The following is a 108,525-nucleotide window of genomic DNA, read 5'->3' on the forward strand; positions in this document are numbered from 1 at the left end:
AGTGGAAAGGAAAAGGATGGAATGGAGGAAGACACAGAGATGGAAAAGAGAATCTGTGGGGGGTGGTGACCTCGACCCATGTTGTGGGCAACCCTCAGCACTGTGAGAGGAGGTCCCAGACAGCTGGTTCCGGTTCTAGGACAGGTTGCGCCGCGCTGAGTGAGGCACATGGACTGATCTCCTGATGGACTGGGCATATCTGACAGTATCTCCTGTAGTCAAAAAGCGGACACCAAAACTGAATTGGAACTCTGGAAATTGAATGTAGAATGAATGAGGAATGATGATGGATGGAAATGATAAGTTCCTCATCACCATGACTCTGGGGGTCCTTTGGGGTCAGGCAGAGAAGCCAGAGATGAGAGGAAATCGATCAACCACTGTTAGAACCGTCTGTGTTAGAACATCAGTCAAACTCTTCACAAAATCCACCTCTCTGGATGAGGGAAATCCTGTCACAAAATCCTGCGAAATCGTGGACCATGTATGAATGGATGAGGTCTTATTACACGGTCTTATTACACTTACACGTGTGGAACTCGCAATTTTTTCATTTTTGGCCATCGTTAACCACCATGAAGGTTTCATTCATTTCTCATGGATATGGTTAATATGAGATCGAAAACAGCAGGAGAATGAGCTGTGGATGTGGAGCCCAGAAACAAACAAGGAAATATCAGGGACACCCTGAAACTCATTCACAAAAAGCTGATCTTTGTCATTTGGGACAGTCCTCAAATGGAACCTCCGACTGGAAGAGTTATCTGAGAAGGATGGTCTTGGGGAGGCTCCAGTTGGGCTCTACAAATAAGAGAGTGATATGCTCGGCACCTTGGACAAAGAGTCGGGACGAAAGAGAGTGTGAAGTTAGAGAGAGTGTGAATGAGTTGACCTGGCCTGAAAGGGTCATCAGACTTAGCCCTTTGTATATATTCTAGATTCTGTGATCTGTCCCTGCTGTGATTTGCTCTGCCTAAAATATATGGCTGAGACTCTGAAGGAGTGTAGCCCCAAAATTTAAGTTCTTTTACTTCTCCGCCATTGTCCATTTCCCAGAAGGTCTCGAATCAGGTAAAAGTCTTTGTTGTCTTCTGCATTCTGCAGAACCGTATTCTCCTTAACTCTCCAAAATCTCGGTGGAATCATCCTTCTCAGGCCAGACTTGTTACCTGGGGATGGTGAGTATGAGTGGAAGGGCATCTGTCTCTGAGAAGTTCTAGCAAGATCAATCAAGGGTCTTAGTTTATGAACCTTGGATTAACCAGAAAGACCAGAGGAACCTGCAGAGAATGAAGGGAAGTCCCAGAGAATAGAGAAACTTTACCAATCTATAGAACTAACTAGAACTCCTGGAAACTGAACCCCAAAGGGAGTCTGCACTGAACTTACTCACTGGGATCTGTGCTGGGGGTGAGTGAGGGGATAGTAATCCGAGACAGCTCAGTGCATAAAGTAATCAGGAACTTGACAATGGACTGAAGCATTGACCTGTCTGATGAGAACAAGGAACATTTTTTATTTTCTTTTAAACTTGGCGAGGACCTAGTCTATAATTTAGTGCCAACACCTGAGTGAATATCTAAGAATTACAAAAATCTGAAAACACTAAGATATTCAAAACTGAGTAACAACAAGACATTGAAAAACAGCACCATTTTGCTCACCAGCCAGGAGTTGACTGGTGATTGTGACCTACTATAGTGACCATTCTGAGTTTCTGACAGTCTTCATTTCTCCTTGTTTACCTGATTGACGGGCGCCCTGTTTTTAAATCCAACTTTGTGATGGTTCACTTAGTTGAAGCAGTTGTAGTCAGTTGATGGTCATGGCTATGGACTGGAGTCTTTCCCACTAGTAGGCTGTTTCTTCTTGGAAGGCGAAAGACTGAAGTCTCAATGGACTGGAGTGAATGACCCACAAAAGATTCCGCCCAAGACGGATTTATGAAGACATCCGCAAGTGGAGATTGATGAAGAGCCGGTGTAATCAGTGGGACCAGTAATCAGGAGAATCAATCGAGAGTCTCCTCAAAGAAATGGTCTCGGTGAGAGAGATCAATGGGACAGAAGAAATCTCGCTGTAGGAGGTAGCATGGCTAAATAAACCGCCTCCGTAGCAGGCGATGGTGATGGTCAAAATGCACCCATCTCTATGAAATCGATCCAATGGTAACATAAGTTTCGGGTCTCTTCTACCATCTGCAGTAGCCCAGGCTGCAGCTCTTCCGTTTAAAGACACAATAGCGCCGCTTTACCATGCTCAGATAAAAAAGCTGCTGGTTGTGTTTGAATGCAGATCACATCTGTACCAAAAAGGTTCAGATTCGAGAAGTCTCCAAAATCTCTCTCCGGAAGCCGTACAGCCCGCGGGAGAAACAATCTCTGGCCTCCGCTGGGTCAGCTGCTCAGCTATTCACAGGGATGGTGTCAGCACGTCACCGTCTCTGATGAGGAGAAAATCTATTCATTGGTGAACCAGTTGTTGCATCTGTGTAGATAATTCTTCCATCTGGCTGCCTCGCGCCTCTCAACTTCTATTTCCTTCGCTTTTTGTCGGTATTTTTCCTGATGAAAATCAACGTCTCGCCCTGTACCGACAGAACCGACGTACCGGGGTTGGCCTGGGGGCGTGTAATGTAGTTCCGTTCTGTTACGAGCGTTCGTTCTTAGAAGTAGGACCAGACACTACCCAAGGGAGACAGAGATAAATGATTTGTAAGTATTTTATTTTTGTAATTTTTCAGAAAGCTCACGTGCAGTGAACAAAATGAGGGATCAAAAAGTCAAGATCAAACGACCTGATCATGGCAACATGAAAAGACAAGAAACACAAAAGAACACTGAGGCAGACAAACAAAGAGAATATGGTAACACCAATCAGGGGACCCAGGACACGGAGTAGGAATTGGGGAGAGGAGACAGATGACTGAGGTGAAAAGAGCCAGAGGTGTGAAGAAATGAAAAGGAAGGAATGAATAAATGAAAACAACTAGCATATCTGAACCTCTCTAGCATACACTAAGACAAACAACCCCCCTGAGTGCTGAGCGATTAAACATCTCTCTTGTTCTGCCTGTTTTGTGACATGCCTAAAAGGTGCCTAATATTTCTAGACTGAAATAATATCGGCATTATAATTTTTATAAATATGAGGATTTTTTTGTTGCCTATTTTGTGGAGCCCCCTCAGGACTTGGTGCCCTAAGCACAGCGCGTAGTGCGCTATGGGAGCAGCGGCGCTGGTAGTAGTTTATAGCACAAACAACAATGAACTAGTGGAGGCGGCAAGGTGCTCAGTGTTGCCAGATTGGAGATGGTGAAGTATCGTACCAAAAGCTCAAAATGGTCGTATTTGGAGGATAATTTTCGTGTATCTGGCAACCCTGAGATCGGCCGACCAATGACTGTTCTCTATACAGTCAGAGCTCGCCAAGAAGTCAGAGCTCGCCAAGAAGGTGGAAGACACCATTTCTAAAACTTGTAAGGGGTAATAACTAGTTTGTGAAAGACCCAGAGAAACACAAATATCCGACGAAGCAAAATCCTGGACGTTTATGGAATCCCTGCCGGACGCATTTTTTAGGTCTCAAAAAGAGGACATGTCCGGGGAAAAGAGGACGTCTGGTCACCCTAGGTTAGCTTAGCTTAGTTTAGCATAACGGCTGGGAAAAAGTAAAATCTGCCCACCAACACCCTATAGCTCAATAATTTATCTGTTACTGCGAGCTCAGGAAACAAGTGGGGGCCTCGGGAAGACACTGCTCCCAACCATAACACGGTCCAGATCGTAAACCACAACATGCCGTTTTTACACTTTGTTTTTGTTGGGAATAAACAAACATGATACAATGTGTTGGAAAGGAGGCCTCGGCCGTTTGAAGACGAGCAGTGCTCTTTGCTGACGATGTGGTCCTGTTGGCCTCCTCGGACCGCGACCTCCAGCGTTTTGCAGCCGAGTGTGAAGCGGCCACGGTGGATTGCTCCCTCCAGGTGGGGACAGAGTGTTGGTCACGAGTGAGGGTAAGATGGAGAGAGATCAACAGGCGGATCAATGCGGCTGCAGCAGTGAAACAGGCGCTGCACCGGACCGTCTTGGTGGAGAGGAGCTCTCAATTTACTAGTCGGTCTCCGTTCCAACCCTCCAGCTATGGTCACGAACTCTGGGTCGTGACACAAATGGCTGAAAATTAGTTTTAGCCTTAAAATATAGGGTAGGGGCCTAAGGAGCTCAGACATCAGGAGGGAGCTTGGAGTCGAGCCGCTATACTCCTTCCTGTCGAGTCAGCTGAGGTTGTTCGGGCATCTAATTCGGATGTCTCCTGCCCGCCTCCCATAAGAGGATTTACAGGCACGTCCAACTGGGAGGAGACCCAGGACACGCTGGAGGGATTATATCTCCCAGCTGGCCTGGGAACGCCTCGGGATCCCCCAGAAGGAGTTAACCAATGTTGCAGGTGAGAGGGAAGTCTGGGTCAGCCTGCTGGGTCTGCTGCCCCCGCGACCCGACCCCGGACTAAGAGGCTGGAGATGATGGATGGACACAATGTGTTATTTAGTGATTTAAAGAAATATGGACTGGGAAGCATATTTTGTTTCCTTTTGGAGAGAGCCATGCGAGTTGTATCACATTTTTACAATATTGATGCTAAGCTAAGCTAGCCAGCTGCTGGCGAAAGAAGCTTTATGTTAACCAAACTTACACAAGAGTAGTTTCAGTCTTCTGCAAGAAGAAGAAGAAGAAGAATACTCAAAATGTCAAACTACTGCTTTAAGTGGATGCTATCAACAAGGATTGAGCCTATTTTCATGGTGGGACATGTACCCCTAATCCTCAAAGATGCATTGTTTTTTAAATAGCATTGTGTCCTCACCAAAATCTCTCGAAACTACATCTTCATCCATTTAGCCGCCATAATCCAGAAGTGAGAGTGAAGTCTGAAAAATGGCTTTGCAATCGTGTGAGGCAGAGCTCCTGGGACTTGCCCTGGGTTTCACCTCTCAGACTACATCCTGGCTGCAATCTGATGGAGCTTGTTGGGGTTTGTGATTATGATATTTGTTATACTTTCTTCACTTTTGAGATACCTGTGTCTTATTAATGTATTACTGTTCATTAAATAGGTCTGTAAAAAATCACAGTGAAGCCGAAGTAATTCAAGAACCTTTTCTTTGTGTTTGTTTTTTCACAACAAAAGAAAGAAAGAAAACTAAATTGTGTGTGTACAACTGGTACGCTCACATACAATGACACGTCTGCGTGATGTGTGCCTCCCTCTCTCGGGGTCCTGCAGCCTCAGCCATGAGAGGTTGCTAAAAAGAAACAGTAGGCAATGTGACAAACCAAATCTACATTCTTTCATTCTCTTTCTCTCTTCTCTTTCTTCCTATTCTCAGTTCTCACTGAGTGCTCGGCTCCAAACAATGGCACGTTTCCCTCAACGATCTCTCACAGCAGGGAACCCACCCCCTTCTTCCTAATTTCCCCTCCACCGAAACAGAAAAGAGCCCCCGCTTAAGAGCGCCATTAGGGCCGGGCCATTTTTCTTCTTCTGTTTCTTACTCTCGGAAGAAAGGGGAAGTGTTATCTGTGGCGGACAAACTTAACCCAATTAAGATCTGGTGGGGCGCAGGGGCTTATAGCTCGGGACACAGCTGGGGCTGCCAGCTTGCCAAGCAGGCACACAGCCAGCCAGTCAGCCAGACAACCAGCCAGCCAGGCAGGCAAGTAGCCAGCCGCCCACTCAGTCAACCAGCAACCAGTCAAACAGTCAGGAAGCCAACCAGCTGCCTACTCGGTACCCCCACCAGCCTGGCAGTCGGACAGATGACCAGCCAGTGAACCAGGCTGCTCAGCAGCCAGCCAGGCGTTCTGTCAGGTATCCGGCCCATCAGACGACCAGCCTCTTCTGTCCTGAAGGGACGCTCAGCTCTGTTCAAGAACCGGTCGTGGTGTCTAAAAAGGTCAAATCTAAGCCACGTTAATCTCCAGAGCCCATATGAAGTGACTTTAACCATCAATAAAGAACATTAATTTAGGAATGAAGAGTTCAGATGTTTTCAAGACATTTGTACGGTCGCTGTGACTAACCCTCCTTTCCTGCTGGTTGTCATGAGTAGGGATGGGTATCGTTTGGGTTTTTTCCGAAACCGGTGCTAAACCGGTACTTTTAAAACGATACCGGTGCCTAAACGGTGCCTGAACCGATACTTTTTATTAAAAACGCACAATGAGGACATTAAAAACCTCTTCGGCCATATTCCCTGTAAAAGCCGTTATCATGGCGCACTGACACACAACGTATATCGGACTGTTAACAAACACAATATATGTTCTCCGTTATATGATGTGTGTGTATATATATACAGGACTGTCTCAGAAAATTAGAATATTGTGATAAAGTTCTTTATTTTCTGTAATGCAATTAAAAAAACAAAAATGTCATGCATTCTGGATTCATTACAAATCAACTGAAATATTGCAAGCCTTTTATTCTTTTAATATTGCTGATTATGGCTTACAGCTTAAGAAAACTCAAATATCCTATTTCTAAATATTAGAATATCATGAAAAAGTATACTAGTAGGGTATTAAACAAATCACTTGAATTGTCTAATTAACTCGAAACACATTTTCAAATGTTTGATTTTGTTTTGCTGTTATAAATCTTTTTTTTTACTTGGTCTGAGGAAATATTCAAATTTTATGAGATAGGATTTTAGAGTTTTCTTAAGCTGTAAGCCATAATCACCCATATTAAAAGAATAAAAGGCTTGCAATATTTCAGTTGATTTGTAATGAATCCAGAATGCATGACATTTTTGTTTTTTTATTGCATTACAGAAAATAAAGAACTTTATCACAATATTCTAATTTTCTGAGACAGTCCTGTATAAATATATATACTTATATGTGTGTATATATATGTATGTATATATATATACAGGGGTGCACCGTGCACATAACTTTTGGTACTCACTCCATATGTAGCGTCAGCTTTTGTGACGTGCGCGAGACGGAGAGCCGAGAAGTGTTACGTGACAGAAATGACATGCTGTTGTGTAGAGACGATCAATATCAGATCGGTCAAGTACGCAAAGGCGCGAAGTAACACAAGTCATGATGCCTTCACAGGATGAGCGGGAGGTAAACGCTAGAAGCACCGCATTCACTTTACAAAGTAACCAACCAGTAATGTAAGCCGGCGCGAGCGTTCAGGGCCTGATCAGACACGTCAGAGAAGGTCAGAGATCGGTCTGTGGGGAGCACCACTGGGTCAAGACTGGGCTTCTTGAGAAGAGGTTCAGCTTCTTTGAAGGACTGTGATGGGTGGCCTGGTAGTGAAGACAGATTGATCATATCTAGTAGAGAGGAGCTGACTAAAGGTTCACTAAACAGGCAGCTAGAAGGCTTGGTGAAGGTTGTCGGGAGAAAAGCAGTCTGTCATTTATCAGGTTTTACAGCTGTTTCTAAGGTTCCTGTATTCGGGGGATATATGAGAACCTGTTGAGGACAATATTTAATTAATTTGGACTCTTATAGGGAGAATTGTATCATGAAAGCTCACGAAGTCGCTACTGAGGGCTATGCACGGCTCAATGGAGCTGTGGCCCTTTGTCAGCTACACTGCTGAAGAGAAACCTGGGGTTGTTCTTATTTTTATGTCCATGGTGAGTAAATGACTGCTTTGACATTACAGGGGGGGGGGGCTTCCTACCATTTGAAAGACTATCTTGACTGACTCTCTGAACGCCATATCCTTTCAGGTTTTTGCGATGTTTCTTTAATTTGTCGGTTTGAAGGTTACACCATGGAGCTGCCTTTCTTTGTTTAATCATCTTTGATTGGTTTAGAGGTGCAACAGAGTCAAGCAGCACATATGGAAGTGGCTTTCTGTTATGGTGCAGTGTGGAGGACCCAAACGCAGCCAGAGTTTCACGAGAAATCAGCTTTATTTCCAGGACAGGAACACGGACAAACACCACACAGGAACAAAAAGGACGATCCGACACCAGACAAACAGAAGGACACAGATTAAATACACAGGGGAACGAGACACAGGTGGAAACAATCAGGGCGTGGCTGGAAACAATCAGGAAAGAAACAGACAAGCACAGGGAGGGAAGAGCAGGGAAAACAGGAAACGAGACAGGGACTTCAACATAAAACAGGAAACACACAGATCCTAACACTTTCATTATCAACATCCCCATGCATATTAAAATCACCTACAATAAGTACTTTGTTTGTTTTAAGGACTAAACATGATCACAAGTACAGACCTGGGCTAGAATTGGCTTTGGTGTTTTCCAGGTTGAATCCAAAAATAAGGTTTTCAAAAGAGTTGTGATTTAGTTTAGTTTCAGGGTTGCTTCATAGTCAAAGATAGCTTCTCCTCCACCTCCGTGGCCAGTGCCTCGAGGTATGTGAGTATTGACGTGACCGGATTCATTCAGGCTGACATATTCTTCATTAATTCAAGGGCCTTCCTCTGTCTGCAAACCCGGGCAATGACTTCTCCTATATGCATGTGAGTGTTGCATTAAGATAGACTTGGAAAACAATTTAAAATCATCCTTTAACTGTCAATGCATTGACTAATAAGTCCCAATATGAAATAAAACCTAGTTCATAAAGATCTTCTCAGGCGGTCTACGGCGTGGTCTCTGTGTATCTTCCTGGAGGATGAAGGCCACACGGCCACAAGGACTGGAGTGGATACTGAAGTTGTGCTGCTTGTAAAACACATCGCGTCACATGATTGTTTCTTCTGTAACGCAATAGCTGCATCGCAATGGTGTCATTTCTCAAAGAGATCATTTGCAATTAACCGAAGGACAAAAGACCCCCTTGTCATATGCAAATGTGGATTGAGACTGAGACATCATCACCCCGTATATGAGAGTGCACTCATGCACGCACACATACACACATACACACACACACACACACGCACAGCAGCATATTTCAAAATCATCAAACCTTCTTCCCCTGGTGCCACACCTCACGCTGGCACACACACAAACACGCTCACCCCATGATCCGTACACGAGTGCCAGATACACACTCCAACAGCCAAACATGTTGATAATTAGAGCCTTGTTATTGGAAGGTGTTAGCACAACAATTAACACCCTAATGTGTGTGTGTGTGTGTGTGTGTGTGTGTGTGATGGTGGTGGTAGGAGGGAATGTGCTGGTTGTCGTGTGTGTGCAAACCTTCACGTGATGCCGGCTGGTGAGGAAGTCTGTGTGCATTCCAAACACCACGCCGCCTGAACACACACACACACACTCACACTCACATTGAAGCAGACTCACACACATGTGGAGAGCGTTCTGTGTAACAATGAAACAGTTTCCCAATTTGATGAAGTTCCTGTGAATTCTGACACAACGGCAACGGGAAAAGTTGGAGTGATAAATTCTGATTGATAGAAGTTGTTTCCCAGTGGGGAACAGAAGAGGGGGAGGAGGGGTGTACTTGGGGGGTTACGGGTGGGTAAAAGGAGATAGAAGACAGCGGAGAAGAGGACGTTGAGAGGTGCAGCTGGAATGCACAGAAACGGATGGAGGAGCAGAGAGAATTTGTAGTTGTGTGTTTTTAATCACGTGTTTGCACTTTCTGCTTAAATGACTCGAGCTCTGCGACAAAGGAAACGGGATTGACAGAAGGACGAGGGTGCAGACGGAGGTGGGAAAGCAGAAGGAACAGTTAGGAGAAGAGGATGGGATGGGGGGAGGACAACATATGTGTCTGTGTGTGTGGGCATAGATTTTTTTTCTCCAAAATCCTCCATTTCTATCCTTGTTTATTTATCTTAATTCATTCACTTATGATATTTATAAAATAGATTTTGGTTGATTTAACAATCAAATCAAATAAAAACTTTAATTACTCTTTGTACCTTTGATTTATTTACAGACTTGTTTTTATTATTTGGTGATTAATACTGACAAATAAGAAAGATAATCACAAAGCAGAAATAATGACACTAACTTTTCTTTTTGATACATTTAAGCTCAGCTACATGTGAACGATCAGAATGTCTTCAGCTCGACATCAGGAGCATTATGTTTTCATGAACTGCACTTTTAAGGAATGGGAATTTTTAAAAAGATAACGTTATTCTTCCTGGTGCAATAACATCATTTAAATGGCATGAAAGAAGGCCGCATTATTCTACTTTTAAGTACATTTTTTGTGTGTCATCATTTAGTTCCAACGTAAATAGTCCCAATTGTGCCTGAAGTAAAAGTTATAGTAGAACATGCCAAGAACAATGACAGGGATACAAAGCATATATGAGCATATAGTGGGTGTTTCCTTTAAAACATACACACACACACACACACACACACACACCACTGATTGGTGAATTCAATAAATACAAAGATTGTTTTTGGACCAAATTCCTAACAAGCAAGAGAAATACTCCAGTGAGACACTTACGATATGAATTTTAAATACTTGAACACCAACAGTATGTGCTGCTGCTGTTGTTCTATCCACAATTCTCTCTCACACACACACTGTCCAATCTAAGCGAGAAAGAGGGTGTGTGTTTGTGTGCGTGTGTGTGATAGTGTGTGTAGGCTGGTGTAATGAGGTGGAGACAGTTGTCCATTACTTCCTGTGTTGATGGGCTCCTCGCAGCAGTGCGCCCACAGCTGGATAAGAGGAGGAGGAACCCACAAGGAGAGAATATCAGACGCACATATTCACCCTCTGTGGGCTTGTGTTGGTGTCTTTGACTCACACTTTTGTGTGGCAATAATATCAATCCAACTTTATTCTAAAGCAGGTCTCAGAGCAGTTGTTAATCGCCTTCACGCAGAAAAATGCCGGATAATAGTTCAAATGTAAACTCCCCACAATAAACGTTGAGAGGAGCCGTGGAACATCCAGTTTCATACAGATATGATTACATTTTACAGGAAGCTCGTCGCAATTTACAATGATAGAAGCCTGATCCGGTCAGGCACATTTAAATAGCAAGACCGTTCTTTGGGAATAAAACAAAATAGGCAAAATAAAAGGTTACATTATGATGAATTATTCATGCATATTGTTTAGGTGGTTGATTTGGGCGATTGTAACTTAGATTGCTGTCCTGTAAAGACGTGGAAACCTAGAATAAAACCAAATGGTGATCTCATAAAGTGCACATAGGGACTGGAGCAGAGGCTTCACTCACACTACATGCTAGTGAGACAGCCAGTTGGAACACACACATCGCGTTGTGTGTTCTGTGTACACAACACAGAACGATCAGTTTGAAGTGTGTGTTTCTCCTCTAGAATCCAGATGTATAACACACACAGACACACTGCTGCAAATAAACCAGATGGATAAATAAACATGTTCCTCATATTTTTTTAAGTAACCTGTGAGGAAAACAGTTACAAAATAATATCATTAATAGATTTGATAGATTATCAAAAAGCGGTATGCTAAACAACCTCATTACAATGCAAGGAATAACCTGCCTATGTGTGTGTTTAGCACATAAAGCAGGTACAACATTGTTGCTGACTTAAATATATTATAACCAATTGCACATTTGCACTTTCATGTATAAAACATAATATAAGAAAGCTGAAGTGCATTTGTGTGTAATGGGTAATCCTGCTTACTCCAGTCAGGCCTCGGGAATTCAGTCTTTGTCAAGAGAAGGAACACACATGATAGGACTGAGGACTTAGAAGAACAAACTTGTATATTTCTACATTTTTTACCGTTCACATTCTGTCCAGTGTTGTATGTCAGTAAAGGAAAAGCAGGTGTACGTCGCCATCTAGAGTATAACATTCATAATGTCACCATAGAAGCATATTTGTGTATGTTGAGAAATCACTTTGGGTTTAATTGTCCCTGCACAGTGTATCTAGCATCCCAGGAGAGCAGGGGGCATCTGGTTTCATAGGGCTGCCACATCATCTTTTATTAACATTTCTAAAATCTAAGTAGATACCTAACACCACACACAACGCGATGTGTGTGTTACAACTGGCTGTCTCACTAGCTCAGTGGCAAAATATGCATGTAGTGTGAGTGAAGCCTCTGCTCCAGTCCCTATGTGCACTTTATGAGATCACCATTTGGTTTTATTCTAGGTTTCCACGTCGTTACAGGACAGCAATCTAAGTTACAATCTTCCAATACCTAAAAAAGGAAATAAACTGAATTGAATTAAAACCTCAGATGTGCTTTAGGCACCATACAGTTGTATGCTTGATGAAAGCTCTCCAAAGGACTCTGAGGACGTGTACACACTCGCTTGATTGAAATGTTTCTAATTCTCTTCAGTTTTATTAGTCTTCCTGGTTTATTTTGATGACCTCGTGTGTTTTTAGAATAGCTTAGCAAAGGTTTAATGAGCCGCCAGAGCCTATTGCAATATTCATTCAGGGAGAAGGGTCTCCATATAAAGCTCAAACACTGTTCTGGGCTGGTCATGGTTAAACGATGTGTTATCGTGATACTCGTTACACTTATTAGAGGTTGGAGGGAGGCGTACATTTCTAAAGCGTACAAAACTGTGGGGATAGCACATGGTTAACTAGCATTAGCATTTCTACGCTACACTAGCTGGGTATAGTACTGAATGTATATACTTGCTGCTTTTGCGTTTTATATTATTTTAACTGTGATTAAAGTAGGAATAGTTATTCCTTCATTTAAATGTCTTATGTCTGGATGTCCAGGTGATGTGATTGCTCCTTTTTTATGCTGCAGTCTATCGTTATCTTTTCACAGTTCTCACTGCTCAACCACTTTGACATCCTGGATACGTCCTTCATACACAATGTAGATCCTTTTGCCCGCTTCTCTTGGAAGCTGTAGAGACCCAAAGTCTTTCTTTGTACGATGCTAGGAACATGTTTATTTCTGCTGAAGTTTGGGGACCTTTGGGATTGACTCGTCTCACGTGGCGCTTTGCGGATCTGCAATTGTATGAAATTAAGCTTTCGCTTTATTTTTCAATACAGGAGGTTGACTATGAATATTGGAACGTACCTCAAGTTGCCTGCTGTGCTCAAACAATTTACTGGCATGTTAATTTAACACAAAATACAGAGAACACTAAAGTCTACAGTCCATGATAATATCCTATAGAGACATTTTATACTCGTTTTATAAAACAGATATGCAAATCTGATAGAGTAGAGGCCTTAATCTGTTGCCCAAAGCATCTCTTCTAAATATTGATGTGATCATGGAATATGCAATTTATTCCACCCTGACTGACAAAATTGTAGACTTTTAACATTGAGGTATGTTGCTTAGTGCAGAACAAACCCAAATAACATTGTGATTCAGTGGTTCAACTGTCAGTACTGATATAAGAGTGCATACTTAAAAAGGTAACTTTTATTTTTTTAACCAGACAAAACAGAATAACTAAACATGTCAATTAAACAAAGATTCTTGCTGTTGTGTAATCTATAATTGGCCACACAATAAAACATCAGTTCCATTTTTAATAAGTTTTTCTCAGTCGAGGTAACAAACACAAGTACACGGAATATACAAGCAGTGACCTGTTGCTGGTGTACGGTGATGGGGAGATGACTTCATAACGTGTTGCTGCCTTTTCTGAACTGGAAAAATGCTGCAAATTAATATGACAACCAAATCATTGTTTCTCCTCTGAATAGCTTTCCTTTATTTTCTGTGTTGAGGTGTTCAGACACAATTATGTGAAGAAAATCCAATGTGTTCACTTGTCTTTTCCTACATTAGTGACACAATAACATAAAGAGATTCATATACGTAGGAGTGTGTTAACAAAGACCACAGACAGGGGAGTGAAACTGACTGATCAATTATGGAAGATTCATTGATTTTGAGCATAACACCAACTCCTTCAGAACGATTCATTCTACTCAGGACAAATATAAAATGAGACATAAACACAGAATACAGCTTGTAAAAGCAGACTTTTAATTGGGTGTTTAATCTCTCGACCCCAGATAATCTTGGAGAACTCCATGTAAAATCTTAAGCACTGTCTTGGAACACGTATACAGCAGGTAGGTTACCTGCGATCTTCATTAGGTACAGAAAAATAAACCCCGCTGTCCATTGGTTACCAGGAGCGTTTGTGCATTCACAAGTCAGATGTTTATCATGTGCAGCTTCTCTCTATAGCCTAAAACTAACATTAACAAATCTAAAAAAGGCAAACTGGAAGTATGAAAATTGTTGGGTTTTTCTTTAATGGGATGACTGCGTGAAAAGTACAGTACATTATAAAGACAAAAGGGAAGAACAGTAATGAAAAGATGCTTAAAATGATCAGTTATAAGAATACTCCATTTCCTCCACAATTATATTATTTCACATTAACTACCATCTTTTCAATTCAACAGAGTTCCTTGAAGAAAAAAATGAACAAAAACAAAAAGGTGACTGATGCAGGCTCCAGGACATTTCTGTTCTCGAAGTAGCTGAAATGTTCAAAACACTTCTGGCACTTGTAGCCTGCAAGTCTAACAGTGTGTGTGTGTGTGTGTGTGTGTGTGTGTAGGTGTGTGTGTAGGTGTGTGTGTGTGTGTGTATTATTTTTTTAGTGTCGGGGGCCACTCGGTCGTGGGAGAAGGGCACCTGATGAAAGGAAGACAGGAGAAGGAAAACAAAAAAATCAGTTACACAGTAAGGTTAAACAGTTTGGGGTTTTAGTTCAGTTTTTCTTTTCACACGCTGGATTGCAATCCTGAGACAACAAGTAACTTATATACATCTTATTAAAAAAGGACAAATGATCTATATCAAGACAACGGTGACGTAAATAAAGTAGAAGTGACCCACCTGGAGAAGCGAGAAGTGGAGGGCGGCAACTCTTTAGAGAAGGCGGGCCTCCTCTATTTAGGAGAGGGCCCCTGGGGCCTGGATGGTATAGAGGAAGGTGATGGAGTAAGGGCCCACGGGACATGGAGGGACCACCGTAGGGGTTGTGTAAGGACTGGGGGCCTCGAGAAGATGAGGCCCCTAACGATGGACCAGGAGGCCGATGCAAGGACAGTAGAGGCGGAGGTTTGGTTTTGGGATAGGAGCCTTAAAAATTAGACGGAAGAAACGTTGGAGTGAAATCACAAGAGACCATGAATGGAAGTACCACATCTACATTGTAGATGCTGCTGATGAAATTATGAGAATGTATGTGTGCACGCATGTTATTCATGTAAATGAGACAGATACATTACATTAGAAACATCTCATGACAATGCAATCCAAAATAAACATGAAGACATCTCAAGACTTCAATTTGCCCATCAAGTCCTTTTCAAATTTTGGGGATTTATGGTTCCGACACCCTTGAATTTTTCAGGGAAAAAAAGAGCAAGTGGTCAACTGACCTGGTGAAGACAGGAGAGGAGCCGGCTGGAGGGGGTGGTCCATCAAGGACCCACCGGCTCCGCCTCCAGACTGGGGTTGAGGGGGCCCGGGTGGCGTGGGGAGCAGAGGAGGTGGTTTCCCCAATCCTGGAGGTAACATGTTCCCTCTCTGTCCCTCGGTGTTGGATGCTGGAGACAGAAAAGTCCAAAATTAAAGAGCACACGACAAAGTACGAGTCTAAAACAACGAACAGGTAAGAAGTTAAAGGTGCAGCCAGTAAGACAATGACACGGCACCGGTCCCAGCTCTCCAAGGTACCTCGTGTGTGATCCTGCCGGGAACGGACATATTCCGAGATGCTTTCCATCTCCTCCGGGTAGAGATGCACCCCGTCGGCTAACAGCAAGAGGAGCTGACGGGTTTCGGAGGGAACCGCGTGGCGCTCGATCTTTTCCCGTTCCAGGAAGTCATCCAGCAGTTGCGACGCCTTGGCCGCACTGTCTGCGGGGTCCTTCAGCGGGCGCTCTTTGACGCGTCTGCGACTGTACTCGGTCGCAACAAAATCCATGGCCTGGTCTTTGGGCATGTTTCGATGGACTGGGGGGACGGGGGGGAATTGTAACATTAATGGTGAAGGGGTCAGGGGACTGAAGGAGAAGACAGAGGCAAAGTAAGAAAAACAAAACCGTAGAAATGGCAGTAAAATCAATTGCTCTCATACTGAGGCTGACCCGAATGCTTCGAAGCTTCGACCGTTGCCATGGTAATGGGTGTCCAAATCAGTATTAGATGCATCTGTTTTATTTTTATTACAAAGCCTATGCATTAACACAAAGAGCACATGAATAAGGAATATTAATTCCAGATTCATTATGCATCAACATGAATTATTATTTTTATTCTTTTGAATTTTCCTCAAATGGGTATCACTGTTTATTGTGTATAGAGTGAGTGTGGCAGTGTGTGTGTGTGTGTCTATCAACAGACAAACATTCTGTTAGCCAGGCTGATGTGTTGGCATAGACGATGGTCTATCTACAGATAGATCCACGGCACATCCTTGAAGTCTGTTTTTTTGTCGTCATCTCACCTTAAACAACAATAGCAAAGTAAAGGACAATTTAAGTAAATAATGGTCGCCGGTTTGTCGTTATCCCACTGCCGCTTTGATGCACCCGTCGAAGCTTCAAATATCATCATTCATTCCTCACTGATGCTTTGAAACTCCAGACATGGTATTTGGGACAACTCTAGTTCATACTGGACACATACTGGCATCTATTTAGTTTGAATGCCATAGGGACAGCACATTCAACGGATCACTTTTTGGTAGGAAGCACTTTTAAGCTGGTATTCTTGAATTCATGTTGTGGTTTGTTGGGGAAGAGGGGCGTTGAGGAGCGTTGAGGGTCATGCGATTTGTGTTGAGATGATCAGTAACTTTATTTATGTCTTCCATTTTGTTCCTGGACATCAAATACTTGCTTTGTCCACCTTTATTATGTTTTCTTTATCATGCATTCAGGCATGCAACACTAAAACACAATGAATAACTTTAGATGATTTGTGTATGTTAATTATGCGGTGCAATAAATAATTCCTGTATTATATTTGCTTTAAGTGATTTTGTTTTTGTTGTGTAGAATGTATTTTGGCTTCCTTTTTGTAAACTACACAGAAAATCATTATCATGGAATAACAACATCCCTTTGCACAGTGTTGATGTTCTTTTATATCATGCATCTTAACATATGTAATACGCATATTTGTTTGTGCATGGTGTGCTATTTAAAAGGGTTTTGCAGGGGATCTAAATCGCACAGGTTTCTTAATGACTTAGGCACATGTGATGTGTATTTCCCCATTATTTGACCATTTTCAATATAATATAGAAATAACTGTAGCCAAACACATTTGAAACTATCTGTTGACCAGTTGTATGCAGCTCATGGTATAGATGTTGACAATAGCAATAAAGCTGATGGCCCGAGCTCTGAAAACAACTGAAGTTGTGGTAAACCATAGAAAAAAGGAATAGATTGACATTTTGGAGTTTGCTTATTTACTTCAAATACCACATCTACAGCAAGCCTAACTTGGCATAACACTGAAAACAGCTAGCCCGGATGGATACGAGAGTAGTACTTAGGGTTGTCACGATACCAAAAATTAGAACTTCAATACGATACCTGCCCTAAATATCACGATACCCGATACGATACCAGAATTCGATGCGATACCACAATTATACGAAACTGGTATATTTATCTATAATCGTAATAAATAAAACATCTGTATGGTTCTCGTTTTACCAGCTTGTTCAACACTTAAACACTTCCTTCATTGTCTGTATGTCAGTGGGCTTTTCTTCACTGTCTGTAATTTAGCCAACGTATTTTGTTTTTTTCTTCTTACATCTTTGTTTACAAAAAGCTGAGGACGGTTGTGACTTGACTGTTTCTCCCCAGCTGTGCGCTCCTCAGTGCTGCCTGTGTGAGTGGGTAGCCCCGCCCCCTTGCAGGCAGCACATGCATGACAGGGAGCGGATCTATCTATTTTAATGAAGTATCGATACGAAAAATATGCAAAACCGTATGGTTTTAAACGTATGGGTACCGCGGTACCTTTTTTAGTATCGGTACACCGTGCAACCCAGAAGTACTGATCTTCTCATCCATCCCTTGGCAAGGAAGCAAAACCAAAATGTGGAACTACTCCTTTTACTTTGCTACGTTGGGGCTTCTCAGTTTATTATGCATGTACTGTCATGTAATGTCAACGTGTATTACAGTAGCAGCAGCCGGTGATGATAAGCCATTGATGTATATAGACTGAAGGAATATTGGGAATATTTGATAGACTTGGAGATCATCTTTTTCAGTTGAGTGCATCATTGTGACTTTAGAAGTCTAGTTGTTGGTGTTTTAATGAGTATTTCTTGTTTTTATGTGGTTTCATGCTAAATCTATATTTAAGGAGTGGTTTATTTTGGTGGAATCTGCATCAAAGGTAAGCTGCATTAGACCATTAGTTACAAAGTGGTGGAGGGTTGTCACTGAGGTGGTTTCGCTAAGCTTAAAGGAATGAGGGGCAGGGACTTACTTTTGAGGGACTCTGAGAATATGATAACAGTGCAGGAGGACAGAACTACATTTGTCTGCTCCACCAGAATACATAACGGCGAGCCGTCTGCTCGGACGTCCTGCAGAGCTCGGGTCAGGCCTGACTCCGCCTCAAGGTAGAGCATTTCCACTGACAGGCCACGCTCCTGCAAGCACTGGCTTAGCGATTTGGGGTAATCCCTTTGAGAGGAAGAGAAACACTTTGTTAACTTGACATGTCATGTGTATTAAGTGACTCAGCTGGCATGTAGAGAAACCTAAATGATATATCTGAGGGGAACAGAGTGTTATAACTTGATTTATACTGTGCTTATCAACAGAAACGGAAGCGCACGTCATCATTCCTTTTATGCGGTGAAATCTATTTCTATCTTTAATTAGACCGGACCACGGGTCGTATTGTGTGGAGCTTTGTGTGGCACCAAAACAACAAGTTGTTGGCTCTCCCGTAGATGCATTTAGTGTTGTAGCAGAATGTGTTTAGAAAATATATGGATGACTTTATTTTGAATTTGCAAAGAATTGTGGTCGTTCTGTTGCGACATTTGAATGTTAAATCAAAACTCTAAACATTTTCAAAAGACCAAGAAAAATAAAGTAACATCGACTTAAAAATGTATTGCAGCTCATTGACATACATATATGTTCTGACAAACATAATGAACAGTTGCTATAGCACTGATAAAGGGAATGTTGTTGAGGTAATACATACTGGATAACCTGCTGATAACAGGACGAGGTCTCATGATTAGAAGCATAGCAGAGCTAGCGTAATTAGCACTTCCAAGTAAGTCGGCTGGTTAGTCAGCTGATGTAACTCGGTCACAAAATAGATGCAGACACAGCTATTTATTTGTTTGATGTTTGCATTGTGTAGCAAGTGTGTATGTTTTATGCAGAACTGTTTTTTCAACAAACGAGGGTGAAGGTGGATCTAATGAACGGTGTTCATTGATGAGCTCAGTGCCACAACCGCTGCGACACCATTAACAAACATATCGGGAGAAGATTGTGCTGAATATTTCTCGTCATCGTGACAGAATAATTGACCTCTGTGTGTGTGTGTTGTTTTGAGAGAATGTGTAATCCAAGTCATATTTCACAGATATCTACTGTACAGTGAATAGAAGACGTTGGTGGAATGGGGCATGTGCTCGACACTGTTGAAGAAATAAAATATCAATATGCATATACTCATGGGTGAGGCTTTGGCTCTCAACATTCCGACATCAGACCTACAATCCACTGATTTTCAGTGACCCAAGTCAGAAAGTAAATTTGGAGCGTTTGCAGCCAGTAAAACGTCAACAAAGCTGTCGTATATAAGCAATGAAATCAGCAGTTAAGTACAAACCCTGCATGTACAAGCATATTTCTACTTGCACTGCTCGTTGTTTCAAAGTTAATAATGAGTACTCACAGGCACCGGTTGGTGACAGAGAGGACCACGCAGTCGGGCAGCTTCCTCTCCTCCTGCACCTGTCTGTAGAACTTCTGATACAGGGCTTTACGTCTGTCGGCTGGGGTGCAGCCGTCTAGCTTGGCTGGTCCGGGTGGTGTTGGGAGTAAAAAAATAAGATATTAGAAAACAGTAAGAAAGGTCATTGAAATGGCCATACTTAATCAAAGTTTACCTTAAAGTGTAAACCAATGAGGTACACTGAAATTACCGTAATTTAGATGCAGCGACACAATTACACAACATAGATTTTCATACGGATTTAAAAAGACAATAAATGGGGTGTTGCTGTGCAAGGTTTCTGAGCGCTTCATACAAAACAAAATAGAGCACAGTGGTTACTGTGCTTTTAGTGATCAATATAGGAAAAAAGTATCACCATTTGGCTGATGCTTGTACCCTTCGTACTTCACACTGCCGCTGTAGTTTTGCTCCAGCTCTTCGTAACTGAAAGAAAAAGCAGTGAAACAGGAGCATCTTTTAGTGGCATCTTAATGAGGAAGGCCTTCCTAAGCCTGCTGTTTACTATGTCATTGTATGCGATGACTTGATAAGAATGAAACCATGTCTCCTTATCCAAACAAGTGGCAGTTTCCTTCCAACAACCACACCCTTCAAAGAACTTGAGTTTTTAAGTGGCAGTCGGGAGGCAATGATACTGGATCGGTTATCGGGCTGATAACTTCACATACTGGATTGAATATAGGGGACGACGGGGCACGTCTTTTCAATTCAGTTCCATGTTTATAAGAATCATACATAAGACCGACATTGTAATTCCTGTGCAAGTGTTTGTGCTGCATTTGTTACTGCATTTAAAAAAATGTCACGCTTGTTCCTTTATGATTTTTATTTTATTTAGGCAGCATTACTAAATTCAAGTTGATTATTTGGTCCACATAGGGACAATCACTTAATGTAGCAAACATCTCATTATTCTTTTTTCCTCAAATACCTTCCGTGGTGCGAAAACATTCTTATGCGGAATGCTGAAATATTTAGATTGAACAATGTTGACTGAAAATCAGGCATCAGCACAATAATCTAAACCCATTCACTCCCAAACTGTGGTGGCAGCAGTAACAGAAATGCATTGCTTATTATAAATCCGACATGTTTCATTATGACCATGGTCAAGAAAACCATGTGTCTGAGGAAGCCTCATATAGGTTACTCGTCTTTCCACACCAGTTGTGATGAAAGGTGTTTTTTATGACGTGTTGTGGACTTCTCCATTATTACAAATGTGAATATTTCAGGACGGATGGATCTTCTACGAAAAAGACTAATAAAACCAGAGGTTTTGACTTGTAGCCGTGGTAGAGCTAGCGTTACCTTTCCAGGACATCCTTGGGCTCCTCGGTCCTCTCGTCTCGGTTAGGGTACGGCGCTCCTCTCCGAAACATACGCAGCTGTTGACCGCTGCACAACACAGGGAAGAAGTTTCAGGCTGTGCCTCGTCAAAATACAACGGACGTTACTGACGTTAAACGGCGACGCGAGGAGGTTCGCGTCAGTCGGTTGGAGACACAGTTTGTTTCCCACCGCCGCTACCTAGCTAGCTGCTAATGCTACAACTTGCTACAGCGAACCCCTCGGCTTACCTTCCGTTGGGGTTCATGTTGGCGGTCGGCCGCCGCGCAGCTGCAGACGACTTCGCCCAAGACGACATTTTATCTGCAACTTTACCCAAATAAACGGACTGCCTTTACTGACAGGGAGAGGGAGGGAGAGAGTGAGCGAGAGAGAGAGAATGCTGCTTGACGTTACTCCACCAGTGTTCTCCTTCAACCCTCACTGCCAGAGGAGGAGGGGGAAGAGGTGGAGCAGCTCTTCTTCTAGTGATTGACTTGCCATTTGACAGTTGATTGTATTACTGCCCCTAGTGGACTGGAAAGTTGGCTGCGAATTCAAACCGGAGTAAAACTGTTGATGCTTTTTTTGTTTTGTTGTTGTTGTTGTTGTTGTCGGATGTCTCATCCGTGGATTCTTCTCGAATGATGATCCTCGATCAATCAGATAAAAGAGTATTTTATCAAACTGGTAGCACTAAAAGAAAGGTGTGCTAGTTTCTGCCTGTTTAAAAAAGAATCATTTGTTTCAGATTAATTAATTTAAATGTTATAAATGCTTTAACAAATTACAAACATTTGTTTTTGATGAACTTCTGTCGTTTAAAAAAACATGTTGATCATGCTATTTGAAATAGCCCATGGGTATTTAACCGTAAATAGTTATTCCCGGGGTATATCTCAGAGTATTTCGATTTATGATGATCGTATGAGCTTTATTGAGATGTATACTACCGCTCAATAAACAGTTGTTGAGTTGAATAATATGCTCTTTGTGTTGAAGATGTAAACCACCTTATCTTATAATCATTGGCCATTGCAGAGTTATATCAATTTTATTTTTAACTCTGATGTCATTCTCAAGTGGTAGCTCGTGCGTATTTTGTGTCAGCTGTTGGTCATTGTGATTACATATTCTATAGTGTTAGGCACCAGCTCGATTCCAACTGAAATGTTATATATTTATTTATATATTATTTAATTTATGGGCAATACCTGTCTAGCTTCCCAACCATCCTCCTGCGTATTTATAGCACTAACCATGAAACCTGTCCAATTCCTGTGTGGGGCAATACGCAGGGGAATGTTGTTGGATCTTTACACTCAATGGTTAAAAAATTAATGCGACAAGAACAACCTTAACTTATCTTTAACCATCTATCAGCAAACAAATTGCCTATTGGAATGTTGTCAAGCCAGCAACGGGTGCATCTGTTGCCCTCGTGAGAATGGTTCCCGGCCTATTTGTCACAAAGAGCTGTAAAGAACACAGTCCCACTTACAAAGAGAAATTGGTGCCACAAGTATACAGAGGCCTGCAATTAAGGAGGAGATGTATGATTTGTAAAAAGGGAGTTTTTATTATCCTGATCGCCAGAGTGTAATGGAAGTGTGCGAATGCGTAAACAGTGAACAGGGCATTTATGCCAACTACAGCAATGTTGGCCATCTGGGCACTTAGTGAGTGTTTCTCTCCTCTTGCTATTATGTGGAGTTTAGAGCCATGGAACTATGGGCAAGAACACTTCCACGATTCTGAAAACATCAGGGTTACATTCTCATGTGTTCAAATTCCATGCAGATACACTTATAGGTAGGCTACAGTTGTTTTCGTCTGTCATTCTGGTGCAAATAATGTTAAGCTTGAAAGATAAATTAATACATTCATGGTCCACGGATTGCCTTCTGGTTTCGATTTTTCGTTTACCCAGTTTCCTGGAACTAGAAGCAACACGAATCCATTATTCTGCAATTTTATAAAGAAACAATAAAACCGTGCTTAAATTCCAGGTGTCTACTGGCGAGCACCTTGCGTTTGTGTCGCGCGGATGAACTCACGCACTCATCTCGAGCCGTGACCGCGCCGCGTTGGTGACAGTCGCCATTTTATTTTGAAAATCAAACTGAACTGGAGGCTCAGCGACCCTTCCATTTCGTCAAGTTTGTTGTGCGAAACAAGAAGGGATGAACACCTGCATCACTTTCTTGGGAGCACGGTGAGATTTATTATATAGTTGGTCGACAACCGTCGACCGATTTATATACAACACAAAAGCGACGGCGTTGAGACGAAAGATGTACGTTCGCCAGCAGTGCGGGGCTGTCTATTTGCTGAAAAGCAGCTGTCATATTGGCCACATCAAAAAAACAAATTTCTGTAATTTAGCAATGGTTTCTGTACCACGTAGGTAACCTAGTCCTCTAATAGTTTATTAGTCGTGTTTCTGTTGAATACGTTTTCTCTATGGGACGTTTCCGCTACGTTACAATATAGTTTACGTTTCCAACTACCATATAATCTGAGCGATTCCACAGATTAGTCGGTACCGTAGAAACAAGCTAACGTTAACAAGGTTACTGCTAACCGGAGCTGCACGGTCGCGCAAACACGTCCGCGATACGCGGCCTTCACGCTCATGGCCGAGGCGTGTGTAACGACCTCGAAACCGTTGGTATTGCTTAGCTCGACAAAATGACTCTCGAACATAGTATTAAGAAAACGGTAAACGCAACGTTAGTCTGTTTTGCCGATTCATTCAAACCATCTTGAAACGCGCTCATGATGCTACTGTTAGCTTCAGGTATATGCTAACACTGTAGCATTAGCTCGGGACCAACGGGGGAGTTGGTACTCTTTACCAGCGGTTAATGTTTGATTTTAACACGGTTAATCAATTCTGATTGGTATATCTATATGGCTACAACGTAGAGTACGTCGGCGCTCGCGACGGTGTAACCGGTTTCACGACTCGTGTTACCGCTCATTGGTCCTGTAAACATGTTGGCGACCGTTCACTCAAACTTTTCCCCTCGCAAGTGTTCATCAGCGTCATGGTAATGTTAGCCTCCAGTGAGGAGCTAACGGTAGGTTCCCCCACTTCCTCTACGAGTATAGCTTCAAATCCCTGTCTTGGTTTACCGTGGCGTCGTTTAGGACGTACGGTAATGTTACGGTTGCTAACCGTCCGGTAACGTGTAACGCTAACTTCAGTGAGAAAGCCTTCTCGTAACGTTTGCTAACTCGGATTAGCTTGCTCTTTGTTTCAGTGGAGGATTTTTTTTTACACTCTTGCTCTTGCCGCTGGTCACCAGAAATGGCGAGTGGGTGACTTTAAATGCTGTGTCCTTGTGACTCGGTTGATAAAGCTGCAGTAGTTATCGTGCTATTGACGGAAAGTTGGTCAGTTCGGTGAGCAACTCGACTAACTAGCATTCATTCTCTGTGCCAGATATTTGGGTGCAGTCGAGGCCTAGTAAATGCTACTGGCACGGCATGTTTACATAAACTACAATATCTCCGAGAAGGTATCGTACTAAATTGTGTAGTTTTAACTGGTATTGACTGTAGTTTAAGAATGTATTGGCAGATAACTGCCCGGGCCGTAGACTAACATATTATAGACGGCACTCTGTGTTTGTTATGCACGTAGGCCTCGAATCCTGTCAGTATTGTATGATTTCAATCGATTGTAAATATTGTTTTGCGTGGAAGAAAAAATAACAAAACAACAATATATAGGACTGTCTGCAAACGAAGTCCAACTTTTGTCCCTTGCTTTTTTGTTTCTATTGCAAAACGTCATCTGTGTATTAAAACAAAACACAAATCACTTAACTTTTTTTGTCCTTTCATTACAGATGCTGAACTTGATTTTAAACTGAAGAACTCTACCTAGGACCAGGATCCACTGATCGGAAAACTAATTTGGAAGGAAATATTTTTCACATCTTTGGCGGGGGCAGAAGTAACCCATCACTGAAGTGACTAAAGGGGAATAATGGTGATTTTGCGCCGTGCTCGGCCGCCTGCTTCCGCCCCAACTAGCAATGAATCTTGATTCGCTTTCGCTGGCTTTGTCTCAAATCAGCTATTTGGTGGACAATTTAACAAAGAAAAACTACCGAGCCAGCCAGCAAGAAATACAGCATGTAAGTGGTAGTAAAGATATCAAGTACTTTTTTTGGTACATTAGTCAACAGATATCTGGAAGTTTATCGATTTAAGTGTACTTCAAATATCCCTTTGTGTTCACTTATTCTGGATGTTTTGCCTGTGCTTTCACAGATTGTAAATCGTCACGGCCCTGAGGCAGACAGGCATTTACTACGCTGTCTCTTCTCTCATGTGGATTTCAGTGGCGATGGTAAAAGCAGTGGCAAGGACTTTCACCAGGTAATTTTTGGTTAGAGATGCGTTATTTACTTATTTTTACTCTGAAGGTCTTTGTTTGATTATTGTTGGCCCTCCCCTCTTGGAAGTTGAGACTTTTACAGGTTCCCCCCAATAGTCTGGTTTAAACTAGATTAATAGTTTACAGTCAAATTTGTACTAATATGCAATTGAAACTGGAAAGAAAAAATATTTCATATTGACATAATTGCTGTCCTGCAACAAACATTAGTCATCCTCACTTAAAGATAAGCGGAGCACTGATCATAGAGCCTGACCCACTTCTCCACATGTCATTAACCCAGCTGTAGTCATGCAGTAAGAAAGAGTGTTGGCAACATACAAGACACGATCTGAGAAGTTGGACGTGTGCTGACGCATGTTATTTTGGTTAGAGGGTTGTTTATTCTTCCCACCTTGGCAAGCCAGTCCTCTCCAAATTTATGGGACAGTGTGCACTTTTACACTCGTTGAAATGTTTACAAAAAATAACAGTTGTTGGTATTGGTGTACTATTTAAAGAAACTAAACCACAACCTTTTTAATTTGCTAAAGCCATCTATTTTCTTCATTCGAACAATCATTTCAAAGCATAATTTTTCATTTTTACAGCTGGCACAATCGTACAATTTCACAGAAGGCTAGAGTGTATAGTTTAGAGACTGTGTGCTTGTAAGTCAGTAGATACATACAACTATGTTCTCTGCGCTGAAAGCATTTACCTCCTGGGATATTGTGCATTTTGCACTTTTACATTTGGCACAGTCTACCCAACACCAAGTCCTCTCATTGTAGCACTCTTATGATACTGTGTGTGTTCTGCACATATATCTACAAATGGCAGCACTGGGAAATTTTTATTTCATAAATGATATCTCTTGCCTTACTGAGCATTTTTATACTTCTTGACGACACCCTGCTCTTCGGCCGACTTCACTGCCTTTCAGAGGCAGTAGCAGACTCTAAAGCAGGGGTCAGGAACCTTTTTGACGGGAGAGCCATAAAAACCAAATATTTCTAAATATATTTCATTGAGAGCCATATAGTATTTTTTACGTATAATAAATACATGCATACATTGGGCATGTCTATAAAGCTCTTAGGGATCCAATGAGCCTGATTGTATTCATGTGTTTCAATGTTAATCCCTGTGATATATTGTAGTGAATTAGTAGATTTTTAAACTACATCCACACCCATACGTTTCTCACTAATGAGATCTCCATCCACACAAGCATTTCTGCACCATTTTACAAATTATTTCTGTTTCAACTAACATGCCTGAAATAAAACATCACATAACCATTCAGGTACGGTGGGCATGCGTGCTGGTGGAGATGGAAAGTAGATATGTTGCAGAAAATATAACATAAGTGCTTTTGTACCAAATAACAAGTCTCGCTTGACACTACTTGATATTCTATTTTTCCCACACAAGTTAGAGCAAGACCTGTAGCCTTGTAACTATCTCCCACACAAATAAAATATATTTTTAAAAATGAAAATGTAAAACATCTAATCTAAAACTAGATTATGACGCGGGGCACACCGCTCTCAAAACGCTCCGATAACATCTCGCTTCCCCCTCATGTCGGCAGTGGGAGAGTTATAAAATGCAGAATGTAACTGCATAACAGCTGCTTGTATAGATGACTAAATCAGCCATGCCTGTAATCAACCACTAAAAACATTGCAACAAATTATGTGATATAAGAGGGAATGGGAATGGCCCCCTTGTGTTCTTCTGTCCTCTGATCTTTATGTGTATTACAGATTTATGCCAAGAAACAGTGCTGAGCAGCATCAGAGATTAATTTTTAGGTTATCAGCTCTTAGATGTTCACCACTTCTATGGGGCGGTTGAGTTGCCATCTTCCCCACAAAAGCACACAACACACACAAAACAGAGGGGTGGAGTAGAACAAGTTGTAAAAGTAACCACATTGTGATTATGAATACAGCTTGTTGCTTCATATGGATTCCTGTGAGAGACTTGTTGTCCTGTCTTATTCTTCACCTGACTCCGTTCTCTTTATTCTTTTTCTCGGTACATTTTGCTTTTCAATTTGCCCAAGACACAGTTTCTGATCCAGGAGTGTGTTTCGCTGATATCGAAGCCAAACTTTATCGCTACTCTGTGTTACGCCGTTGACAATCCCCTGCACTACCAGAAGGTAAGGAGCCGATATGAAACGTCTATATTTTTTACTGTGGTAGCCAAAATGTGTAGTAGTCCTTTTTGATAGATGGATTCTGAGTTGAGTAAAGACAGAAAATTCAGTCGGCGGTTACAATTGGCTGAATGAAGAATATTGTTTTAATCGGTTCTACATCTCTTCAAAAATACACTGGCTTTAAGTGGACATGTTGGTCTGTAACTAACTTAGACATCAACTCAGAATCCCATGAGTGTACAGACAATTTGCAGGGTTTCATGAATATCATTTTTTGTATTTGACATGTAATCTAATCTACTTGAACTGTCTTTCAGAGTTTGAAGCCTTCGGCCCATTTATTCACTCAACTGAGTAAAGTTCTTAAACTCAGCAAGGTCCAAGAGGTAATCCAGCGGTTAAATGAGTCATTGTTTAGGGCAATGTACATGCTTTACATTTTGGCATAGGACAATTATTGACAATCACTAAAGAAGTCTATCTGAAGTGGGAATACATAATTTAATGGATTTAAAATTTGTGATTGATTTTCCCAGGTGATATTTGGACTTGCTTTGCTCAACTCCAGCAACACAGACCTCCGAGGTTTTGGTAAGTAGTTCAAGTAGAGCCTGACATATGTAAACCAAAGATGGTTTTAAATCCTCTTTTTAATTTTTTTTTACTGTGAATGTTAATTTTAAGTGTTATACGTAATCAAAGCACTTCTAAATAATAAATGCACTGCCGATAAATCGGACATCTTTGAAGTTACCCCCTTTTAACTGCATGGTGTTGGACTTCACTTTGGCTGAAATGCGCAAGGCACAAACTGTTTTTTTTCCAAAAACCAGAAAGTTCTGATGTTTTACAACATTAAGTTTAACATAATATTCCTTATTATTTTGTTGCATCAGCAAATAAGTGAACTTGTCTATCACAAAGCAACGCATTGCACATGTTTTTGTTGCTTTCTAAGACTGCTTGCAATAATCGGCTCCATGGCAAAATTAGAAATGCGAGCTTTCAGTTCCATACATGTCACCAAATAGTTGACACACTGTCATGAATAATGCCTATAATTACTGACGAGTCTGAGATTGTCGCAGGATTTTAAATTCACCACTTGGACAATTGTGTAGAGTCTATAAAGGCCAATAGTGTGTTTGTGGCTAAAATGAAGATGAGACGGAATATAATAAATTGGCTTATTATTTAGATACATTGTCTTGATTAATGATTGCATGTGACGAGAATAGTTGGCATCTTTTTAAATATTTCGCATAACTTTTTACAAGTGAATGCTGCTTTTCATTAAGTTGGGATAAGTACTGGTTACACACGAGCAGGAAACGGGCATCTAAAAGATCTGACTTGTGTCTCAGCTGCGCAGTTCATCAAGCAGAAACTTCCGGACCTCCTGCGGTCATACGTTGACGCGGATCTCGGAGGAAACCAGGAAGGTGGCTTCCAAGACATTGCCATCGAGGTCTTGCAGTTATTGCTCTCCCATCTCCTCTTTGGCCCGAAGGGAGCCAGTGGGGTAGGGCAAGAGCAGATTGACGCCTTCCTCAAGACACTTTGCCGAGGTATGTGGGATCAACGCAAATATGTTCTTCAGATACCCACAGTTGAAGATGCATTTGTTGGACTTAAATTGTATTGCAGTGTTGCTCTGCCACATGAAAAAAACCTAAAGATATAATTACATTGGATTTTAGATTTCCCCCAGGAGCGCTGCCCTGTGGTGCTCGCACCACTGCTGTACCCTGAAAAACGGGACATTCCCATGGACAGGATCCTGCCAGACTCGGGAGAGTTAGCCAAGACCATGATGGAGAGTTCTCTAGCAGAATTCATGCAAGAAGTTGGCTATGGCTTCTGTGTGAGGTGAATTGGTTTAAATTCTTCTCGGCTATGCCCACAACTAACTCATTCAAAGCGCTATCATAGACAACATCCCCTATTTTGCATCAGAAGTGTATGACCAGTTGGTTTTATTCTTCTTACAATAGTACTAATACAATATCGGTGTGATTTTAAAAGACATGTGAATGTGATGGTCCACACTGACCAGTCCTTTTGTCCTTCCAGTCTGGATGAGTGCAGAAACATAATCCTCCAGTATGGGGCGAGAGAGGTGACTGCTAGCCAGGTAGCCAGGGTCCTGGGTATGATGGCTCGTACCCACTCTGGCCTAACTGACGGCATTCCACTACAGGTGAGGGGCTTTGTTTGATGGTGGTTGCGGTCCATTTCTGTTCACACATAAACCAATAGTTGAGAATGAAGTGAAGAAACTAGGAATTGAGTTGCTGGATTGTTGCATTTCGCCACACCAGAGCCTAAATGTTCTGTTTTATTCTCTCTCTCAGTCCATCTCCGCTCCAGGAAGTGGTATCTGGAGCGACGGTAAGGACAAGAACGATGGCTCGCAGGCCCACACGTGGAATGTCGAGGTCCTCATCGACGTCGTGAAAGAAGTGGTAAGTGATCAGTTCCTCAGTTGTTCTATCATGAACATGTACAGCCAACTAAATATATATATATATAGTGTCACTTTGAAACTACATTTAGTCAGTACACACGTTATTACATGCATGTCAAGTGACTAAATGTCATGACTCTGAAACTAAAGGTTACAAGAATCATTTATTTTGTATCAAATTACTTTGAAAAGCCTGCTAAGGTTTCAGATTTTGTTTTTGGTCTTTTCCCTAGAATCCCAACCTGAACTTCAAAGAGGTGACGTACGAACTGGACCATGCCGGCTTTATAATCCGGGACAGTAAAGGCCTGCATATAGTCGTGTATGGCATCCAGAGGGGGTTGGGCATGGAGGTCTTCCCGGTCGATCTCATCTATCGGCCATGGAAGCACGCTGAGGGACAGGTAACTGGACAACGTCTTCTGCATCAGGATAATGGGATTTAATGCTTTCAATCTTAACAGTCATGTTTAATAATGAAGAATCATAATGCAAACTAGTAATTGAATTCACTGAAAAGAAAATGTGGTTGTATTTGTCTTAAATGCTTATTTTTAATTTTCTTTTTTCAGCTGTCATTCATTCAGCACTCCCTGATGAGCCCAGAGGTGTTCTCCTTTGCAGACTACCCTTGCCACACTGTGGCCATCGACATCCTGAAGGCCCCACCAGAGGATGACAACAGGGAGATTGCAACATGGTATGGATCCTGTTTCTTGAGTAGTATAAAGAAAGTTGTTGCGTCATTTCAACTCATTAATTTTGTATGATTCCAGCTTTATAACTGATGTGTTTTTGCTCTTCTGCACTCCTGACAATATATCATGTGCTAACTTGTGTTTTTAACAATGGTGTTTTTTATTATCCATAGCTGATTGCTATAATATACTGTAAGAGACCCTGTTCTCTGCTCAGAGGTGTAGTTTGACTTGCTGGATATGGTTCAGTTGTTGAATTACTGAAAGTTACAGGGCTGTTGTGATGCGACGGTGTGTTTGACTGATTGCCCTCAACTCTTAACAGGAAAAGTCTGGATCTGGTGGAGAGCCTGCTTCGGCTCTCAGAGGTGGGACAATACGAGCAGGTGAAGCAGCTGTTCAGCTTCCCAATCAAGCATTGTCCAGACATGTTGGTGCTGGCATTGCTGCAGATCTCCACCTCATGGCACACGCTGCGCCATGAGCTCATCTCCACCCTAATGCCCATCTTTCTGGGTAACCACCCAAACTCTGCCATCATCCTGCACTACGCCTGGCATGGACAGGTTGGTGTTGATGATGTTGGATTTCAAGTCAATTGGTCTTGTGTTCACTGTGCCCTTGGGTACGTTTGTTGTTTTCTTATAAAACCTATGTACTTATACAACCTGGTGGTTATTTTTCCAGGGACAGTCTCCCTCCATCCGTCAGCTGATTATGCATTCGATGGCTGAATGGTACATGAGAGGAGAGCAGTATGACCAGGCCAAGCTGTCTCGCATCCTCGATGTGGCCCAAGACTTGAAGGTTTGTCGGAAATAAAATTCTACATGACGAATTCTCCAAACTTAAAACCTTTAAACAAATCAGAATAATTAGGAAATGGTATGTTGATTTGTTGACTACAACTCTTAAAGGGTCATATATCCCATGGCGGTTGCTGCTGCCTTATTCCATATGTAGATATCCTTTTCATGGTCAATCAGCCAGTGTGTTTTTTTTCGTTTTCTTCCCTCCAGTCACTATCGATGTTGCTGAATGGAACTCCATTTGCTTTTGTTATTGACCTCGCTGCACTTGCCTCTCGCCGTGAATACCTCAAACTTGATAAATGGCTGACGGACAAAATCAGAGAGCATGGAGTAAGTCTTCCAATTGATTTACATACACTAACAAAAGTCAACCAAGATGGTTGGTGTTCTTGTTTCATGTCATTGTAATTTTGGAATACCACCCTGAGAACATTGTATCATACAATCATGTGTTTTGTCAGGAACCTTTCATCCAGGCGTGTGTGACTTTCCTGAAGAGGCGTTGCCCGTCCATTATGGGGGGTCTGGCCCCCGACAAGGACCAGCCCAAAAGTGCTCAGCTGCCCCCGGAGACATTAGCCACCATGCTAGCCTGCCTGCAGTCCTGTGCTGGGTGAGAGGCTCTTTGGCTCAGTCCCCATTCCTGTGCCATTAGTTTTAAAGCGGTTTGACCAAGACTGACATTATTAGACAATTAATTAAAGGGTCAAAGTGAAGCCTAGCATTACACACATTTTATGGTGTTTTGGCCCCAGAAGACCATGTGTAGTGTATATCAGTCAAGTTATTTATGGACACCAATCATTCATAGATTATCTATCTAAAATCAAAGTTCCTTCACTTTCCTCAGGAGCGTGTCCCAGGAGCTGTCGGAGACTATCCTGACCATGGTTGCAAACTGCAGCAATGTAATGAATAAAGCCCGACAACCACCACCAGGGGTAATGCCAAAGGGACGTGCCCCCAGCACCAGCAGCCTGGATGCCATCTCTCCTGTACAGGTATCTTCACATGGGCACACACCTTTGTAATGTCTTTTCCAAACTGCCCCATTTTCCCATTTTGCTCAAAAAATAACTTGCAAATTATTTATTGTTGTTCTCTTCCTTTCTCTTCTATAGTTGGACTCCCTGTCCGGCATGGGTTCCTTGAACCTTGGGGGCACAGCCCCCTCCCACACTCAAAGCATGCAGGGGTTCCCCACCTCACTGAGTTCAGCTTTCAGTAATCCCCAGTCCCCAGCAAAGGCCTTTCCACCACTGTCCAACCCAAACCCCAGCACACCATTTGGGGGCATTGGCAGCCTGTCCTCCCAGCTCCCTGGTATGGACTCTGGTACTAAGCTATTTTATTTTCAAATTTTTACACAAACACATCAGCAAGTCATATTGTACCATCAGCTTTGTGTCTTCTATGAATTCCTTGAGAAATGAGAGGGGAACAAATTGTCGCTAAATGTTATTACTTTGCTTGCAGGTCCCTTGGCCACAGGCATCGGCTCGAGTATTGGCTCTAGTCTTGGGATGCCAACTGTCAACGCAGACCCTTTTGGCACCAGGAAGATGAGCACACCAGGCCTGAACCCACCCACCTTTCAACAGAGTAAGATTGAGGCCTGTAAGTGGTAGTGGTGTGACTGAGAGCCGTGCGATGCTCATTACTGTATTTCCTCTGCAGTGATTATTATGATTGTTGTCTTTTAGTAGTTCATTTAGTCCCAATGCACCTAGTGTGCCTTCACTAATGGATGCATCTATTGTCTCTTTTTAGCACAGTCCTGCTTATAAATGACGGCGAGTGTTGATGAAGGTTGCATTGACTCATTTTGTGTTCAACCTACTCAGTAAAATTACTATTAAGCGAAACACTAGCTCAAAGTTGCTTATAATGCGAAATTCAAACTACTAATATCAAGGCCAGTTTAAATCATTTGAATTGTGTTTTTTTGCCAATAGAGACGTAAAAGTATAACACTTACAACTACAGTGTTTTCAGGACAGTTTAGTATCGAGTCTTACTTTCAATTAACGTTCTTGGAAAGAAAATCAGAATTGGCAAAAAAAACGGTAATCTGCCTTCGTCGGCCGAGAATATTGCAATCTGTTTATCTCTACTCATAAACACAGTTTACCAGAGAAGTTTCCAAAGTATTTACCAAGAGCTGTAAAAGATGTTTAGCACATTGTAAACATTTGGGTGTAGAATTTTACTTTCAAACTAAATTGGTTAATCACAGAGGAAATGCAGATCAGTCTTCCATTCCCTGTCTTCCTAGGCTGACGGTCCCAATTTTATGTCATTTGTCTGCTTTTTAGGCATCAAAATGAGTTCTAGCAATCATCCGAATATTCGTTCTCGATGCATCTCTTGACTGCACCATGTTAACTCACGAGTCAATGACTTGGCTGCTGCTCCACCAGTCTTGGATTAAAAGTGTCTTTTTCTATTTCTTTTTTTCAGCTGATCTTTCTCAGGTGTGGCCCGAGGCAAACCAGAACTTTAGTAAGGAGATAGACGATGAGGCAAACAGTTACTTCCAGCGCATCTACAACCACCCGCCTCACCCAACTATGTCTGTAGATGAGGTATGTAGCGATATTATGAATTTCTCTCTACCAAAATCCCTTTGTATAAAACCCACCCGTGAGTTCTGTTGTTGCACTTCAAGTTAACTCCCACTGCATCGTCGTCCCCCTCCTAGGTACTCGAGATGCTGCAGAGGTTCAAGGATTCAACCATCAAGCGGGAGCGCGAGGTGTTCAATTGCATGCTACGGAACTTGTTTGAGGAATACCGGTTCTTCCCCCAATACCCAGACAAGGAGCTGCACATCACTGCCTGCCTTTTTGGTGGCATAATCGAGAAGGGTCTCGTCACCTACATGGCCCTGGGCCTGGCCCTCCGATATGTTCTTGAAGCCTTAAGAAAACCCTATGGATCCAAAATGTATTACTTTGGAATTGCTGCCCTAGATAGGTTTAAAAACAGGTACTGACAGGTTGTATGTGTGTAAAATGAGTATTAATGTGCCAGGAGTCATTTTGTCTCCAATTAACGACTCTTCATGTTTCTAGACTAAAGGACTATCCTCAATATTGTCAACACTTGGCTTCAATTGCCCACTTCTTGCAATTCCCCCACCATTTACAAGAGGTAACCAGGTTTCCTTAATTTAAATTGGCATTTTTAAGGCTTTTGTCTTAACTATGACCCCAGAAAAGGATTCATAATAACATATAAATAAAATCGCCCTCTGCTTCTTTGAATATCCTGTGCGTGCAGTATATCGAGTATGGCCAACAGTCACGGGACCCTCCGGTGAAGATGCAAGGCTCCATCACCACCCCTGGCAGTCTGGCACTGGCACAGGTCCAATCCCAGTCGCAGCAACCTGGTGTCCCCAAGGCTCCACAGCCGGGTCAGCCAAGCACTCTGGTCACCACCACGACGAGTACAACCACAGTAGCCAAGACCCCGACCATCACAAGACCAACACCCAGCACCTTCAAGAAGGATGTGCCTGTGAGTTTAGCTTTGCTAATGTCCATTTACCCAAATATGTGCCTTGTGAATGTATCTAATTGGTTAATATTGTTCTGCATGTAAAACTTGGATACCGAATAACACTTGTTTTTGTTCCTTCCTTCAGCCCTCCATAAACACAACAAACATTGACACACTGCTGGTGGCCACTGACCAAACAGAAAGGATTGTCGAGCCTCCGGAAAATGTCCAAGAGAAGATTGCTTTCATCTTCAACAACCTTTCCCAGTCCAACATGACACAGAAGGTAAAGTGAAAACAAACGAAACTTAACCATCTCACAAGCCTTAATCGGTCAAAGAAACTTAAAAAAAACCCAGCATATACGCTTGCCTTTCAGGTTGAGGAGTTGAAAGAGACTGTGAAGGAAGAGTTTATGCCCTGGGTGTCTCAGTACCTAGTGATGAAGCGTGTCAGCATTGAGCCCAACTTTCACGGCCTCTACTCCAACTTCCTGGACACTCTCAAGAACCCTGAGTTTGTGAAGATGGTCCTCAATGAGACTTACAGGAATATCAAGGTAAACAGTGAGGGACAAGGCGTTGACTTCAGGGCTTTCAAATTTTCTGAAGCAGACATTTTTTGTTCATTTTCTTATTTTCTGCCTACAACTAAGATTTTAACAACTGAGACTCTTATGGAACTGCATGTCTTGACATGAAAACAACATGTCAGATTTTTATTTATTTTCAGTCTCAGCAAGACTGAAGAATGTGAAAAGTATTAACACTCTCATACCTGAATTTCTTTGACTTTCTCCAGGTTCTGTTGACCTCCGACAAGGCAGCTGCCAATTTCTCAGATCGCTCCCTGTTGAAGAACTTGGGCCACTGGTTGGGAATGATTACACTGGCTAAAAACAAGCCCATCCTCTACACGGTGAGGATTTGTGATATTACTTTTGGGAGTGTTTCATTACGTGGTGGATCTGCCTGCTTTGGAGTTAGCTGACACATTTAATTTCTTTTTTGCCAGGATCTGGAAGTAAAGTCTCTGCTGCTGGAAGCCTACCTTAAAGGCCAGCAAGAGCTACTGTATGTTGTTCCTTTTGTGGCCAAAGTCTTGGAGTCCAGTCTACGAAGCATGGTTAGTAAAATCGGTTCAGACTAAGGTGTCTCCATGCCAGTGACATTACCTCTTACCACTGTCATATTTACTTCAGTTAAAAGTTAACAGAGTTGACTTATGCTTACATGATTCTCCTGTTTGAGATTAACTAATGTGTGTGTGTGTGTGTGTGTCTGTTGTAGGTCTTCAGGCCCCAGAACCCCTGGACCATGGCCATCATGAATGTTCTCGCTGAGCTGCATCAAGAACATGATCTCAAGGTAATACATAAGTCTTCCTGTGTAGCCATTTAACTCCAAGCAGCTCTTGGAAATGTAGTCCATCTAAATCCTAGTTTAAAAACAACATGTTTTGGGCTGGTAACAGATTTGTAAAGCTGAATGTTTGCTTGCTAACTGAACCAGAAAGATCCAACGCTGCCACTTCCAGCCACTATACAAATATTTTTTTTTCACACATTTGTTTCTCACATTGTTCTCTTGTGTTTTTGCAGCTCAACTTAAAGTTTGAGATTGAAGTTCTGTGTAAGAACTTGTCTTTGGACATCAATGACCTCAAGCCAGGAAACTTGCTGAAGGACAAAGACAAACTAAAGAGTTTGGAGGAGCAGCTGTCTGCACCAAAGAAAGAGACGAAGCCTCCAGAGGAGATGCTGCCAGTTTCTTCCACAGGTCGATGCGCCATCTTTACTTTAAACTCTGCTTTCTACGTACTGCACATCTGAAGTTTGAACAAAAAGTAGAGCTACAATCTTAATTTAATTGTCATAGGTTTGTCTTTTTTGCTTTAAATTTATCATTCTTTCTTCTGGCGATATGTCAGTATTAATCCAGACGTTGGTCATTTTCTCATGGGGAAAACAAAACCCCTGTTTTGACAGTATGGGCCACGTTCTTTGTGAAGCGTCTAAGTCGCACGACATTGCTCAGTACCTCTCGTCTTTGCTGCCCATGTGCGCACTTGCTGTTTATGTGGTCTGAATGATCAGATTTTTTATTTAATTTTAACACGTATCTTTTATGTGACCAACAGGAGACTTTGTTCCATTTGCAGCCCCCCCCTCAACCCCAGCTGCAACCACCACCGCTTGCACAACCACTGGGCCCCCGACCCCACAGTTCAGTTACCACGACATCAATGTGTATGCCTTGGCCGGCCTGGCTCCACACATCAATATAAACGTCAACGTAAGTGTTAACGTGTGCACACACACTTTTCTCCTTTGTATATAGTCTTGTTTCCTTCATCCTTATGATTGTCATTTCTTTTCTACCATGTCTTGTCTCTAGATCTCATTGCTACAGGCCCATCCCCAGTTGAAGCAGTGCGTTCGGCAGTCGGTAGAGCGAGCGGTTCAGGAGCTGGTGCACCCCGTGGTTGACCGCTCTATCAAAATAGCAATGACGACCTGTGAGCAGATCATCAGGAAGGACTTTGCCCTGGATTCGGAGGAGTCCCGCATGCGTGTGGCTGCCCACCATATGATGAGAAACCTGACCGCTGGCATGGCCATGATTACCTGCCGCGAGCCCCTGCTCATGAGCATCGCCACCAACCTGAAGAACAGCTTTGCTGCTGCACTTCGGGTAAGCGGAACCAAACATGAGGCATACGTCCTTTTTATTGCTCGTGTTCCACTAGATTGAAAGACACAGAGCGCTCTCTCACCCTTTCCCTTCTACCAAGTCTGCTTTTTTAACTTGAGGTGTTTATTCCCTCAGGCACCAACACCCCAACAGAGGGAGATGATGGAAGAGGCTGCAGCCAGGATTGCTCAAGACAACTGTGAACTGGCTTGCTGCTTCATTCAGAAAACAGCCGTGGAGAAGGCTGGCCCTGAAATGGACAAGAGACTAGCCACGGTGAGACTATGAATGTATTTCAATACATTAACTGGCTAGTGTCACGCAGCATGAAAAATGTTTCAAAGCCAACAAGGTATTTCAATTATCTATATTGCAATCATTGTTTAAAAAACTTCAAAATTGTGGCTGTATTTGTATTTGATTGGGTACTTGGAACTTCTATTGGGCCGATGCACAAAGGTGTGACTAGTATACCTTTTATTTTGGAGGTATACTGCTCTGCTAGGGTGCATGAGATGTGTAAAAGTTTCATTCACACCTTTTCCGTTGCAAAAGTGTCTTAATTTCTTCTTTAACATATTATCTTTTTAACTTAAATTTCAGGAGTTTGAGTTGAGGAAGCATGCCCGCCAAGAGGGACGTCGCTATTGTGATCCTGTTGTTCTGACTTACCAGGCTGAACGTATGCCTGAGCAGATCAGACTCAAGGTGAGGTCACTGGCATCCAGTTATGCAATACATCAAATCGTACTGGAGCATCGGAGACTGGAGCATAATTCTGTTTAGCTACAGCTGGACTGTACAATAGCAGAACAACTAACTTACGTTCTGTGTTGTAGGTGGGAGGAGTGGACCCGAAACAACTGGCTGTGTACGAGGAGTTTGCCAGGAATGTTCCGGGTTTCTTACCCAGCAATGATCTCTCCCAACCCACTGGCTTCTTGGCTCAGCCCATGAAGGTATGTTTTTGTTGTTGTTGTGGATCCTGAAACTGAAAAGGGAAGGTTACATTCTTATTTACAATAATTATAAAGGTTAATTTAATCCTAGATTTTTTTTGGGATCGAGAGCAAAACAATTACCCAAATAATGTTCTGTCTTAGAATGCGTACTGCATTATAAGATGAGAAACAAAGACAGGCAGCACGTGACGTGGCATTAACACAAAAGAGGCAGTTAGTTATTTTAAAACCGGAAAGCTTGACTAAATCTCTCTGAACCTGTCAACAGCAACAGGCATGGGCCACAGACGACGTGGCTCAGATCTACGATAAGTGCATGGCAGACCTGGAGCAACATCTTCATGCCATCCCTCCAGCCCTGGCCATGAACCCCTTGACCCAGGCTCTGCGCAGCCTGCTGGAAGCCGTGGCCTTGGCGAGGAACTCCAGGGACGGCATCGCCGCACTTGGCCTTCTGCAGAAGGTTAGTGTTGGGGCTGCAGTCGAGCCGTCAGAAGGTGTGAGGGAGGCAAAGTTAAGGACTTAGTGAAACGCAGGTTGGCGTCAATTAAGTTGGTTTTGCTGTTCCCCAGGCTGTGGAAGGTCTTCTGGATGCCACGAGCGGTGCTGATGCCGACTTGCTGCTCCGCTACAGGGAGTGCCACCTGCTGGTGCTCAAAGCCCTTCAGGACGGACGTGCCTATGGGCCACAGTGGTGCAATAAGCAGATAACCAGGTGAGTCGGGACACATTTGAGTTCAAAGCATTGTTCGTCCCTTGTTGCAGTCTTCAGTGACCTCATCTCCCTGATTTGAATCCTACATGCTTTTCTGAACACTTATTTGCCCCCTCCCTCCGTGGGTCATGTCATAAGGCAGTTGAATGTATGGCATATTTAATATTTTTTCTGTGATTGTTTCAAGGTGTCTAATTGAGTGTCGTGATGAGTACAAATACAACGTAGAGGCAGTGGAGCTTCTGATCAGAAACCACCTGGTCAACATGCAGCAGTATGACCTGCACCTGGCGCAGGTAGATATTACAAATGAAGTCATTTACTATTTTATTCTTATGTTTTGGTTTGATGTAAACATTATGTTGTTGTAAAAATCTGCTAACGACTCAAGGTTTGTTCTTTCTGTTAAAACAGTGTTGAAAATGTCCTCCTCAATATAGGGAATGTTTCTCTTATGTATTTAAACTATATATTAAAAGCTATATTTCAAACATGTTGTCATCCTCGGGAGGTGCAAATGCCTGCATGTTGTGCTGCACCTTGATCAACGCGTCTGTGGATCTGTAGTTTGGCAAAGTGACATTTCCAGTGCAACGACAAGCTAACGTAGATTTTCGTCTTCAGTCGATGGAAAATGGACTTCACTACATGGCAGTCGCTTTTGCCATGCAGCTGGTGAAGCTCCTGCTGGTGGATGAACGCAGTGTCAGCCATGTCACAGAGGCCGACCTCTTCCACACAATTGAGACTTTAATGAGAACCTGTGCACACTCCAGAGCCAACGCACCCGAGGGGTAAACAATACATTGTTCAAACTTTTCTCTTTTCTTTCCATTAGTTGATTTGTTATCCATTGATCACAAATATCTGAATCCCACTGTCTCATTTAATGTCTTCCTGATTTCCACAGCAAAGTCAGTCCAACTACTTGGTAAACACAATACTATACCACTTGCTTATCAATTTTATGTTCATACAATGTTGCTATGTTTTACACTTAAACAATTAGTTGTCATCATTTAACCAACGATGTCAATAGATCCTTATCTGTCAGATAAAAATGTTTAAAGGCCATTATGAATTTTTGCTGTATCAAATCAAATGGCTCTAAAGTGAGAGGCGTTAAAACTGACTGTCATCTCTTTGTCTTCCACAGCCTTCCCCAGCTGATGGATGTTGTTCGTTCCAACTATGAGGCCATGATTGACCGGGCCCACGGAGGACCCAACTTCATGATGCACTCTGGGATTTCACAGGCGTCAGAATATGACGATCCTCCAGGCCTTCGGGAGAAGGCGGAGTACCTCCTGAGGGAATGGGTTAACCTGTACCACTCGGCGGCTGCCGGCAGGGATAGCACCAAAGCTTTCTCTGCCTTCGTAGGCCAGGTAAACCCTCCTAATAGTCCGTTTGCATGTTGAGTACAAAAGACCTTTGTGCCCCATTTTGATGTGTTCTGTCTCTTCATTTTTCTTCCAGATGCACCAGCAGGGCATCCTTAAGACCGATGACCTGATCACAAGGTTCTTCCGGTTGTGCACAGAAATGTGTGTTGAGATAAGCTACAGAGCTCAGGCCGAGCAGCAGCACAACCCAGCAGCCAGTGCAGCCATCATCCGGGCCAAGTGTTACCACAACCTGGATGCCTTTGTGCGGCTCATAGCGCTGCTGGTCAAGCACTCTGGAGAAGCCACCAACACGGTGACAAAGATCAACCTCCTCAACAAGGTACTTTATCATCAGAATGTGACGCAACAGTTCAAAGTATGAAACCATGACTGTAAGAGCCACAAGTGTGTTTTTAGTATATTTAAGTTTCAGAATTGTTTATAATTTAATATTTAGAATTTTGCTCACGGTGGAGGAATTATAAGTTAAATACATTGAAAGATCTTTATGTTAATGAGTGACGCTCGGGCCAGGCTATTTAGTGACGTCATGACGGCAACAGGTGTAAGAACAGAGCCACATTAGACATGAGAGATATAGGTTTTTTTTTTTACCGTAAGACCATGAGATCGTTTTGAACGTTTATTATTTTGTATACTTTGTCAGCGTTTTTTGCTGTTTAAAATAAAATCGAAAGAAAAGGAAATGAACGGTCTCCTGTCATGCGCGTGAGAGGAAACTCACTGTCTGCAGCTCTTTAGCGGATTAAGAAAACAACGACGGAACGCCGCTACAATGACAGCACATCATAGAACATGTGGTTGTGGTAACGAAACACTTTAATGTAGAAGTGAAACTGGAAGCACCTTTTGCAACGCTTTTCAACCCAATTCTGATCTCAAGAGCCCACCAGATGTGCAACAAGGTTGATTCTAAAGTAGGAGGGTTACAAAGATGCTAGCGCAAAGATTTAAAAGGTTAAATAATTTAATTCAACTATTTAGTTAGAACCTCGTTTGTAGAAACACTTTTCAAATATAAATTACTCGGAGTATCTCTGAATCCTTCTTGAAAACCTCATTTTAATAATCCAAAGGGAAAATACAGAAATGCTCATTTCCTCTGTAGATGCTGCTGGCAACCCTTAAACCGGCTGGCTTACTTAATTCTGATTGCCCTCCATTGTTCTTGTAGGTGCTGGGTATCGTCGTTGGGGTGCTGATTCAGGACCATGATGTCCGTCAGACAGAATTCCAACAGCTGCCATACCATCGCATTTTCATCATGCTGCTGTTGGAGCTCAACGCTCCCGAACATGTTCTGGAGACCATCAACTTTCAGACACTCACTGCCTTCTGGTAGGACATCCACATGCTGCGATCATGTCTGAAGGGTCTCCTCCAGCCATAAAGGGCTCACGCCTATATTCCAATACATTCTGTCTATAATTGATTGCTGCACTTTTGGTTTGGACTCATTTTTTATTTTCTTATGTGCAGCAATACCTTCCACATCCTGAGACCCACCAAAGCTCCCGGCTTTGTGTACGCCTGGCTGGAACTCATCTCCCATCGCATCTTCATCGCCAGGATGCTGGCTCACACTCCGCAGCAGAAGGTATGCAATAATAAGACGCCGTCTGATTTGGACTTGAGTCTTGTTGATGGATAAATGTTGCCTTTCCCCATATTGGTGGTTTGTGAATTTCGTTCTAATGGACTGATGTTTTCTTCAAGGGTTGGCCGATGTACGCACAGCTGCTGATCGATCTCTTCAAGTACCTGGCCCCATTCCTGAGGAATGTAGAGCTCAACAAACCTATGCAAATCCTCTACAAGGTGCGCTCTCGTTTCAATGTGCAGAAACAACAGCTGCTCTGCATCATTGCTGCTTGTGTCGGCGTTTATCTTTGTAACGAGTGTTGACGGTTTTAGTCTAATGTGCAGATGCTTCCGGTTTCAAGTTTAGATGACTAAACCTTTTTGCTCACTGATGTCTGTTTATATGTTGTGTTTCAGGGCACACTGCGAGTGCTCCTGGTCCTGCTGCATGACTTCCCAGAGTTCCTGTGTGACTACCATTACGGCTTCTGTGACGTTATCCCGCCCAACTGCATCCAGCTCCGCAACCTTATCCTCAGTGCCTTTCCACGCAATATGAGGCTCCCTGACCCTTTCACACCTAATCTCAAGGTACACTCAAACAAAATGCACAAACACGGCTGATTGTTATACATTCACAGATGTTTCAAAGTGTAGCTTGGATCAGCACAACCTCCAAGTTTAGTACAGACACCATTGGGACTGACGAAAGATCTCATGAACCTGTGTTTTTATTGCCCCCCCCCGTCTGCAGGTGGATATGCTGAGTGAGATCAACATTGCGCCCCGTATCCTCACCAACTTCACAGGCGTGATGCCTTCCCAGTTCAAAAAGGACCTGGACTCCTACCTGAAGACCCGTTCACCAGTCACCTTCTTGTCTGAGCTGCGCAGCAACCTGCAGGTAGGAGCCGTCTCGACCCGGTTTGAAATGTTTAGCATTAGACTCCAAGGGACAATGAGATGTTATTAACTTGTCACCGTTGTCCCCCCCCAGGTGTCTAACGAGCCAGGGAACCGCTACAACATCCAGCTGATCAACGCTCTCGTGTTGTATGTAGGCACGCAGGCAATCGCTCACATCCACAACAAGGGCAGCACCCCCTCCATGAGCACCATCACCCACTCTGCTCACATGGACATCTTCCAGAATCTAGCCGTGGACCTGGACACTGAAGGTAAGGTGGCAGCAGACGAACCACGTCAGTCACTGCTAAAAAATGCCAGATGTTGCAGGAGCATTGAGTGTTTTGTTTCCTTTACTGAAAGTGCTATAAGAGCTGATAACAAAATAAAGCTTTTGGTTGTTTTTCACTGCCATCTGATTTTAGATATTCAACATTTGTGTTGAACAAAAGCAGAGCACTCAGGTGTCTGGTGTGTGTGTCCAGGGCGTTACCTGTTCCTGAATGCGATCGCCAATCAGCTGCGCTACCCCAACAGCCACACTCACTACTTCAGCTGCACCATGCTCTATCTGTTTGCCGAGGCCAACACGGAGGCCATCCAGGAGCAGATCACCAGGTGAGACTGAGACGAGGTCTCTGTGGTCTCATTCCTGAAGGTAAACGCCGACGGCTCAACTGCCCGTGCAGTCGGTTCAAGTGTTCTCCGTGTCTTCCAGGGTTCTGTTGGAGAGGCTGATCGTGAACAGGCCTCACCCGTGGGGTCTCCTCATCACCTTCATCGAGCTGATCAAGAATCCTGCCTTCAAGTTCTGGAGCCACGACTTTGTGCACTGTGCTCCCGAGATCGAGAAGTAGGTTTCCCCGTTTACATTTTCAGTTCCTCCATGTTTGCGTCGTGATGGCTGAGGCGGCAGAATTACTTCAGGATGTTGAGGATAAAGTACTGGCAGCCTTGTTTCCGGCCGGTTCTGCTTTAACAGACGTTGGCGGTCTTCCCTCTCCCCTCAGGCTGTTCCAGTCGGTGGCCCAGTGCTGCATGGGACAGAAGCAGGCCCAGCAGGTGATGGAGGGCACCGGTGCCAGCTAGCCTGTGTACCAGCCCGCTCGTAGCCCTCGAGAGAGATGCCGTGGCCTTGACTCACTCCCCCGCCACACGCACCCTTCTCTCTTTACTGTCGGCACTGGATAAACTGGCAACCACAGTCATTCTAAATGTGGATGAAAATGACTACTGCTCACGGATCTAAAGAGTTAGATTTTTGTTTATCTCTCTGGGGCTGAATTGAGATGGAGAGAATGGATTGGGACATGCTGTTTAATATACTTTTTTTTTTTGATGTAAATATTGGAAAAAAGGGAGAACGGGCGAGTAGATGTGTGGAGAGCAATGCACATGTCAAATAAAATGTATCCTGACATGTTAAAAGACATGAAAACATATTTTCACTCACTACCAAAGTCCTTGGTTTGCTTCCCTCCCACACAAACATTTTTTCTGACACTTTTTTTTCCATTTTTGTTTTTTGTTGCTTTCAGAGGCTGAATGGTAGATGATTGGAGAAAAAAAGCTGCCTGCTACTTTCATTTGATTCCTTTTTATCCCCGAGTGGGACAGGAAGATGAAGTTTAGTCTCCCAGGTGTGGGGGGGTCTACTCCGGGCGTGTCGGTGGAGACAGTTTGCTGATGGTGCGTCCATTTGAAACTGGCTCTGGAAGTCTCTCCCTGGCACTTGTAAATTGTGCAAAGTGATGGCGACATTGTATCTTGACGATTTGTACAAAGATCCAAATTGAAGAACAACAATAGAAGGACCAATACAGCCCATTTTGTAACATTTTGAATGTTTTGTAAATGTATTGGTCCATGTGTTGTATTTTGTAGTCCTTTCTAGTTTGCCTTTAGTTCTTGCTACTTAACTGCAGTATGCGTACATACAGGAAATAAAGCATTCAAACTGCAATGCATCTGTGTTCATTCAGGACTGGAGGTATTATGCGAGGAGTCTCTTTATTTTAAAAACGGTGCGTATGATTCACACTAAATGTTTGTGTGCGATTCAAATGAGGGAATGCACGTAATGACAAAAAATATTTTTAATTGTGTGCTCTGACTCCTTTCTCTAAATCCCAAGTCGACCTGTGAATGTGCAGCTGGTTCAGCCTGACGTGCCGCCCTCTACCCGCTCATTCAACCACTCGGCGAATGAGGAGCAACCTCGTGAATGTTGTGTAGAAATGAGCTGCTGATCGGGGTCTTTGCAGAATATCTTTTGTGAGGCACACTTCTTCAGTCGCTTAACACAAATGACTAATCAGCCAAACGCACGATGTGAAGGTCGAGCCGAGCATCAGAATGGGGATTTAAGTGGTTTTGAACGTGGCATGTTTGATGGTACCAGACATTCTGAGTATTTTAAAAACTGCTGATCATCTGGGTTTACAGCGAATGGGCCGAAAAAGAGAAAACATCCAGTGAGCGGAAGTTGTGTGGCCGAAAATGCTGTGTTAAGAAACCATAGGAGAATGGGCAGAGTGGAGAACACGTGGAAGCTTGACGCCGACGGGCTCCAGCAGCAGAACAGCACAGGGTGCTCACAGAAAACTGAGGCTACAATTTGCACAGGCTCACCGAAATTGGACAATGGAAGATTGGAAAAAAATTCGGAATATGACGTAAACAACACAAAAGCCTATGGATCCATCCTGCCATGTATCAATGGTTCAGGTTGGTGGTGTAATGGTGGTATTTTCTTGGCACACTTTGGGCCCTTGAGTACCAATTTAACATGGTTTAATGATTTGATTTAAGCGTTGATTTGGTATCTTTAACAACTGTAATGTGCTTTTAGTTATGGCTCACTACAATCACAAATAACACTCCTGGTGTAACTGTTTATGATTAAGTAGAATATACAAGTGTAATAAGTAACGTGTTATATATTAAATGTGAAATTTAATGTGAGAGGCATCATACCTGTAATGATGCCTCATGTTATTTCAACAATCCAGCTTCAATTCACCTCCTGCGTTGCTAATTCCCTCGTCTCCAAAACGTTCGTACGCTTGAGTCAGAGTTTCCGTACAGGTGCGCACATTCTCCCGTAAAGTTTGTTTTAATAGATCACAACGTTTGTGTGGGCAGTGGCGGATACGTCTATACCAGGCTGGGGGTCAGTAGGGGTGATCATGTATCCTCTGCTAGGGTTTGTGGTAGTTCAGAAGAAACTGTTTCAAACTGTTTTCTTTTGCACAGTGTGGTTTATTGCATAATCAGTATAGTCTAAAAATGCTCGCTAAACAGAACGGTCAATGGCGTCAAATTGTGTTTACTGCCAATCCTGTGAATATGGTGTAAAGGAAGGATGAGTCATATTTCTCACGGTATCTACGCTTCCTGAAGGCAACGTAGTCGAGGCGATCCTTCTTTGTTATGCGCTCCCTCATGACACCACGCCCCTGTGCTTGATACCACATTGTCTGAATTTTTTAAGTTCAAGACCAACACTTGAACTTTCAGGTAAACATTTTCTTTTTGAAATGTTTAAACTTATTGGCCTGGATCTGGCTCCGTCGGGCTTTGACATGCCCAACAAGGATCCGGAGACTGGAAAATGTTGCACATGAATGGCTCCTGATATCTGCACAGAACTTTTGGTATAAATTACCAGGAGTGCAAAACAACCTCTGGGGAAACAAACTGTATTCAGGAAAAATATTTCTTATAGTTTCAACATTGACAAAAAACAAACGAATAACTGCTCCAGTGGTCGGCCTCACTGCTGGGCCAGAGTCATGATTGGGTGAGCTCCATCAGTCGGTGCAGGATGCTCTTCTGTCCGCAGCGTACCTGCAGGGCGTTCTGCTTCCTGCTGCCCAGTCCTTCAAACGCTGCCTTGTCCTCCATCAGCGCCTGGTCGCTCTTCACACCCTGTCCCCCCTCCACGTCTCCGTAGGACCTCACGGTCAGACGGGCTGCTTCATGAATGAGGCGTTTCCACGAAGCCTTCAACCCGGGGAGGTCCTCGTTGGAGAAAGGGAGGGGATTCTCATCCTCCTCATCTTCCTCCCACCCTTCGTTATCCTTGAACTCTGAGAACTCCTCCTTTGACATGCACATCATCTGAAAATACACAAAGCGAAAGTTTGTTCCCCCCAAACAACAGACACTCCTCAAATGTGTGTATGGTTTTCCAGGTTTTGTGCAGTGTGAAAGTAAACCGATGTCCCCCCTCCCCCACCTTGAGCGCAGTTTGTAGCTCTGTGTCTGTGAGGCAGCCCTGTTTGCCAAAGACGAAGGATCCTTTCTCTCGCATCATCTGACACAGCATCTCCCACTGCTTCTCTACCAGCTGCCGGTCCGGATCAGACTGAACACCTGCAAAGAGAGGAGGAAGATGAGGAGGGGGGTGATTGAACTACAGAGTAAAAGGGTTGTATTTGGGTTCACTTCAAGATCATTTATCATCTTGTTTATTTTACACTTCTCTCTTGCGCAACTGCAATTTGCCAACTCTTGGAACAAAACCCGTCCATCACGTTCACCTTGCATGGCGACCTTGTAGAGGTTGGCGACGGGGACGTCAGCGGTGTCATTGCCGTTGCTCCGGTAAGGCTCTGTGAAGCCGTACATGTGCAGCAGCTGCCAGTTGGCCATCTGCCCGTAGGTGTTAAACACCTCCTCGTCTTTGAGAATCGGGCGCACGCAAACCATCTTCAAACTGTCCTGAGGACATTCGGCGTGTAGAGAGAGAGAGAGAGACGAGAAGCGCGGGTAATAAGTCACACTTGTTTGAAACAATACAAATATCCATTGTCATGAGGAGTGGATGTTCCCCCTCACCGGTGTAAACTCCAGGATTGCATTGTGATTGGACACGTGGTTCAGCATGTCGGCCATGGGAACCATCATCAGTGGGTTTGGGGCCTTCTCCTCTTGGTCCTCCTCCTTATACTCCTTCTCCTCCTCATCATCTTCGCTATCCTCCTCTTCCTCTGGCTCGTGGTAACTTCAGAGAGGAGGATGGGGATGTATTTTTAGAGGTTTCAATGAGGCAAAGAGGATCCAGACAATGAGTGTCTGTGTGTGTGTGTGTGTGTGTGTGTGTGTGTGTGTCTCCTGGTCACTAACCTGTAGGCCATGACGAAGGCCACCAGCTTCGTGTACAGCTCCAGTGTGTGCGTGTCGGGGTTCCACAGGTCCGGGTGCTTGGCGATGAAGGGAAGGACCAGGTCTGTGTAGTCCCTCTGGATGTTAGCCAGGTCTGTGTCCACGGCCTCTGGGATGCCTGTTCCCCTCAGTAGTTTGTCTCTCTCCTCTTTCGACCTGGACAAATGAACTGTAAGTTACTGCGAAGTAAAGCTATAAGTTCACACTTCTTTCACTGAAAAAGCAAAAAGAAAAGCTGTTCCTGGCGTTGGCAACGTGACAGTTTTGTGTTTTTAGTGAACTGATCTTCAGGATAGGGATTTAAATAGTTTCCTTACCAAAACATGGGGTGGTCCAGAGTCTTGAAGTCGGTCCACAGAGAGAGGTAGGGTTTCCAATGGGACTGTGAAGACGTATACTCATACAGCAGAGCCAGCAGCAGGGGGACCCAGCCAGACGAGCTCTCCAGAGAAGACCTCTCTGTGACGGGCGGGTAGGAGAAGCTGGGTTACAAAGTGTGTGTGTGTGTGTGTGTGGGGGGGGGGGCCTCACGTTTCTCCACGATTAAAACCGTCACCTTTCTCCAGCACGACAGACACCGTGGTTGTTTCCTGGTGGAGGAGAGCTGATCTAGGGATGGTGAATACAACCTCTCCCTCCTCCATGTCGTCTAGAGCCAGCATCCCGTACTCGGCCACTGTTCCCTCTTTACTCACACACACCTACAGAGAGACACTGTGTGGTTATGGAGACAGGGATCAACTCAATAAGTGCACCTTCTTCAAAACCTTTTGACAAATACTGAACGTGGCAGGAACAACACAGTAGAAATGATCTTATCCGCAGCCCCAGAGACTGGTTCGTGCTGAGGCCAACACACCTTACTGCTGAGCACCAAGCCGACGCTCTTGCACCACTGGAGAAAGTCCTGCAGCGGCTTGACCTCTGAACCATCATCGACCTGATAGAAACAAATATTTAAACATAACATGAAATTGCACCTGCGATCTAGTGCACTTGTTGTGATTGTGACCACGTGTTTACACTGAGTCATCATGCAGGTTGGCTTCGCTGCAAATGAAAGTGCAAAGCTAGTGTAACCAGCAGACACAAGAACAGCTTCTTCCCACTGGCCATCACTCTGATGAACACTTAATCAGACACATCCATCTGCACTTTCACCACTTTCTTTCTACACTAACATCCTAAATTCATTGTCACTGTTGTTGTATTTATATTGTACATACATGTTGCTATTCTGCTTTCTTTAATGTTTAAAAATATATTTATCGTGTTATATTGTAAATTACATACATCACATGTACGAGGAGAGCGTACGTTTAACCTGAGTTAAATGCCATATGCTCACGTACATGGCCAATAAAGTGGATTCTGATAGCAGACTGTCTCGTGTGTTTTGTATTGTGGATGGTATGTCCCTTCGGGGTTGCCGTAGAGAGGAAAAGTAAGTAGACATGAGGGGGAACACATAATAAAGAGGGAAGCCGTGTTTATTATCATGTTGTAAGTGCACCTGACACACGAACCCAGAACGCTCGGTTACACTAGTTTATAAAGAAACGGCACCAACAGCTGAAATACATTAATAACAACTGCGTTCGTGACTTTGGCTCGTGATCCAACAAGTAATGCGAGATCGTCCCCACATCAAAACAGTCGGTACTAGGTGCAACTAGCTCACACCTGAAGCTAACTGTAACGCGGACCGGATTTAGGGCAACACAAGACACACTGTATACACGGTGTTTGGTTTCTACGCGTTAAATTGTAACCTTTAATCGTTTCTCGTTGGTTGCCATCTTGTCAAACGGCTTCCTAAAGGCTCGAGAGGCTCTGGGTAACTACACGGACGAGCGAAGAGCCCGCGAAGGAGTCACGGTTAATTTGGACCCGAGCGACGACTCGCAGGCAAGTAACGGCCACACGCACGAGCTGGTATTTTGACTTTTTAGGGGCCCAACTCTTAACGTCCACACCCGGAGGCGTTCAGACGCGTTCCCACAAAGTCCGTAATCGACGAGCACTCGATGGGCGCCTCACAGACATGTTGAGCCTTTATGACCCCTTCCGTCAGTGTTTTCCTGGGGGGAATTACCCGCCATTCATAGCGACGTGACGTTATACATGTGGTTAACAGGGTAAACCCCTCAAGCCTAATCAAACGCAAATGTGTGTATGTGTGTAGCCTGGCATATTACATTTACACAGATACATTTAAGAGTCTCACACTTTGACAATGTACACGATATTTATGTGCAGGTGGTGAAGAGTTGCAAAGGTGAGGTGGCTGGAGGTGTGTGACATCACCTGGTGACTCCTCTGCTGCAGTGAGCTCTGACAGCTGTTTACAGTTCGTCACAGCTGACCACGTGACGGTAATCCGGTCTCTGGTCTGAAGAGAGCAGACAGCACTGACTAAATATTAAGCTACATTTTATTTGGTTTATATCTTGACAACTGAAATGTGCCTCTAGTTATGGCTCACGAATAGAATCACAAATAACACTCCTGATTTGACTGTTACTGATTAAATAGAATATATAAGTGCGAAGTAACGTGAAATTAAGACGTATTTTATTTCAACAATCCAGCTTCAATTCACCTCCTGCGTTGCTAATTCCCTCGTCTCCAAAATGTTCGTATGCATGCGTCAGCTTCCGTAGAGGTGCGCACATTCTCCCGTAAAGTTTGTTTTTATAGATCACAACGGTTCTGTGGATAGGTCTCTTTCAGCCCCAACGGTTTCAAATGAGACCCTTAGTGTTTCAAAATCTATTAATATATATAATTAATTTTTACTCATTCATCGTTACTTTTGAACTATTTAATGTTTATATTCATTTAATTTTTCATCACGCCAGTCAAAATAGCTTTACCGAATTTTGAATCACGTTTGATCACATCAAACTATAAACGGAAAAACTTGTTTTCAAGTGTAACTACCGAGATCGGCACTTTTTACATTTTGGCATTATATGCACACAAAAAAAGTCTCAGGCTTCTGAGTTTTTGTGCAAGTCAACAGTAAGATCACATTTGCATATTTTAAAAACAATACTTTTTGTTTTGCAAATGATGCAGTCATAATTATCCCTGTTTCATTTACAGATAATGACTTATCAACACTGCTAGCACATATTAAAAGGAGTGCAAAACAAGGACTGCTGAAAATCAAGTCTGTATTCAGGAAAAGCAACAATTTATATTTTATTTTCACCATTGAGAATAATACAAAAATAACTGCTCCAGTGGTCGGCCTCACTGCTGGGCCAGAGTCATGATTGGGTGAGCTCCATCAGTCGGTGCAGGATGCTCTTCTGTCCGCAGCGTACCTGCAGGGCGTTCTGCTTCCTGCTGCCCAGTCCTTCAAACGCTGCCTTGTCCTCCATCAGCGCCTGGTCGCTCTTCACACCCTGTCCCCCCTCCACGTCTCCGTAGGACCTCACGGTCAGACGGGCTGCTTCATGAATGAGGCGTTTCCACGATGCCTTCAACCTGGGGAGGTCCTCGTTGGAGAAAGGGAGGGGATTCTCATCCTCCTCATCTTCCTCCCACCCTTCGTTATCCTTGAACTCTGAGAACTCCTCCTTTGACATGCACATCATCTGAAAATACACAAAGCGAAAGTTTGTTCCCCCCAAACAACAGACACTCCTCAAATGTGTGTATGGTTTTCCAGGTTTTGTGCAGTGTGAAAGTAAACCGATGTCCCCCCTCCCCCACCTTGAGCGCAGTTTGTAGCTCTGTGTCTGTGAGGCAGCCCTGTTTGCCAAAGACGAAGGATCCTTTCTCTCGCATCATCTGACACTGCTCCTCCATCAACTGCCGCTCCGAATCAGACTGAACACCTGCAAAGAGAGGAGGAAGATGAGATGGGGGGGATCTAGAGGAAGCACAGGGTTGTATTTGGGTCCGTCCATCATATCCATCACGTTCACCTTGCATGGCGACCTTGTAGAGGATGGCGACGGGGACGTCAGCGGTGTCATTGCCGTTGCTCCGGTAAGGCTCTGTGAAGCCGTACATGTGCAGCAGCTGCCAGTTGGCCATCTGCCCGTAGGTGTTAAACACCTCCTCGCCTTTGAGAATCGGGCGCTCGCAAATCATCTTCAAACTGTCCTGAGGACATTCGGCGTGTAGAGAGAGAGAGAGAGACGAGAAGCGCGGGTAATAAGTCACACTTGTTTGAAACGATACAAATATCCATTGTCATGAGGAGTGGATGTTCCCCCTCACCGGTGTAAACTCCAGATTCGCATTGTGATTGGACACGTGGTTCAGCATGTCGGCCATGGGAACCATCATCGGTGGGTTTGGGGCTTTCTCCTCCTTCTCATCATCCTCCTCTTCCTCGTCTTCACTATCCTCCTCTTCCTCTGGCTCATGGAAACTTCAAAGAGGAGGATGGGGATGTATTTTTTGAGGTTTCAATGAGGCAAAGAGGATCCAGACACTGAGTGTGTGTGTCTTTCTGTGTGTGTGTGTGTCTCCTGGTCACTAACCTGTAGGCCATGACGAAGGCCACCAGCTTCGTGTACAGCTCCAGTGTGTGCGTGTCGGGGTTCCACAGGTCCAGATGCTTGGCGATGAAGGGAAGGACCAGGTCTGTGTAGTCCCTCTGGATGTTAGCCAGGTCTGTGTCCACGGCCTCTGGGATGCCTGTTCCCCTCAGTAGTTTGTCTCTCTCCTCTTTCGACCTGGACAAATGAACTGTAAATTACTGCGAAGTAAAGCTATAAGTTCACACTTCTTTCACTGAAAAAGATAAAAGAAAAGCTGTTCCTGGAGTTGGCAACGACATGTGTTTTGTGTTTTTAGTGAACTGATCTTCAGGATAGGGATTTAAATAGTTTCCTTACCAAAACATGGGGTGGTCCAGAGTCTTGAAGTCGGTCCACAGAGAGAGGTAGGGTTTCCAATGGGACTGTGAAGACGTATACTCATACAGCAGAGCCAGCAGCAGGGGGACCCAGCCAGACGAGCTCTCCAGAGAAGACCTCTCTGTGACGGGCGGGTAGGAGAAGCTGGGTTACAAAGTGTGTGTGTGTGTGGGGGGGGGGGGGGGGCTCTAGTTTCTCCACGATTAAAACCGTCACCTTTCTCCAGCACGGCAGACACCGTGGTTGTTTCCTGGTGGAGGAGAGCTGATCTAGGGATGGTGAATACAACCTCTCCCTCCTCTATGTCGTCTAGAGCCAGCATCCCGTACTCGGCCACTGTTCCCTCTTTACTCACACACACCTACAGAGAGACACTGTGTGGTTATGGAGACAGGGATCAACTCAATAAGTGCACCTTCTTCAAAACCTTTTGACAAATACTGAACGTGGCAGGAACAACACAGTAGAAATGATCTTATCCGCAGCCCCAGAGACTGGTTCGTGCTGAGGCCAACACACCTTACTGCTGAGCACCAAGCCGACTCTCTTGCACCACTGGAGAAAGTCCTGCAGCGGCTTGACCTCTGAACCACCATCGACCTGTCGGCGAAATGATAGAAATAAATATGTAAACATCCATAACATGAAATTGCACGTACGATCTAGTGCACTTGTTGTAACCGTGACCACGTGTTTACACTGAGTCATCGCTGAAAAGCGCAAAGCTAGTGTAACCAGCAGACACAAGAACAGCTTCTTCCCACTGGCCATCACTCTGATGAAAACTTAATCAGACACATCCATCTGCACTATCGCCACATTCTTTCTACACTAACATCCCAAATTCACTGTCACTGGTGTTGTATTTATATTGTACATCCATGCTGCTATTATGCTGTCTTTTTAATATGTATCCTGTTATATTGTAAAGTCATCGCTGCACGTTGGCTCCGCTGCGTAAAGCTAGTGTTGAGCAGACTGGCTTGTGTGTTTTGTATTGGAGATGATATGTGTCCCTTCGGGGTTGCCGTAGAGAAGAAAAGTAACTGGACTAGGGGGGAACAGATAATAAAGGAAAAGCTACATTGACTCCGTTTATTAACATATTGTAAAGGCACTTCACACACGAACCCAGAACGCTCCGTTACACTAGTTTATAAATAAACGGCACCAACAGCTGAAATACATTAATAACAACTGCGTTCGTGATCCAACAAGTAACGCGAGATTGTCCCCACATCAACACCAGGTGCAGCTGCTCACACGTGGAGCTAACTGTAACGCGGAACGGTGTTACGGTTTAAGAAGCGACCGTGTTAACTGGCGACTTTGGACCGAACGCGTCCGTCGTTGTCGTGGTTACAGACAGACGTATATTTAGGAAGAGAACACGCAACGCTAGCTTCGTTACGGCCGTATTAACCACGACAACAACGGACGCGTTGGGCTGAAAAGTCGCCAGTTAACAGGCGCCTGTGAAACCGTAACACCGGATTCACGGCAACACGTTACAAAAGACACACTCTACAAACTGTTCTGTTCCTACGAGTTAAAATTGTAACCTTGCGTCGTTTCTCGTTGGTTGCCATCTTGTCAAAAGGCTTCCTAAAGGCTCGCGAGGCTCTGGGTAACTACACGGACGAGCGAAAAGCCCGCTCGAGTCTGTGATGCAGCAGCTGTTATGCGACCCGCGCGCCGACTCGTAGGCAAGTAACGGATACACAAATGCGCTGGTATTTTGACTTGTTCGTGGCCCAACTCCCAACGTCCACACATGTTGACTTTAAAATGCGTTCTCGCAAAGTCCACAAGGGATTTAGGGCTGTCCTTCTGTCAACTCGTCGAGCACTCGATAGGCGCCTCACATACATGTTGAGCCTTCCGTGAGAGGTCCGTAAATCTTTGTCTGGGGGGAATTAAACAAACCTATAATTTGTGACAGCTTTCTGACGTATGTGTCCAACCTTGTATTGTCTGCTGTCCAGCCCACCAAATCATTACTTCAGATTACAACACATGCTTTTAACCAGGAGTCAAAGGATTTGCATCCCAGTCTGAGCACACACAACACAGCAGGCTTGCAGCACGGAGTTCACACAAGTGGATATTCAACATGACCCACATTGGCAGCTAACACGATTTGTAACATCTATATCACACTGAGTTGCACAAACACCAAACTAAAGCCACTTGTTTTCTCCGTCATTTCAACATTTAAGACTTTAATTTGACTATAAAAAGGCTGACATTTATGTGAAAAGTAAATAACATGTTGAGAAATATCTCCTTCACAAATGACAATATTGGGTAATTACTAAGCTAAATTAATTTTGATTGGTAAAACCTCAACATGTCAATGTATATAAAAGATAAGGATATCCAAGTGATGATACTCTGTGTGTGTGTGTGTGTGTGTGTGTGTGGGGGGGGGGGGGGGGCATTATTTCAGAACTAATCTTCTGAAACATTCTGTGAGAAGATTCATGTGTGATGAAACCAAAACAAAGGGGAACAAATGCAACCCATGTTTCTGACATTGGACCGGCCCCTCATGTCCCACGCTGTTGTTTTTGCTCAGTGCTGAGGGAACGCAATGGAAACAGCAAGCCAGCTGAACACAATATGTGCAAATCCCCAGCTGAGTTTGTGGACAGACAGCAGCCATACCACACTCCTAAATGTGTTAGTTTTCAACTTGAGGTCATAATAAGTTCAGATGGAGAATGCTGTGAAGAGCTCAGAGGATGCGACATGTCGAGCAGCAGAGGGCGCTCTTTGACCAGATGTGCGTCTTCAAGATGCCACATCACCAGAGTTGTATTTTAAATACAGGGCTGGAAGGATAGTAAAGACAGAGTTGTACCCTTTTTATTCTCAGTAAGTCTGGCTCGTTGGTCTAGGGGTATGATTCTCGCTTAGGGTGCGAGAGGTCCCGGGTTCAAATCCCGGACGAGCCCATGTTTTAAAAACAATGGGGTAGAAAACATGAATCAATTTACTATTTAATAGTTTGAAGTGATTCATTTTGCAAAAAAAACAAAGGTGCACTGTTACTTGTGTGACTGTGTAGATTGTGTGTAGTGTAATGAAAAAACAAATCATGCAAAATAAATAATTAAAATCAACTTAGCTTGTTCCATTTGATACTAATAAAATGCAGCATAAGATAATGTACAACATATATATATCGTTAATCATTAACAATGGAATGAAACAATATCTATTTTTTGTTTTAAAAAACGGCCGATGAGATAGGATGTGTTGACATTCTTGCTTGTTGCACCTGTAGTATACCTATTAAAGCCCGTTTCTGCCACTGAGAAAAAAAATGTGGATCCTGTAAGTCATAATAATAGATACTATATCATAATAATGAGATACTATGTCATTATGATGAGATAGTAAGTCGAAAGTAAGTTGAAAATGTTGATATTTTAGGGGTCTAGCATGTGGGTATGAAGACATGGCTCTTTAGTGGCCCTAGAGTTGTTTGAAAGCCCACACTTATCGCCCACTCATGGCTGAAATTTGAAACACATTTCCAGTTCCGTCTTTAACTTTTCTGGGAGCGTAGACATCTCTTAAAGGCAAATGGGGTTTACCTGAACAAGTCAGGGGTAAAACTGTTTAGCTCTAACCTATGTTTCCTCCTGCGTCACCCGTCTGTTCCCACTGCCAAGGACAGGAGACAAGAGGAGTTGAAACAAGACAATCAACCAATGTCCAGGACATGGGGAGTGAACCGTGACCTGACCCCTTGACGGTCACTGTCGCTTTAATGAACTTAGCCTACTCTGCACATGCATGTTTTAACATAATAATAATTCACTTCAAACAGGTAGACTATGTTTATACTGTCAGCCATGATAATACACCTCAACACATAATCAATGTAAGACCACATGAAGCCCTGATGGTCCAGCTGCTGCTTCCTTTACCTGCACTACATCTGCACTGGATTTCCTGAATGCATTCCAAATAATGAATGAATGTCGACCTTATATGAGTAGCATATGCATTTATTTTGAAAGCAATTTAGAATATTTAGGAAATCGGTTCAGGTTTTATGGAACAGACATTTTTTTCTTACATAATTCCCAATCCAAAAGTGAGACATGAGGTCAGATTCCCCAAATGTCCCTAAACGTAATTGCTAATGCTTCGTCATTATGAACAAACTGCCATGCTTAAGACCACAACTTGCATTGTGTGTGTATGTATCTACACTCTGCAGTTAGTGCATTTGTAGATGCGGCACTTCATGTACCATTTTATTTGCAGTGTTATGTGAATATGACGTTATAATGAGGTTATTATTTTGTTCAGCCCAAAGACGTTACAGAAAGCCCAGGTCGAAAATGCACGGCCCGCGATGGTTTACTGTGTTAGCTCCGTTAGTGCAAACGCACAGTCCAAAAAAATAACATTGCGCAAACTGTTTCCACCCCACTGGGTCTCTGGGCCGAGAAGAGTTACTGGGGAGTGTAGATAATTGGACCGACCGTGCCGGTTAAAAGTGGTGAGTGGAATAAGTAGGGAGTCATTGGCCGTATAAAACATGTGTTATATGTCTATAACACACACACACACACACACACACACACACACACACACACACACACACACACACACACACACACACACACACACACACACACACACACACACACACACACACACACACACACACACACACACACACACACGTACATGTTCCTGGCTGAGATCCTAAAGATAAATAAATGAAATAGTCGAGAAAAATAAAACAAATAGGATAGGCAGGATACTTGATTATTATATGCTGATATATCTAGTCACATGATTGATAGTGTGCTTTAGTATTATTAAGTTAAGTATTAGTATTAATAAGTACCGTATTAAGTTGGCTACCAAATGTTTCTCTTTAGCATATCATCATCATTCCGGACTTAATAAGTAACAAGTCATAGAGACACATTGCTGATTCATGCTGTTGATCAGCAGGTGGCGCTAATGCACCAAAGAGGCTCATCATCAACCTTCATGTTAACCAACGAAGAAGAAGAACAGCCCGCTTCGTGTCTTCTATCACGTCCTCAGACAGGATATAGATACGTGTGAACTGCTGGTCGCTGGTCACCTTGTTGAAAGACTTTGACACTGAAGATGAGCGGAAGAGGCAAAGGAGGAAAAGGACTCGGTAAAGGAGGCGCTAAGCGTCACCGTAAAGTCCTCCGTGATAACATCCAGGGAATCACCAAGCCCGCTATCCGCCGTCTGGCTCGCCGCGGTGGAGTGAAGCGTATCTCCGGTCTGATCTACGAGGAGACCCGCGGAGTGCTGAAGGTGTTCCTGGAGAACGTGATCCGTGATGCCGTCACCTACACCGAGCACGCCAAGAGGAAGACGGTGACCGCCATGGATGTGGTGTATGCTCTGAAGAGGCAGGGACGCACCCTCTACGGATTCGGGGGTTGAACTCTGACTGGCAACCCAAAACCAAAGGTCCTTTTAAGGGCCACTCACAATATATAAAGAGCTGACTTTCTACATAGTGTTGAAGCTGTCTTTACAAAGTGTATTCCATTGCAAAAATGTCCACTATTTCAAAGTCCCTCTTTACTGATATAGAAATTAAAAAAGTGCTAAAACGAATTTAAAAGTTATTACTTAGTTTTTCTGTGTTAAAATAAAGCTGGAGAGACGGTTACAAACTACTTTACGCCTCAATGTGTCAGTTACTGAATCGTTTAAGTTCTGAAATGGTCTGTAGAGTTTCAGACATTCTTGTGGTTCTTATACACCTTGATGTATTATACAATCTCAGAATCGGGAGTGAAAATAGTAAAACGTTTACATCTTTCCAATTACAACGTGATATAAAAACTGACTTGCCAATTAATATTAACAACTCATATTTTCCAAAATACAATAACTTTTTTAATGTCTGCGTTCATTTTCAGTCTTTCAAATCTGAAGGTCTGAGTCTGCTGCATATTAACAATAGTTCATGCTCCTGCGAACCGATTGGATAAACTGTTTTCAAACGTCCTTTTTTGTGATTTCATACCTCTTACAAGTTAAGCATTACAAAAAATATTTGAATGTTTAATTTTACAGCATGTCCACTGTTGTGAAATCAGCCAAATATAGTAAATATAAAAACGAACACATGATGGCGTTAAAATGATATTAAACCAATAATACATTAAACTTGAATAGAAACCACATCATTCATCCATTTGGATTGTTTTGCTTGTTGGTTGAATGATGGTAGAACATTTTCTATTAAAACTAAATGCATAGTCGTCTCATGTCCAGAACCAAATTAGAATGGATGTATTCATTTTAATTTGGATTAGCTAAACTAATCTTTTGTTCATTCTTTATTGTTCCTCATTTTTTCTTTTTCATGTTTTTATTTTTAGTGGTGATATTCCTGGAAGCATTTTTATGTTTTTGGTAATGCAGAGGAATATATTGCATTTGGTGCACCTCCTACGACAATATTGAGTCATTAAATACATTCATGTTGTCCTGGTGTCCACTATAATTGACATTCATAAACGGACTATTTACTTTCAGAACTAAATATATCATTCCTGACATGTTAATAAACAAGAACATATATGAATGTTTAATAAGAAAGACAATAGTTAAGCATTTTTTGACTTTCCATAAAATGCTCTACATCAGGACCAGGACTTAAAGGTTGTTGGGCGGTCTCCATCACCTCCTCTTTGTTATCTCACCACTAAGATGAGCAACATTTATATAGCTATATAAATTCTAGATATCTTTACCTATGTTGCTGCATCAATACACACACGTCAGATCACTATCATTTCTGAACAGTATCACCATCATGATTTTTGCTATTTAATAAATGTATCTTTCATTTGTTTTTGTCTTGATTTCAGAGCATTACTTATATTTCCTGTTATTTAAGTCTGATTGTTCATAAACATTATCGATTAATTAAAGTTTACGGTTGACTCTTTTTAAAATAAGTATTATAGGCTTATAGAGTTTCTTCTTCTATATATATTAGTTTATTTGGTTTCAGGCTAATGCATTACATTGCATTACATGTCATTTAGCTGACGCTTTCATCCAAAGCGACTTACAATCCTGTTACAATCATACACCGTAGACGCAGCTACAGGGAGCAATTCAGGGTTAAGTGTCTTGCTCAAGGACACATCGATTAGGTCGGGGATTGAACCTCCAACCCTCTAGTTACTATTACTTTAATAATGAATCCTAATTAGATTATTTTGCATTATTTTGTTCTCTACATTTGATTTTGAAGAAATATTTTATTCTATATTTGAATATCTCCTATACTTTAATATGAGATGGATGTTGTTATTTTATCACAACTATACTGTGAATCATCCACGTGCTTCACTCGACCAGCTCACTAAATACATCCGCTCACGACAACAGTGACTTGTTCTGCGCATGCTCCGCTCAAAATACGCCTTCTTGATTGGCTAAGTAACACCACGTGACGTGATTCAGAGCTCTAGGGTCCCGCTACAACCGTGTCTCAAAAGTAGGCCAATTGTGTGAGGAGCACAGAATAACATCTTGTTCTGCGCATGCTCCGCTCAGCAGCCAATCCGACGCAAGCAACGGCACAGCCTCGTTTGCATCGAGCTGATATATATTCCCCGACCTGAGCTTCAGCAGATATCTTTTCACTCCGAAGATTCAGTCAATCATGCCTGAAGCCACCGTCAAAGCGCCCAAGAAGGGTTCCAAGAAAGCCGTCAATAAGACCGTGACCAAGACCGGCAAGAAGAGGCGCAAGTCCAGGAAGGAGAGCTACGCCATCTACGTGTACAAGGTGATGAAGCAGGTCCACCCCGATACCGGCATCTCCTCCAAGGCCATGGGCATCATGAACTGCTTCGTGAACGACATCTTTGAGCGCATTGCCTGTGAGGCCGCTCGTCTGGCTCACTACAACAAGCGCTCCACCATCACTTCCCGGGAGATCCAGACCGCTGTCCGCCTGCTGCTGCCCGGCGAGCTGGCGAAGCACGCGGTGTCTGAGGGAACCAAGGCCGTGACCAAGTACACCAGCTCCAAGTAAACCTGCTGGAGACCACCATCTCAACGGCTCTTTTAAGAGCCACCCACCTCTTCTAAAGGTCAATTTCTAATGTGCACAGAATATGAAAGTTAACACGACATTTTACTCTGCCCAATGATCTTCACCGTATATAAATTCTGACTTGTTAAAGCAAGAAATAAATGAAAAACTCTGAACTGAGTCCCTGGTCTCAATCATATTTATATGTGTATTTATTTGGTATGTGTGCGTGTGTGTGTTTAGTTGTATCTAATAAACTGAGCAGCAGATGTGAATGGAGCTCACTGGAGTTTAGTCAAAAGTACCATATCCTTTTGGTGAAAACAAACATGTGAACCTGGACTAGTTCTGCAACTAAATATTTAAAGTAATTCAATAAATTGTGCCTTGATATTTAAATATGAGGCCTTGAGGTCACTAACATGTGTGAACTTGTTGTAGAGGCTGATTCTGGAGAGATGGTTCCTGTCAGACCTTCATTCAGTGAAGCAGCTTTAATGTGTGAGTAAATATGTCAGCATCTGCTCCTACAGAGATAACAGTGAACGTGTCCTGTTTGAGTTTAACAAACGAAAGAAAACAAATCGTCACCAAAAAAATCCTTTAAAAATAGTTATTGAAATAAATATTCAATAAAATGTATGTAAATCAACAACTGAATTGTGTGTATACATATATATTATATAATATATATCATGACTGCTAGCTCGGCTACAAAGACTAGTTTATGAACTGAAAATACTCATTTCTGATCCATTGTGCTTCTGGACTTCTAACAGACTTCAGACCAGGATGACAGTTTGTGTCAGTCTAGGCCTCATTTTACAATTACGTCAGCGTCCAAAGAAAGACATCAACAAATGCATGTAAGGCAGAATTAGGCAGATCCCCACTTATAATATACATCTACAAACGAGCACTACATTTTTGGAATCACCTTCAAACAAATTCACAAGACCATGTTGAAGCCTCCGAAGCCAAGAGCTGGACCCAGAAAAGAGTCCTGAGTTCTCACACCCACACAGCTCTACAAAAAACAGTTAGTCAACGCAATTACAAAGAAAAGCAAATAAACATATATGGAACATTGGAAAAAAGACTGCAAGTCAAAATAGATAACAATGTTAACAGAGATTATGAACTGGCAGAATATCTCTTTTCTGTCAGGGGTCAGAGACAGACCCTGACCACCAATTGGCAATCGAAAAAGGTCAACAGAAGAAATCTTGGCAACCAAAAGAAAACAGAATATGTGGTCAGTGTTCGACAGGTGAGGTGGAGACAGAGATGGACTTCCTCCTCAAATGTGATAGATATACAGAAACCAACATGGTTAGACCGACTCGGCTCTTAGATCTCTATAAAGCCAATAAAGCCAATTGAATTGAGAGAGAGACTAGTATAGTAAACAATAATATATAAATAGTGTATTCTTGTCAACATCATGAAACTGTACTTTAGTTACATTTTAAGTACAATATTGCCTCCCAAATGTTCCACTCGCTTGTTTATAAGCAACAAGTCATAGAGACACATTGCTGATTCATGCTGTTGATCAGCAGGTGGCGCTAAAGCACCAAAGAGTCTCATCGTCAACCTTCATGTTAACCAACGAAGAAGAAGAACATCCCGCTTCGTGTCTTCTATCACGTCCTCAGACAGGATATAGATACGTGTGAACTGCTGGTCGCTGGTCACCTTGTTGAAAGACTTTGACACTGAAGATGAGTGGAAGAGGCAAAGGAGGAAAAGGACTCGGTAAAGGAGGCGCTAAGCGTCACCGTAAAGTCCTCCGTGATAACATCCAGGGAATCACCAAGCCCGCTATCCGCCGTCTGGCTCGCCGCGGTGGAGTGAAGCGTATCTCCGGTCTGATCTACGAGGAGACCCGCGGAGTGCTGAAGGTGTTCCTGGAGAACGTGATCCGTGATGCCGTCACCTACACCGAGCACGCCAAGAGGAAGACGGTGACCGCCATGGATGTGGTGTATGCTCTGAAGAGACAGGGACGCACCCTCTACGGATTCGGGGGTTAAACTCTGACTGGCAACCCAAAACCAAAGGTCCTTTTAAGGGCCACACACTATATAAAGAGCTGACTTCCGATATAGTTTTAAAGTTGTCTTTATACCATTTGTAAAGCTTTATAATCATAAGCTCTCATTTGAAATTCCCTCTTTGCTCATGTTTTAGAAGATGAATACAGGTCAAACTAATTTAGAAATAACTATTTTTCTGTTAGTTTAATAAAGCTGTTTCAGACATTTCAGAGTTTCAGTTTATTAGGGTCCGAGCGGCAGACTAAGTCTGTCCAGAGGACCCTATTAAAATTGTTATTCTTATTCCGCTGCTCGCAGCTTTAATATTGTCTTTCCATTGATAATGTGTTATAAAATATAACAATTCGCACTCTTGCTAATTGAGAAGAACCATATCCATATTTTCCAAAATGCAATAAATTGCGCAACGTCATTTGTTTTTAGTCTCTTTCAAAGGTCTGAGTCTGCATATTAACAATACGTCATGCTCCTGGTAACTAAAGGGCAAATACTGTATTCAGACATCCTATTTGTTGTGATTTCATACCTGTTTAGAATTGAATAAACATCTTACAAGTTAAACATTTTGAAAAATAGTGAATTGTTTGATTTTACAGCATGTCCACTATTGTGGACCACAGGACCATTTTCGGGTGAAAGTCAGCCAAATATAGAAAATATAACACATGATGGCTGTAAAGTGATATTCAACCAACAATACATTACACTTGAATAGAAACCAAATAATTCATCCATTTGGATTGTTTTGCTTGTTGATTGAAGGATGGTAGAACATTTAAATTAGAACGGATGTATTCTTTTTTTGGGATTACCTAAACTAATCTGTTCATTCTTTATTGTTCCTCATCTATTCTTTTTCATGTTTTTATTTTTAGCGGTGATATTCCTGGAAGCATTTTTATGTTTTTGGTAATGCAGAGGAATATATTGTCTTTGGTGCACCTCCTATAACAATGTTGAGTTATAAAATACATTCATGTTGTCCTGGTGTCCACTATAAATGACATTCATAAAAGGACTGTTTAAAAATATAATAACAAATGCTTTTTAGAACTAAATATATCATTCCTGACATGTTAATAAACAAGAACATATATGAATATCTCGTAAAAAAGACAATAGTTAAGCAATATTTGACTAAACTTTTTACTTTTCCTAAAATGCTCTGCGTCAGGAGGTTGTTGGATGGCCTCCATCACCTTGTTGTATATTATATTTGTATGTGTTTTAATATTCTTTATTCTTATGCTTCTCATATCTAAACTCTCATCGGCCTTGTCCTACAGGATGATTCTAAAAACAAAAAACTGAGTTCAGTTTTGGGTCAGACAGGTGATTTATCTTGGGTTATCTAGGAGAGAGAGTTCTTGTTATAGGCCCAGGAGAAATTAAACCCACAGTTGTTTGAATTTTGATATTATCCCTGAAGAATCAGACAGACACGATGTACGATTCTGTTGGTCAAGGCCAGGGAGGAGACACTTGTCCACCCTCATTCTAGCCAGGTCCGATTAGATTAACTATTCTCAATATAGTCAGAAGACGTTATCCGTGAAGAAAAGGACTTTCTCTCTGTTTGTCAGACTTTCACTTCAACCTGCCAGTTCAATAGAACGTCCCACCTACTCTTGCAATTGCATTGCCGATACTTTGCCTGAGACCAGAAGAATAAGTCAACTTAAACTTAGACATTTTGACCGTTATCATACACCACCGGGCTTCCAATCATTAATTACGCTTTTAACCTCCTCTTTTTGATCTCATAACGAAGGTGAGCACAATTGATATAGCTATATAAACTCTAGATATCTTTATCTATTTTCCTCTATGCATCAATGCACGCATATCTTATCACTATTATTTCTGAACAGTATCATAGTTTCTTTTTCTATACATTTTTGTTTATTTGGTTTCAGGCCAATGCATTACTTTATTAATTCATCTAAATTAGTTTATTTTGCATTATTTAGTACTCTACATTTGATTTTGAAGAAATCTTTTATTTTATATTTTAATATTACCTATAATTTAATATGAGATGGATTTGATTATTTTATCACAACTATCCTCTGATTCATCCACGTGCTCAATAAATACATCCGCTCACGACAACAGTGACTTGTTCTGCGCATGCTCCGCTCAGCAGCCAATCCGACGCAAGCAACGGCACAGCCGCGTTTGCATCGAGCTGATATATATTCCCCGCCCTGAGTTTCAGGAGCTCTGTTCTCACTCCGAAGAATCAGTCAATCATGCCTGAAGCCACCGTCAAAGCGCCCAAGAAGGGTTCCAAGAAAGCCGTCAATAAGACCGTGACCAAGACCGGCAAGAAGAGGCGCAAGTCCAGGAAGGAGAGCTACGCCATCTACGTGTACAAGGTGATGAAGCAGGTCCACCCCGATACCGGCATCTCCTCCAAGGCCATGGGCATCATGAACTGCTTCGTGAACGACATCTTTGAGCGCATCGCCTGTGAGGCCGCTCGTCTGGCTCACTACAACAAGCGCTCCACCATCACTTCCAGGGAGATCCAGACCGCTGTCCGCCTGCTGCTGCCCGGCGAGCTGGCGAAGCACGCGGTGTCTGAGGGAACCAAGGCCGTGACCAAGTACACCAGCTCCAAGTAAACCTGCTGGAGACCACCACCTCAACGGTTCTTTTAAGAGCCACCCACTTCTTCTAAAGGTCAATTCTGATGTGCACATAATACTGAGTTTGAACCCACTAAGACAAATACATGAGTCCAGTGTTATTGTTCTGTTCCATTCCCACAATCCGTTTTGGTATAGTGTTATGGTTCTGTTCCATTCCCACAATCCGTTTTTGGTATACAGTAGTTATAGCGCTACCTTATTTGGCCAAGACGATAAAAAAAGAAAAAAATGACAGATTATGTGCCCAGAGCTCAATCATAATTTTACTTCAGTATCTAATATACGTAGCAGCAGCTGCACAGATGTGAATGCAGTCATGTAAACTATCATATGCTTTTTATATACATAGACTGGACAACTTCTGCCACACACTATTGTAACCGTCGTGGTAGACTTTAAACATGTCTGAGCCCTTGAGGTCTAAGCTAAATATGAAGTTATAATGTACTGAGACTAAACACTACATAAGTGTCAGTGTTAATCGTTAAAAGTGTACATCAGATGTGAATGGAGCCAAATCAAAAATGCCATAAACTTTCTTTGGGTGAAAACAAACCTGTGAACCTGGACTGGCTAAGATTTAACCAATTACATTAATATAAAATGGACCCTTGATGAAGGTTTCTTTTTTCCTTATGAAAGGTCAGGGATTTCATGCAAATGTGTATTTTGTGATAATGAGCTATATAAAATAAACTGAATTTAATTAAAATCCTATGTGAAAACCTTTTGATACATGCTGATTTCGGTAAACAATTTCCTGGGAGAGTTAGATTTAACAAATATAAACATTAATGGTTGAGACTTCCTATCTGCTTAAGATTCTAAATGTGAACAATGAAAGTGCAAGTGACTTTTTTTCGTCCCGATGTGCGCGCACATGCCGGCATCCGAGCTCTGCGGCGCGCGAGACGGAGATCGGAGTAGTGTTAACGCGACACGTAAAGACAGAATGACATGCTGCTGGTTAGAGACGACCAACAACAGACGTATTGGAAGCTCATTCTGCGCATGCGTAAAATGCGCTAAAAAAAATTTACTAATTAATCCTGTAATTTAATCATAACGCGTTAACGCGTTATTTTTCACAGCACTAATACATATATATTATATATATATATATACACATTAGCGTTCTGCTGCCCAGTCCTTCAAACGCTGCCTTGTCAGTCCTTCAAACGCTGCCTGGTCGCTCTTCACACCCTGTCCCCCCTCCACGTCTCCGTAGGACCTCACGGTCAGACGGGCTGCTTCATGAATGAGGCGTTTCCACGAAGCCTTCAACCCGGGGAGGTCCTCGTTGGAGAAAGGGAGGGGATTCTCATCCTCCTCATCTTCCTCCCACCCTTCGTTATCCTTGAACTCTGAGATCTCCTTCTCCGCCATTTTCAACCCAGAAGTTACAACGAGCAGGTTGGTTCTCTTTGTTTCTTTATCACTTTAAACTGATGGAACCAGTTCTGGAGGAAGTATTCACATCATGTACTGAGGTAGAGTTACAGGTACTGCAGTACGTAAACACGTCCATACCTTTTTACTATGATACATCACAAAGGTACTCGTTACCTCAGAGGTACATATTGTACTTTTTACTGTACAACACCTCAGAGGTACATATCGTACTTTTTACTGCTAATATAAAACTGAATTATTGAAGGGACTGTTATGTTCAAGCTCCTGCAAATTCACATTTATTTAGCCTGATATTAATTGCTTAGACTTGTTAAATATTTCCACTCTGTAATGATATTACTGTTACACTACACTTATTTAGCTTCATATTTATTGCTTATACTGTTCATATTTCCTCTCTGTTTCTGATATAAGACATTTTTCTAGCTTCTTATTCATTTCTTAGACTGTTAAATAAGTTACACACAGTTGTCTCCAGGAGAAATGCTGAGACTGTTGGTGAAGCAGCAAGTCGGCGAGGTCGTTGACGAGGCTTTTGAGCAGTTGGACACATTGGCAGCAGCTTATGAGGACATTGTTTCTCGTTTAGGAGAACATGAGCTACACACATCTGGTTGGTGCTGCTTCACGATTGTTCCCGGTCTTCATGCTCGTTTTACGGCTCCAAGTCACATTTAGTCCGTTTCCAGCTCGTCAACTGGAGTGAGCGAGACTTTTGGTGGATCTGTTTCGTTTCCAGCTCTGGTCTCTGATCTCATTCATCAGGGAGGAACTTTAAACACCTCACGGTCCTCTAGTCAAACTGGTTACGGGATCTGCACGTGGAGATCTCTTGGGACGGTCTTCAAAACGGCGGCCAGAACAACTTCTGGAGGAGGAAACCGGCCATAAAGTGTTCCAACTGCTGTAAAGTGATCAAACTCCCGTAAAGTGATCAAACTGCCATAAAACAAAATAACTGCCGTAAAGTGATCAAACTGCTGCAGTGTTTCCCCTACCATTATAACATGGTGGCGCCCCGCCACCCTGAAATCTCCGCCCGCCACCCTGTAATTTTCTATCTTGATCGTCTACCTACTATTGAAGTCACCTCCCCCCATTACTTATGGTATTAGTCATGGTATTACTCATAGTGTTACTCATGGTATTACTCATGGTATGACTCATGGTGTTACTCATGGTATTACTCATGGTGTTACTCATGGTATTACTCATGGTATTACTCATTATGGTATTACTCATGGTATTACTCATGGTATTACTCATCATGGTATTACTCATCATGGTATTACTCATTATGGTATTACTCATCATGGTATTACTCATCATGGTATTACTCATGGTATTACTCATCATGGTATTACTCATTATGGTATTACTCATCATGGTATTACTCATCATGGTATTACTCATCATGGTATTACTCATCATGGTATTACTCATCATGGTATTACTCATTATGGTATTACTCATGGTATTACTCATGGTATTACTCATCATGGTATTACTCATTATGGTATTAGTCATCATGGTATTACTCATGGTATTACTCATCATGGTGTTACTCATGGTATTACTCATGGTATTACTCATCATGGTATTACTCATGGTATGACTCATGGTGTTACTCATGGTATTACTCATTATGGTATTACTCATGGTGTTACTCATGGTATTACTCATCATGGTGTTACTTATGTTTTTTTTGTAGTTTGGCTTCTTGAAGAAATGTTACTTTCTTCATTCTATTAGTTCTGAGTTTGTACTCGTGGTTGAATTCACTTATTGTAAGTCGCTCTGGATGAAAGCGTCTGCTAAATGACATGTGATGTGATGTAACAGTTATGTATTAATAGAGCCCATTCTTCTAGATTTATATTAGTGTTTAGTTACATAATGAATTATGTAAAAAGGGGGATAGATAATATAAAACTGAATTATTGAAGGGACGATTGTGTTCAAGCTCCTGCAAATTCAGAATAACATATAGAATAGAATATGTGTCTGAATATTATTATTATATTATGACCAGTGGCGGCTGGTGAAATTTGGGGGCGCAATTGGGCGACGCGGTTTAAATAGCACTCAACAATGAGAAGAAAAGAGGTTTTGAGTAGAATATTGTAAAAAACAAAGCTTTATTTAAAGAACACACCGTGCTCAACACGGTCCAACAACAACTATCAACACACTGTAACTTTGGGCATGAGAGGTTCAGAGCAGCTTTAAGGAACATTGGGTTGGGTTTCAGAGGTTTGCAAAATAAAAGAGTTTCACCCTCACATGAAAGAGGTTCAGAGCAGAATAGAGTCAGAAAGAGATCACATGTTACATTGGGTGTTTGACAGAGGAGACCCACTACGTGTAAAGAAAAGTAGCCTCCTCTCTTTAAAGTTGGCAAACTAGTCAATAACTCTCTGGTTAAAGTCAATCATGTCTGTAACCAGCCTGTTTCCATTATTCTTGAGGGAATGTGTCTGTTGTTCAGAACTTCTTCGTTGTGTTTTCGATGCCAGTTCGGTCTCCTTCTGCTGCTCTGCTCTGCAAACAGGGTTAGCTTCATGCTGTTAGCTAGTTAGCTTCATGCTGTTAGCTAGATAACTGCGGCAAGATTCGTGCTTCTTACACTTGTCTGAAGCTCTTTAGATCCCTCACCCCGTTGTAGTCCAGAGAGTTTCAGTCCCATGACTTTGGAACAACAGACAGGGGAAACTAAACAGCGCATTACTCACTGAGCACCAGCTGACAGCTCCGTTAGCAACCTGCTCCTGTAGCTCCGTGGAGCTCTCTGGCTGAGGGAACATACCGTCTCTGATTTACCGAATAGTCCAGTCACGTGAACTAAGAAACGATGTCATTGGCCAGGGCGCACATTTTTGTGCCCAAAGATTCACGTTTCATCCGCCAATGAGAAGCCGTCCTTGCCGCAACGACCGTGAAATGTTTGCTCGCTGCCGTACACACACGTTGGGCCGGAGCCCCGAAAATGGGGAGGGGCTTCTCTCAGTGATGATGAGTGGCGATATATTATTTATGTCACATTTAACTTAAGTGGTTGTTGACAGGGGCTTACGGTCTCCCACACACATTTAGCGCGTCAACACGGTATATTTGCTATTTAAATGATTTGTTATATAATGTTTTTTGACAGGATATATTATATATTTTTCTTCTTCTTTTTTTTTCATCTCAAAATTTTGAGAGGGGCGGCGCCCTAGCGCCCCCTATGGACGCACCGCCACTGATTATGACTGCCTCTCAAAGCTAGGCACTCGCCTCACACAAACGCAACACACACTTGTTATCACGTTGTTACAATGAGAGAGGGGGACGAGGGCCCCCCACCTGTGAGAAAGGGGTGTGGGGGGGGGTGCAGCAGATCCGAGGTCAGGATGACTTCACATGTGGGGGCATGGAGGCCCGTACGTGGAAAGGGAGGCCGAGTTGTTTTGGGTTTTCAACTTGTGCTCACCGGAGAGGACTCCGCTGTGATTGCAATCGCATCGAACTTGTATTTTACGCGTGATCAGAGAATAAATTCTCCCGTTGGAAAGGAGAGAACGAAAGAAGGTCGTACTTTACCAAACATCCAATTTTGATAGACGCTTGCACTACACCTCAGAAGTACATGTACGTTTTACTGTACGACACCTCAGAGGTACATATTGTACTTTCAGATGATTTCACTTCCGATTTGTTCATGTTCTCCCTCAAAACCCTGACCTCATTCATTAATAAACCTATTGAATATTAGAGTTCAATATGAGATTCTTAAGATGTATAAATGTATTTTATTATTCTCCACAGACGTCCAGCGGATGTTGGTGATGAAACAAGAGGTTCCCCCTGAACAGCAGGACTGGAGCTCCAGTCTGGACCAGGAGGACCCAGAGGAAGAGGAAGAGGAAGAGACACCGAAGAGACACTCTGGAGCCAAAACAGGAGTGAAACCAATCAGTTGTTCAGTTTGTGGTAAAACATTCAGACATGCAAGCAGTCTGAAACTACACTCAACTATTCACACAGAGGAGAAACTATGCAGTTGTTCAGTTTGTGGTAAAACATTCAGACAAGCAGGCAATCTGAAACGACACTCAACTATTCATACAGGGGAGAATATATGCAGTTGTTCAGTTTGCGGTAAAACATTCAGACATGCACGCAATCTGAAACAACACTCAGCTGTCCACATGATGGAAAAACCAGTGGCGGTTCGTCCATAGGGGGCGCTAGGGCGCCGCCCCTCTTAAAATTTGTAGATGAAAAAAAAAAAAACAGAAAAAAAAAAAAAAACATCCTGTCAAAAAACATTATATGCCAAATCATTTAAATAGTAAATATACCGTGTTGACGTGCTAAATGTGTGTGGGAGACCGTCAGCCTGTCAACAACCACTTAAGTTAATGTGAAACAATATAATATATCGCCATTATCACGGAGAGAAGCCCCTCCCCTTTTTGGAGGCGATCTAACGTGTGTGTACGGCAGGGGTTCCCAAACTTTTTAGGCCACGCACCCCCTTCTACATCCCGACCGGGTTCACGCACCCCGAATCCCCCACACTTTGTCTTTTTTTTTGCTCCGAGAAGAGTTGTTGGGGGGGGGGGGGGGGGTGCTCACCTGTGTGCGCGGATGTGTCATGTGTGCGCATCACAATTGCATTGATGAGATCATTAGAAATAAATGAGACGTTGTTGTTGTTGATGTTGTTAGCAGAGTTGTTGTTCATGATAAGGTTGAAGAAGTTTTCTTGCTTGGGTTGCTGCAAGTCTTGAACCTATATGATTTATATTTATATATAAATATATATTTATTTATATAAACCTATATTTATTAAAATATATAGAGATTTATTTAAAAACAAATTTATATATATTTATGTATTTTGTTTCTATTATATCTTTACGTTTCTTTATATTATTTTTGTGGCTTTTATTTCTGTTAATTTTTGCTGTTTATTATTGACAATGTGCAACTGTTTAAAGACTAAATACTTGCAACGTCGATATCGCTGCTTCCACAACTTCCGGCTATGGCTCGGGTCAGCTGACCCTGAACTGGCCAATCAGAAGTGCCTCTCTGTGGTAAATCCCGGGTTGTTTAGATGGGGACGCACAGTGCTGAGCGGTTCACACCAGAGAGACCGCGGGGAGACATGACAGTGGAGACCTCCGTAAGAGGTGGTATTGTAAAAGTATTACTCCTTTATGATTTAACTATAATATTCTGATGTACCTGGCTTAATGCTTTTATTGTTTTGACTCGTCTCTATCTATTATTATTTATTTTTGTATTGTGTCTTTATGTAAAGCCTCAATGTACTTTATTTACATGCTTTAGGTAAGTTTATGATAAAAAACACATTATTATAAACAGAGTATTTTTGCCACAGCTGAAGCTGAAGTTTTGTGATGGTCTAAAAATAATAATAAAATACTCTGCTTTAAATGGTAATTTGTGTCTCAAATGTTTATTCATGAATTAAAAAAGCCAGAATGTTTAAACATGCAAATATTGTTTTCTTCTTCAAAGACTACAAAACAAAGTAATGTCATCCGGATCACAAGATGTCTCTGAGCTCCCAGAAGTGTTTCCTCGGTGGTTTGTGGTTTTCACATCATGCACATGAAGCTCAAACAATCCAAGTGATTGAATCAAAAGCAAAACCCATTTTGAAATGGAGGGTGGCTTTAAAGTAACATTATGTAACAATTGTACCTTAAAATAACAGCTTGAAAAAAATTGTGCCGCTACAATGACTTTTAATATGGCGATTTGCGGCTCCGCCATTGCCATCGGGGGTCTGTGGGGAAATAACTCCGCGATGTAAGATTCTGGAGCCGCCCGCTCCGGGGCGGATGTACTTCGACCTGCTTTCTGGCAGTGATTATGCAATGTCATATAGTGCCACTCCACGCTCGCAGCTACAGTATAAGGGTAGCTTTTTTATGTAGCTTTTTGGTGTTGTCAACAATATTGTATTCGATCACACAGTACAACATTTAGAAAACAACGTATATAGGCTGAAAACGCGATCGGTATTTCATCTAAACTAAATGTCATTCTTTTGGTTATGTTGTAACAATTCACCCTTAGCAACTCAATCAAGGGGAAAAGGTACAATACGCTAAAAAAAAGGTAATGGGCGGATCTGCGAATTCTGGTGTTAACTCTCTCTGCTCAAATGGTCGTGAAAGATAAACACACAGTCGATATGCGGAAACCCAAATGTTATTATATTAAATCAAATGCAGGAGTCGTAAGTCTACACAGAAGCCCGCTGTGCACCAACCACTTCACGTTTCGAACCAGTTTTCCCTGCTCAGCGACACACCCGCTGAGGAACACACCCTGGTTATCGGGAGCTCGATAGTCAGGAACGTGAAAATAGCGAAGCCACGGACCAGAGTCGTGTGCCTCCCGGGGGCCAGAGCGGGCGACGTGGAGTCTTGTTTGAAGCTGCTGGCTAAGGATAGCGGAGATACAGTCAGATTGTAATACGCCGTGGTAATGACGCTGAGCCCGCCGCGCGGAACTCACTAAATTAATGTGGAATCGGTGTGCTTATGCCAAGACGTTGTCGGACACCGTAATTTTCTCTGGCCCTCTCCCAAATTTGCAGACAGACGAATTGTATGGCGAATGTCGTCTTTCAACCGCTGGCTGTCGAGGTGGTGCCCAGCGAATAATGTGGGCTACGAGACAACTGGAAGACTTTCTGGGAAAACCTGATCTGATGAGGAGGCGGCATTCATCCCACGTTGGAGGGCGTCTCATTTCTGCGAATATGACCAAGTTGATCACCGGACTTAATCTATGACAACCCAGGGTTCAGATCAGGAACCGGGAGCAGAGTTGTAGTTTAACACCCTTCTCTGCTCTTCCATTCGAGCAGTTACCCACCCTTGACTTTAGAGTAGAGACTGTGTCTGTCCCACGGCCACTTCAATTAAATAAATCAAAAGTAAGCAGAAGAGGAGTCGTACACAATAACCTTATACAAGTTAACACAATTATTTCAGCAGTGCAACAAAATAGGTCTATTAAATGTGGTCTCCTAAATATTCGATCTCTGTCATCTAAAGCTGTGTTACTGAATGATTTAATATCAGATAATCACATTGATTTATGTTGCCTAACTGAAACCTGGCTGAGCCATGAAGAATATGTCTGCCTGAATGAATCGACTCCTCCAAGTCATATTAATACTCACATTCCTCGAGGCACGGTCGAGGAGGTGGAGTAGCAGCCATCTTTGAATCGAGCCTATTAATTAATCCTCAACCAAAATTACACTACACCTCATTTGAAAGCCTTGTTCTTAGTCTTTCACATCCAACCTGGAAAACACTACAGCCAATTCGATTTGTGATTCTGTACCGCCACCAGGTCCATATTCAGAGTTTATATCTGAATTCTCAGAATTTATATCAAGTTTGGTTCTTAAAACCGATAAAGTTATTATTGTTGGAGATTTTAATATCCATGTGGATGTTGATAATGATTGCCTTAGTGCTGCATTCATCTCCTTGTTGGACTCGATTGGCTTCTGTCAGAGAGTACAGAAACCCACTCACAGCTTTGGCCACACGCTTGATCTTGTTCTTACTTATGGCGATGACATTGAGCATTTGAACGTCTTCCCACAGAATCCTCTTCTGTCAGACCACAACCTCATAACTTTTGAATTTATACTACCGGAGTGTACTCCGTTAGTCAAAAGTTTCTACACCAGATGTCTAACTGACAGTGCTGTAGCTAAATTTAAAGAAGCGATTCCTTCTGTATTTGATTCGATACCACGTCTCAATATAACAGAGGACTCCTGGTCTAACTTTAGTCCGTCCCAGATTGATCATCTTGTTGACAGTGCCATAGGCTCTCTGAGAATGACACTGGACTCGATAGCCCTCTGAAGAAGAAGACAGTGAGGAAGAGGAGGTTTGCTCCTGGTATAACCCTCAGACCCGCAAACTGAAGCAGACGTCACGAAAGCTTGAACGCTTATGGCGTTCAACTGATCTCGAAGAATCCCGCTTAGTTTGGCGAGATAGTCTTAAAACATATAAGAAGGCCCTCCGTAATGCCAGAGCAGTCTATTACTCATCAATAATAGAAAAATAAAACAACCCCAGGTTTCTCTTCAGCACTGTAGCCAGGCTGACAGAGAGTCACAGCTCTGTGGAGCCGAGCATTCCTATAAACCTTAGTGGTAATGACTTTATGAACTTCTTTAATGAAAAGATTTTAACTATTAGGGACAAGATTAATAATCTCTTGCCCATAACCAGTGCCAATCTGTTCTCAAGTGGAATGGCCTTGGAAACCGCTGTATGCCCTGGTGTATATTTGGAGGATTTTCTCCTATCAACCGTGACCAATTATTTTCAACGGTTTCTACTTGAACACGTCTACCTGTCTCTTGGACCCCATCCCGACGAGGCTGCTTAAAGACGTTTTGCCTTTAATTGGCGGCTCTCTATTAGATATTATCAATGTGTCTCTGCTAACAGGCCACGTACCACACTCCTTCAAGGTGGCTGTTATTAAACCTCTCCTGAAGAAGCCCACTCTGGATCCAGAGGTATTGGCTAACTACAGACCGATCTCTAACCTCCCTTCCTCTCCAAGATCCTTGAGAAAGTGGTCGCAAATCAGTTGTGCGACTTTCTACATCATAATAGTTTATTTGAGAAATTTCAATCAGGATTTAGAAAACACCACAGCACCGAGACGGCACTGGTGAAAATTACAAATGACCTCTTAATGGCAGCAGATAAAGGACTCCTCTCTGTCCTGGTCTTGTTAGACCTTAGTGCTGCATTCGACACCATTGACCATGACATCCTGTTACAGAGACTGGAGCAGTCGATTGGCATTTCAGGCACGGCACTAATTTGGTTTAAATCCTATTTATCAGATCGATCTCAGTTTGTATTTGTAAACGATGACGCCGATAACCACCAACGTTAATCACGGAGTCCCACAAGGTTCTGTGCTTGGACCAATTTTATTTACCTTATACATGCTTCCTTTGGGCAATATTATCAGGAAACACTCCAAAAACTTTCATTGTTATGCAGATGACACTCAACTATATTTATCGATAAAACCAGAGGAGAGCAACCAACTCTGTAAAATTCAAGCATGTCTTAAAGACATAAAACATGGATGACCTGCAACTTCTTGATGTTAAACTCAGACAAAACCAAGTAATTTTAATCGGCCCTGAGCACCTCAGAGATCAATTATCTGGTGATGTGGATTCTGTAGACGGCATTGCCCTGGCATCCAACACCACTGTAAAGAATCTTGGCGTTATCTTTGATCGGGACTTGTCCTTTAACTCCCACGTAAAGCAAATCTCAAGGACTGCATTCTTTCATCTACGTAATATTTCAAAATCAGGCACATCTTGTCTCAAAAGATGCAGAAAAATTGGTTCACGTTCGTTACTTGAGACTGGATTACTGCAACTCCTTATTAGCAGGCTGCTCTAATAAATCTCTTAGGTCCCTCCAGTTGATCCAGAATGCTGCAGCTCGTGTTCTCACTAAAACTAAGAAAAGAGATCACATCACTCCTGCACTAGCTGCTCTGCACTGGCTCCCAGTAAAATCAAGAATCACTTTTAAAATTCTTCTCTTAACCTACAAAGCCTTGATTGGTGATGCTCCATCATATCTTAAGGAGCTTGTCGTACCATATTGCCCCACTAGAGAGCTACGCTCACTAAATGCGGACTACTTGTAGTTCCTAGAGTCTTAAAAAGTAGAATGGGAGCCAGAGCCTTTAGTTATCAAGCTCCTCTTTATGGAACCAGCTTCCAATTTCAGTCCGGGAGGCAGACACAGTCACCTCGTTAAGAGTAGACTTAAGACCTTCCTCTTTGACAGAGCTTATAGTTAGGGCTGAATCAGGTTTGCCCTGGTCCAGCCCCTTGATATGCTGCTATAGGCTTATAGCTGCCGGGGACGTTTTAGGATGCACTGAGTACCTATCTCCTCTTTTTCTCTCCTTAAGGATGAATTTTCATCTCTCAATCACACGTTACTAACTCTGCTTTCTCCCGGAAGTCCTTTTGACTTTCGTCTCATGGGGTCATCGGACCCTATGAGACGGCATAGATCCTATCTGCCTGATGGATCGTCTGGGTCGTGGAATTCCTGCTCATGACTACGCCACTGTCCTGTTGAGACTCCGCCCTCCTCCTCCCCACCGCCATCTGCCTGATGGATCGTGGAGGTCTCCATCGTGGAATATGCCTACTATGAACTATTCATACACTCTGTCATATTCATTGAATGTATTTTAACTCTAAATCTGTCCTTCTGTACACATTACATCTATTGCATCTGTCCATCCTAGGAGAGGGATCCTCCTCTGTTGCTCTCCTCCAGGTTTCTTCCCTTTTTTTCCCCCTGAAGGGTTATTTGGGAGTTTTTCCTGGTCCGATGTGAGGTTTTGGGGCAGGGATGTCTATGTGTACAGATTGTAAAGCACTCCGAGACAAATTTGTAATTTGTGAAATTGGGCTATACAAATAAACTGAATTGAATTTAATTGAATCTGCAAGCCCCCAAAATGAACACATACACTACAAACAATCAAACCCACTCAAAACAAAGTATAATCCCCGGATCCCGACAGTCCCCAAAGTCTTTGCAGTCTCCCAAAACAAAAGTAAACTAGAATGGGCACTCAGTAGAGCGCATACCTTCGCATATCACAAGATTGGGCATTGAATTATGAACATGTTGGCATTAGTTGCATGCCAATTGGACAAAAATGTATCGTGCTATGGTAAAAAAAAGATGTTGACCTTTCCATGACCTTGACCTTTGACCCGATTGATCCCAAAATCTAATCAAATTGTCCCCGGATAATAACCAATCATCCCACCAAATTTCATGCGATTCAAGAAGATTTTGACCTGTTCATGACCTTTGACCTTGAACTTTGACCCGATCATCCCAAAATATAATCAACTGGTCCCCGGATAATAACCAATCATCCCACCAAATTTCATGCGATTCGGTTCAATACTTTTTGAGTTTTGCGAATAACACGCATACAAATAAATAAATACACGGCGATCAAAACATTACCTTCAGCATTTTCAATGCAAGGTAATGACTGCACGAGCACCCCCCCCCCCCCCCCCAAAAGCCGGCAAACAGCTGACCGACCAGGCGGAAACGTGGCGAGGCGCCTCGTTCAATCCCCGGGCTACTTCACCCTAGTCCGGTAGGTGCTGGGCCCAGTTCACAGTGTTCCTGCGCAGTCTTCGTATTAGTGATCCCGCCCGTTGGTATAAATCCAAAATAGAAACAGTCGCCGGATTCAGAATCAGAATCAGAATCAGAAACAGGTTTATTGCCAAAGAATGTTTTCACAAACAAACGAGGAACTTTTTTTGGCGGAAGGTGCAAGAATCGCACCAAGACACCGGCGCCGTCCGCGGCGCCATCTAGGAAAGGGTGGATGAAAGATGACAGCATAACATGAGGGAAGAGAGGCGAGAAAAAGAAAAAGCCACCCCCCGACTATGCCCCTAGAGGGGTACAGTGTGGGAGCAGGAGAAACAAAAAACACCATTGCACATAAGCACATACATCTTAGACATGACTTGCAACGAGTAGGAAGGGGGGGGAGGGGAGGTAATCCAAAGACTGGGCGATAGCCCCGTCATTGGGGGCAGAAGGTAACCAGCACCGACAAGCAGCCAGCCCGGTCCTTCGCCGTCACGGCGCCGGACGACCCGTCCTGTCACCCTGGGGGCAAAGCAGGCGAAGGCGTGGGATGGGGGTAGTGAGTGCATTTCAGTTTGTTGAAGTTCGTGTGTGAGTGGCCCGGTGTATCGTCCTCCCCCAGTCCACAACAGACAAAGTTCTCAGTCCACAAGATGGTCGTTGCCATGGAGATGGCCTTGAAGGGTCCTGGGGAGAAAACAACCACAGGTGTCTGTGGATAGGGGAAGGAATGAGAGAGAGTCTCGCTTCAGTGATCTTCGGGGGAGTTGTTGTTCCAGTCACGGCCTTGGACAAGGCCAAGGCCCGTCCTGGTAGAGGGCAGCAGATAAGATTGGGATTGTTTGGTCTTCCAGTAGCTGCAATTCAATTTGCGCACCACTATTCCTCCAATTTCCTCCCGTTTGCCAATAGGATTTCAAATCGATCCAATTTCATTTGCAGAGCCGTCAGCTTCTCCACGATGTTGTCATTCTGACGGTTTAATGCCAAAGTCTGAGTGCCAACAACTCTGCCCAACGCGTCAATCATGTCGGGCAGCCTTAGGGGGCTTTTAACGGCTGTCACCGTTTCCTTAATTTTCCGATAAGCCAGGGCAGCGCCAAATCCAAACAGCAGAAATCCTGTAATCATAGTTCCGAATAGGTAGATGTCTTCTTCGACCTCCACGGAGAGTGGTGCTAGGCACAAGAGCCGCCACTTCCGCCCCGCGAGCATCGTGTAGACAGCACCATCCGACCCAGCAGGACAGGCAGGTTCCCCGAACCCGAGCTTCTCGTCGAGAAGATGGTGTCAATTGCGTTTAAGGACCAGTTGATTACGTCCATGGTTTTTAGTTCGAAGAGCGATGCGTAGAGAGTCTCTCCAGTATAGAGACAGACAAGACATGACGAGAGAAGCCAAGCAGGGAAGGGAAGGTCATGGGGAGGAGAGGGGGAGAAAATTGCGACCGCCTTCGTCGAGAGCCAAATCCATAATTGCTGCCGTTCTGAGTCCACTCACAAGACCGCCGCCTGTCAGCGCGCTCCAAAAAAAAAAAAACTCGCGTCACCTCCCCCTCGTCACCTTTTATAACCCGTGACACGTACAAATAATAACAATAATAATAATAATAAAAATAATAATAATAATAATAATAATAAAAAATAAAATAAAAAATAATAATAATAATAATAAAAATCTACACGATTTTTATGCTTTTTTGTTCCATAAATGTTCTTGCTCAAAGTTATCCACAATAATTTGTCTGGAAAGAAAGTGCTCACTCTGAGAAACACAGATTATAACAGGATTACATCTATAATCCTCAATCTGTAAAAACTGCACGGCACTCGGATTATTATCGGACCAGGAAAAGATGAGAAGCTGTCCGAGTTTTAATTAATTCACACGTCTCTTTGGTAGTTCAGTCTTTGAGGCCATGTCTGAGTTCTATAATTTAATTCAGTTTATTTGTTTAGTCCATTTTCACAAATTCAAATTTCCCCTCAGAGTGCTTTACAATCTGTGCACCCGCAACCCTATTTAGGACTTCACAACCCCTTATGAAGCTAATTAAATAATTGAGCAGCAATGCCCGTCACAGTAATAATTAATTTATACGCTTTAAACATGTTATGAATAAACATATATTTACACTCCATACCTTGTGGACAGTGTTTTTTTCCTCTATATTGTAATTCATGCATCATAGCTTCAACAAAGAATTTAAAACTATCCTGAATGAAAATGTTTGAGCTATTTATTTGATGTTAGTATACTTACTATTTAGTTATCTTATACACAATTAATATTGTTTAATTATTGTAGATGTTTGCTTCTAAAGGTTTTTGAATTTGACTTTTTTTATAATACTGTTTATACACAGGATATTTTTTAACTGTTCTGAGATATTATTTTTGGTTTAGAAAATGCATTTTAGTCACTTGTTGGACCCCTGATGTTTATATAAATCTAAATGTAAATGTTGAGTAAATGTAAATGTTTTGTAAATGTTACTTTAATTACCATGTAAGGCATACCAAACAGGAATCTTATTTTTTCAGTGGGTTTGATCGTTAATAGATGAAAGGATTAAAAGTGATCATGAGCTGAGGAGATGTCAAGCAGCTCTGATAGGAAGTCTGCACCATGAGCCTCGACCACCATCAGTGTGTTTGCTGCTCCCAGAATAACTTCTGTTTATTACGAACTGATCAACATGAGATGATTGTTTTTACATCGAGACCCGAAACAAACTTGTGGACCAGTTGGAAAACGTGTCTTAAAGCAGTTAAAATCATTTAAAGACATAAATTAGTCGGTAAATGCTCTGATCAGCGCTCTCCACGGCGGTGAGTAGGTGAGGTTTGGAGGCTCCTCAGACACAATACAGACGTCATCGGAGCTCTACATGACTTCAAGATGGAGAGAAACACGTCCTCTTTCGGCTCCCTTCGCAGTCAGCCTTCAGTGCCTGTTCCACATGTAGTTTTAGTCTTTTATCAGCGAAGAGAAAACACAAGTGAGTCGTCTTTCAGAGCGCTCAGAGGAGTCCCGGGCTGGGTTGAGTCTCCACGGTTCTCATGGAGGCTTTAAGTACCGCCCCCTGCTCGCAGCTCTTCACCAGTCAGTCTCACTCTCGTGTTTTCTGAGCATCAACGAAACAAAATGGCAGAATCAGCTCCAGCTCAAGCCGCCGCGCCGGCCAAAGCAGCAGCCAAGAAGAAGGTGGTTTCCAAGCCGAAGAAGGCTGGTCCCAGCGTGGCGGAGCTCATCGTCAAAGCTGTGGCCGCTTCCAAGGAGCGGAGCGGCGTGTCTGCTGCCGCCGTCAAGAAGGCTCTGACCGCCGGAGGATACGATGTGGACAAGAACAAGTCCCGCGTCAAGACCGCCATCAAGAACCTGGTAACCAAGGGGACGCTGGTCCAGACCAAGGGGACCGGGGCCTCCGGCTCCTTCAAGATCAGCAAGCAGGAGAAAGTCGCTCCCGCAGCCAAGAAACCCGCAGCTGCCAAGAAGCCCAAAGCAGCGGCAGCCAAGAAACCTGTAGCCGCAAAGAAGTCCCCGAAGAAGGCTAAGAAGCCCGCAGCGGCCAAGAAGCCCGCAGTGGCCAAGAGCCCAAAGAAGGCCGCAAAGAGCCCCCAAAAGCCCACCAAGAGCCCCAAGAAGGTGGCGAGGAAGGCCCCCACAGTCAGGAAGACCCCCGTCAAGAAGGCTGTGAAGCCCAAAGCCAAGAAAGCAGCACCCAAGAAGAAGTGAGCTGCTCTCATGCTGGACAACAACGCTCCTATAAAAGGCTCTTTTAAGAGCCACCCACACCGTCTTTAAGAGCTTTTTCTTCTCATTTTATTGTATATGCTATAATCATGAGTCCCGTTCATTTAGATAAACAAGATATATTTATTTGCAACATAATGGAATAAATATGCCTGAACACATACAGCTCATACTAGCACTTCATTCATTTTCCAGTTCCACAACAAGCCTTTCTATATCCAGCACATTGGAGACATTTGACAAAGTAATATGGCTCATGATAATATCCTGAGACCCAGCCCATCCATGTGGTGTCCTCTGTGGTGGACGTCTTGGTTTTGCATCTCTTTGACTTATTTGAGGTATCCTCTCAAGTCTTGCTGTTCTCTCAAGAGGACATCCGGGGCTTTCCAGTTGCACCACGTGGACGTGCGGTATTATCTATATTACATAGTATATTAGAGACATTGGAGAAACTCCAATGGTTCATGATAATATAATAATTATCATTCCACATCTACATTCTCAGTTTAGAGAAACTGGAGACTGGATCTGTGAGTCTGTCTCTATCTGATAAACCAGCTAGGGTGTACAATGTCAGCTCGGCCCTGTGACCCTAACATAGGATAAGCAGTTTGGATAATGCAATCAAATGAAAAAATAACTCCAGGACCAGAACGAGTTAAAAAGGTTGTCGGGCGGCCTCCATCACCTCCTCTTTTGTATCTAACCACTAATATGAGCAACATTGATATAGCTATATAAATTCTAGATATCTTTACCTATATATGTTCCTGCATCAATACACACATGTCAGATCACTATCATTTCTGAACAGTATCACCATCATGATTTTTGCTATTTAATAAATGTATCTTTCAATTGTTTTTGTCTTGATTTCAGAGCATTAATTATATTTCCTGTTATTTAAGTCAGATTGTTCATAAACATTATCGATTAATTAAAGTTTACGGTTGACTATTTTTTAAATAAGTATTATAGGCTTATAGAGTTTATTCTTGTATATATTTTTAGTTTATTTGGTTTCAGGCTAATGCATTACATTGCATTACATGTCATTTAGCTGACGCTTTTATCCAAAGCGACTTGCAATCCTGTTACAATCATACACTGTAGACGCAGCTACAGGGAGCAATTCAGGGTTAAGTGTCTTGCTCAAGGACACATCGATTAGGTCAGGGATTGAACCTCCAACCCTCTAGTTACTATTACTTTACTAATTAATCCTAATTAGATTATTTTTGCATTATTTAGTTCTCTACATTTGATTTTGAAGAAATCTTTTATTCTATATTTGAATATCTCCTATACTTTAATATGAGATGGATTTTGTTATTTTATCACAACTACACTGTGAATCATCCACGTGCTTCACTCCACCAGCTCACTAAATACATCCGCTCACGACAACAGTGACTTGTTCTGCGCATGCTCCGCTCAGCAGCCAATCCGACGCAAGCAACAGCACAGCCTCGTTTGGGTTAAGATTACATTTGTGTTGCAAACCATAACATAGTAAAGTTAAATATACTTAAATAATTACAACACATCCAATGTACTGCCAGTCAATTATAAATTAGCACTGTCATACTTGTCAGCATGAAATCAGATTTTACAGTTAAATCAAGTTGTTTTTGTTTTCTCACATCGCATGCACACAAACACGTTTTTGATCTCCAGCTCTAACCTTTAACCTCTTTTTTTATTACATACATTTGTCAATATAATGTCTATAATATGTACAAATATGTTTTTAATTCGTCGTTATGAGTTAAGACCTTAGATATGTTTAACAGACGGGGTCTGAATACTCTATCATTAACAACTCAAAAGCCAGGAGAGAAAAAAATAGGAAATTCCAGATATTTAATTAGATTAGTCCAAATGTAGTCATTAGGAATTATTGTTGGCGTCAAAACCGATATTTACGATAATGTAATATACAGACTTAACTCCAAAAATAAATTAATATTCTTCTCTTTTTTAATTACAATAAGGGATGGATTTTAAAAAGCATTACTCATAAGTTTCACATTTTTAAAATCTTAAAATAAATTACTTAATTTCACTTTAGTCAGCTTTTAATAATCGTGATGTTCTCTGAACACATGAGACGTACTCGTTTTTAACTTCCTTTGTAATGAATGAACATAGAAGAGGTTAAAGACTGGTTTCGCTGTTTCACTTTATACAGTTTTTTATGACAGTTTGGCCTCTCCTCCTCCAGTCTCTCCGGTGTGTGTATATCTCACTCGATTCGCAACGTTATCAAAATACGCCTTCTTGATTGGCTAAGTAACACCACGTGACGTGATTCAGAGCTCTAGGGTCCCGCGTGTCTCAAAAGTAGGCCAATTGTGTGAGGAGCACAGAATAACATCTTGTTCTGCGCATGCTCCGCTCAGCAGCCAATCCGACGCAAGCAACGGCACAGCCTCGCTTGCATCGAGCTGATATATATTCCCCGACCTGAGCTTCAGCAGATATCTTTTCACTCCGAAGATTCAGTCAATCATGCCTGAAGCCACCGTCAAAGCGCCCAAGAAGGGCTCCAAGAAAGCCGTCAATAAGACCGTGATCAAGACCGGCAAGAAGAGGCGCAAGTCCAGGAAGGAGAGCTACGCCATCTACGTGTACAAGGTGATGAAGCAGGTCCACCCCGATACCGGCACCTCCTCCAAGGCCATGGGCATCATGAACTGCTTCGTGAGCGACATCTTTGAGCGTATCGCCGGCTGAGTGTTGTTTCAGATTCCATGCATCGCTGAATGTTTTACCGCAAACTGAACAACTGCATAGATTCTCCTCCCAGCGTGGCGGAGCTCAACGTCAAAGCTGTGGCCGCTTCCAAGGAGCGGAGCGGCGTGTCTGCGGACAAGAACAAGTCCCGCGTCAAGACCGCCATCAAGAACCTGGTGACCAAGGGGACGCTGGTCCAGACCAAGGGGACCGGGGCCTCAAGATCAGCAAGCAGGAGAAAGTCGCTCCCGCAGCCAAGAAGCCCGCAGCGAAGAAACCCGCAGCGGCCAAGAAGCCCAAAGAAGGCCGCAAAGAGCCCCCAAAAGACCACCAGGAGCCCCAAGAAGGTAGCGAGGAAGGCCCCCACAGCCAGGAAGACCCCCGTCAAGATAGCTGTGAAGCCCAAAGCCAAGAAAGCAGCACCCAAGAAGACGTGAGCTTCTCTCAGGCTGGACAACAACGCTCCTATAAAAGGCTCTTTTAAGAGCCACCCACACCGTCTTTAAGAGCATTTTCTTGTCATTTTATTGTATATGTTATCATTAGTCCCGTTCATTTATATAGATAGACAAGATATATTTATTTGCAACATAATGGAATAAATATGCCTGAACACATACAGCTCATGCTAGCACTTCATTCGTTTTCCAGGTCCACAACAAGCCTTTCTATATCCAGCACGTTCGGGACATTTGACAAAGTAATATGGCTCATGATAATATCCTGAGACCCAGCCCATCCATGTGTGTCCTCTGTGGTGGACGTCTTGGTTTTGCATCTCTTTGACTTATTTGAGGTATCCTCTCAAGTCTTGCTGTACTCTCAAAGGACATCCGCGGCTATCCAGTGGTACCACATGTAGCGGTATTATCTATATTCAGCACATTGGAGAAACTCCAAAGGTTCATGATAATATAATAATTATCATTCCACCTCTACAGTCTCAGTTTAGAGAAACTGGAGACTGGATCTGTGAGTCTGTCTCTTTCTGATAAACCAGCTAGGGTGTACAATGTCAGCTCGGCCCTGTGACCCTAACATAGGATAAGCAGTTTGGATAATGCAATCAAATGAAAAAATAACTCCAGGACGTGTTAAAAAGGTTGTCGGGTGGCCTCCATCACCTCATTTTTTGTATCTAACCACTAATATGAGAAACATTTATATAGCTATATACATTCTAGATATCTTTACCTATGTTCCTGCATCAACACACATGTCAGATCACTATCATTTCTGAACAGTATCACCATCATGATTTTTGCTATTTAATAAATGTATCTTTCATTCGTTTTTGTCTTGATTTCAGAGCATTAATTATATTTCCTGTTCTTTAAGTCTGATTGTTCATAAACATTATCGATTAATTAAAGTTTACGGTTGACTCTTTTTTAAATAAGTATTATAGGCTTATAGAGTTTCTTCTTCTATATATTTTAGTTTATTTGGTTTCAGGCTAATGCATTACATTACATGTCATTTAGCTGACGCTTTTATCCAAAGCGACTGACAATCCTGTTACAATCATACACCGTAGACCCAGCTACAGGGAGCAATTCAGGGTTAAGTGTCTTGCTCAAGGACACATCGATTAGGGCGGGGATTGAACCTCCAACCCTCTAGTTACCATTACTTTAATAATTAATCCAAATTAGATTATTTTGCATTATTTTATTCTCTACATTTGATTTTAAAGAAATCTTTTATTCTATATGTTAATATCTCCTATAATTTAATATGAGATGGATTTTATTATTTTATCACAACTATCCTCTGATTCATCCACGTGCTCACTAAATACATCCGCTCACGACAACAGTGACTTGTTCTGCGCATGCTCCGCTCAGCAGCCAATCCGACGCAAGCAACAGCACAGAATCGTTTGCATCGAGCTGATATATATTCCCCGCCCTGAGCTTCAGGAGATATCTTCTCACTCCGAAAAATCAGTCAATCATGCCTGAAGCCAGCGTCAAAGCGCCCAAGAAGGGCTCCAAGAAAGCCGTCAATAAGACCGTGACCAAGACCGGCAAGAAGAGGCGCAAGTCCAGAAAGGAGAGCTACGCCATCTACGTGTACAAGGTGATGAAGCAGGTCCACCCCGATACCGGCATCTCCTCCAAGGCCATGGGCATCATGAACTGCTTCGTGAACGACATCTTTGAGCGCATCGCCGGTGAGGCCTCTCGTCTGGCTCACTACAACAAGCGCTCCACCATCACTTCCAGGGAGATCCAGACCGCTGTCCGCCTGCTGCTGCCCGGCGAGCTGGCGAAGCACGCGGTGTCTGAGGGAACCAAGGCCGTGACCAAGTACACCAGCTCCAAGTAAACCTGCTGGAGACCACCACCTCAACGGCTCTTTTAAGAGCCACCCACTTCTTCTAAAGGTCAATTCCTTATTGGCACAAAATATTTATTTTTTCCCTATGCAAGTTCAGGGATGTAGTGCAAATGTGTATTTTGTGATAATGGGCTATATAAAATTAACTGAATTTAATTAAAATCCTATGTGAAAACCTTTTGATACACAATGAATTCGGTAAACAATTTCCTGGGAGAGTTAGATTTAACAAATATAAACATTAATGGTTGAGACTTCTTCCTATCTGCTTAAGATTCTAAATGTGAACAATGGAACACTAGCTAAACCACCTGTTTAGGGAAGGACAGTGAGTGGTGATACATGATATATATACTATGTGAAATATACATGTTTTGATATTATGGCTATCTTAATCAGTCAACAGAAAATTAATTTTAACCACTTTATAGTGACCATTTATCCTGAGTGTCCATTTGTTAGTCACGTTTGTTGGCGGTGACTGGGGGTTCTTTGACGCTTGTGTTGAGAAATAAATGAAATCCAAAGCGGTCCAAGTGGTGGGTTTATTACCAAAATGGATGTTACAACTTGTGGGTAGAAAATAAAACAACAAATAAAGTTTCAGAGCACAAAAAAGCAGCGAGGCCTATCCTCCAGCAACATAATTCGACAGCAAGGTCAAAAGCTGTGTGCTCCCAGTCGGCCGCACCTCCTCCAGGTCACGCTCCTATTTATTGGCCTTTCGACCTGTAGAGGGCACAAATTCTCAGAAAATATAAATAAATACAAGCATTAAAATAACGTATAGAAATGGCTCCTACACACTTTAACCACAAAAAATACTGCTTGACTTTGTCAAAAGTAAAGATTGGATGGTTTTCTTTGTCATACATGATAACTAACAGCATGTTTAGACTAAACAATGATTTATTAGTAAATAAGTCAAAAAAAGGCTAATGAAAGTAAAGGCACAGGTGAACACATACCCCTATTGAGTGCACTTTTTTTTTTTAGAATCAATAGATCTGAAAGTATGAAGCAAATCTTTAGCTTCAGCAGAAGCGCAGGGGGCGGCGCGTGAGGACTTTTTGGCGGACTTTTTTAAATGAGTTTCCTCCAATGAGCAGCGGAGACCGGGCGGCTCGAGGCGGAGCTGAGCTCCACGAGGAGCTCCTGGCCAATCAGGAGCCGGAGGTCTGCCGCCGCGTCACCGCCTCGCGGCCGGTCCCACCGCTTAAGAGCAGCGCGCGTCCTCTGGACGGCGTGTTCCTCCTCATCAGAGACCAGAACAAGAAGTCATGGCGCGAACCAAGCAGACGGCGCGTAAGTCCACCGGAGGCAAAGCCCCCAGGAAGCAGCTGGCCACCAAGGCTGCCCGCAAGAGCGCCCCGGCCACCGGCGGCGTGAAGAAGCCTCACCGGTACCGGCCCGGTACCGTGGCTCTGCGGGAGATCCGTCGCTACCAGAAGTCCACGGAGCTGCTGATCCGCAAGCTGCCCTTCCAGCGGCTCGTGAGAGAGATCGCTCAGGACTTCAAGACCGACCTGCGCTTCCAGAGCTCCGCCGTCATGGCGCTGCAGGAGTCCAGCGAGGCGTACCTGGTCGGCCTGTTCGAGGACACCAACCTGTGCGCCATCCACGCCAAGAGGGTCACCATCATGCCCAAAGACATCCAGCTGGCCCGGCGCATCCGCGGAGAGCGCGCTTAGCCCGTCCGCTGACCCGCCACCACAACGGCTCTTTTAAGAGCCACCTCACTGCCTGAAGAGAGCCTTCCTCTGCAACGCGTTGACCACACTCGTATACTCTTACAAAGCCTAAATATTATGAAAGCTACATGACAACACGTCTTATTTTAATACAATATAATAACTCAGAGGAAATGAAGATTTTGCATTAATTCCGTATCAAAATTACGTAGTTCCACTTTAGTTTGTCTATACTCTAATGTAATCTGTATATTTGTGTTCATATATATAGATCCTTCCTCATGACGGGTCAATGGTGTCTTTTATTACTAGTTTCTCTGCACAATAATTGCAATTTCAAATTAAATTCTGAACTGCAAATACCGAAACGGGTATATTTTAGGTCAGAATGATTTTCTTGCCTGGTCATTTTCTGATTTATTATGTTTAGCTAAAATCTAAAAATACAACGTTCTGAAAGATGTGCTTCTAACATGCTAAGCGTGCACGAGCACACGCGCTTTGTATTGTAAGGTCTCGCATGTGTCTTGGTGCGCGATTCTTGCACCTTCCGCCAAAGAAAGTTCCTCGTTTGTTTGTGAAAACATTCTTGGCAATAAACCTGATTCTGATTCAGCTCAGAGCCTTGTTTAGCTTATAGAGCAACAGGTCATGACCTTCTTTAGCTCAGAGCAGCAGGTCATGACCTTGTTTAGCTAAGAGTAACAGGTTTAGCTCAGAGCAACAGGTCGTGGCCTTGTTTAGCTCAGAGCAGCAGCTCACATGTACTTATATCTGATCCAATGACATCTGCACACTTCTAGATTCGTAAAGAAAGACAATCTTTGGTATTTTCTAATTCTTTATGTCAAGCACAAGTTAACTACTCCCCTAAAAGAGGGAGCCTTCAGAATTAGTGGTAGCATTGCATTAGGATTACATTATTATATTTGAATTGTATTGCTGGATCTCAATTCCTCTGATTCTTCCATCTGCAGTCAATCTGCTCGCATGATTTACATCATCAAAGTTTTGCCTTCCAAGAGCTGTTCCAAATGAAAAGTGAATGTCAGATGTATGAACCGTCCTGACTGAGCTTCCACTGAAGCTTTATACCTGCTACAAGCTCAGGTCAAAATGGTATTTAGTATTATGTGATTTATAGGTTGGCTCAGATTGTTTATCATTGATGTTTGTTCCTGCTGTTTGATTGTAGTGCTCAGACATCAGCTGTGTTCTTTGTGAAGCAATAGGTGTCAGATTGACATCCAAACTGAGGGTGTCAGGGTTCTTAAGCTGCCCTTCATAAACAAGCGAGGTTCCCAACCACATAGGGGTCCTCCTCCAGTGGGAAATCTTCACACTGGGTCCAAACTGTGACATCCGGCTGTCGGGGAGACCGACTTATGAGCCTGAAACAAGTGATACGATGGTGGCTAATGTATGAAGTTATCATGGCTTCACCGCCCTAAACCGGCTGCAACCGTCTTGTGTGTGTATATTTTGGGGTGTAAGTTTGTTACCTAGGTCAGAGGTCACTGAACAAGCTATCTTCCAGTGCCTTACTCACACTGGCAGGGGGTCAACACACTGTCACGATCAATAGTTGGTGTTACAGGTCCAGACTTTCCCATTACAGATTAAAAATGAAATTCGTGCCAGACTTTGAAGACAACAGAAGTGTTTATTCAAAAAGAACATATTTCTCCCTTTAGACCCCCAACATTTGAAGAAAAGAAAAAAACATTCCGTCAGTTGAACCAATTAAAAAGCACAGACAAGAACAACTTAGACACACAAAAAAACATCAGCGTTGACAATTTCTCCTTGAGATGTCGATGAGGCCTTTGAGTCCATCTTTGAACGGTTGTGGCAGATTATTCACTGCATTGTCCAGCAGGACACTTGTATCAGGGCACTGCAGAGAAAATTCCCTCACTGCAGCTTCCTGGTCCTGTAAACTTGGAAATGGGTTGGTGCCAAAGTCTGACCCTCTGATGCGAAGACACCTGCAGCTGCAAGACTCCCAGTCATCATTTTCCTGCCATAGGTAGGACCACCCTGAAGATAAAGAAAGGAATACATGTTGCATTGTAATGTTAAGCCATGAAATGTCAACTTCAACTCCAATTAAATTACAATTAATTGTTAAGTGTTTTGAATTATAGATGATTATGAAAACTAGTTGCAGTTTAAACATGTTTTACTCGATACATTTTCATAGTTGTAAGAGACAAATTTAATTAGCAGTAGGCTACATTATTTAGTTGGATTCAGATGTTGACCTTTAATCAGATCTGTGTCTAACTTTAATGTTAAAAGATGTCATCATTTGTTATTGTAATAAATACAAGCAAGTTACAGAATGACGTCACATGGATCACACTTTACGGCAGGTATTTGCGGCTGGAGCTGCACAGTTTTCGGACCGTGTTACAATAACTATATAACTACTAAATACAATAGCTATTATGGAGTCCCCCCCCCCTCTTTGTAAATGTGGGACAGTCTTTCTTACCATCTGTTTGTATGAATCATCTATATCCTGCCTGTGTGCCCGGCCATCACCCCACGAGAACCACACTTTACAAATGTTTCTCATTTTCCCCCTAAATACACCTTTATTGGACATGGGACACTAAGGTAAGGCTTTCTTTCATGTCTCTCCTCATAAATATGGTGCTCTAGTACTTCTAATAGACTGGGTGACTGAGAGTGACACACACCCTGTTCAGGGCTCTCAAGTTTTGAAGACAGGCAAGAGTGACATTTCTGCAGATCCATACGACTGCACCAAGAGGATGACTATGTGCTGGCCTTTGGTCATCTTTTATAACATAATTTATGCATATCAACCCTATAAATGAACATAACTAAAGTTTACTTTCAATACAAATCCTTTATGACTCATTTGGCTTGATTTTTAGTGGGTGGGTCATTATGACCCTGAACACAGGTGTCTCATCTCTATTTATCTACATCACCCCATGAAAATTTTCTACTAAATGGTAATAAAATGTAGGAGAATATACATGTTATAGTAAACTAATGCAATTTAATTTAGATTTAGATTTTTTCAATGTACCTAAAAAATTGTTTGAACATGTATTTTCATTAAATCTATGGAGGGTGAATAACTCAATTCCACTAAAACTGATTGGATTGTTAGTAATGGTGTTGGTGATGAGGTACAAACTATAGTTATTAGGATTTTTTTGTTTCTGACCACTTTTGGGTCAAACTGACCCGGGAGCATGACGGCTGTATGTAAGAAACGAACATAACAGGAGGGTTAAAGTATAACATACTAACCTTACACACACTTATAGTTTCGTTGTATGCATTTTTTCGCGCAAATAAATTAACTGCACCCTACCTGTGTTATTGCATTGGAGACTGCAGCTTCAAGTTGTTGGTCCGTCACTCGCTGTCTTTTTAACCCGTGGTCTTTACAAAACTTCCGAATATTGGCCACGGACGCTCCTCTACGCAAGCCACATTCAAATATCAAGTGTTTTTTTATGTCCACATCACTACAGCCACTATGCATCATTTGTTGTACAATATCTAAGTAAGGTAACAGGCTGGAGTCCATCTTGCGTGCTTCAGTGCAAAAGGGTGTATATAGCAGTGGCAAACCTAAAACTGCGGGAGATAAACACAGAATAAACTCAGTTACCCAAAATGCAACCCTTTGTAGTGTCAACTACATTTAACCCTCCTGTTATGTTGCGGGTCAAATTGACCATTTGTTTCTTTGTAAATGTGGGACAGTCTTTCTTGCTCCCTCCAACCATATGTTTCAAAACACACACACACACACACACACACACACACACACACACACACACACACACACACACACACACACACACACACACACAAAGTGAGAAGGTGATTCTTGCTGTGTACATGAATATTAAACTTCCCGTCGTCACCACTGTCGCTAAAATATCCAGGTTTAATTCTTTATTCTTTATATTGACTAATTAATATTCTTCTAACGTTACCCTGCTATGTGTTTGCATCGTTAAAATATCTCCGTTTAATTATTTATTCTTTATATTGATTCATTAATATTCTTCTAAGGTTAATACGAATATGTATCACTGGCTTTTATTTTGACTTCATTTTAAGCACTTCCGTTCTGTCGTTTTTGGTTTCAGACAACAGAAACGAAATACGGAGGTGGTATTCCGTTTTTCCGTTTTTGGTTTTCAAACAGAAAACGAAAAAACCACGTGATTTCCGTATTCCGTATTTGGAATGAAACGAAAAAACAAACTAACAAAACGTACACGGACCTTGAAGCTTCCACCAACACAGTCGGAGAATTATTATCAGCTTGAACGTGAACAACAACGGTTCCCGTCAACCAAACTCAACTTCCGTTTCCGGACAGGTTAACCCCGCCTCCCCTCGGCTCCGCTAATCACAGGCACGCCCCTCGACCAGCACCCACACTGCCACACCGTGATTGACGGCTTATATCTCTAACTCCACGAAGCCACTTTACAGGGTCGCTCCAGTATTTATGGAGTGAACTATATGTAAATAATAATTTTGATGGCCAGACTGGTTAAGGAGCAGATGTTCATTCACCATTTATTGGCCATAATTTATTTGTGTTCAGATCGTGATTGTGGGGGGTGCAGGTGACTTTTTTGTTGTCTCCACACCACATCCACAATTGTTTGATGACACCTCAAAGCTTTTCTAACTACGGTCTTTTTATTGTTCTGACCGCAAATCTAAATAATAATAAACATTTTAAGAAAAAAGGTCCTCTGAATAATTCAGTGATCAGGCCCTAATAATAGTAATAACAACTTTACATTATCATTATATATAATATGGATAGTCATTCATGAACCAACTTCCTTTTTTTAATACTTGTGTGCTTTGCTGAGATTTGAGCCTGTTCCATGATTATGTTCCATAATTCTGTTCCATGATTCTGTTCCATGATTATGTGAGCCTGTTCCATGATTCTGTTCCATGAGTCGGTTCCATGATTCTGTTCCATGATTATGTTCCATAATTCTGTTCCATGTTTCTGTTCCATAATTCTGTTCCATGATTATGTTTCTAAATTTATTTAACCAGGAAATGCCTCATTGAGATTAAAAATCTCCTTTACAAGAGTGTCCTGGCCAAGACAGCAGCAGTAGCACGTCACACAAAGTTCCATACGATACAACATAAAACAGTGACAGACAATATATAAAACGAAAAACAAAATCACAGCATGAATAAAACCAAAACTAAGACTCAAGTCAACACAACCCAGCTTACACAGGAGCACATACCTCCGTCATATAAAACATCTACAGCTAGATGAATTTCCCTCCAATATTTTCAATCTATTTTAAAACACCTAAGGAGACCGGTTCCCGGAGACCCAGGTCTGTCTGCAGCAAATTCCAAGCCGCAGGAGCAGCAAACTTAAAACCTCTTTTTCCCATTTCCAAACGGACGTGAGGGACGGAGAGCAAGAGGAGGCCTTGAGCAGAGGTCACAGAGCGAAGATGGTAGCTTCCAGGGTTTTTCAGATGAATTAGCGTACAAAGATACGATGGAAGTACGTGGAGAATAGCCTTATAAATAAGGACATGCCAATGATTTTGTCTACGGATGGACAGAGGAGTCCAACCAACCCTAGCATACAGGAAGCAATGGTGACGTCAGAGCCTTAAGATTAGTTATGAACCTCAATGCTCCATGGTAGACAGTTCCATGATTCTGTTCCATAATTCTGTTCCATGATTATGTTCCATGATTATGTTCCATAATTCTGTTCCATGAGTCGGTTCCATGATTCTGTTCCATAATTCTGTTCCATGATTCTGTTCCATAATTATGTTCCATGATTCTGTTCCATGAGTCTGTTCCATGACTCTGCTCCATGATTCTGTTCGCTGACTGTTCCCTGACTCTGTTCCAGGAGCCTGTTCCTTCGACGTGTCCCATCAAAGATGTTTTATTGCGAAGATCACCACATCGCATGTTCTCCGTGTCTCACTCCAATCTCATAAACGCCGGCCGTCCAATTGTGTCTTTCATATCTTATAAACATATATATCATATATATGTGTTATTTGTGTAAATTTCAACCTGCAACGGTCTCTCACTTATTCTGTGCCTGCCGATTCACACAAACTCAAAAATCCCTTTTCTTTTTACAAAATAAAGACAATGCCTCTTATTTCCTCATTAATTCAAATGTATTTTATTTTTGTAACCATAAAAATCATTGACTACATTTTTGTGAAGCCAATTCACGTTAACATGTTATTTTAAATCCTATTGTTGCATGTATAGCACTTGTTTCCATTGTTGTCACTCGATGGCACTGTTGCCTTTGCGCGTGATTTCAGCTGCAGAAAAGAAGGTCGGAACCAAAGTTGCACGTCCAAGAAACCTCGACGGGGTGTTTTCACTGTGACACAAACGACATTGATTTGGAGCAGTAACACCATATCGACTAGCGGAGCTTGGTAAGTTCAAGTGACACATAATAAATGAGCTCGCTCGGGACAAACCAGTCGTCCTCTCACCCTCCAGTGCGCTTGGCAGTGCCGCGGGAAGCTCCGGTCTCACGCCGGGACTCGCCTCCCGCACAGCGGGGACGTCCGCTCGCTCAGACGGTAACGAAGCTAAAGCTAGCCGGAGGAAGCGTAACCGCTCGAGCGTCTCAGCTGAGCCAACGAGCCGGACGGTTGTTTTGCACAACGATTGCTGCGTTGCTTAGAAACCATCGTGTCGCGCGCAGAGTGAGTCCTGAAAGTGATTTAACGTCGTTATCGCCGCCTGAGGTCGCGAGGAGTGAATCAATCAACAGGGCCGCCGATTAAAACGGAACGCGTTGGCCCCATCACGCGTGCCTCCTGTTTCACTCCACCGTCCCCTCGATGAACACCCGGCGTGCTCTCCTTGTGGGGTGTTCCTCCGGCAGTCGGCCTCGACGAACATTTCTATAAAAATAAGCGAGCGTCTCAGTTACGTGTGATGATTAAACATGGCCACGAGGGAGAGCCAAAATACACGTCGACTCTATGTAGTTGGTTGATCTCAATGCTGCAGTCTGTCATACAACAAAACAAAGACATAGCAACATGCACCTCACCTCTGTTTTCCACATGCATCAGTGTCATATGTGGGACTACATGGGACCTCGGTTCAGAAGAATCAGAATCCGCTTTATTGGCCATGTATGTGAGCACATACATGGAATCTGACTCCGGTTACACTTACGCTCTCCTCGTATATACATGCTAGTAGATATTAAAGACAACATAATAGAAACGTGCGTGTAAAATATATACAAACAACAGTGACAATGAATTGGGGGATATGAGTCCAGAAAGAAAGTGGTGACAGTGCAAGTGGTGCAGATGTGTCTGATTAAGTGTTCATATAAGTGACGGCATTTGCAGAAAAAAAAAGAATATAAAGAAAGCGTGTCAACAATCCCTCGATCACAAAACCATTACATGTCAACGATCCAGTCATCGCTGTGGCGTAAAAACAACTCGGTATGGCATTTGTGAATATATGTAAATAAATACATATATTCACATGTATAGTAGCAATATGAGATGGCCTTCTCCATAGGGGCATTGCACATGCATATTTCAACTGTATTAACTGCATTCAGATGTATCACGAAATGTACTCTCAGGCATTTTTTATTTATTAATAGTTGCAGTTTCTCATGCAGGAGGCGAAATGTGGGTTTTGCTCAAAACTAAGATAGATTTATTAATTTGCTGGAATACATAAAAACTAAATAATTAATCAATTGATATATTCATAATGTGTGCAGATCCTCATAGTAAAACCATTGAAAACCACTGCTATTGACTTCTTCACCTAGTATTCTATAAGAGCCCAACAGAAATAGACTGTGAGCCGTCTTGAGTAAAACAAATAAACAAAGTGCATTGGAGCAGTTTTTTAGGAGTCACACAAGTGTTTTTTCTTTTTCTTCCGGTCAGTTGAAATGGAAGAGGGAGCGGTAAAGGGCGTCGAGCTCAGCAGGAAGTTTGTGTCTGAATCTGAGCTCGATGAGAACAGGAAGAAGAGACAAGAGGAATGGGAGAAGGTTAGGAACCCCGAAGACCCGGAGGGTAAGAAGAGCACACGTGCACCGATGCACGTTTTCAAGACATCATCATAACTTCTGTGCGTGCATCCACATGTATGTCTGTTCACTCCTCAGAGGCCCCGAGGAGAAGTACGACCCACGCTCCCTCTTTGAGCGATTGCAGGAGCAGAAGGACAAGAAACAAGAGGAATATGCCGAGCAATTTAAATTCAGTGAGTTTTGTCTCTCTTGTCTTTCTTTGTTCACGTGACTTTTACCTTATTTTGTCATCTAGTTTTGAATCAAAGCTTCTCCCGCGTATAAAGCCAGTCACTATGTCCTGTAAAGACAAGGTTTTACGTCCACTTGCTACTTATAAATGCTTAATAGTCAAATCCAATGTGAAAGTGTCAGTGTTGACGTGTCGCTACTTGCTTGTTACTTTGCAATCAAAGATGGGTAATAAAAGATTCATTGTTGTATACAATGTTTTTATGATTTAAAGAGGCACTCTAACAATTTATTACATTAAGGCCCATTTAATTGTCATGGTTACCAGCATCGGTCTCCCGAAACGAGAGTAAAATGTCGAGAGTGAGTTTTTTGCTCCGGCAAACTTGATGATGTCATTATGTACTTCTCATACTTTTATTTAAAAGGGATTTCAAATGAAGGACTTCAACTTCTAATGGAGTATTTTTATATAGCCTTAATGCTGCTTTATTGTTACTGTGATGGACTATTTTACATTATTCTGGTCATTTTTGCCATGATTCGGGTTCCGAGAGTAATCGGGCCAAAATCCTGCAGGTTCACCATGAAACTACTTCAGAAAAATGCAATCACTGTACGGCCATGTGTTCAGAACATGTTTGTTTCCATGGTAACAGGCAACATGGTGAGGGGATTGGACGAGGAGGAGTCCAGCTTCCTCGACGAGGTCTCCCGGCAACAGTGCCTGGTGGAGAAGCAACGCAGAGATGAGGAGAAAAAGGAAGTGTTGGAGTACAGAATATCCTTTCTTTGGTTTCTAAAAATAACATGTTAAATCTCTCGGTATTTGCTTTTGGGATGATATTAATATGCTCTCCCCCATTTCTTTGAACGATGACAGACTTTTAAGGTTTAAAATAAGCACAGAGATGTAGTTGAAGTCACAGCCATTTGTGTGTCTAGTTTATTTGGTTCATGAAATAAGAATCGGAGGAGACTAGTACTTCATCGGTCTTGAGCACAATCTGCATTCTATCAAAAAGTATGAACATTAAACACTCACACTGCATTCACAACAACACCGTCAAAGAGTTATTTCTAAAACAGAATACATCCCTTAAAAAGCCCACGCAAAGCTTTCCTAAACCTAATACACATTTTATACCTAAGGCTAAAGTTAACGGATTAAAGGGTACGGTTGGTATTTTTCAACCTGGACCAGACGGCAACATCCAGTTCTGAAAATGATGCCATTACCTCCACAATATAATTGATATCAATTATATCTAGTAAATAATACATTATAGCATTATGCTGATACATTAAGTCACTTAACCTGGATGTTCTTTTTGAAAATAACAAGTTCTGAGCATATTAAATAATATGAGTCATGGACATTGTGCTGCTGCTGTTTATTCTGAGCAAACAAGCATGAAGTGTTCATAAGTAACATTCATCACTACAGTGTTAGTTAGTGTCGCATGCTTTTTAAACAAATGGACAATGTATACAATGTATATTATCAACTTCTGGTTCCTGCGCTTTATTATGAATAATACTAAGACAATGAGGTATAATGCTTTGATGTGTAACTAAAACCTTTAAAGAGTTTGAATAGATCAATGACCACAAATAGTTACAAAGAGCTAATGAGTCAGTTTACAAAATCAGAAAATGTAATGTTGATTGTCGTTCCAAACAAAAATAACTTTGGTGTTTTAAATTGTACGCCTCACAGACACTAAAGCGTTCCACAGTGCGTGGTCGGTAATGCGTGCCTGGGGTCCGGTGTTTGTCGTCCTGGTAATGAGACACCATCCCTTTAAATAACGCACCCGCTCGGTTCATACTTAGCTGACCGGTTCTGAAATCAACTGTAGTTTTTGCTTTCTTTGTCAGCCTCTCAGAAAGTTTATCTGCCATGTTTGAAATCTATTCGCTGAACGAAGGACTTGTCGGTGCTCTCTGGTGGACAAACTATGTAATTAGCTTTACTGTAAGTTATTTCATATTTGGTTTGGCATTACTGTACTTGTATTTCATAAGTGTAAGCGGACATACTTGTATTTCTCCAATAAGCTAATACCGACATATTTCGACCTGGCAGCTAGCTGTAGGATGATGATGGCCTTCTAAGCGGTGCCTCTTCAGCTCTGACAGTTTCGATGAGTGGGCACAATTGCTGAACAAATCTTGGCTGTGGGCAGCGGGGTCCGAGGTCAGGAACCAGCTTATTTTATTTGCCTAATCCCATCTGGATCGTTCCACTGCATTACATAACCTCAAATGTTAGCCCGTGAGAGAAAGATGGGAATATTGTACGCTTGTATTTCGGGCAGTCGACCGAATTCATGAGCAGAACTGCTGTGCTCCAACGCTGCTGTGCCTTTCACATCAACGCCACACTGTGAGATGTGCTGTTGCTCTCTGCGCTTTTCTCCCTGTGAACTCTCATTTTGTCTTTTGCAGACAGACAGACAGGTTTGTGACAGACAGGTTTGTCTGCAGATGAAGAACAGAATGGGTTGTCGTGGAAACTGTATCATAGGCTGGTAACTACGGTGACCATTTAAAGCAGTTGCCGTGAACAAAAGATGCATGAACTCACACATGGGTGCAAACCTGAGTTAATGCAGTGAAAGCTCCCGTCTGCGTGGATGCATCATGCACATCTAACGCCTCGTGCTGCTCGCTCATCTGACCTTTTTGTTTCACACCGTCTGCGCTTTGCTTCGTCTTCGTGTGTTTCTCCATCTCATTTCCCTCCGTCTCTCCGACCCAATTTCATGTCTCCTGAGCTCCGTCACCCGGTGTACTTTTAGGCTTCATATCTGTGTCAACTCGCTCTGCATGTGTGCTTATTGTAGCCTCTCAGAACTGTGCCACTTTTCCAGCAGAAGAGAGATGTAATGGACCTCCCTCCCCCTCCTCGAAGAGAAAAGAGGTCTAACTTGTTGAACGGATAGTTTGCTTTTCTGCTCGGCCCTGAAATCCACTCTTTTTGTTCCCTTTCCATCCGTAATGGCCCGTTCACCTTAACTTTGTACTGTCACAGCGCCGTGGTGAAGCAAGCGGCCACCGAAAGCCGCAGAGAGCCCGAAAAGAAGGGGGCGGAACAAAAGACCAGCCATCTGTCTCAGGCCCATTTATTGGCTGGAGCCGTCGAAAGACGCAGGTAGGCACACATTCACAAACGAGCTGTATACAGGATCGACCTTATACTGTTGATATGAAATGTGTTAGACGGCGTATTTACACATCCAGAATACATAGAGCAACATTATCAATTATTTGAAGTTGTCTGTTGAGACAAATTGAATCCTCTGAAACTCCAAAAAGACAAGTTTAGGTTTTAAAAGTGTAAATGTTTCAATATGTACAGCATGTGTTTGTATCTCTACTTCTAGCTGTGATTATATAGAGGTGCAGGACTTGGTGTGTTTCATTTTAAATTGAGGCCGCAGTGAGTACAATGGGACGTAGAACACACAGAAACTGATTGGGGTTCAAAGGGATGATCGCTCCCCTTTAGTTCTGTTTTCACCGGCTCTCTTTACCTCTTAAAATCTCCAGCATGTATGTCCTCATGCGCTGTCCGGTAGCGTTGCTGATGAAAGTGGGTGATTTAAAAAAATAAAAATAAAAATTGTAAACCTAAAGTTCACTTACTTCTTACTGAAGCTTCCAGGTCACATTGAACTCTCATCAGACCCATTGTTAGTGTGAACATCTTGATTTGAGCAGACTTAACTCTTCAGTATCTCTTTGTTCCGCGACCCAGTTCCTCCCAGTCCTCAGACAGCAGTAAGAAACAGAAGGTGGAAATCTCAACGACGGCAACGACAGGAAATGGAGCCCGACACACAGGTGGGTTGTAGCCTGAGGCTTAGAAGGTAGGAATGCCTGACATTAATTAATTGTGTTTACACTTTCTCTTGCTCAATGATATAACTACAGTATCAGACCAGGCGGAAACCTCCGGTTCTGACGAGTAAAGCCAATGCGGAAATGTCTTAAACTTGCATTCTCTCTGCTGGCCAACAGGGGTCAACTGAGGCTGACAAAATGACCCTACTTCTCTCTCGGGACCCCCCAAAACCCCAGGTCTAAACAGAACTGGTTCTAAATGAGTAAAAAAAACGAGCATCGATGAAGTCAGGACTTAACGGTTCTGCTATCGGTGCTTTAATGACTGAGTGAGAAAATAAGCAACATTTGGGGAACAAGCAGCGTTTTTGGATGCTGTTTGGCTAAATATTAGCTGGTTGTTTAGCTGCGTACGTATTTTAAAGATGTTCTAACTTTTTGTATTGTTGCTCAAGAAAGACTTTGTTTACATAATAATAATAAAGCAATGTTGATTCTTTTCTAAATTATTTGTGTTAAGGACTGAACCGATAAGCAGTGTTGATACTAGTATTTAAAAAACCCTAATAATACCAATCCTTAATTATTTGATTTCTTATATATTACTTGGTAAACATTGTAAACACAAGTTAATGGACTCAATCACTTGTTTCAAGTTTTTTTTCCAATATAAAATGATCTTCATTTCGTAAATTATGGTCCATTCAGAGTAAAATGGACCATAAAGCGAGGTGCGCTTTAGGGCAGGCTTAGTCTGACTGTCCACTGATGGCAGTTTGGTAGTGGGAAGTTTACGGGGACCTCAAAGCCTCTTCGGCTGGAAACGAGGCTGATGGGAACGTTGATGAATGAAATTATAAAGTTGAGGCTGAGAGATCCAAAAACATTGATACTGAAGAGTTGCATTATCTGTGTTTTTGTCACTAAAAGCGACAACTTACACGTCACACACAATTAAATGACTTGCTCCAATATTAACATACGAGCATTAGTGAGCTTTACATGACACAGTCTACCAGTCAATGTACGTCTCTAATCAGTTTCTCTCAGTGCTCGTTACCTGCAGGCAAATGTTTTTACAAATAATTGTGATTAATCGGAACAAATTATACCGACAAATATAGTCATAATAATTACAAAATAGCCCATCAACACAGTTGGTAAAAACACGTTTACTATGTCTTTTATTTCTCTTGGTCCTCGGTTACATAATTCAGATGTTCCCACCCTCCAAAGAGTCACGGGGAGTTTACAAGTGGAGGCTCTGAATCTGACGGTTTGTTGTGCTGTTCAGAACAGGAGGATGGAGCAGGGGCAGCAGGCGGAGCTAAAGGTCAGCAAACAGTCTCCGGCTTGTCGGCGAAGACGCCCTCGGCTCCCCCGAGCTCCGGTCCGGGTGTGTTGCACCTGCCGTCGGCCGCCGTGTGTGTGGGTGTTTTACCAGGACTCTGGGCTTATTCCGGCAGCAGCGACTCGGACAGCAGCTCGGACAGCGAAGGTAGCGTTGACGCAATCATGTTGCTGTACCCCCGGCTTAGCAGGGCCTCCAGATAGACACACACACACCAGTGTATATACACACACTGATAGAGACACACAGACACACACAGTCTGTATAGCTTCAGAACGGCTAGAAAATAGTCAGAAAAGGTATCCTACCAAAGGATATACACACACAGTCTGATTTAAAGGTCACACACCCACACACACAATGATATAAAGGTACCTGCAGGCCAGACAAGTTCATACACTACCAACATATACACTCAAGCTAACGTTAGTATTCCAGTTGGTTTTCACTGAGAAATATAGTCTTAATAAATGTTTACATTGAGACCAATTTAAACTCTGAACTGAATCTTTGTTTCTAAATGTTGTTTTTGCTATCGTGACACCTCCACCCTTCTTTCCCTCAACCACATCTCACACAGTTTAAGCCGAGCAACCAATCCCGCACCGACTACCCCGATGACATCCTGCCCCCCCGACACCCAACCCGACTCCCATCCCAAGCCACAGCGACCGCAAGCTGTGCTGTTGGCTGAGGGGAGGCGATTGACAGCTGTGGAGCCAGGAAGAGACTTTACTGCGTCAAAGGACTGCACGCCTTTTTTTAGCGATGTACGGCAAAGGAGCGAGCCGAGGACACGCTTCGCTCTCTGGCTTAAATGAAAAGTCTGAATGATTTGGAGAAAAAAAATGGTTTTATTTGTGTGATGTAATGTTTGTTTTTTTGTCATCGATAGTTTGTTTCTAAAGTTGCGTTTTGCTGGAAAGATGATGGACTTTTGGCTGTTGTCTCAGACGTCGGAGCTTTGATTTGTTTGGCAAAGTCTGAGCAGCGTGAAATAAAGAGATGTCCCTTGTACTGTGTGTTTGCTCTGCTTGTGTGTGTGTGTGTGTGTCCGTGTGTGTCCGTGTGTGTCCTATTATCGACTGGATGCTGCATCAATTTACCGGGTTTTTTTTACCAAGAAATGACTTTTGAATGGATGGAGGCACGAAGAGATACAAGTTTGCAATATTTCCGAAGGAAAAAAAGCGAAACCATGCAAATTATTATTTTCCGAGATATTAAAGATAAAAATGGAAACTGACTGCCTGGAGCTGATAAAGACCGGCCTCTGCTCTCACTGTTGGTAAAGACCCACATGGCTCCGGCGGGCTGGTTTAAAACATCTGATTTGTGGTTTCGAGTCAGACCTACGTTGGTCACATGATGTGTAAAGTTAAGACTGATTTGGGTTATTTGATTTCTGGGATGTTTATTCAGTCCTCATTAAAACCACAGAAGGAGAGATTTGCATCTCTAGCAGAGTTCAGGAGCTGATTTGAGAAGGAAAGCCAGGGTGGCATTAAAGGTAAGATGATCTCAAAATATAAACCAAAGTCTGTCGGTGTCATTAAAAACCCTGAGCTGTGTCAATGTTTGTGCTCCTTTAGTGGATGAAATGTCAGCGTCAGAGAGAGAGACTGGGAAACGCATGATCAGACTGGGAGGCGACGCTGTGTGGTGTTCATGGCCAGTAACAAGCGTTTCATTTTGTCTGAGGACAGTTCACTGGCATCGAGAGAGCCGTGGGTAGCTCGGTTTGACCAACGGATGGAGCTCGGTATCACTGGTGTGGCTGTGGAGACTGTTGCTATGACGACACATAGTTTTACCAACTCGCACAAAGAAAATATGAGTCCAGGACTTTTTGTTTTGAAGTGTACCAAACACAAAGCAGTTACATTATTCATTCAGGGTAATAAATACATGTGAAATAAACAACTTTTAAATATTCTGATATGACCCGATATCAATAACTAGTGAAACGTGTTGCTCCTCTTCGTGGTTGTTCTCTTCAAAGTCCTTCACGTAAAAAGAAACACGGCAACAAAAGGACACGAACAGGAGAAACTGCTCACTCTTGCACCACGAGGAAAAAGCACCCTATCAAGCGAGCGGGCCATTTCTCGAATACCCAACCCGATGATGTAATTGCTTCTCGCGTCTGGAAGATCTCCAAGCAGGTAGTGTGTCTTTAACCCTTGTGTTGCCTTAGGGCAGGGGTGCTCAATACGTCGATCGCGATCGACCGGTCGATCGCGGCGACCTGCCAATCGCGGCGTAGTATTGGTAGATCCGCATGACATAAAAAATATTGGCCCCCCCCCTCTCACTTCTCCTATAGCGCCACATTACAGCAGATTTCTACGTGTCGTGTCTGTGTGTCGCGTTAACCGTCTCCTGCCGCGTGCGTGCGCCGCGGAGCTCCAGACATGCGCGCACCGGGACGGAGAAAAAAAAAAGCCACCCCCCCCCCCCCCCCCAACCCGCTCTTGCGCGCGGTGAGCACGCTACTACCCCCGTCCACTTATCGCCCGGCTTGGTCGCATACACTTGGTCACACATATAAAAAAAAGTGCACCTGGTGCCCGGGTCATTTTGACCCGAATCAATATTACACCCCCGCCTTAGGATTAATTTGACCCCATTCAATGTTTAATGTCGGTGTTCTTTCGGTAGTCAACAAACAAACATAAAGTGCCTCACACTTAAACTTGGAAAACAATATTAATTCTAATAATTTTCTGGAGGTTTTAATTGCTGGCGTCAAATTGAACCCATAGGGTAAAATATGTTAGTAAATATAAAGGTAACAGGAGGGTGAAACATTGAATCGGGTCAAAATGACCCAAAGGCGGGGGGAGGGTGTAATATTGATTCGGGTCAAAATGACCCAAAGGCAACACAAGGGTTAAAAAAAACTTTGTTTAAAACGTTTTCAAGTTAGCTCGCCAGAACAAAAGGCATTGTCGAACAGCTCTTACATCGTTACTCACTGATCCCACTGCCTCACATTCATGAAGTCTTTCTGTGTTTTGGAAACCAGGCGTTGTGTCTCTGGCTGAGCAGCTGCCCCATGAACCTTCTGTATTAAGAGCTTTTGTAAGAACGAGGTTAATGTCAACTCACGCCAACGTCTTTGGCTGTTTGGAGAAAATAAAACAAAACCACCCGGCGATCAAATACACATGAATCTAAAGATTATTGTGAGAGGGAACATGGTATTTCATGCAGCCTTTGATATACTTGTTGTACTCGTATCTTAAGAATGGAAGACAACCTGAACCATGACACATTAAGGAGCAGTTAAGCCTTCCCTCTTCCATAGTTCTTGTGGTTTGGGCTTGAACCGGCCCCCAGATGTGCTGCTCAAGGCCTCGACTGCAGGGTGACCTCTCGTGACCCTCTCTACCTGTACTGCCGTGGTCCTGCCTGACACCCACAATGTTATTATGTTCGAATCTGTGCCACAGCATCTCCTGGGAGACGGAGCCCTCCTCAATTGTTCTCCCTCAGCTTCCTTCTTTTCCCATTAAAGTTGTTTTTGGAAGGGCAGTTTTTCCTCATCCGATACAATCCAAAGACACACGATGTTGTATGTTGTAGACATTTTAAAGCCTCCTGAGGCACATTTGTGATTTGTGATAATGGACTATACACCAGTCCACCAGCATCTGTACAGTGAAATAAAGTCACCTGAACTTTGAATTACATTCCTTTAAAGTTAAACCATGTTGCACACATTCAAACCAACACTTAATGTCCATTTATGTTGTCGTTGAATTAGTAATCATTATATACAAATAAGCTTGGATGAAAGAGTGTGTTCAGTAAACACTAAATGATCTATTCGTGTTCTGGGATCTTCCCACAACTTTAGGTTCCTGTCAGATACACTGGTGGAGTTATTCAACCAAGCCACCATTTATACAGAATATAAATAGTCAGTTACAAAATATGTTGTCCTTTGAGTGGTAGAGGATATTATTAGAGAAGTGTAGCATGTGTGTGTGTGTGTGTGTGTGTGTGTGTGTGTGTGTGTGTGTGTGTGTGTGTGTGTGTGTGTGTGTGTGTGTGTGTGTGTGTGTGACTTTGTTTTGATATTTGTTTTTAGTCTGTTGCATTGGCAAACAATCCAGCCTCTCCAATAGGTGTGATTGTGAGGCTGGATGGGTTCCTAATTACAAAAAGGTCCGTGAGCATGCAGCCAACTCACTCCCTCACTCACTCATGCTCTCCCTTATTCCCTCCCTCACTCACTTACTCACTCCCTCAATCCCTCACTCACTTACTCACTTACTCACTCATTCACTCCCTTACTCACTCCCTCATGCACTTACTCACTCCCTCAGTCCCTCACTCACTTACTCACTTACTCACTCATTCACTCCCTTACTCACTCCCTCACTCCCTTACTTACTCACTCACTTGTTCACTCATTTACTCACTCACTCACTTACTCACTCCCTCACTCACTTACTCACTCCCTCACTCCCTTACTTACTCACTCACTTGTTCACTCATTTACTCACTCACTCACTCACTTACTCACTCACTTACTCACTCCCTCACTCATGCACTCCCTCACTCCCTCATTCACTCACTCACATACTCACTCACTCCCTCACTTAATCACTCATTCACTTATTCACTCAGTCCCTCACTCACTCCCTCACTTAATCACTCATTCAACTTACTCCCTCACTCACTCACTCCCTCATGCAAGCAGTGGCAATTAAAGTCTACAAAAGCAAAAATAACTGTGGTGTTACATTAATATCTTATGCAATAATTAGTTATCGGATCATACGGGTTCCCATGGCTGAACTCGCCCACAAGTGGAAAAGCGATTATCCCTGCACTCAATGACGATAGAGCGTCGGCTACCACTCCATGCCAACTAGTTGCACACGCACACGCACACGCACACACACACACACACACGGAGCATCAACACATCGGCCTGGAATACAATAAAAACTTCAGGGCCTTTCACACAGAACCCCGATGTGGCGAGTGTGTTGTGTGGAAGGCGCTTCAGAGACCAGATGAACAGCATCACGTGGAACCACAGCGTGAAGATACTCCACGCTCTAAGGAGGGCACACGCTTTGGGACAGGTAGCCTCTCACTACTCAGCTCATTGCACTGCTCATCACTTCATGCATCTGTCGTTACCTTCAGTCCTGTTCACTTCCACTCACTGGCTTAGCGTTGCGTGAATGAATGTGTTTTAACTCTAATCTGTCCTTCTGGTCACATGACATATATTGTTCTGTCCATCCTGAGAGGGATCCTCCTCTGTTCTCTCCTGAAGGTTTCTTCCCTTGTTTTCCCCCTGAAGGGTTATTTGGGAGTTTTTCCTAATCCGATGTGAGGTTTTGGGGCAGATTGTAAAGCACTCAGAGACAAATTTATAATTTGTGAA

General features: G+C 42.8%; 13 protein-coding genes, 1 long non-coding RNA gene, 1 other non-coding gene and 1 pseudogene across 33 annotated transcripts; 12 read left to right on the plus strand and 4 right to left on the minus strand.

The window, feature by feature from the left end:
* Positions 1-13,462: 13,462 nt before the first annotated feature.
* si:ch211-216l23.2 (uncharacterized protein LOC565061 homolog) lies at positions 13,463-21,931 on the minus strand. Of its 2 annotated transcripts, XM_056417085.1 has the most exons (9): positions 21,524-21,931; positions 21,255-21,341; positions 20,299-20,366; positions 19,881-20,004; positions 18,441-18,640; positions 15,657-15,935; positions 15,359-15,526; positions 14,811-15,056; positions 13,463-14,606 (listed from the first exon to the last, which is right to left on the minus strand). In XM_056417085.1, exons 1-9 carry the CDS (start codon positions 21,589-21,591, stop codon positions 14,569-14,571), a joined length of 1,278 nt encoding a protein of 425 aa, XP_056273060.1. In that variant the 5' UTR covers positions 21,592-21,931; the 3' UTR covers positions 13,463-14,568. The 2 variants fall into 2 exon arrangements, with proteins under 2 accessions (XP_056273060.1, XP_056273061.1); XM_056417086.1 differs by lacking the exon at positions 18,441-18,640 and having other exon boundaries at positions 15,657-15,985; positions 21,524-21,928.
* Positions 21,932-23,379: 1,448 nt separating this feature from the next.
* cnot1 (CCR4-NOT transcription complex, subunit 1) lies at positions 23,380-45,545 on the plus strand. 15 transcript variants are annotated; one of them, XM_056417054.1, is made up of 50 exons: positions 23,380-23,487; positions 25,130-25,420; positions 25,557-25,664; positions 27,743-27,835; positions 28,153-28,221; positions 28,372-28,426; positions 29,200-29,403; positions 29,536-29,704; positions 29,909-30,035; positions 30,190-30,300; positions 30,536-30,706; positions 30,875-31,002; positions 31,326-31,566; positions 31,688-31,807; positions 32,020-32,142; positions 32,274-32,425; positions 32,663-32,813; positions 32,934-33,147; positions 33,289-33,429; positions 34,273-34,397; positions 34,514-34,800; positions 34,887-34,965; positions 35,095-35,334; positions 35,462-35,602; positions 35,696-35,875; positions 36,118-36,234; positions 36,331-36,441; positions 36,606-36,683; positions 36,917-37,094; positions 37,456-37,610; positions 37,713-38,009; positions 38,145-38,285; positions 38,613-38,717; positions 38,849-38,968; positions 39,240-39,434; positions 39,544-39,686; positions 39,874-39,982; positions 40,311-40,480; positions 40,597-40,617; positions 40,843-41,074; positions 41,166-41,414; positions 42,270-42,433; positions 42,575-42,692; positions 42,812-42,913; positions 43,094-43,267; positions 43,431-43,580; positions 43,674-43,854; positions 44,068-44,200; positions 44,301-44,435; positions 44,593-45,545. In XM_056417054.1, the coding sequence occupies exons 2-50, from the start codon at positions 25,319-25,321 to the stop codon at positions 44,669-44,671; spliced, it is 7,188 nt and encodes a 2,395-aa protein (XP_056273029.1). In that variant the 5' UTR covers positions 23,380-23,487; positions 25,130-25,318; the 3' UTR covers positions 44,672-45,545. The 15 variants fall into 15 exon arrangements, with proteins under 15 accessions (XP_056273029.1, XP_056273025.1, XP_056273034.1 ...); XM_056417050.1 differs by having other exon boundaries at positions 34,887-34,964; positions 35,085-35,334; XM_056417059.1 differs by having other exon boundaries at positions 33,289-33,414.
* Positions 45,546-47,267: 1,722 nt separating this feature from the next.
* Positions 47,268-55,426, minus strand: setd6 (SET domain containing 6, protein lysine methyltransferase). Of its 3 annotated transcripts, none has more exons than XM_056417084.1 (9): positions 55,194-55,426; positions 49,611-49,691; positions 49,308-49,452; positions 49,069-49,210; positions 48,713-48,907; positions 48,425-48,590; positions 48,127-48,307; positions 47,823-47,959; positions 47,268-47,704 (listed from the first exon to the last, which is right to left on the minus strand). In XM_056417084.1, exons 1-9 carry the CDS (start codon positions 55,218-55,220, stop codon positions 47,375-47,377), a joined length of 1,404 nt encoding a protein of 467 aa, XP_056273059.1. In that variant the 5' UTR covers positions 55,221-55,426; the 3' UTR covers positions 47,268-47,374. The 3 variants fall into 3 exon arrangements, with proteins under 3 accessions (XP_056273059.1, XP_056273058.1, XP_056273057.1); XM_056417083.1 differs by lacking the exon at positions 55,194-55,426 and adding an exon at positions 50,524-50,898; XM_056417082.1 differs by lacking the exon at positions 55,194-55,426 and having other exon boundaries at positions 49,611-50,898.
* On the minus strand, positions 51,934-55,156 carry LOC130195505 (N-lysine methyltransferase setd6-like). The gene is made up of 8 exons (XM_056417079.1): positions 54,151-55,156; positions 53,848-53,992; positions 53,611-53,752; positions 53,254-53,448; positions 52,988-53,141; positions 52,690-52,870; positions 52,475-52,599; positions 51,934-52,356 (listed from the first exon to the last, which is right to left on the minus strand). Exons 1-8 carry the CDS (start codon positions 54,400-54,402, stop codon positions 52,027-52,029), a joined length of 1,524 nt encoding a protein of 507 aa, XP_056273054.1. The 5' UTR covers positions 54,403-55,156; the 3' UTR covers positions 51,934-52,026.
* A 1,090-nt stretch (positions 55,427-56,516) lies between the features above and the next one.
* Positions 56,517-56,588, plus strand: trnap-agg (transfer RNA proline (anticodon AGG)). Its single transcript has one exon. It is a non-coding gene; the product is annotated as a tRNA-Pro (tRNA).
* Positions 56,589-58,756: 2,168 nt separating this feature from the next.
* LOC130195519 (histone H4) lies at positions 58,757-59,239 on the plus strand. The gene has a single exon (XM_056417101.1). The coding sequence runs from the start codon at positions 58,777-58,779 to the stop codon at positions 59,086-59,088; it is 312 nt and encodes a 103-aa protein (XP_056273076.1). The 5' UTR covers positions 58,757-58,776; the 3' UTR covers positions 59,089-59,239.
* A 2,086-nt stretch (positions 59,240-61,325) lies between these two features.
* LOC130195818 (histone H2B-like) lies at positions 61,326-61,891 on the plus strand. Its single transcript, XM_056417535.1, has one exon. It carries the CDS (start codon positions 61,337-61,339, stop codon positions 61,709-61,711), a length of 375 nt encoding a protein of 124 aa, XP_056273510.1. The 5' UTR covers positions 61,326-61,336; the 3' UTR covers positions 61,712-61,891.
* Positions 61,892-63,422: 1,531 nt separating this feature from the next.
* LOC130195821 (histone H4) lies at positions 63,423-63,817 on the plus strand. Its single transcript, XM_056417538.1, has one exon. The coding sequence runs from the start codon at positions 63,436-63,438 to the stop codon at positions 63,745-63,747; it is 312 nt and encodes a 103-aa protein (XP_056273513.1). The 5' UTR covers positions 63,423-63,435; the 3' UTR covers positions 63,748-63,817.
* A 2,206-nt stretch (positions 63,818-66,023) lies between these two features.
* Positions 66,024-66,419, plus strand: LOC130195819 (histone H2B-like). Its single transcript, XM_056417536.1, has one exon. The coding sequence runs from the start codon at positions 66,024-66,026 to the stop codon at positions 66,396-66,398; it is 375 nt and encodes a 124-aa protein (XP_056273511.1). The 3' UTR covers positions 66,399-66,419.
* A 15,805-nt stretch (positions 66,420-82,224) lies between these two features.
* LOC130195815 (histone H1-like) lies at positions 82,225-83,014 on the plus strand. Its single transcript, XM_056417531.1, has one exon. It carries the CDS (start codon positions 82,238-82,240, stop codon positions 82,826-82,828), a length of 591 nt encoding a protein of 196 aa, XP_056273506.1. The 5' UTR covers positions 82,225-82,237; the 3' UTR covers positions 82,829-83,014.
* Positions 83,015-85,360: 2,346 nt separating this feature from the next.
* Positions 85,361-85,585, plus strand: LOC130195822 (histone H2B-like). Its single transcript, XM_056417539.1, has one exon. It carries the CDS (start codon positions 85,361-85,363, stop codon positions 85,583-85,585), a length of 225 nt encoding a protein of 74 aa, XP_056273514.1.
* A 29-nt stretch (positions 85,586-85,614) lies between these two features.
* LOC130195817 (histone H1-like) lies at positions 85,615-86,874 on the plus strand (annotated as a pseudogene).
* Positions 86,875-87,541: 667 nt separating this feature from the next.
* Positions 87,542-88,453, plus strand: LOC130195820 (histone H2B-like). Its single transcript, XM_056417537.1, has one exon. It carries the CDS (start codon positions 87,542-87,544, stop codon positions 87,914-87,916), a length of 375 nt encoding a protein of 124 aa, XP_056273512.1. The 3' UTR covers positions 87,917-88,453.
* Positions 88,454-89,077: 624 nt separating this feature from the next.
* Positions 89,078-89,769, plus strand: LOC130195816 (histone H3). The gene has a single exon (XM_056417534.1). It carries the CDS (start codon positions 89,209-89,211, stop codon positions 89,617-89,619), a length of 411 nt encoding a protein of 136 aa, XP_056273509.1. The 5' UTR covers positions 89,078-89,208; the 3' UTR covers positions 89,620-89,769.
* A 1,480-nt stretch (positions 89,770-91,249) lies between these two features.
* LOC130195572 (uncharacterized) lies at positions 91,250-93,943 on the minus strand. Of its 2 annotated transcripts, none has more exons than XR_008832094.1 (2): positions 93,903-93,943; positions 91,250-91,659 (listed from the first exon to the last, which is right to left on the minus strand). It is a non-coding gene; the product is annotated as an uncharacterized LOC130195572 (long non-coding RNA). The 2 variants fall into 2 exon arrangements; XR_008832093.1 differs by lacking the exon at positions 93,903-93,943 and adding an exon at positions 92,975-93,512.
* Positions 93,944-96,102: 2,159 nt separating this feature from the next.
* psme3ip1 (proteasome activator subunit 3 interacting protein 1) lies at positions 96,103-104,132 on the plus strand. Its single transcript, XM_056417438.1, has 8 exons — positions 96,103-96,245; positions 97,596-97,727; positions 97,822-97,917; positions 98,575-98,696; positions 100,951-101,072; positions 101,679-101,764; positions 103,059-103,262; positions 103,696-104,132. The coding sequence occupies exons 2-8, from the start codon at positions 97,601-97,603 to the stop codon at positions 103,698-103,700; spliced, it is 762 nt and encodes a 253-aa protein (XP_056273413.1). The 5' UTR covers positions 96,103-96,245; positions 97,596-97,600; the 3' UTR covers positions 103,701-104,132.
* The last annotated feature ends 4,393 nt before the right edge of the window (positions 104,133-108,525 follow it).

This window comes from Pseudoliparis swirei, chromosome 6, assembly GCF_029220125.1.
Source record: "Pseudoliparis swirei isolate HS2019 ecotype Mariana Trench chromosome 6, NWPU_hadal_v1, whole genome shotgun sequence".
Classification (NCBI taxonomy): Eukaryota; Metazoa; Chordata; class Actinopteri; order Perciformes; family Liparidae; genus Pseudoliparis; species Pseudoliparis swirei.

What these genes read in the sequence shown, in the direction of transcription:
- LOC130195815 (XM_056417531.1), top strand. Translation starts at nt 82,238, where the DNA reads ATGGCAGAATCAGCTCCAGCTCAAGCCGCCGCGCCGGCCAAAGCAGCA.
- LOC130195822 (XM_056417539.1), top strand. Translation starts at nt 85,361, where the DNA reads ATGCCTGAAGCCACCGTCAAAGCGCCCAAGAAGGGCTCCAAGAAAGCC.
- LOC130195818 (XM_056417535.1), top strand. Translation starts at nt 61,337, where the DNA reads ATGCCTGAAGCCACCGTCAAAGCGCCCAAGAAGGGTTCCAAGAAAGCC.
- setd6 (XM_056417082.1), bottom strand. Translation starts at nt 49,787, where the DNA reads ATGATGACTCAGTGTAAACACGTGGTCACAATCACAACAAGTGCACTA. An exon ending in GTCTGTCGTGCTGGAGAAAG is followed by an intron (nt 49,211 to 49,307) that starts GTGACGGTTTTA and finishes CGCCCGTCACAG; the next exon opens with AGAGGTCTTCTCTGGAGAGC. An exon ending in GCCTTCGTCATGGCCTACAG is followed by an intron (nt 48,591 to 48,712) that starts GTTAGTGACCAG and finishes TCCTCTCTGAAG; the next exon opens with TTACCACGAGCCAGAGGAAG.
- LOC130195820 (XM_056417537.1), top strand. Translation starts at nt 87,542, where the DNA reads ATGCCTGAAGCCAGCGTCAAAGCGCCCAAGAAGGGCTCCAAGAAAGCC.
- cnot1 (XM_056417050.1), top strand. Translation starts at nt 25,319, where the DNA reads ATGAATCTTGATTCGCTTTCGCTGGCTTTGTCTCAAATCAGCTATTTG. An exon ending in TTCCCCCACCATTTACAAGA is followed by an intron (nt 34,965 to 35,084) that starts GGTAACCAGGTT and finishes TTTGAATATCCT; the next exon opens with GTGCGTGCAGTATATCGAGT. An exon ending in CTTTCACACCTAATCTCAAG is followed by an intron (nt 43,268 to 43,430) that starts GTACACTCAAAC and finishes CCCCGTCTGCAG; the next exon opens with GTGGATATGCTGAGTGAGAT.
- si:ch211-216l23.2 (XM_056417085.1), bottom strand. Translation starts at nt 21,591, where the DNA reads ATGTCGTCTTGGGCGAAGTCGTCTGCAGCTGCGCGGCGGCCGACCGCC. An exon ending in CCCAAGGATGTCCTGGAAAG is followed by an intron (nt 20,367 to 21,254) that starts GTAACGCTAGCT and finishes TTTTTCTTTCAG; the next exon opens with TTACGAAGAGCTGGAGCAAA. An exon ending in GTACAAGCATCAGCCAAATG is followed by an intron (nt 20,005 to 20,298) that starts GTGATACTTTTT and finishes CACCCGGACCAG; the next exon opens with CCAAGCTAGACGGCTGCACC.
- LOC130195816 (XM_056417534.1), top strand. Translation starts at nt 89,209, where the DNA reads ATGGCGCGAACCAAGCAGACGGCGCGTAAGTCCACCGGAGGCAAAGCC.
- LOC130195505 (XM_056417079.1), bottom strand. Translation starts at nt 54,402, where the DNA reads ATGGCCAGTGGGAAGAAGCTGTTCTTGTGTCTGCTGGTTACACTAGCT. An exon ending in GTCTGCCGTGCTGGAGAAAG is followed by an intron (nt 53,753 to 53,847) that starts GTGACGGTTTTA and finishes CGCCCGTCACAG; the next exon opens with AGAGGTCTTCTCTGGAGAGC. An exon ending in AGCTACAAACTGCGCTCAAG is followed by an intron (nt 52,357 to 52,474) that starts GTGGGGGAGGGG and finishes GTGTATTTTCAG; the next exon opens with ATGATGTGCATGTCAAAGGA.
- psme3ip1 (XM_056417438.1), top strand. Translation starts at nt 97,601, where the DNA reads ATGGAAGAGGGAGCGGTAAAGGGCGTCGAGCTCAGCAGGAAGTTTGTG. An exon ending in TGCCGAGCAATTTAAATTCA is followed by an intron (nt 97,918 to 98,574) that starts GTGAGTTTTGTC and finishes CCATGGTAACAG; the next exon opens with GCAACATGGTGAGGGGATTG. An exon ending in AAATGGAGCCCGACACACAG is followed by an intron (nt 101,765 to 103,058) that starts GTGGGTTGTAGC and finishes TGTGCTGTTCAG; the next exon opens with AACAGGAGGATGGAGCAGGG.
- LOC130195819 (XM_056417536.1), top strand. Translation starts at nt 66,024, where the DNA reads ATGCCTGAAGCCACCGTCAAAGCGCCCAAGAAGGGTTCCAAGAAAGCC.
- LOC130195821 (XM_056417538.1), top strand. Translation starts at nt 63,436, where the DNA reads ATGAGTGGAAGAGGCAAAGGAGGAAAAGGACTCGGTAAAGGAGGCGCT.
- LOC130195519 (XM_056417101.1), top strand. Translation starts at nt 58,777, where the DNA reads ATGAGCGGAAGAGGCAAAGGAGGAAAAGGACTCGGTAAAGGAGGCGCT.